At 39.1% G+C, this 144,179-nt stretch overlaps 2 protein-coding genes across 7 annotated transcripts; both read right to left on the bottom strand.

Annotated features, from left to right (window-relative positions):
- Nucleotides 1-42,869: 42,869 nt before the first annotated feature.
- Nucleotides 42,870-45,819, bottom strand: rassf10b (Ras association domain family member 10b). Its single transcript, XM_079840490.1, has one exon. The coding sequence runs from the start codon at nt 45,588-45,590 to the stop codon at nt 44,247-44,249; it is 1,344 nt and encodes a 447-aa protein (XP_079696616.1). The 5' UTR covers nt 45,591-45,819; the 3' UTR covers nt 42,870-44,246.
- A 7,421-nt stretch (nt 45,820-53,240) lies between these two features.
- Nucleotides 53,241-143,449, bottom strand: tead1b (TEA domain family member 1b). Of its 6 annotated transcripts, none has more exons than XM_079837828.1 (15): nt 143,265-143,449; nt 142,744-142,837; nt 110,128-110,380; nt 80,920-80,984; nt 75,935-75,997; nt 75,781-75,843; nt 69,227-69,238; nt 67,278-67,412; nt 66,933-66,979; nt 64,189-64,250; nt 63,951-64,075; nt 62,716-62,889; nt 61,360-61,500; nt 59,148-59,300; nt 53,241-57,384 (listed from the first exon to the last, which is right to left on the bottom strand). In XM_079837828.1, the coding sequence occupies exons 3-15, from the start codon at nt 110,273-110,275 to the stop codon at nt 57,271-57,273; spliced, it is 1,302 nt and encodes a 433-aa protein (XP_079693954.1). In that variant the 5' UTR covers nt 110,276-110,380; nt 142,744-142,837; nt 143,265-143,449; the 3' UTR covers nt 53,241-57,270. The 6 variants fall into 6 exon arrangements, with proteins under 6 accessions (XP_079693954.1, XP_079693955.1, XP_079693956.1 ...); XM_079837829.1 differs by lacking the exon at nt 143,265-143,449 and adding an exon at nt 142,978-143,102; XM_079837830.1 differs by lacking the exon at nt 69,227-69,238.
- Nucleotides 143,450-144,179: the final 730 nt, after the last annotated feature.

Here is a 144,179-nt window from a genome sequence, read left to right as displayed (position 1 = left end):
CTTTGTCAGAAATTAATTCACTTGTTGATTCTAGGTTGTGAATGTGAAGTATTGGTTGAAAGCACAAAGAATGAAGGCTTAGGCCATTAGGAACGCAAGCAAAACAACAAAAATCCTCATACAATGTTTTCATGTTAATAAAGTTTACGTCTATTAAGAAAATAGCTTAGCAAGCGGTAAATGGATTGCATTTATATAACGCTTTTAACAGACCTACGGCCATCCAAAGCGCTTTACATTGGCCTCAAATTCACCCATTCATACACTCATTCACTCATTCACACACTGACGGCGGTATCAGCCATGCAAGGCGCCATCCAGCTCGTCGGGAGCAGCTGGGGTTAGGTGTGTTGCTCATGGAGACCTCGACACTTGGTCAGGTGGAACCAGGGATCGAACCACCAACCTTCCAGTTTGTAGACAACCTACATGAACCACTGAGCCACTGCCGCCCATTAGTCATTAGTTCCTAAGACATTCCTAAGAGTTCCTAAGGAGCTTTTCCTAAGACATTAGTACTGTCTTAGGAAAAGCTCCAAGTCTGGTTTCCTGAAATTCAGTCAGGGCTGCGACCATCATAGAAGGTGAGGGACACACCTTTCCCTCGGGTTGTTAGAATACTGGTTGATCAAATTTAGTTTTCAATCACATATTTCCTTTTTTTTTCCACCAGTAGCTGACTCTAAACCTAGTGATGAAGAGAAGACTGAGTTAAGGAGAAATCACCTGACCTGGTTTCCACAAATCTGAGGTAAGAACTTCACCCAGGGCTGCAACCATAGCCATTGGGGGCCACCCTCAGATATTCAGAGTAATGTTCGATCAAATCAGGCTCCCTTTTGAGGGAACGAGACGTTGTGTCAGATGTTGAAAACATCTGTGAACATCTGACGCAGCATCTCGTTCCCTTCTCAGGGAACCGGGGCTACATACATAACCCTAAGATGTTTTTTAATCACAGATTTTACATTTACATAACATTTACATTTATGCATTTATCAGATGCTTTAATCCAAAGGGACTTACAACTTGGGGGTACAATAAGCGATTGGTCGTGAAGAGTCGAGTGAGCGCAACAAGTGCCTGAACTACTTAGTCCGTGTACATTTCTCAGTGTAGCACAGGCTAGAGTAGGGAGGGAAAGAGGAGGAGAAAGAGGAAAGCAAATCAATTTTTTTTCTTCTTTTTATTTTTAAGAGGTTAAGTGCTCATGGAAGAGATGAGTTTTTAGTTGACTAAAAAAAATATCTTTTTTTTTTACACCAGTGGCTATAAGCCAAACAAGGAAGAAGAGGCTGTATTCAAGGAAAAGCTCCATGTCAGGTTTCCTAACATTGAAGGTAAGAAATTCAACCTGAAATGCAACCCCCATAGAAAAGTGAGGGATGCTCCATTCCCTCAGATAATTTGAAAATTGGCCGATCAAATTGGGGTTTTCAATCAAAGATTTACCTTTTTCCACCTACTCCCGGTGATGAAGGAAAAATCTCCTGACATAGTTTCCAGACATCCAAGTTAAGAATTTTATCCAGGGCCACGACCTACACATATGTATTGGGAGACACACATTTCCCTCAGATATTCAGAAGTAAAGGTCAACAATTTTTTTTTCACCAGTGGCCAACTCTAAACTAAGTGAGAGAGAGTAGGCTGAATTGAAGAACAAGCTCCAGGTCTCGTTTCCTCACTTTGAAGGTAAGAACTTCAGCCAGAGCATAACACCACAGAAATTGAAGAAATTGGGAGTCCTTCTCGAAAACGAGTCAAGATAGAGACCTAAAGAGGGTCAGAACGATTCGAACAGTGTAAATATGCTTTCCTTTGGCGTGAAGGAACTCTGATTTTGTATCAGTGTGAGGCAAACCTTTTCACCCCACATAAATGTGCTGTATCCTGACTTAAGTTAATCCAGGTGTCTCCCATGATTGGCACCTCCAATGCAAAAGTATCCTTAGATGAGCTCCACTCTGACTACTTTGGTATCCCCTCACTCCTAAGAATAGCCACTCTGACTACATCAGGTAAACCCAGACCACATGAGAAGCCTAAGAATAATAGCTACTCTGACTATGTCAGTAACCCTAAGAGTAGGCACTCTCAGTCAGGCGACATCTCACCCCCTATGAACACTATCCTTTGGGATTAGTGACCTGACGTTCTGAGCATCAATTACCAAACAGACTCCAAACAATGCTTTAATCACAGCCAGAAGGACGTCATCTCAATCACAGAGGATCCCCACGACAAAAAAAGGTGTTTATCAGTTTATACTGAATAAGTGCATTGCAAAAATGACATGATTCATTACATAATTTCTCTTATATAATTGGTTCTTCGCATATGCAAACCCTTATCTGTTATAGGTAAAAAGCAAATTTTGCTTGATTAAGTTACATGTGAACGCCCAAGTATGGTAACTCATACTCAGAACTTGTCCTCTGAATTGAACCCATCCAAGTAAGTGTACACAGATTAGGAGTAGGGAGTAGTGAGTAGTGAACACACCCCAACACACACACTGCAAACTGTGGATACACACACCTGGAGCAGTGGGCAGCTGATGGGGGGTCAGGTGGCTTGCTCAAGGGCATCTCATTCATTTCCTGCCAGTACTGAGAATCGAACTTGCAACCTTCAGGATACCAGTCAGACTCTCTAACCATTAGGCACACTTCAGCTTGTTACTCAAGTCATGAGGTTATACATTTAGACAGCCGTCAAGTCTTGTCCATCTGCATCCATTATTTCAACACACACTAACTTTGGCCCAAGTGTTGGGGACATTAAGTTTCCAAAAACATATAAATGTTAATCCTGCAAGAAAAAAAGCAATGCTAGTTATGATTAATTAAAAATGTCCTTCACAATCTGCAGTGCTGATGTCTGACTGGACAGTCTGAGAAAACTTTCGATTTGTGTCTCGAAAACAGTCATTCAGATGTGGACTGTGTTGTGGATCATTGTCCTGCATTACCCAGTTACACTTGGGCTTCATCTCAGGCATAGATGGTTGGACACTCTTGAAGAATTGTCCGGTAAATTGCAGACTTCCTGCTCCTTTAAATGAAATCCCCAGGCGGAAATGAATTCCCATATCTTTACACTGTCACTTCTAGGAACCGAGTCTTCTCCATGTGGAGGCTCTGGCTTGCACTTTGGTTTAGTGGAGTCAAAGAACCTTAGAAATGGCTTTGCAACCTTTTCAAGACTGATATAGTTCTGGAATTTATTTTAATTGCACCATTGTGTAGAAGCTTTGAGGCGAGCAATCCTCTCTGATATGTATACACAATTTAAACTCAACAGGACTTTTCACAATTTTTGAACAGCACATAGATTTCCCAACTTCAGCTGTAATAGCCTCTTAATTTGTTTTCTCAATTTGCTTGCCAAAACTGGGCATCCAAAGCTCAAGGAAATCTGTTGAGTCCACAGCCTTTTCTGACGAGACACAAGAGGCCAGTATTGTCTCCTGCAGGGGATCAAATCCTTCAGTTGCAGAGTTTAAACCTCACTTTTCAGTATCGGACATTGGTCCATGACCCACCTGACACCAGCCTTTGTGAAAGCATCTCTATTCAGCCTCCTAATTTGAATGGGATTAGGCCTAATGAAGGTCCTCTCCCATTGGCAACAGGTCAAATCCGCAGCCTGTTGTCCTGGAGCCTGCAGGCAACTTAAGACTGTGACACACCAAGCCAACGTCAAAGAAATAGTGGCAACAATTAGTTGTCTGTGTTGTCGTCTCGCGTCGGCAGCGTCTGGGCCAAAAAAGCTGTGCAAAAGGACTTTAGGCGACTGTCAACTAACATGGTGTAACTGTCTATATCAGCAGGTATCAATAGTCTATATTTGCCATTAAAAAGGGAAACCAAAACAGATATACAAACCATAAACAAAGCAGCACTTGCATATTTGGATATCAATCATCATGCAGCTGATGTTGTTAATGTTAATGAATGCATTAATTACCATTAACTAATGGAACCGTATTTTACTTTACGTGTTCCCAGTCGTTTTCATATCACTTTCTCTGGTAACACTTTATTTTAGTGTCATTGTTACATATGTTACATGTAGTTACTAGTAATAACTATACATTAGGCATAATTACATACAACTAACCCTAACCAAACCAAACCCTATAGTAAATTAATATTACTCAGTATTTAAATGTATAATTACAGTGTAACAAAGAAATAAAAATAAAGTGTAACCCTTTCTGTCAGTGCTACACAGATTTACACACCACTTAACTGATGCACTTTATAGTTCAGACATTTAAGAATTGAAAGTCACAACAGCAGCACACAGCAACAAATCACAACAAAAAGGGACAGTGCATTTATTCACCCGCATGTCCTTCCAAACACTTCCAATTCATTTTATGACCTTGATAAATACACACAAATACAAATTTTGAATAATTTTGAAGACAGCTATTTTTCCCACATGCAATAACAACAAATAATTCAAACAATGTATTAAAGGGTTAGTTCACCCAAAAATGAAAATTCTGCTTCGAAGCGTTATGAATCAGTGAGTCGAATCATGATTCGGATCGCGTGTCAAACCGCCAAACTGCTGAAATTTGGCAATTCAAACCGCTGAATCGACTCACTGATTCATAACGCTTCGAAGCTTCATGATTCCGTGTTTTGAAATCGTCATCACTATATAAGTCGTTATTTAGGGTTTCTTTGCGCACAAAAACTATTCTCGCCGATTCATAGTTCAAGTTATTGTAGAACCACTGTAGTGAGATGGACTTTGTAACGACGTCTTTAGTACCTTTTAAAGGGTCTTGAGAGTGAACCGTGCATTGTGTCAATGGAGGCCTTTCAGAGCCATCAGATTTCAACTAAAATATCTTCATTTCTGTTCCGAAGATCAACGGAGGTCTTACGGGTGTCGAACGACATGAGGGTAAGTAATTAATGACAGAATTTAAATTTTTGGGTGAACTAACCCTTTAAGGCATAATATGATAAACCATTTAAAAAAAGGAAAGTCATAAAACCATAAATAAAGGCACATTCCACAACGAGTCGTTCTCTGGGCTTGGTTAAAATAAAAGCTGTTTTTGGAATAACAAGGACGTTTTTTGAGTTCTAAAACTTGCAGGATATTCTTATAATATCATGACCTTTTACATATCAAAAGCTCAAGGAAAACTTAATTTCTCAGTTCATGGCCCCTTTAAATAAAGAAAACTGGAGCTTTTAGAGAAGACTTAATTTAAGACGAAGGCTTACATGAATTGCTGCATCACTGTGGGGGGAAACAGTGAAAGGTTATTGTCATTCCCCTTGCCAGAATAAACCTCTTCACAAGCTATCAAATTTCATATTTATCTTAAGGGCAGCATATCTTGAATTAGGCTGGGTCTGAGTAGGAGGCATGTTCATTTTATTCATTACTACATCAAAACAGCTCTCCGTGCCCTTGAGATACAAGCACACAGACAATACTGTGGCTGACTCACTGTGAGTTTTGAGCTAATCTGATGGGAAGGCTCTCTTTGGGGTTTTTCTGCAATGTGGGTCCCACATATTCCTAACACATTGTGTCAAGCCATTGTGATTATTTTGATTTCAGAGATGTGATGCACAGACAGCGTTTGTGTGTGTATGCAAGGGTGGGTCCTTAACAATTAAGTGACTGTTTAAGTGGGGGAGTCATGAATTATCTACTGAGAAAACAGAAACAGTCTAGACAGATAAAGATGAATTCATACCACAAATCATAACACAAGCATTTGTTATACACAAATAATGATATAATTTATAATATCGTCTGTTATATAAATGTTATACAATTTAGCATCACTTTGGAATTGAATATGATGCCACACACAATGTTATATCATAAATCAAAATGTTTTATCACACTTAAGTACATTTTTAAAAAGTGCACATTTGTAATGTCAATATAAAAATTTGACTTTAAATTACATTTAAATCATTGTTTTAATATTATTTTGTCATGCTTTAAAAAGTACACTTAATTTGATTATTGACATACATACTTAAGAACATGTAAAGTACTTGATTATAAGTAAACTTTAGTACTTTAAAGTTTTATTTTATAATATATTATAAATATGTACTTAAGTGGGCCAAAAAGCATTAAACATTTTTATTTATGTGCAATTAACATGCAATAAGGTGTCCAAAAACATTACATTAGTGCACAATAAAGTATATTATTTTTTTTTATAAGTATTCTTCCTTTTCACAAGGGATATTGGTTATGATAAAGTACATCCCCTTTTGAATATGTACTATGAAAATATACATATACTGACATACTATAAACAAATTGACCCACTTGTCACACACTGTTTGCGTTTACATCCTGCTTAAAACAGCAACTTCAAATTCATTATTACGTTTAGATTCTAAGTTTTAGATTAATTTAAAAGGTGTTGCAACTTCAGCCTTACATTCATCCTCTTCTGTAGTGCAAGGGATTGTGGGCAATTTTAGCCCAAAATCACAAGTATGCATTTAAAAAAAAAACATGAGAAATAGTGTTACCTTTGAGATTTGCACGTATCGTACTGCACCGTGAGGTCTTAAAGGGATAGTTCACCCAAATATGAAAACTCTGTCATCATTTACTCACCTTTATGTTGTTCCAAACCTGGATTTCTTTGCTCTGCTGAACACAAAATAAGATATTTTGAAGAATATAGATAACCAACTATTGACTTACATAGTATGGAAGAAAAGTACCATGGCCCATCAACTGTTTGGTTACCGACATTCTTCAAAATATCTTCTTTTGTGTTCATTCATTCAGGTTTGGATCAACTTGAGGGTGAGTAAATGATGACAGAATTTTCATTTTTGGGTGAACTATTCCTTTAACACTTGCATTTTTTAAGTAATTTTCCTTGTTGTTTTCTCTCTTTCTCTCTTTTTTTTCTTGCCAGCATTTTAAAAGCATATCCTCTGGAAGCTGAACAATGTGTGAGCACTGATGCTATCAGAGAGGTAACAGAGATGCGGCTCTAGGCAGATGAAAGGCAGTATTGTGCGTGTTGTCCACAGGTCTGATGCAGTGAAAAGCAGCTCTAAGAGGCTGAGAAAGTGAGCAGGCACTCAAGGCTGCCAAAGCCACCTCCATTCCAGCACTCCAAGCACTGCCTTTCAACACTCTGAAGTTTCTCATGGAGGTAAAGTGGAAAAAAAGATGAAAAAAGCAAAACATCAAGGGCATTTTGTCAAGCTCAGAAGCCTACGAAAGCTATAGACTACCTGTATCATCGTATCGACATATAATATCTGTGTAGACTGTGTAATAGGTATGCACACATCGCTCTCCAAATACATCAAAACATCTAGTTTTATTGAGCATGTGCTTTGAGGTTTGAGGTTTATGCATACAAATGCAAACATAGAGGCAGCTTTGTGTGTCTCTCCCATGTGGGAATGTCCAAAAGGCCTTGACAACTCTCTAAGAGAATTCAAGCATATAAAGCGCTGAATAGAGTTTATTGAACGTCCTGCTTGACTCTGTGGACATCTGCTAAGGGATGAGGCGTGGATGGCAGACAACGTCTCCCCTTACACATGTCAGACATTAACACTTGACCCTCAATCTGCTACACATGGGTCTTGTTTCACTCACTGTGTGTGCAACACAACCTGCTGTGAGCTTACAGAGGAATACTGGCCTCAGATAACTACTACCTGAGCAGATTAACTTACCGACCATTCACCATGACACCGGATAGTGTTCACACATACAAAGTATTTGGCTCCACGCAGTTTGAACATTCTACATGTGGACGATGCAAGAATTGCAATATGTGCCAACATGAATTACAAAGTTGTCACTGCCCAACTAATAGTTAAAACATTTCTATTGTGGAGTTCCAGCTTAATCAAAGATTAATTAAAACATGTCACATATTAAAAATTGTATTTTCTGATCTTTTGAAGTACATTTTAATTTAAACCAGGACCCTGATTCTTTCAGTCTTACCTTTAAAGTTCAATAAGCAGTTATACTAGAGCCGCGTTTCCACCGCAGGAACTTTCCCCAGGAACTAGGAACTTTGGGGTGGTACACGGTGTGTTTCGACCGCAGGAACCAGGGTCTAAATGAAGTTCCGGGTAAATATTTCCCCCTCCAAACGGCCCTGCTTGCGAGGTGGTACTTTTTAAAGTTCGGGAACTTTCGGGGGTGGGACTTGGGCGCTGAACATGCTGATTGGTTGAGCTCTCGCAGCATTTTTTTTGCGAGGTGGGTTCTGCGTTCAGTAAATATTTTCTTTGCAACAATGGAGTTCAACAAAAAATACGACCGATGGACCGATGACGAGGTTCAGGCTTTATTGAGCATATATGCGGAGGAGGACATCCAGCGGGAACTGGAAACGGCGACCCGCAATGAAAAGGTATACCTGAAGATATCGACTCGGTTCCAGTCACACTGGAAAACAGTGCAGAGAGAAGTTAAAGAAATTAAGACAAGATTACAAGAAATTAAAGGATCATAACAACCGGAGCGGTTCCGACCGGCGTATCAACAAGTGGTATGACCGCCTGGATGCGTTGCTGGGACACAGACCGTCCTTTTCTGGTGCAGCGGTAACGAAAGACTCGGCTAGTGCGTTGTTGGAAACCATCCAGGAATCCGAGTGGGTTGAAGGTAAATATCTCATCTTGGTATCATCTATTAAACTCGTTGCAGTGTTTAAACACGTTGCAGTAACTTTTTTCAACGTGCTTTTCCAGAAAAAGGCCCAAATGAATTGCAGGCAACGGAGACCAGCGTGTTTTCCCCCGCGGTCACCAGTAGCCCGCGTCCCGTGTCTCCTGCCGAACCGCACACACGCCGAGGTATAAAGCTGACAAAAATGTGTATATATTTAAAAACTGATTTGTAATCCTTAATGGTTTTGAGTAGTTTTGTTGTTTTTAATTGTAAACTTAAATTGCCCATGATAAAAATTGCACACTGGGCATTGTTCAAGCTGGGCAAACAATTGTTCATTATTTGTGGTGAAAACACTTTAAATAATTAATTGATGGTTTCTATTGTTTCATGGTTGCCTTGTGTATTAATTTCCATGTGTTTCTGTGCAATTTTTCTACTTAGGGAAAGGGAAAAGGGACTGTGACTTTCTTGATGCACTGAGGGACATGGAGGATGCTAAACGGGCCGTCCTGCAGCATGGACAAGAACAGCGTGACCAATATATTCAGCTGTTACTGGAGAGCCAGGCCGAGGAGAGATGAGGAGGCAAGAGTTGGCATTCCACCAGTCAGAAGCGGAAGAAAGCAGACGGCAGAAGAGGGACTTTCAGACTGGGTTTCTGTCTGTTCTTGGACAGTTTGTCCAGTCGTTCAAGAAGTAGCCACAATGACCAGCCGCTTGAATGAAGCATTTGCACTACCACATTTGTACTTTATATATTGTACGTGTTGGCACAGCTCTTGGACAGGTTACTGAAAAATACACTTTTTTTTATATTGTTGTTTTCACATTTTATATTTTCATTTTATTGTTCTAGTAATTTATTTGTCTTTGCACACTTTTATTTTCATTTTGTAAGAACTAATCTGTCTAAAATAAAGTCAAATGTGTAAAATGTCACTGTGTCTTTAATTTCCACATTCTAACTATATAACCACATTCTAATTGTATTCATATAGTGTAGGAAGCAAATAAAAGGGCTGCTGCTCGCAAGTCTTTCTGAATATGCACATAAACATATCTAGAAAACCCAAATATTATATTTTTAAATGTATAACTATGTGATTGTAGTATAATAACTCATAACCACAACTTAAGTGAAGCCATAAGTGTGGTCCTGCTTCATTTCAAATTTGAGGAAGAAGTCTCTAAAATTATGCATTTAATGAAGCCTATTGTAATAATTGTAATAACTAGTCATGTGATTTTTTTTTTTTTTGTGAATGCTAAGAGATGTTATTGTGATAAAAAATAAAATACTTGCAGTCTAGTACCTCATCTTTCAACCGCTTAATTCAGTCTATTGTTTTCATTCAATTAACTTTTCACACATCTGTCATGAATGACTGAAACCTCATTATCCTTTTATAGAAAATTTTTTGTTTTGGAATTGAGCTATTACAACACATTCAGATTCTGGATTGCCCATCATCCCATTTTGTATTAAAATGGTCAATCCAGGTGAAAGTGCACGTTTAAATAAGCAGTGTTGGTAATGTGTATACATAACCAGCAAAAGCAGCGCTGCTTGCATCTCCTCCACTTGTTATTAATTTGACTAATCTTCCCGGTACTTTAGACCGCGGTGGAAACGCAGGCAGTAGCAGGTCTGGGGGAGAAAAAGTTCCTGGGGAAAAAGTTCCTGGTACAAATAGTTCCGGGTAATTTCCGTGGAAACGCGGCTTAGGATGTATATCAAAATATAGAAGAAAAGATCTGTCGCTACTTCAGTTTCTTTGCTACTCTAAATATCTTAAAGGGTTAGTTCACTCAAAAATGAAAATTCTGTCATTTACTGACCCTCATGTCGTTCTAAACCCATAATACTTGCGTTCTTGAGGAAGCGAAAATGTGCTGTGTAACACGAAAATGAACCTCATTGGTTCTTACAGAAGCTCAAAAGTGCTGCGTAACACAAAAATGAACCTCATTGGTTCTTACTGAAGCTCAAACGTGCTGCGTAACAAGAGAATGAACCTCATTGGTTCTTACTGAAGCTCAAACGTGCTGCGTAACAAGAGAATGAACCTCATTGGTTCTTATTGAAGCTCAAACGTGCTGCGTAACACAAAAATGAACCTCATTGGTTCTTGCTGAAGCTCAAACGTGCTGCGTAACACGAGAATGAACCTCATTGGTTCTTGCTGAAGCTCAAACGTGCTGCGTAACACAAGAATGAACCTCATTGGTTCTTGCTGAAGCTCAAACGTGCTGCGTAACACAAGAATGAACCTCATTGGTTCTTGCTGAAGCTCAAACGTGCTGCGTAACACAAGAATGAACCTCATTGGTTCTTGCTGAAGCTCAAACGTGCTGCGTAACACAAGAATGAACCTCATTGGTTCTTGCTGAAGCTCAAACGTGCTGCGTAACACGAGAATGAACCTCATTGGTTCTTACTGAAGCTAAAACGTGCTGCGTAACACGAGAATGAACCTCATTGGTTCTTACTGAAGCTAAAACGTGCTGCGTAACACGAGAATGAACCTCATTGGTTCTTACTGAAGCTCAAACGTGCTGCGTAACACGAGAATGAACCTCATTGGTTCTTATTGAAGCTCAAATGTGCTGCGTAACACGAGAATGAACCTCTTTGGTTCTTGCTGAAGCTCAAACATGCTGCGTAACACGAGAATGAACCTCATTGGTTCTTACTGAAGCTCAAACGTGCTGCATAACACGAGAATGAACCTCATTGGTTCTTGCTGAAGCTCAAAATGTCCTGTTTTATTCTAGGAATCAGAGAGAGAGAGTGGAAAGTGGTATATAAAGGCTCGTAATCATAGGGGAACCTTTTTTAGTGCTATATAGCACCAATTTTGGTGCTTCAGTGGTTCTTCAGCGGTTCTTCAGAGGTGCTATATAGCACCTTAGTCAAAGAACCGGTGAAGAACCACTGAAGAACCGCTGAAGAACCTCTGAAGAACCGCTGAAGAACCACTGAAGCACCAAAATTGGTGCTATATAGCACTAAAAAAGGTTCCCCTATGATTACGAGCCAAGAACAATTTTTGGTGCAATATAGAACCTTTTTTTTTTTAGAGTGTACTTATTTCTTAAAAGCAGTCACACACAAACACCGCTTTTAAGAAATTGTTTCTTATGCACATATTCTTATGCCCTTCCAAACAAAAAGGTGCACATATGTACTGTAAAGAATAAAGAACAGGGTCAAAGACCTGAAGGCAGATTTTTCTTCTACACTCTAAAAAAAAGGCTCGTAATCATAGGGGAACCTTTTTTAGTGCTATATAGCACCAATTTTGGTGCTTCAGTGGTTCTTCAGCGGTTCTTCAGAGGTGCTATATAGCACCTTAGTCAAAGAACCGGTGAAGAACCTCTGAAGAACCGGTGAAGAACCTCTGAAGAACCGCTGAAGAACCTCTGAAGAACCTCTGAAGAACCGCTGAAGAACCACTGAAGCACCAAAATTGGTGCTATATAGCACTAAAAAAGGTTCCCCTATGATTACGAGCCAAGAACCATTTTTGGTGCAATATAGAACCTTTTTTTTTTTTAGAGTGTACTCTGTAGGCTATACTTTTAACTGCAGTATTATTGTATTGTACTGTATTTTAATATATGCCATTGCCAGGACTCCTGATTCCTTCAGTGTTTTTATCACTCGAGACAATGGCAGATGTCCTGTTTTATTCTAGGAATCAGAGAGAGAGTGGAAAGTGGTTTACTGTACTTATTTCATATGGACAACATTTATTTTGTGCCTTATAGTGTGATTGAATTAGAGGTGATTACAGCAAAAATGGCAACTGGATTAAAATACATTTTCCCCTTCAAATCTCTAGGAACTCCCTGACCCGATTCCATACAAAAAGTTTCTGCTTAATCCCAGAAATCATCTCTGCTTATCCCGCCTGGCTGGCACATTTATTAGTTTTGAATGCCCTGGTTGCCTCTAGAAACATCAATCAAGAAAGGTGATTCAAAGAAGGAGTGTGTGTGGGGGTGTTGGAAGAGAGATGTGGCCACACTAGCTCCCAGGTTTGAAATTGAATCCCATGTTTTAAAAGAGGGAATCCATTTAGCCATCATATCTCTGACTGCTACATCTCTGAAGCACCGCCAGCTTTCCCATTCCTAGTCACTTCTATATATCACATTCACAGAAGAATGCTTCAAGGTGACATACGTGGATATTTCATCCATACAGCCTGAAGAAGGCTTTAAATGAGTTACAGTGTTATGAAAACACACACAAGTGCAGCTGCAAACTGAACTAATTCAGACACACATAGAGCTCATACAGCAATTTGTTCAAATGAAGTGATATGTCAAAAAGAACACACTTAATATTCTTTGTGTGAGGCTCGGGGTGGGGGGGATACAGCACATTTAACACAGACTGAACAATAGTGGGACATGTTTTCACACGATATGCTGCTGTTTTTTAGCCTGACAAGCTAGACCCACATCAAGATTTGGGTTTGGGAATTTACCATTGGCCGGGCTCAATCCGAGGGGCGGGATCAACGGTTGTCTTTCAAATTCCCTCTGCATGCAATAGGATAGCGCTACAACCAACCAGAGCAACGAAGAAGGTGAAGCGGAGCTACACATCTTCCTTTCTTAAGGATGACTTCAGCGCCGTTCTTTGTTCTTTTCTCAAGAAAAGCTTAACTCCAAGTCTTCCAGAGTCGCGGCCAAAGCCGATTTCGAAAGACCGCTGTTCGCCAGCTTCTTTGCTTACAAGTAGCACGCGGAACCGCCGCAACCCTGCCGTCATTATGTTAAGCCCACCCACCGACTCTATACACGATGTGATTGGCCTGACCAGAGTTTGGTTTTTCCAGCTCGCAAGCCAAAGGAGAGTTGCTAGACGCCCTGGCTGCAAATTAGGTTTGCTGCCGCTAAAGTGCGTCTAGATTTCTAGGCTAGCTGTTTTTGACACTGATTACTTGACACAAGTTACTACTACCAATAATAATAATAATTTACAATGATAAAAACACAAAAAAAATGGAATAGGAATCATCACAAAATTACTAAAATTACGTCACAATGTTCCTCATTTAAATAAGTCAAGGCATACGCATAATAACGGGCCCGGTTGAGTTGATTTAGAAGTCGAGGTTATGGTAATTATTCCGAGACACACTTGACGCAGTCGACCAATCACAACACAATGGTCCAGCCGACCAATCAGAGCACATTGTGTTTTTCAGAAGGAGGGGCTTCATAGAGACAGGAACTAAACGGAGCGTTACTGAAAGACTGGGAAGAGAGGAGCTGCAACAATGTCAAATATGTGAAAAATAATGTGCTTTTTTAAAACATTCAAGCATGAAAACCTATTCTAGACCCCCCAAAAAACTAAATCCAGACTGTGTAAAAGGCTGCATGGATGGAATGTCCATGTGCAAAAACTAAATCACGTCTTGCATCTTGTCACTGAGATTTAGTCCTTGTGACAACCTCCCCAAGTGAAAAGTAACATCAAGCTCTGCTGCTTAAAGCGAAAGCTGAAAATTGTATGTCTCTGGAGATCTAAGACATAATACATAAAACCCACGGCTTTACACATGACATGTAATCATGCAGAGACAGGTCCACATTAAATAAACATGATTCACGGTTTACTACCATTGTGCTCGGTGACAGAGATAAGTACTGCTACAGTTTCACTCAAGTTTTCCAACACAGGAAACTAACAAGGCATGAGCTAATGAATGTTGCATAGCATTGCATTTGGAACGGTAAACATTCCGCATATGCACCTATACAAGTGATCTGATCACAAAAGTGGAACCCAACATCTGCTGTAGACTAGAGAAAAAACAATGAGTGTCTGAAAATCTAAGAGCATTTCTGAGGGTAAAGACCTCTAACTTCATTAGAGACCCATCCCACAGGAAGTAAGCAGATGCCTAATGGGAACTAAGAAGTACTTATGTTAGCGTTTGGTTCGTTGAGGCGTGGCTGACATGCTTGGTTATACTTTAGGCTTTGTTCTAAATTAATTTAAGGCGGCTCAGTGGCTTTCAGCTAGGGGTGACCAAATTAGCTGCTAAGATACATTAGCAGAGCACTGTGTTCATGTAAATCTCTTTTCAGAACAGGCCAAGACCATGTTAGAGGTGCCAACAAATTATGTGAAAGTAAAAAGATGTTAGCAAACAAAACATCAATTATTAACTTTCTGAAATAAATTTTGAATGGTGCTTGCCTGTGTAAAATTCACCACAGTTCTATGTGCTGCTATGCAGATGCTCGGATGTTTTTGGTACTCACTAGCAGTGGAAAGTATCTTTTAAAGTAATGTGTTACAATATAGTATTACTCCCTAAAAAAGTAACAATTGTGTTACTTGGATACTTTTTATGGAAAGTAATGTGCTACGTTTGCGTTACTTTTCTCACCTGGGCTTGCTTGTTTAAAAAAAAAATAATAATATATATATATATATATATTTTATTTTTTTATTTTTATTTTTTTTTGGCAAATAATAAGCCTTTTCACACCAAAAGTGAAATGAGCTCAAACCTTTCAGCTGTGCTGCCATTTTGGATCGCCGGAGAAGAAAGTTCAACACTCTTACTTCAGTAATAAAAATGGCTTATTTTGCTTATTAGTCTGGTTGAATGGATCATCGAAGATCAGCAGCAAAGACAATGGTTCATAAAGTGAGATTAAATACATAAAGTATGTTTGTGTAGTTTAACATATTTAATTATTACACGTTTGTGTAATATTCTGAGTTTGCAATTCACTGTTTTTATTCATTTTGAGGAACACTGAATCAGTTTTTGCATGCTCACATTTAGTCTAGGACTACAATAACCATTGTGTTCACACAGTGCACACAACGAGCGAAAGGCTGCATCCTAGTGAGGCTGTGTCCTTCTTAGTCCAGTCCTTTGGAGGCTTGTAGGCTAGAATCCTCATCAGCGCTAAACGCTAGAATGAGACGGTAAGTAAGTAAGCTAGTAAGTGTGCATGGCTATGTCACACATGTTCTCGCCCCCACGGTATAAAAATACTGTAATTAATAACACTAAGAATACACTTGATGCATCCTTAAAAATGAGCTGAATGAAGGACGTGAAACAAAGGCCGCCTTCCAAGTGTAACAGATGTAGACCAGTAAGAGCTGTGCAGCTAAACATCACTCCACTGGCCTCAAGAGGCACATTAGCAACTGATGCTAGAGGCTGCAGTCTTTTGCGTCCTTATTAGAACAACCGCCTCCGATGCCGGAGATCCCAGTTCGAATCCTGCTTGGAGCGGGTCGAGTAGGACTGGCCACATTTGGTGCCATGACCCGGATGGGAGTGAGGTTTTGGGGGGTGAGTATAACGGACGTAGGCCAGTAAGAGCTGTGTGTAAACCTCATTCCCCTGCCCTCAAGAGGTGCGCTAGCGACTGATACAAGAGGTTGCGGCCTTTAGCGGCCTTGCTAGTGTGCCCGCCTCCTACACCGGAGACCCCAGTTTGGAGGTTTAGGGGGGTGAGTGTAACGGACATAGGCCAGTAAGAGCAGAGCGTGTAAACCTCACTCCCCTGACCTCAGGAGGAGTGCTAGCAGCTGCATTCTTTAGCTTCCTTGTTAGCATACCTGCATCCCAAGCTGGAGATCCCAATTCGAATCAAGTAGGACCGGTTACATTTGGTGCCATTGTGGAAAAACTTGTGTAAAGTAATTCAGATATTTTGTTGTAAATTTAAATGTAATGATTTACTTAATTAGTTACTTGAAAAAAATAATCTGATTAAATAACTCAAGTTACATTACTTGTAATGCGTTACCCCCTACACTGATAACTATAGGGTGTTGCTAGGGTGTTTGGGGGTTACGTGTAGGGTTGGGTATCGTTTGGGTTTTTTTCGATTCCGGTGCCAAACCGATACTTTTAAAACGGTTCCGGTGCCTGAACCGATACTTTTTTAAAAAAAAAAGGCCACAAAACGAGGTGGATGACATTAAATGGCTTTTTATTTATTTATTTTTTATTTAAATTGAACCATTTATTAAAAGTTTAATGTATACTTAAATGTATGAATATAAATAAATACAAAACACAATTTACTTATTTACAAATTATAATTGACTTATTTACAAATTCACAGTAAAACCTAAGCCACCTAACCCAACTACAACAAGCCTAATATAACTCTTAATTACAATAATAACAGCAGTAGTCTGTATTCTTGGTATGCTACTAACCAGCTTTGAGCTTCAGCTCTTTTTTGAAATATGATCATATTCTCTGGCTAAATATTTTAGAACGCATCGTCTTAATGTTTCCATGGCGACACGTCATGTTTCTCACATGACACACAGCAGCCGCAATAGCGCTGACAGCTCAGCTGTATCGGGTTTATTTCGTTTTTTCTTTTTATTCAAAATATTCAAAAACTTCTTAACTGTGTCACGAACTATCTGATGTTCAAATGTGTGAGTGAATCTGTGTTAGTTGATCTATAAAGCGCAATGGGCGGCGCCATGTTAGTTTGCGCCTCAGAATCGGATCTGTCGGATTTACAACACTTGAGAGCATTCTCGTCTCACGAAATACATGAAAGTAAGTGACCAGTGAACTGGAAGAAGAACAGAGTAAACGCTATAGTTACTATATAATGTGCATGTATCTGATGTGAATAAAACATGTAACGTTAGTCAAATTATAATCGTCTGAAAGGATTGTCATAGCCGCTTTCATAGACATCAGTGGGTGTTTTTTGCTAGTAGCCTACTTATGAGCATTTAAATGTCTGAAACCTGAAATGAACATGATGTCGTTGAAAACACTGAATAGTTGTCATGATTTGAGATGTGACCAGCGCTGAGCGTCTGTCTCTGGCTCAGCCAAAGCGCGAAAGCACGTTTGAATTTTGGCACCGAAATGAGGAACCGAAATCTGCGTTCTGATTCGGTCCGGTACATACCGGTTATATAAGTACCGGTGCCATATTGGAACCGGATTTCGGTACCCAACCCTAGTTACGTGCTGGTTAAGAAAACTATTTTCTTGGTTATGTGAACTTCAGTGATAACATGAATCGATGTTTCATTTTGCAAACATCATGGGAACGTTAATTTTGAATATTCTCTTAACATTCTAAAACAAGTAGTATTACAGTTTAAAAAGGTTGCACTGTAAAAAAAATCCACCTATTCTTCAACATAAAATAAGTTCAGTTGCTGCCTTAAATCTAAAGTATAATCAAATCCTTTCAAATATTTTTTTATTAAAGGGGTGATGAATTGATAAATCAACTCTCCCTTGAGCCTTTGATATATAAAAGTTCATTGTGATATAAGAATATCCTGTAAGTTTCAGAGCTGAAAACTTCCTTGTTAGTCAAAGAAAAGCTTTTATTGACACCAGGCCCAGAAAACAAGAGATCTCAGAATATGTCAACCATTGATGTCATAGAATGCAGAAGCACTGCCTCAAGCCCGCCCACCGACTCGTGGAGCTAAACGGGTCGCGCTACCGAGCAATAAACATGCCGGTTCCAGCTCACATACGTAAGACATTGCGCGTTTGTTCGCTTCATTTCACTGATCGATTGTAAACAAGATAGAGGTCGAGACTGGATTTGCAGACATATTGAGATTAAAACACAATGCTGTGCCTTCTATATTGAATCCGACAGGAACGGTGCAACACACACTTATATGAGTAAAACATGCTTTTTTATATGTGTTAGTGTTGCATTGTTCAAGATCGTTTGAAATCTATTGATTAAATACCTTAGCACGCGGTCACAGGCTGGAGAATCCTCTATTTTTGTTATTGCTTCATTCGGGATCATACTCAGACTTGTAACGTTATGGGCCAGGGCTCAGACTTGATTTTTTAAAAAGCCCAACGTCCCGGGGCTATGTGTTTTTCAGATGGGCTACCAAAACGTATCACCGGCCTGCCGACGGGTTATCTTAAATAGTGAAATAACATAAATTTCTTGCGTGCGTGCACATGTGTGTGTGTATGGTTCACAGTTATATTCACTGATTGGGCGAGCCAAGTAATAAAAAAATAACATTCCAATCAATCGCGGGTGGATGAAAGATGAATCTTTGTGTTTGTTTGATAAAAATATTTTGCGAGTCCTGTGAGTGGTTCCCCAGACGCTTTCAAAACAATTCCCACATGGATTGAGAGGAGCTAAAGCTCATTAAATATGCAAATCTTATCCAATCCTAGCCGTGGGCGTTTACTTCCAAGTCTTCAGTGCGGCACGCCCATCAAAACCGACCGTTTCTTCAGAGAGCCTCAAAACCAAGGCAGAAATAGCCTATTACTTATTCATAATGATGTTTCTGAATGTTAAAACCACGCAAATGTTATAAGTTGACCTCAGGCAACAGTATAAAAAAAGCCAGTTCATGACCCTTCATGATCTTGGTTACAGTTTAAATGAACCTTCAACGTTCCAAAAACAATGTTGAAATAACGTTTTTGTGGTAAGGTTTTGAGAACTTTATTAAAGACCAGATAACTTTAAACAAACGTTTGATTAATGTTATGCAGATGATATGATGTATCATCATGTCCAGGGTACCAATGGTATGACAAGTTACACAGAAAAGTTTACAAGTGTGTCCCTATGTACAGAATGAGCGAGAGCCTTAGCAAACACCTCTAATGAGTGTGCTGCGGGCTAGAGGAATATTTTATGAGATGATAAAGCTCAGCCACATTAATTAATCTCAAGGAGATGAGTATTGATAAATAAGACATTTCTAATTGCATTTCTGCTTCGTCATGAGGTTCTTATTTCTTGCTAGACAGAACTTGTCGTTTAGCTCAGCATCAGTGGAGATACATCATGGTGCACAATGGGAGTGGAAACTAATTGCAAACAGTCTTATCTCTGCCTCATTGACCAGGAAAATAAGAGTCTGTCGGTTTCATTTGAACAGCATACCATCTGTATCTCAACATTCATAATCATCCATTATGATTTGTTTACCTAATGTGCATGGAGATCTCACCGAGCGGAACCAGGTATGTAGTTTGTGTGTGTGTGTGTGTGTGTGTGTGTGTGTGTGTGTGTGTGTGTGTGTGTGTGTGTGTGTGTGTGTGTGTGTGTGTGTGTGTGTGTGTGTGTGTGTGTGTGTGTGTGTGTGTGTGTGTGTGTGTGTGTGTGTGTGTGTGTGTGTGTGTGTGTGTGTTTGTAACCCATCCTGTGTAGTGACCACAGCTGGCTCCCACTCTCCTCTTCCGCTCCACTTCCTCTACCTCATCCATACAATACAGCCCACCTCAAATACCCTCCCCACACACACACACACACACACACACACTCCAGCTACAACTGCCCTGCAGAGAGAAGGCCACAAGGCACAAAGAATGACAGCTTGACCTGCTGTCTCCTCTGCATGCTTCCCCTGAAGCACCTTTATAGCCTGACCCATGAAATTTCATTTGAATGCAACTCTCCCCATCACTGCTCGCCATTAATAACAATCCACACATGCAGGAATGCTGAGTAACTGAGCAACAGTGTTTGCATATGCCGATTTTACAAATAACTGTACGAAAGAGTCAACAATTTAATTCAGTACTGACCATACACCATTGTTCACCGCTGTTCCACACCTCCACTGCTACAGCTTACAGTTACTGCAGCAGAAAAAGTTTTATTAATATTATTTAGTTATAAGCTTGTAGTCTAAGGCCCTGTCCCAAATGGATCCCTACACCCCTTGCAATCTTCTTTCGAGTCCACACATTCATGACGTAATGCCGCTGTTGGGTTGACCGTCGGGTAGAAGTCTGCCGCAGAGATCGCTTCAGTGTGGGCTTGGCAAAAGTGCGCATAGAGGGTGCATATCAGCTCCAAAGGGGGCGCTAGCGAGCACCCTTCTGAAACCCAGGACCCTGCCCCAAATGGCACCCTAAACACTCACGGTCTTCCTACGATCTATCAACAAAGAAGGTGCCCACAAACACCCTTCTAAAACCTAAAATGCAAATGGTACACCCTGGTCTATGGTCTTGAGAACTTCACAATCACAGAAACGAGGCGGCCATTGTAAGTCCACAAGACAGTAAGTGCTTAATGAATGAATGTAACATTATCTTTGCTGGCATACAACATGACCATTGCGTCTGATTCACAAAGTGATGACTCTTTATGAGTCTTTATGTTCCTTTAATGAAACACATGAGTCATCAGTTTTTAATCAGTCCAACAAATCCGTTACTGAATAAATCATTGAATCTGTCAGGTTGGTTACGGAATTAACATCAGATTTAATTAACAAACTGATTTTTTTCAGTAATGTCTGCCTCAATAAGAAGTGTTTTGACTGGTTGTTCACATGACAATGTGTAGTCAAAGATACATATTTGTAACAAAGTTAACTTTTTAAAAAAATCAGTGTAATTTGAATTAAAAGGAACTAAAATAATCTATAAATAAAAGACTAAACCATTAAAATATGTTACTAAGTGTTGTTGTTTTTATTTTAATTTTAATTTCCAACTCTATAGATTTAAATATTAAATGGCTTATAATTTAATCTTGGAAGAAACATTTTTTGACTCCATATTGAAACTTTTGATTGCAGACTTTAGCTGCGTTTCCACCGCAGGAACTTTCCCCAGGAACTAGGGACTTTGGGGTGGTACTCGATGTGTTTCCACCACAGGAACCGGGGTCTAAATGAAGTTACGGGTAAATATTACCCCCTCAAAACGGCCCTGCTCGCGAGGTAGTTCTTTTTCAAAGTTCAGGAACTTTCGGGGTGGGACTTGGGCGCTGAACATGCTGATTGGTTGAGCTCACGCAGCATTTTATTTCAACTACTATTTTTAAAAGTCTGTTGTGGTGCGTGCATTAAGAGTTGTTTGCTTTTCGAATCAACACTGGAGTTTAAAAAAACAACCGATGGGCCGACAACGAGGTTCAGGCTTTATTAAATTTATTTGCAAAGGACGAAATCCACTGTAAACTGTAAAGTCCTACGTCCCTGGACTAATCTTCACGGTACTTTAGACCGCGATGGAAACGCAGACAGCAGCAGGTCTGGGGGAAAAAAGAGTTCCTGGGTAAAAAGTTTCTGGGACAAATTGTTCCGGGTAATTTCGGTGGAAACAGAGCTTTTGGTGTCTTTGCAAATCTGAACAGTTTGGAACATTATTGAGATCTCTTCTGAAAGTAGACACAAATCAGATTTCTGGGTTCTTTTTCTCAGGGAAATGTAAGAAACGGGAGATTTTGTTAAAAAAAAAAAAAAAAAATATATATATATATATATATATATATATATATATATATATATATATATATATATATATATATATATATATATATATATATATATTTATTTATATTTATTTAATCCCATCTATGAGAAACAACAAATATTTAATAGATACTATACACTACCCAAAATGCGAATTTTGTCAGAATTGTGTCAGAGGATGGCAGAATTTTCATTTTGGGGTGGACTATTCCTTTAAAGAGATTACATTTGTGATTTTCTTTCCTTTAGGCCTCAGAACTCAGCAGTTTGAGGGTGTTAATGTGATGAAGTTGATGTTCAGCCTCTCTCACTCAGCCCACCAAAAAGGTTACATTCCTTTCCACTTCATTTCACTCATACTCACAGAACCTGTGTGGGCATCTTTAAATCTTGCACCCCCTATTTAAGATGTGTAAATACTCTAGTGTCCTCTGAATTCAAGACCACTGAAAGGTGAAAAGAGCACAGCTTTTACTCATTTCAACAAAAACTGATTTAACGCCTGTGATTCCTCAAAAGATTTGCAAAGTGCAACAGAACAGCAATCATCTAACAACAGTGAACACACACACACACACACACACACACACACACACATACACACACACAAACAAACAAAAATAAACAAACCTCTCCCAAATGAGTATATAAGTCTTTAATAACAGCAACTTTCAGTTTTGAACTTTCATTATCAAGTTGTTATTAACTGTCCAATTGAAAGAGTTGGTAGCAGTGACATTGATTAATAATGTAATCATAACTAAAACAATTAAAATTTTCAGTTCTACTTTCAGCAGTGGAAGTAAAATAAATTACAAAGTTATATAATTATAATCATACAATTCTATAAATAATATATTTTAACCCTGTATTGTTTTTCCTTTACATCATAAACATGTCTGTTTGCATACAGACAGCTGGCCTACTCACACGCAACCCTGCAGATGCTGGTGAACCAGCTTCACCAGCTCCGGTTTGCTTGAGAACAGCATGAATGTGCTGGTCCACCAGCTAGACCAGCAATATACCAGCATAAACCAGACTGGACCAGCAATATACCAGCACTAACCAGTTAAAAACCAGCCTGAACCAACACTATACCAGACTGGACCAGCACTAGCCAGCATAAACCAGACTGGACTAGCAATATACCAGCACTAACCAGCATAAACCAGCCTGAACCAGCACTACACCAGACTGGACCAGAACTTTGCCAGCATAAACCAGACTGGACCAGCATAAACCAGTCTGAACCAGCACTATACCAGCACCATACCAGCCTGGACCAGCACTATACCAGACTGGACCAGCACTATGCCAGCATAAACCAGACTGGACCAGCACTATCCACCAATAACCAGCCTGGACCAGCACTATACCAGACTGGACCAGCAATATACCAGCTCTAACCAGCATAAACCAGCCTGAACCAGCACTATACCAGACTGAACCAGCACTATGCCAGCATAAACCAGACTGGACCAGCATAAACCAGCACTAACCAGCATAAACCAGCCTGAACCAGCACTACACCAGACTGGACCAGCACTTTGCCAGCATAAACCAGACTGGACCAGCATAAACCAGCCTGAACCAGCACTATACCAGCACTATACCAGCCTGGACCAGCACTATACCAGACTGGACCAGCACTAAGCCAGCATAAACCAGACTGGACCAGCACTATCCACCAATAACCAGCCTGGACCAGCACTATACCAGACTGGACCAGCACTATGCCAGCATAAACCAGACTGGACCAGCACAATCCACCAATAACCAGCCTGAACCAGCACTTTACAAGCATAACCCAGACTGGGCCAGCACTAACCAGCATAAACCAGCCTGTACCAGCACTATACCAGACTGGACCAGCACTATGCCAGCATAAACCAGACTGGACCAGCACTAACTAGCATAAACCAGCCTGAACCAGCACTATACCAGCACTAACAAGCATAAACCAGCCTGAACCAGCACTATACCAGACTGGACCAGCACTATGCCAGCATAAACCAGACTGGACCAGCACTAACCACCAATAACCAGCCTGAACCAGCACTATACCAGCATAAACCAGACTGGACCAGCACTATACCAACACTAACCATCATAAACCAGCCTGAACCAGCACTATACCAGACTGGACCAGCACTAACCACCAATAACCAGCCTGAACCAGCACTATACCAGCACTAACCAGTACTATACCAGACTGGACCAGCACTATGCCAGACTGGACCAGCACTGACCACCAATAACCAGCCTGAACCAGCACTAAACCAGACTGGACCAGCACTATGCCAGCATAAATCAGACTGGACCAGCACTAACCACCAATAAACAGCCTTAACCAGCACTATACCAGCACTGACCAGCAATAACTAGCCTGGACCAGCACTATACCAGCACTGTACCAGCATAAATCAGCACTGTACCAGCACTATACCAGCACTAACCAGCAATAACTAGCCTGGAACAGCACTATACCAGCACTGTACCAGCACTATACCAACACTAACCAGCAATAACCAGCCTGTACCAGCACTATACCAGCACTGTACCAGCACTATACCAGCAATAACCAGCCTGGACCAGCACTATACCAGCACTAACCAGCAAAGTACCAGCACTATACCAGCACTTCTGCCAGAAAGACTCGGGAGATTAAATACTGTGACAATAATCCATTTATTAACAACCCAGCAAGCAATAAAGTATATTGGCATAGGCCCCGTCCGTAGCTAGCAATCTGAGGGTCCGGACTCTGCATATCCTGCCTGAAGACGAAGGCAGAGGCGCAGCCGACCCCCCCGTGAGGTATGGAAGGGACCATCCTGGTGGTGGGGTGGATGTAGGGAAGGATTTAACTTGGAGGTGGTGGGGAGGATGGCGGTGAATTGGAGCGTCAGCATCTGCGAACTCAAACATGCGTAAGTACCGATCTTTTATACCCAGGTATTTAGCATGTGATTGGATAGATAAAATTAAAGTGACATGACAATTAAGTCTTCCCGGCAGAACTTATGCTAAAGCTTCCATTTCTGCCAGAAAGACTCGGGAGATTAAATACTGTGACAATAATCCATTTATTAACAACCCAGCAAGCAATAAAGTATATTGGCATAGGCCCCGTCCGTAGCTAGCAATCTGAGGGTCCGGACTCTGCATATCCTGCCTGAAGACGAAGGCAGAGGCGCAGCCGACCCCCAAAAATAAGTGGAAGAATGCTTCCACCTGGACGGAGCCCATCCTATCCCCCAAAAATGGTAAATAAAATAGACCCACCGGTCTTGTATCCTGAAGTTCCTACAAAGGAGAAAAACAAGAGTTAACATGTTAAGCGTGAACATGGGACACCGCCTGCTGATGGGTTTTTAAGAAACACGTATAAACCACAGAGACAAGGCCGCAGGGCCGCGCGGTCTGCTAGACCACAGAAACAAGGCCGCAGGGCCGCGCGGTCTGTTAGACCACAGAGACAAGGCCGCAGGGCCACAAAGACAAGGCCGCAGGGCCACAGAGACAAGGCCGCCGGGCCACACGGTCTGCTAGACCACGAGACAAGGCCGCAGGGCCACAGAGACAAGGCCGCCGGGCCACACGGTCTGCTAGACCACAGAGACAAGGCCGCAGGGCCACACGGTCTGCTAGACCACAGAGACAAGGCCGCAGGGCCACACGGTCTGCTAGACCACAGAGACAAGGCCGCAGGGCCACACGGTCTGCTAGACCACAGAGACAAGGCCGCAGGGCCGCAGGGCCACACGAAAAAAGGCAAATAAAATAGACCCACCGGTCTTGTGTCCTGGAGTTCCTACAAAGAAGAAGAATAAGAGTTAACATGTTAAGCGTGAACATGGAACGCCGCCTGCTGATGGCTAAAAAGGTCAATTCATGATAAAACAGAACTTGAAGTTATAATTTGTAGAGGAGTACTACACATGAGCAATTCATATCTGTTGCTGCATAAATGTAACAGGTTTTTACATATATTTTTTATTTTTATTTATTTAAACATGTATAAACCACAGAGACAAGGCCGCAGGGCCACACAGTCTGCTAGACCACAGAGACAAGGCCGCAGGGCCATACGCCATCTTTGTTATAGTAGAAAGACCATGCTATCATAACGTACCGAGCCGAATTGGCCGGAACACCACCACCAGTAGTTGCATAGGGATTTACCAGAACCATTACTGGAGAGCTTGCTGAGCTTCAAGGATGATTTTAGAATCTGTCTTATATAAGACTTGAATGCAGAAGAACATCATCTTCCCGGTAGCTTAAATGCTGGCCTAGAATTTCCGCTGTCGTAGCTGTAGAAAGTTTGATATGAAGAGAAGGAGGTAAACTGCAGCTTTTAAGTCAGTATAAAAGTGGGTCTGAACCAGGCCTTAGAGAGAGGTGCTCCATTAGATAAAAATAGGGGGGAGTGGTCAGAAGTCTTAGGATGAACGTGAAGATTTTTAACCTTAGAAGTGAAGGGACAGTAATTATTCTTCATCTTAGAAATTGTTCATGTGATACCAGAACCTTTAAAGTCATTCTAGAATGCTTAAGTAAAAGAGTAAAGAAATTGGGTGAGAAGTGACGATCAGAACAGGAAAGACCGAGAGTAGAATCAAACTGATTAGTTTCTAAAGTGAATTTCCCTGGACACATGAAGCCGAAAGGCTTATAAAACATGGCTTCTATCGGAATACCGGTGTAAATGGAAGATCAACCTTAAAAGCTTTGAACGTACCTGATGTTTGTTAAGACAAGTAGGTAATCTTAGTTTTACCTGTGGAATTATGGGAGAGTTTAATGAACATGCCTGATGGTTTAAGCATTGCTGAAGAAACCATCTTGACCATCATGGAATCCTGCATTCAAATGCTTCTTGATAGGAGAGACCTTAGTAGAGGATGCCGACTCCGCGCGTTGAGCTATGTTCGTAGCAACACCAATCTGAAAGAATGGCCCATGCACAGGCGAGTTAGAGATCACACATCTTTCCATCTGCAGTTAGGAGGATTCTAAACCCCTGGGCGTAGCTCCCGCTCACATCTTGATAGAACACCATCTAACCGTCAACCTGCTGAGAGAACCCCCAAAAGAAAATAAACCAGAACAGCATGACAAATACATAACATGTGCATGTGATTGAGAACACCGGACGATGCCCTTGCAAAAGGAAAAATTATGTTTTATATGTTTAAGCTTTACTAGCTAATAAAACCATAACTAGCTATATAGGAACCGACACCGCTACCGAACCTATGAAGAGATCGAAGCGAAATCTTCATTTGATACCTAAGCCAGGATAATACTGTGTGATTTTAGCCACGTTTGGCAGTATGAGACAATATCGCAATCCTAAAAATTCCTAGAATAAAATCTGATGTCTTTAATAATTAGTTTGACATGTTCCCCAACGCCATGATAATTTAGTGAATTAGTTGATGTAAAACTCCAGACACTTCTTCGTGCGTCTGATTAACATACTGCCTGCTGTAAATGCACTGAGATCCCCCAGGGTGGCATCAGGATCGCAGTCTGAAAAGCAACAATCACAATGTCTATAAGCACACCGTGTGTGCCAGCTTTAGTGAAGAGAAAACTTACTGCGAGAGAACTCGCTGTTTGCGGCGCAGCCAGAAATCAATACGCATATGCAGACTGTGCAACAGTCAATGCTATATTTACTCCCTTGTATATTGTTTTAGTCACGATAGAATTCAGTGCGAGTGTAACTGATCACAGGCATGTCTTTTCTGTAGCTCAAACAGTAGAGCATGGCACCAGCAACGCCGAGCCGCGGGCCCGATTCCCAGGAAAAGCAAGACCCGAAAACGCCAAATGTGCACCCTGAATGCAACTCAAGGTGCCCGGACAAAAGCGTCCGCCAAATGCATAAATGTAATGTCCGTTACACAAAACAGAAAACACACAATCAGGATTGAATGGTTCAGAGCTTGTTCACCGCTAATTCTGCCTTCCAGTGCATACGTTTCACCAACGAATAGTAGAACATCCAATAGATCATGATTCGGTGTAGTCAGATTGACCACAGCAGTTTCCACTGAGTTTATCTGAACTGAAGCATTTGGCAGTTTCATGCGTTTATAAAGGAGTGCACTCTGCTCACTATATTCATAAAAGATTTGAATAATTGTATTCCCGTGCTGCCATTTAGATGCAATCTTATGTTAACAGGTCGGATTGAGTAAGGAATTAAATTAGTACTGCTATCGAATATCAAGTCAACCTTGTTTTGTAAGCAAACCTTACCCAACATATGATGCTGAGAGTACAAGCGAGATACACATTTGTTTTATTCATGAATGTAGCCATGGCGTCCTAGCACGGAAGACCAAGGGAGACATAACACCAAATTCTAAGTTTCTAGAAATATAAAGGTGATTCTTCAATTGGGGGCCATTTTGCCATCTTACATTTTGATGAATGAAATTTGGTTGAATTTTATTAAAATTATGTCAAGACAATGTTTACATGCTTTGATGTAAAGATATAATAATGGCCACGACTGAGCTTAAATGTAATTTGAGTATTTGATATCTATTTGCCAACTGGCACTGCAAAACGTCATTACCATCACAACATCAAAAAGTATCATAATGCAAAGAATGTATCAAGGAGATAATTTAAACTCATTTATCTTGCAAACATTGTTAACCTTCAACAATACGTATAAAAAACGAAATGTTTCCATTCAGCGAATTACATATATTTTCTTGTTCTCACCATCAAAATGTGTTTTTCTGTGTTCATCAAAGCACACTTTTGTTTAATTTCTGGAAAATTAATTTTAGATGTTTTTTCTTTGAATAGGTGGATGAGTATTTCATTAGGCTTTCCATGTATCACCTGAAGATTGAACATAAAACAGCACCTTTATATGAGCACAGAACGCTACAGATCTTCCTCATAGGGAAGGAAGCCATATCGAATCACGAAAGGAAGCCAGTGAGGAAAATATGTACTCTGCTGGATGACAGCCAACACTTCAAGCTTGAAACTTTGTTGTGACAGTTAAATTGCATATGTGACGAACTCACAACACTTGGAAGATGAATCTAACGCCATTGAATCAGACCGGATCAAAGCACTGATGTCGGTGCTGTACCTAAATATGCTTATTTGCTCAGCATAGTTTTTAAATTCAATTTTAGTGATCTGATAACACTGAACCCAATCGCGATTTCAGCTTAACTTCAGTTCAACATGAAGCCCCGATTAAATGGGTGCATGTTGCTTTAAAACCCGTGTTAATTTTCCTTGCATTCGTAGGGAGAATGATAGAGTCAAAATATGCTGTGCATATCTGTTCTGTTTCAGTTTTATAGCAAAATATCTATAGCGGTAACCGGTGTCATGCGAATCATTTACGAGCACTATGGCCACAAACGAGTCACAACGAGAGATCACGTTGCACGAGCAGACCGGCAAACACCTGTGCGCGTCTCACACGATGCATGTGTGTGCGCTATAAAAGACATGCTTGCGACAAAGTTGAAAAACAGTAATATACTACACCCAATCGGCATCGGAATGCATAACCATATGCATATCACTGTGATAAATGCTGATGTAGTGATGTCGCCAGAATGGTGATGAAAACCACAGCCGTGTCTTTGATAACATGCCCAGATAGTCCTCCATGAAGCGATTGATCTGAGTCTGCCGTGAGACTTGCTCTTGTTAGTGAAGCACTCGCGTCTGTTACTGCGGTAACCCATTGAACAGAATGAAAGGCTGACATGGACTTAGAACGCCACTGTAAACACATTGTTAGTTATCGTAGGACCAGCGATCGACCACTACGTAACGCCCGGATCGTCAAGTGAATTGGAGCGTCAGCATCTGCGAACTCAAACATGCGTAAGTACCGATCTTTTATACCCAGGTATTTAGCATGTGATTGGATAGATAAAATTAAAGTGACATGACAATTAAGTCTTCCCGGCAGAACTTATGCTAAAGCTTCCATTAACCAGCACTATACCAGCACTAACCAGCACTGTACCAGCACTAACCAGCACTAACCAGCACTATACCAGCACTGTACCAGCACTATACCAGCACTAACCAGCACTGTACCAGCACTATACCAGCACTAACCAGCACTTTACCAGCACTAACTAGCACTGTACCGTCATTGTACCAGCACTATACCAGCACTAACCAGCACTGTACCAGCACTAACCAGCACTGTACCAGAACTGTACCAGCACTAACCAGCACTATACCAGCACTAACCAGCACTAACCCGCCTGGACCAGCACTATACCAGCCGTAACCTGCACTGTACCAGCACTATACCAGCACTAACCCGCCTGGACCAGCACTATACCAGCACTAACCAGCACTAACCAGCACTATACCAGCCCTAACCAGCACTGTACCAGCACTATACCAGCACTAACCTGCCTGGACCAGCATTAACCTGCACTGTACCAGCACTATACCAGCACTATACCAGCACTAACCAGCACTGTACCAGCACTATACCAGCACTAACCAAGCACTGTACTAGCACTATACCAGCACTGTACCAGCACTATACCAGCACTAACCTGCACTGTACCAGCACTATACCAGCACTAACCCGCCTGGACCAGAACTATACCAGCACTAGCCAGCACTGTACCAGCACTAACAGCACTAACCAGCACTATACCAGCACTGTACCAGCACTAACCAGCAATGTACCAGCACTGTACCAGCACTAACTAGCACTGTACCGTCACTGTACCAGCACTAACCAGCACTGTACCAGAACTGTACCAGCACTAACCAGCACTATACCAGCACTAACCAGCACTGTACCAGCACTATACCAGCACTAACCCGCCTGGACCAGCACTGTACCAGCACTAACCTGCACTGTACCAGCACTATACCAGCACTAACCCGCCTGGACCAGCACTATACCAGCACTATACCAGCACTAACCAGCACTATACCAGCACTAACCAGCACTATACCAGCACTATACCAGCCTGGACCAGCACTATACCAGACTGGACCAGCACTAAGCCAGCATAAACCAGACTGGACCAGCACTATCCACCAATAACCAGCCTGGACCAGCACTATACCAGACTGGACCAGCACTATGCCAGCATAAACCAGACTGGACCAGCACAATCCACCAATAACCAGCCTGAACCAGCACTTTACAAGCATAAACCAGACTGGGCCAGCACTAACCAGCATAAACCAGCCTGTACCAGCACTATACCAGACTGGACCAGCACTATGCCAGCATAAACCAGACTGGACCAGCACTAACTAGCATAAACCAGCCTGAACCAGCACTATACCAGCACTAACAAGCATAAACCAGCCTGAACCAGCACTATACCAGACTGGACCAGCACTATGCCAGCATAAACCAGACTGGACCAGCACTAACCACCAATAACCAGCCTGAACCAGCACTATACCAGCATAAACCAGACTGGACCAGCACTATACCAACACTAACCATCATAAACCAGCCTGAACCAGCACTATACCAGACTGGACCAGCACTAACCACCAATAACCAGCCTGAACCAGCACTATACCAGCACTAACCAGTACTATACCAGACTGGACCAGCACTATGCCAGACTGGACCAGCACTGACCACCAATAACCAGCCTGAACCAGCACTAAACCAGACTGGACCAGCACTATGCCAGCATAAATCAGACTGGACCAGCACTAACCACCAATAAACAGCCTTAACCAGCACTATACCAGCACTGACCAGCAATAACTAGCCTGGACCAGCACTATACCAGCACTGTACCAGCATAAATCAGCACTGTACCAGCACTATACCAGCACTAACCAGCAATAACTAGCCTGGAACAGCACTATACCAGCACTGTACCAGCACTATACCAACACTAACCAGCAATAACCAGCCTGTACCAGCACTATACCAGCACTGTACCAGCACTATACCAGCAATAACCAGCCTGGACCAGCACTATACCAGCACTAACCAGCAATGTACCAGCACTATACCAGCACTAACCAGCACTATACCAGCACTAACCAGCACTGTACCAGCACTAACCAGCACTAACCAGCACTATACCAGCACTGTACCAGCACTATACCAGCACTAACCAGCACTGTACCAGCACTATACCAGCACTAACCAGCACTGTACCAGCACTATACCAGCACTAACCAGCACTGTACCAGCACTAACTAGCACTGTACCGTCATTGTACCAGCACTATACCAGCACTAACCAGCACTGTACCAGCACTAACCAGCACTGTACCAGAACTGTACCAGCACTAACCAGCACTATACCAGCACTAACCAGCACTAACCCGCCTGGACCAGCACTATACCAGCCGTAACCTGCACTGTACCAGCACTATACCAGCACTAACCCGCCTGGACCAGCACTATACCAGCACTAACCAGCACTAACCAGCACTATACCAGCCCTAACCAGCACTGTACCAGCACTATACCAGCACTAACCTGCCTGGACCAGCATTAACCTGCACTGTACCAGCACTATACCAGCACTAACCAGCAATGTACCAGCACTGTACCAGCACTAACTAGCACTGTACCGTCACTGTACCAGCACTAACCAGCACTGTACCAGAACTGTACCAGCACTAACCAGCACTATACCAGCACTAACCAGCACTGTACCAGCACTATACCAGCACTAACCCGCCTGGACCAGCACTGTACCAGCACTAACCTGCACTGTACCAGCACTATACCAGCACTAACCCGCCTGGACCAGCACTATACCAGCACTATACCAGCACTAACCAGCACTATACCAGCACTAACCAGCACTATACCAGCACTATACCAGCCTGGACCAGCACTATACCAGACTGGACCAGCACTAAGCCAGCATAAACCAGACTGGACCAGCACTATCCACCAATAACCAGCCTGGACCAGCACTATACCAGACTGGACCAGCACTATGCCAGCATAAACCAGACTGGACCAGCACAATCCACCAATAACCAGCCTGAACCAGCACTTTACAAGCATAAACCAGACTGGGCCAGCACTAACCAGCATAAACCAGCCTGTACCAGCACTATACCAGACTGGACCAGCACTATGCCAGCATAAACCAGACTGGACCAGCACTAACTAGCATAAACCAGCCTGAACCAGCACTATACCAGCACTAACAAGCATAAACCAGCCTGAACCAGCACTATACCAGACTGGACCAGCACTATGCCAGCATAAACCAGACTGGACCAGCACTAACCACCAATAACCAGCCTGAACCAGCACTATACCAGCATAAACCAGACTGGACCAGCACTATACCAACACTAACCATCATAAACCAGCCTGAACCAGCACTATACCAGACTGGACCAGCACTAACCACCAATAACCAGCCTGAACCAGCACTATACCAGCACTAACCAGTACTATACCAGACTGGACCAGCACTATGCCAGACTGGACCAGCACTGACCACCAATAACCAGCCTGAACCAGCACTAAACCAGACTGGACCAGCACTATGCCAGCATAAATCAGACTGGACCAGCACTAACCACCAATAAACAGCCTTAACCAGCACTATACCAGCACTGACCAGCAATAACTAGCCTGGACCAGCACTATACCAGCACTGTACCAGCATAAATCAGCACTGTACCAGCACTATACCAGCACTAACCAGCAATAACTAGCCTGGAACAGCACTATACCAGCACTGTACCAGCACTATACCAACACTAACCAGCAATAACCAGCCTGTACCAGCACTATACCAGCACTGTACCAGCACTATACCAGCAATAACCAGCCTGGACCAGCACTATACCAGCACTAACCAGCAATGTACCAGCACTATACCAGCACTAACCAGCACTATACCAGCACTAACCAGCACTGTACCAGCACTAACCAGCACTAACCAGCACTATACCAGCACTGTACCAGCACTATACCAGCACTAACCAGCACTGTACCAGCACTATACCAGCACTAACCAGCACTGTACCAGCACTATACCAGCACTAACCAGCACTGTACCAGCACTAACTAGCACTGTACCGTCATTGTACCAGCACTATACCAGCACTAACCAGCACTGTACCAGCACTAACCAGCACTGTACCAGAACTGTACCAGCACTAACCAGCACTATACCAGCACTAACCAGCACTAACCCGCCTGGACCAGCACTATACCAGCCGTAACCTGCACTGTACCAGCACTATACCAGCACTAACCCGCCTGGACCAGCACTATACCAGCACTAACCAGCACTAACCAGCACTATACCAGCCCTAACCAGCACTGTACCAGCACTATACCAGCACTAACCTGCCTGGACCAGCATTAACCTGCACTGTACCAGCACTATACCAGCACTAACCTGCCTGGACCAGCACTATACCAGCACTAACCAGCACTGTACCAGCACTATACCAGCACTAACCAAGCACTGTACTAGCACTATACCAGCACTGTACCAGCACTATACCAGCACTAACCTGCACTGTACCAGCACTATACCAGCAATAACCCGCCTGGACCAGAACTATACCAGCACTAGCCAGCACTGTACCAGCACTAACAGCACTAACCAGCACTATACCAGCACTGTACCAGCACTAACCAGCAATGTACCAGCACTGTACCAGCACTAACTAGCACTGTACCGTCACTGTACCAGCACTAACCAGCACTGTACCAGAACTGTACCAGCACTAACCAGCACTATACCAGCACTAACCAGCACTGTACCAGCACTATACCAGCACTAACCCGCCTGGACCAGCACTGTACCAGCACTAACCTGCACTGTACCAGCACTATACCAGCACTAACCCGCCTGGACCAGCACTATACCAGCACTAACCAGCACTATACCAGCACTAACCAGCACTGTACCAGCACTATACCAGCACTAACCCGCCTGGATCAGCACTAACCTGCACTGTACCAGCACTATACCAGCACTAACCCGCCTGGACCAGCACTATACCAGCACTAACCAGCACTATACCAGCACTAACCAGCACTGTACCAGCACTATACCAGCACTAACCAGCACTGTACCAGCACTATACCAGCACTAACAGCACTAACCAGCACTTTACCAGCACTGTACCAGCACTATACCAGCACTAACCAGCACTGTACCAGCACTAACCAGCACTGTACCAGCACTATACCAGCACTAACCAGCACTGTACCAGCACTATACCAGCACTAACCAAGCACTGTACTAGCACTATACCAGCACTGTACCAGCACTATACCAGCACTAACCTGCACTGTACCAGCACTATACCAGCACTAACCCGCCTGGACCAGAACTATACCAGCACTAGCCAGCACTGTACCAGCACTAACAGCACTAACCAGCACTATACCAGCACTGTACCAGCACTAACCAGCAATGTACCAGCACTGTACCAGCACTAACTAGCACTGTACCGTCACTGTACCAGCACTAACCAGCACTGTACCAGAACTGTACCAGCACTAACCAGCACTATACCAGCACTAACCAGCACTGTACCAGCACTATACCAGCACTAACCCGCCTGGACCAGCACTGTACCAGCACTAACCTGCACTGTACCAGCACTATACCAGCACTAACCCGCCTGGACCAGCACTATACCAGCACTAACCAGCACTATACCAGCACTAACCAGCACTGTACCAGCACTATACCAGCACTAACCCGCCTGGATCAGCACTAACCTGCACTGTACCAGCACTATACCAGCACTAACCCGCCTGGACCAGCACTATACCAGCACTAACCAGCACTATACCAGCACTAACCAGCACTGTACCAGCACTATACCAGCATTAACCAGCACTGTACCAGCACTATACCAGCACTAACAGCACTAACCAGCACTATACCAGCACTGTACCAGCACTATACCAGCACTATACCAGCACTAACCAGCACTGTACCAGCACTAACCAGCACTAACCAGCACTGTACCAGCACTATACCAGCACTAACCAGCACTGTACCAGCACTATACCAGCACTATACCAGCACTAACCAGCACTGTACCAGCACTATACCAGCACTAACCAGCACTGTACCAGCACTATACCAGCACTAACAGCACTAACCAGCACTATACCAGCACTGTACCAGCACTATACCAGCACTATACCAGCACTAACCAGCACTGTACCAGCACTAACCAGCACTGTACCAGCACTATACCAGCACTAACCCGCCTGGACCAGCACTATACCAGCACTAACCTGCACTGTACCAGCACTATACCAGCACTAACCCGCCTGGACCAGTATGGAGTCTATGCTGGTTTATGTTGTATTTTTCAAAAAGTATGTCATTATTTCAACGGCAATGAAGTAAATCAAGTGTTTTGAAATTGAAACGCACACTCTGGGAAATTGGCACTTTTTGCTCCAGTGAATATTTCTTTTTGAAAGTCAAGATTTGTATAGGAACATCTTAAAAGTTCTGGCTTCAAAAAGCCATCGAACTTTTCCCTCTTGAAAGTAATGGTTCTTTATTAGCATCGATGGTTCCATGAAGAACCTTTAACATTCATGGAAATGCACAAAAGGTTCTTCATAGGGGGAAAAAAAAAGGTTCTTTAGAATTATAAACTGTTCTTACACTAAGAACAAATAAGACCATTTTCTTCTGTTATGTCACCAAGCAGATTTACTACAACCTAATCGTATTGCATAAAGGTGAAGCAGAAAGGCCTCCAGCGTAACGCAGTGAATGAATGTGCCCTCTTAAGTTTTATGGAGAAAACACTGGCACTTTTAAGCTATGTGAACACAGAACTGGTTGAACAGTGTGTGCTCAAGCGTATGTTGGCCCACAGGTGTTTGTACACAATGCATTGCACTTCTCTACCCTCACGCACCACGGGACGAATCAACAATTTGTCCACATTTCAGTGTTTCGCAATTTGTACTCGACAAATACAAAGGTATCTAGCCAGATGGGTCCTGTGTGCCAGTTCCTCTGTGATACGAGGGCTTGATGGTTTTATCTTCACTCCTCCCTGCTGCAGTTTAACAGCTCTTGACTTTATTGTGTGAAAGAGTGAAGAGGATACTTGTACTGTCCTGCCAATAATTTCCTGCAGACCCTGCATTAATTAGGTAAAAGTATCCGCCAGAGGTCCTCATTTCCTCCACCACGGTTGGGTGATGGGCGGGGCTCCTTTCCCAGCCCTTAATCTCCACGAGTACTCCCTGCTTGACGCATGATGTTGCCGGCTCACGCACCTGGTCAGACTCTCGCTGTGGTCCGGGACTGGTAATGCTGTCCTCCTCAGCATGGCCGATGGTTAAAGGCGAGTCGTTGTTTACCAGTACCCACTCCACAAAGGCGCTGAAATCCTCCTTGGGACCGTTTGCTGGAACGCGTGCCTTCGACCGCTGACACAGAGCGAGCGGTCTGGGAAGTGCATCTGCCACGCAAGGTCCAGGAAGTCCCTTGTATGCGCTTCCAGCAAACGGTCTTCCTGCTCCAGGCATGGCAGCTGCACAGCGGGTAGGTCCATGGGGAATGGGGAAACTAAACAAACTAAACAGAAAGGGAAAACAATGTCCATCGATCTGTTACAAACTAGTTTAGATCAAAACTCACGAAGGCGAAGGAGAACTTGGAACAGGAACTTTAATTAACAATCCACTCAGGATACACTCAAACACACCAGTATACAGGAACGTCGACGGACAAACACTGAGGGAGAACTGAAGACTAAATACACAGGGTTATTAACAAGACACCGCTGGGACAAATGAACTGATAAGGGTGACCATGGGAACACAGGAGTGGCGAGAAAACTAGAACAAAGGGACAGGAGCAAAAACACAACTGAAACAGACCAAACATGTAACAATCCTCTGTTTGAGCCATAAATGCTTCAGATATCTGTACTTAAGCACTATTTCCACGGGATTAGTATTATCTGGGGACCTCATGTCATTTAGAGACGACCCCCCCACATCTAAATTTTGCATGGCGCATTCGCACGGGATAAGCAAAGCCTGTGATTTTACTCAAATTTACTGACTTATCTCCCGGATATGATGTCAAGACTTGGAAATGTTTTGTCGTTATAGATATGGCTGTATGATAAAGGCTATCATAAACAGAAGAATGTTCCTTAGATGGATAAAAATGCACACAGTATATTCGAGCCGATTCGCACGGGACTGATATTATCACAGGAACTCGATGTTCGGAGAAATATGGTAGGTCATTTGCGGGGGGAATTTTTACTTTACAAATGACAGACATGGTCGATTCGCACAGGATTAAGAACACAGACAACCTCTGCAATTATTTCAAATGACTAGAGGTCACCAGGTAATACTAATCCCGTGCGAATAGGGCTTTAGTTTGATTGGTGGTGATGGATGGATCTGTATAATTTTCAACTAAAAACAGAGAACGTGTTATGTATTTTCACTGTTTATTTACACAACAACGTTTTGAAGGCCTGAAAAGGCTAATTTTGGAAAACAGGTTTCAAACAAGCGGCCACCTCACGCAGTTTCTCTTGAAGCAAATACGAAAGTGACTTAAACTGCAATTCATCGGCAGGCTCCAGAAGGGAGCAGAATCTCATTGAGACCCATGTTAAAATGCTCAACTTTACAGCAGAATAAAACATGTTTACAGCCTGGCACAAATTGTGGTATTGGTCTATACAGCTAATTTTGCCCTTCATGACAACTGTGAGGGGGCTGAATTTTTTTATAACTCCTTCGTTTACATTATATAAAGCCTTAAAGTTCTGCATAATTAAGGGCGTGGCCACTTCGAGTGACAAGTGGATAGCCGTTTATCTGCTGTCTGTCATCGCGTCACTTCAACTCCGCCCACGTAAGGCCTTTTTGCCCATTTTCTGTTATCCGGGAGTGGCGTGCGATGACGCGCTGCAAAGATAGCAACGGCCAGCTCGACCCTACTTTTCCCTTCAGAACTGCTCATCAGAATCCTATGGGTGACGTCACGGACACTACGTCCATATTTTTTTACAGTCTATGGTTTCAAAGTGCACGTTTTTGAAAACAATACCATTATCATCCCTGGTTAAACTACGTTAATTTGTGAAAACCAATTTGTGAATTTGTGAAAACGGTGACGTCATGTGCAAGTGTATTACGTGAATCAGTCTATAGGCGCGTAGTGTATCTTTACAAAGTGACATCGCCACCTACTGGCCTGGCATCAGAATACAGCGCATTAAGTCTTTTTTCTGTAAACCGGATCGTTTTGACAACGTTGTCTCTCTGTACGCACATTTTTAGTACATTGTTGATGTGTCAATGTACCCTTAATCAACTATTATGTGTATTTTTGGAAACCTTTTTGGACATTCATGAAATGTGTTCAGCCCCATCAAAAAAGCAGCAAAAGTTTTTTAAACGGAAACGGTGGTGCGTTGAACATCCTGTTCTGATGACGCAAGAGTTGCAACTTTGGCAGCTGAGAAGGCCATTCTTTGTGTTCTTTTTGAAGAATTTTCTTAGCCTGATGAAATTGGTATAAATACATGTTTAATACTGCAAAATATGCTCAATGTTACAGTCACTACCCTTGCCGTCCAGAATTTGTGAGGGATTTGTGGAAACTGTGGTTCATAATTATTGTGATTCAACATTTTCCTCGCATTTCAGGATGAAAAGACAAACATGTCTTCTAATATCTTCAATTGTTGCGTATACCGCGCTGCAGCGGACACATTTGTAAACGACTTTACTTCGACACATTGTGCGAGCTGTCTCTTTAATACAGCGTTGTTTATATACATGTTGCTGTTTATTGGGCTGACATTTTTGACACACCAACCAAACAAGAAAAAAATCTCCAAGAAACATGTTGTTCAACTCGGAAACCGTTACGCATCGGTTTGAGCTTGAAGGTGCCCCATATTAACTCTTTCCCCGCCATTGACGGACATTTCCGGCTTTCTGTGTTTTCACTGTTATACGGTAGAGGAATATATTTCACATCTTCTGGATGAGTACAGATTCTCCTGATCAAAACACATGTGAAGAAGAAGCAGAAACAAGCAATATCAAATGTAATCATATGCATAAGTAAAATAACGCAATCCTCAACATTAAACAGAATATCAATCAAAACTGCCCAATGTTACTGAATGAAATGTCGACCCAGGACAAGCTACAGGACTGTGCAAGCATTAGGGGTGTTGATGGACTCCATATATTCCATCTGTGTTTTGCTCATCGTTCTGAATCCGATCTGATGTAGTCTTTGATCAAAGAAAATAGTTTTTTTCCAAAATGTTTTTATTTTTATAAAACTTACAGCCACATTCAAGTGTTGATAATAAAATAATGCATAAAGCTAGAATAAAAGTTGTTTGTTTGTTTGTTTGTTTGGCAGAGACTCTTTTCTTTTGATATATTGCATGTTCAGATATTCATACAACAAAATATTATGGGGGCCATGAAAATTTTGTGAAAATGATAAAACCCTGGAAACGAGAAGTATTGATTTGTTTATTGCTGTCATTTAATACGCAGTGGTTCAACAGTTGTGCTGCTTAATATTTTTGTGAAAACCATGATTGATTTTTTTCAGGATTCTTTGATGAATAGAAAGTTCAAAAGAACAGCATTTATTAGAAATAGAAATATTTAGTACATTTATTTACTGTCTCATTCAATCAAATTCAAGAACTGATCCCAAACAGATGCTTTAAGACTGTATGCGGCTGAAACAGTCCACTTGAACATACAGTACACGGAGGATGGAAGAAATCATAATGCTCAACATGGCAGCAATAGTCCAGCCTTAATTGTACAGAATTGTACAACACCAGTGTCTCTATCTCAGCTCTGAGCTATTCATTGATATGAACGTGCCAAAATCTGAGCCTGGGCTCTTCTGCCTGTTTCTGGGGTCTCTTTCGTCAGGCGTGAGCATGTGAGAGGGTTATGTAAATGTCCTGCTTTTACAATGCCTGGCATTCTGTGAAAACCTGTGCCAAATTTGTACCTCACCACAACCCAACAGCCCCATTCCTCTGGGACAGGAGGATTGCGTAACGCTTTACGCCACCAGCAACTCGTCTGCCCAGTTCACACAACCCTTGCAATTACTTTTTCCGCGCAAGTTACCTTTCTTTACCCTTTAGCCTGAACAGTATTCACAGTTCTGCAATTATACAAGCAGAGAAACATCTGTGTGTGCTGCAACATTCCCTCTTCTGTCAAACATCAGGAACAGTGTTGTGTTAAATTTGCATGATGCGTCAGCTGCGGCTGTGATTGTTTGGTAACACCTAATAGAGCTTGAATCCACCGTGAAGCTCGTGAACACAGATCGGTCATCCCCCACTGAACACACACAATTCATGAGCGCTAGTTTCACTCTACAACACTGCCAGTGCCTGGGTGTGTCATACATTTCACACACTTTATATCGTAAATCCTCTGGTGAGAAAAGTCACTGCAAAGTCAAAATCAAAAAATATATTTCATAATGAACATAGCTTATTTGTAAGACCATTATAGCACATTTCTCTCTGTATCAGAGTAAAAACAATTACTTTATAAAAAAGTTTTTATTTATTTATTTAAATTAATATATAATGAAGGCAAAATATATATATAATTGCATTATAGTAGTTTTGTTGCTTACACTTTATTTTAAGGTGATGTAGTTACATTACTCACTCCAGTAAGTACTGAGTAGTATTAATGAACTACATGTGCTTACTATAGGGTTACGGTTACGGTTAGGGTTTGGTTTAGTGTTAGTTACTTGTAATTATGCATAATTTACTGCACTGTAAAAAAATACTGTTGGTTTGACTTTAAAAAGTAAGTTACCTGGTTTCCTTAAAATTTAGTTAATTGAAATTAAACATTTGAGTTAATACAATGAAGGAGATTGGTTTAATGAATAGAAACTCAAACTATTATGTTATCTGAACCACATTAATTATCTAAGTTGATTTGACAAAAGATAAAAAGTTGTGATAACAATTATTTTACAGTGTGTTATTACTACACTGTCAAAAATAAATCCATAATATAAGAATAAATAATGGCAGCTTAAAAACCCCCAAACACAACACGTGTCATTCCAAATACATCTAAAACACTTGTAAAAACCCAATACAGAAAATTTCTTCATATTTATAGTAAATTGTACCCTATTTTCATGAACTATTTTTTTAAACTGCGTCACCTTAAAAAAAAGTCTTACCATTTTGTTTTCTATTTTAATTAGTGCAGGGCAAATTATTAATCACATCCAAAATAAAAGTTTGTGTTTATGTGTGTGTATTGTATATATATATATATATATATATATATATATATATATATATATATATATATATATATACACACACACACACACACACACACATGCATGTATATATTTATATATAAGATAAATTACATAAATATATATATACAGTATATACATGCAAATATTTATTAAATACATGAAGGAGTGTGTATTTATATATACATAATAATAATACACAGTACACACACATATATTATGTAAACACAAACTTTTATTTTGGAAGTGATTAATTTATTGCCCAGCACTAATTTGAATGTATCTGTGATTCCAATTTTTTCCTTCAGAAATCATTTTAATATGTGTGTTTGTAATTTTAAAATTATTTGTAAAATGTAAAAATTGTGTTATATTAAAGGGATAGTTCACCCCAATTTTTTTTTCATAATTTGCTGACCCTCATGTTGTTTCTTTCTTCTGCTAAACACAAAAGAAGATATTTTAAAGAATGTTGGTAACCAGACAGTTAACGTCACCCATTGACTTGTAATCTTAAATGTTAATTTATTCCTGCGATGGCAAATTTTTCCTTCAGAAATCATTCTAATATGCTTATTCGGTCCTCAAGTGAAATTTCTCATCAGTGTTGAATAGAAAGTTCAAAAGAACAGCATTTATTTAAAATAAAAGTCTTTAGCAACATTATTAACATTATTTTTTAAAGTGAATCAATTTCTTATTCTATTGCTTTTAATCAAATATCAGTTGGACATGTTTTTTGTGATAATGTGTTTTAAAATATCAATAAATGAAGCGTTCCTCAGTATTTCAGTTCAAAAGACAACATTGTTTTATCATAGATTCTCAAGTTATACAAATGTTGTATCTGTACAATTCTAAATACATTGGTTCTCTGTTAATATATGGTATAATAAAAAAAATCCTGTATCATTAGACGTCCACCATTTGAATCCCACAAACATAACTCTCTTGTGCTCGTGCCAAAATGCCACTTAAAGCTGAAGTGTGTATTTTTTCTCTATATTGAAATACTTTCTCTCAAGGAGGTCTGTAATACTTGAAGAACTTATCTGTCAGCATTCCTACCCCAAAAGCTGTTGTTCAAACTGTAAGTTCAATTCTTTGCTCATGGTTCCGCATGCAGGTTTTTTGAGCCAATCCGCTGAGCCATAAATGCCATGTGACTGGAGCTGCATAAAAATGTCAGGACAATGCAGATTGGCAGCAGATTTCATTTCATGCTTATTTCATGCACTGGCAAAACATCTACTATAATATCATGAAATATTCAAATCAGTCTGAAAATTATTTTGGAGCTTCTATTTGAGGATGCGCAGATATCACACACTTCAGCTTTAAATAACTCATCGTAATTCATAAACCATACTGCAATGTAAAATTGATCTCCTGCAAGGCGCAGCCTTCACAGTGTCCATCACACTTGCTCCAAATGAGGTCCAGTGCAGAAAACACCAAGCACATTTCAATCAGATTTCAATCCGGCGTGTGTTTCACAAAGCAGCAGTGCTATAATCACCAATTCACGTCTAGATGAAATTAACACTGATTCCTGTAGGCATCAACATGAAAATAAACTGACAAAGGATGCTCAATAAGTGCATAGTTGTGTCCTTTGATCACTTTGATTTGCAGGAAAGTTCTTGCTTCCACTTTATACTTGTGTATTTTGTGAATATTGTGTTATATTAAAGGGATAGTTCTCCCAAAAATCTTCTGTTAAACACACAAAAAGATATTTTAAAGAATGTTTGGTATCTAGAAAGTCGACGGCACCCATTGACTTGTATTGTTTTTTATTCATGCTGTGGAAGTCAGTGGGTGCTGTCAACTTTCTAGTTACAAACATTCTTTAAAATATTGTCTTTTGTGTTCAACCGAGGAAAGAAACACAGGTTTGGAACAACTTGAGGGTTTTTTTAGGTGAACTATCCCTTCAAGCCAGTGTTATATTGTTCATTGAACTCCTAATATGAACGCATGCTGTGGTTTTCACACTAGGGATTCACAGATGGGTGTGATATCTGAGTCTTGACTGTGCATTGAACTGAGTCCCGTATCTGAGTCGTCGTCGTTCCCGTCACATGTTTTGGAAAGTCCTCTTGCCTGCTCCACCCACACACTGTCCCCCTCGAGCGGAATCAATCTGTCTGTTTCTATTGTGCTTTCCTCTTTCAGCTCCGCATTGTCTGCACTGTCCTCCTCAAAATCCAAAGAGTTGACTTTCTCCATTAAATCCGTTAGTTCTTTCTCCTTTGCCCCCCACATCTCCTCGGTCAAGTCCAAATCATTCCTTATAGCCTCCAAGTCGGTGTTCAGCCGCAGGCCGATGTACAAACTGGTGTCGAGTTGGGTTCTGACCCTCTCCTCTTCCAAAAGCAAGTCGTTGTCAGGCGACATATCCGCCGCTGCGTCGTTCTCTCGAGTCGACGCCTCGGCAGAAGTGGTTTCGTTGTCTTTATTCGCAAGTTCCTCGTGCCTTCTTTTCATCCATCTCTGGTTGAGCTCCTCTTGTATCTCCGTGGTGATGCTCTCCATGAGGGCCTCGCGCTCGGTCAGTTCTTCTTGCAGTTTGATGACCTCCTCGCATCTCCTCACATATTCCTCAAACTGGGCGAGAGCTTCTTCTGGGCTGGTTTTGTCCCCCTCGCTGACTTTATCAGGGTTGGCGTCCACTAAATACGTATCCTGGACGTAGTTGATCCCGTGCATCTTCATTCTATCGAAATGAACTTTGGCCTCGTACCTGTCGATTTCCCTGTCGAGCTCTTTTATCCTCTGAATCTGCTGTCGGATGGTGTGATCTTGAGATACGACCAGGTGCACAAGGGTCTCCATCTTCTCCATGCACGAGTTGTCCTTGGGTGCAGCCTGAGCTCTTTTCTTATTGATTTTATCCAATTTCCTGAAGGCTTTCCTGACTATCCGTCTTTGTTTCTCCTGTGACAGAGCCATGGTCACTCTCGCGGTGCCCTTGTAGACGCACGGGCTCTCCTTGCTGAGAACTACGCGCGCCTCTGCGCTCCGCGGGCCGTTGCTCGGTAAAGATGCCTCGTTTTTCACCAGCACAAACCGGACGTTTTCTTGTTCCTCTCCCCACGCGCTCCACAGTCGCAGGATCTTGGTTTTGTTGGGTAAAATCCTTTCGAACCCTCTCCATTTCTCCACGACGCAGTAGGACTGAGGAGAGCCCGAGAGAGACACGCGCGGCTCCAGGTTCTGCTCGTCCAGTAAAACCCGGATCACATCAGCGCAGGTCGTGCGCTTCGACAAGCCCGACACGAGCTTCTCCTCGCGACAAACCCACACTGATATTTTACTCTCCTCTGCCTCCATCACTCAGACTGATAGTTAGTGTCCCAGCAAGTCTGTAAAAGTTTCCTGGTGCGAGGAATTATATGCAGGTGATGTGAAAACTCCTACTACAAAACAGAAATATCGTAGCCTATTAAATGTTAAAGGTTAATCCACACAGTTGGAAAAAATAAAGTTGTAATGTTGTTGATTCGTTGCTCCAGTGTTGGCAGGTTTGTCAGTCCTCATGTGTGTCTCTCAGTCTCTGTGAGTGAATGCGCGCAGACGGGACAGCGCTGCTGCGAGTGCACTACACTGATCACATGACCGCGCATAGCCTATATATTACACTTTTTAAGATAGCCTACCTGTTGTGTGCACTTCTATTTAGATTCAATTCAATAAAAATTTCTATTCAAATAAAAAACAGTTTATGTAAAACAACAAATGAAGCAATGAAATGACAACTCTGGATAAAAGAACAAGGATCTGAATTTATACTTAATTTTTACATGATAATCATATTAATTTATCACATTCATACGTACTATTCTCTTTTATACACTCTAAAAAATGCTGGGTTAAAAACAACCCTAGTTGGGTTGAAAATGGACAAACCCAGCAATTGGGTGGTTTTAACCCAGTAAATGGGTTGTTTTAACCCAGCGGTTGGGTTAAATGTTTGCATAAACAACCCAATTGCCGGGTTAAAACAACCCAATATTTGAGTTAAAACAACCCAATTGCTGGGTTAGTCCATTTTCAACCCAACTTGGGTTGTTTTTAACCCAGAGTTTTTTAGAGTGTAAAACACTTGATTATCACATATATCATCATAATCATTTTATATCCTAATTGTTATTAGTTTGTTTTCATTTCATGTCTTCAAATTCAATTCAATTCAAATTTATTTGTATAGCGCTTTTCACGATACGTTTCAAAGCAGCTTCACATTACAATTTAAATTGTAATGATTCTACATTACATTCAATAATTCTACATTACAATTTAAATTGATTTGTACATGTTATGCATTTCAGAAATGCACATATACAAAGCACACAGATTAGCTAACTATCTATTATTTATCAATATAATAACTATGGCACAGAAATAAGAATACATGTTGTTAATGAATAGGGTATATAGAGATGTCTTGAGGTTTTCATTTTTTTTATTCTGCATGTAATATTGTCTTTTATAAAAACTCACTTGGGATTTATTTCCTTTTTTATAAAGGCATAAATACCCGGAGTTTCTAAAAAAAGAAAAGAAAAAAAAAAAACACTTGATTTTCACATATATTATTATCGTCATCATTTCATAGTCTAATTATTAGTTTGTTTTTGTTTCATGTCTTGAGCTTTTCATCATTTTTTTTTTATCCTGCACGTAATATTGTCTTTTATAAAAATTCATTTGGGATTAATTTCCTTTTTTATAAAGGCACAAATACCATGACAAGTTTCTAAAAAAGAAAAGAAAAAGCACTTGATTATCACATATATTATTATCGTATATATACACATATATTACATACATTTTATAGCCTAATTATCATGTCTTCATTATTCATGTCTTGAGGATTTCATTATTTTTAATTCTGCAATGACCAATATCGTTTTATGAACTAGGGTGAATTCAGGTTGATTGGGACACGTGTTCCAATCACCCTTGCTTCTCAAACAAGAACAAATGTAGGGCGGGGCTTAATTTTGTCCATGGGGAATTGATTGGATTGTTGTGGTTTGCTATTTGTGGATCTCTCCTGAACATTTTCGTTCACTGTTGCTTGCTGGTGGAACGATGTCCCCACCTCCATCCACAATGCTGAATCACTGACAACATTCAAAGGACAGCTGAAAACTCATCTCGTCCGTGTGCACTTCCTCATTTAAAAAAAAAATATATATATATATATATTTTATTTTCTCTATCCCCTCCCTATTCTAGCTTATGATACTCTAAGCAGTGTCCAAAACGTAGTATTTCAGGCACTTTTTGCGATTATTGGCCTCTTCATCACGGGTCGCTTCCTGTATTCCTCAGTTGTAAGTCCTTTGGAAATGAATACATGTAAATCTCATGTGAGAGACAGTTTGCCCCGCCCTCGCGCCAGTGAACACAGCATCAGAAAAGAGATGTCGCTGCAGGAGGGGAAGTTATTTCGATTAAAGATTACGACTTTTAAAAAAAATTACAAAAACAATAATGCACTCATTGTATATAGCCTACTGCAATATACAATACGAATATTGTATTTGTGTATATTGAAGGTTAATTTTGATTTCATGGTGACAAACAATTAGCAATACATTTGTTTACTGTGCCAGGTCCATTATTAACAGATACAACTTTTGATTTTAATAATGTATAAGTAAATGTTGAAATTAGGATGAAATATTGGCCTATGCTTCAGAGCATTTCCATTGTTAGTTCATCTTTACTCAAGTTAACTAATGTTAACAGCTTTTATCAGGCTGACTGGAGTCATCTCATGTGAGTGGTCATGATTTAAAGTATTATTCACCTTTAACCTGAGTACATCTTTAACCTGCCGTTTCCAAAACAATAGAAACAAGCAGCCTCTCCCACCACAGTAAACTGATCTGTTATATAAAGGCCAGAGTTTACTGCTCAACACGCCTGAAACAGACCTTGAGATGGACAGATTGTACGCTAGTTATTTTAATAGTTGCATGTTTGTGTTGTTTTAATCTTGAAGGCCAAATCTAAGTGGGTGTATTTGCTTCTTCAAGCTTGGAGTACTTGAAATGGGCTGCTTTCAGAGTATTGTATTAAGAAATTGAGAGAAGAAAACAGTATAAGTCTGCAAAGGAATATATACACGATTCAAACGATTAATCGCATCCAAAATAAAAGTGTGTGTTTAGATAATATATGCGTGTGTACTGTGTATAATTGTTATTTATTTGAATACACACACATACATGTACATATTTAAGAAGGATCATTATTAAAAAACGTTTAAGTAATAGGAAAAAAGAAGGAAATTACAACACTGCTTAAACACTGGATACTTCATTTCACATTATAATCATATTAATTTATTACAGTCACACATAATATTGCCTTTTATAAAACTCACTTGGGATTCATTTCCTTTTTCATAAAGGCACAAATACCCTGACAAGTTTCTGAAAAAGAAAAAAAATGCAATGACACTACACGCTACCTCGTTCTCTCTGTTGAAGAAATATGGTATATGCATTTTTAAATGTCTTTAACCACTAGCAAGTTACTAAAAGTAAGGTTAAACAGCTTCCTGAGAGCGATCCTGCAGCGACACCTGCTGTTCACTCTCATTAATGCAACATTCACAATTCACATCAGTAAAACGCCGCCCCTATAGTGTTCACACTGCTATTACTGTAACTACATGTAGTGTACAAGAGGGCCATACATACACTCTAAAAAAAAAAAGGTTCTATATTGCACCAAAAATGGTTCTTGGCTCGTAATCACAGGGGAACCTTTTTTAGTGCTATATAGCACCAATTTTGGTGCTTCAGTGGTTCTTCAGTGGTTCTTCAGTGGTTCTTCAGAGGTTCTTCAGCGGTTCTTTGACTAAGGTGCTATATAGCACCTCTGAAGAACCGCTGAAGAACCACTGAAGCACCAAAATTGGTGCTATATAGCAGTAAAAAAGGTTCCCCTATGATTACGAGCCTTTTTTTTTAGAGTGTATTAATGCCTACAGCTTTAATATATGCATTAAAATTATTTAAATTATGCACAAAACTATGCTACCACTATAGTCTTAAGTTATATCGGTAACACTTTACAATAAGGTTTCATTAGTTAACTACATTAGTTAACATAAACTAATAATGAAGTGCACTTCTGCAACATTTATTAATCTTTGTGAATGTTAATTTCAACATTTACTAATACATTATTAAAATCTAAAGTTGTATTTGGTAACAATAGTAAATGCACTGTAAACTAACATGAACAAACTATGAAAAGCTGTATTTTTATTAACTAATGTTAACAAAGATTAACAAATACAGTAACAAATGTATTACTTATGGTTAGTTCATGTTAGTTAATACATTAACTAATGTTAACAGATGAAACCTTATTGTAAAGTGTTACCGTTACTTCACTATTTCAAGGCTGTACTGGAGTAAATAGCCTAATTGTACACTGTAAAAAAGTCTGTAAAAATATGGTACAATGTAATGTATAAATATGAAGGAATTTTCCGTATTGGTTTTTACAGGTATTTTACCTGTATTTTGATTTACACTTTGCATTAGTTTGCGATTTAAGGGTTAACGGAAATTTCTGTAAAATTACAGGATAACGTACTGGCAGAAAATTACCAGTACATTTTCCGTTTAAATTTTTTACAGTGAATGGATACAAGACATGCACTAAATGTGTAGATTTTCATAAATGATAATAACCCAAATGGACCAAATGCACTGGGCACACACACACACACACACACACACACACACACACACACACACACACACACACACACACACACACACACACACACACACACACACACACACACACACACACACACACACGCGCGTTTTCAAGTTTTATGAGGATTTTCCATATGATTTTTATACTGTACAAACTGTATATTCTATCCTCTAACCCTAAACCTACCCATCACACAAAACTTTCTTTCCTTTAAATTCTACTTTAAAAAACAAACATGATTTATGATTTATAAGCTTGTTTCCTCATAGGGATCTATAGGTCCCCACGGTGACATGAGTCCCCATGAGTCTGTGTGCATTCAGGTTGAAGCCCCCACTTGGATAGAAAAACATGAACACACACACACACACACACACACACACACACACACACACACACACACACACACACACACACACACACACACACACACACACACACACACACACACACACACACACACACACACACACACACACACACACACACACAAACACACACACACACACACACACACATGTAGTGTTTTCATCTTTTATGGGGACTTTCCATAGGCGTAATGGTTTTTATACCGTACATACCGTATATTCTATCACCCTACACTGCCCCTGCCCCTAAACCTAACCCTCACAGGAGACATTCTGCAATTTTACATTTTCAAAAAACATCACTTAGTCTGATTTATAAGATGTTTTCCTCATGGGGACCTAAAAATGTCCCCACAAGGATGAGGATTTCGGATATTGCTATCTTTGTGGGGACATTTTGTCCCCATAACGTGATGATTACCAGTCCACACACATACACACACACACACACACACACACACACACACACACACACACACACACACACACACACACACACACACACACACACACACACACACACACACACACACACACACACACACACACACACACACACACACACACACACACACACACACACACACACACACACACACACAGGGGTGTTTTTGTGAAATGTGGGGACATTCCATAGGCGTAATGGTTTTTATACTGTACAAACCTTATTTTCTATCCCCTTACACTGCCCCTGTCCCTAAACCTAACCCTCACAGGAGACTGTGCAGTTCACTTTCTGTGAAAAAAAACTTGTTCTGTGTGATTTATAAGCATTTTGAAAAGTGAGGACATGGGGAACGTCCTCATATTTCACCCTCTTTTTGTAATACCTATGTCATACCCATGTCATTATACACATTTGTGTCCTGATATTTCACGCAAACATGCCACACACACACACACACACACACACACACACACACACACACACACACACACACACACACACACACACACACACACACACACACACACACACACACACACACACACACACACACACACACACACACACACACACACACACACACACGCGTTTTCAAGTTTTATGAGGATTTTCCATATGATTTTTATACTGTACAAACTGTATATTCTATCCTCTAACCCTAAACCTACCCATCACACAAAACTTTCTTTCCTTTAAATTCTACTTTAAAAAACAAACATGATTTATGATTTATAAGCTTGTTTCCTCATAGGGATCTATAGGTCCCCACGGTGACATGAGTCCCCATGAGTCTGTGTGCATTCAGGTTGAAGCCCCCACTTGGATAGAAAAACATGAACACACACACACACACACACACACACACACACACACACACACACACACACACACACACACACACACACACACACACACACACACACACACACACACACACACACACACACACACACACACACACACACACACACACACACACACACACACGTTTTCTTGTTTTATGGGAACTTTCCATAGACATGATGTTTATACTGTACAAACTGTAAATGCTATCCCCTTACACTAACCCTACCCCTAAACCTACCCATCACACAAAATTTTCTGCAGTTTTACATTTTAAAAAAAACATAATTTAGTCTAACATATAAGCAGTTTTCCTCATGGGGACCAAAAAATTTCCTCACGCATGCAAGGATTTCATCTATTACCATCTTTTTGGGGACATTTTATCCTCATAGGGTTTACCTGGACCACACACACACACAGGTTTGTTTTGCTATCTAAGTGAGGACATTCCATAGGCGTAATGTTTTTTATACTGTACAAACTTGTACATTCTATCCCCCTACACTTAAACCTACCCATCACAGGAAACATTCTGCATTTTTACATTTTTAAAGCTATTTTAAATATGAGGACATATGAAATGTCCTCATATTTCATGTTTATGTCGTAATACCAGTGTAATACCCATGTCATTATACAAATTTGTGTCCTCATAAATCACAAAAACAAACACACACAACAACAACAACAACAACAACAAGAACAACACACACACACACACACACACACACACACACACACACACACACACACACACACACACACACACACACACACACACACACACACACACACACACACACACACACACACACACACACACACACACACACTTCATTTAAGGCAGGGGTCTCCAAACTCTGTCCTGGAGGGCCGCTGTCCTGCTGAGTTTAGCTCCAACCCCAATTAAACACACCTGAACACGCTAATAAATGTCTAACTAGGCCCTAGTAAGACACCGATTAGCTGGTTCAGGTGTGTTTATTTGGGCTTGGAGCTAAACTCAGCAGGACAGCGGCCCTCCAGGAACGAGTTTGGAGTCCCCTGATTTAAGGGAACAGTTTACAGTGAAATGAAAATTCTGTCATCATTTACCCTTTTTTTCTCTCTTCATACTCTGGAACTGTCTAGTTACCAACATTCTTCAAAATATCTTCTTTTGTGTTCAACAGAAGAAACTCATTCAGGTTTGGAACAAATTGAAGGTAAGTAAAGGATAACAGAATTTTCATTTTGGGGTGAACTATCCCTTTAACTTTGTTTTCAAAGCTGGTTCCTAAAAGTGACAACAGAGGGCGCTGCAGACTGGCAGATCATTTCAGTACTACAATCCATCCCTGCCAGAACATCAATTAAAGCAACATTCGAACAAAAAAAGAAAGCCTTTAAGGGATGGTTCACTCAAAAATGACAACTGTTTTTTAACTAACCACACATGTCCTTCCCAAACTGTATGGCTTTCTTCTGTGGAACATAAAAATATATTCCTGGAAACGTTCTTTCATTTTTGGATGAACTATCCCTTTTATTTAAAAGAGATAACATGACCAGACAAGATGTGTTTTAATTATTTATTTTATTCAATATCGTATACATACAAAGTATCTAGAAAGCTACAAAATATCTACCACTTTATCAAGGCGGCATCAAAATGTTACGGAGCAAAGACAAGACCATATGCGATAAAGAACACACACATAATAAGTTTTTTCTTTTCTCTCTCAGCCTTGCTCCAATGTTTTTTTCCCCCCATCATCAGGGATATTAAAAGATATCACACCTTTGTACCAAGAAAAGCCAGAATATATAATTTTATACAAAGCACCTTTTTACAAAAAAAATCTCTGCACACAAACCCAATATCTTTTTATGATACTATCTGAACTAGAGAAAAGTTCACTTTAAAGCCAACATCTTAAATGGTAATGAACATAGGAGGTACCAGTACCTACACACAGACAAAATACAAACATAGATCAAAAAACATAAGCTAAACTGCCGTCATACTGTAGTCCGGATTCCGCTTAAATCCTTACTTAGTGTCCATTACAAGCAAAAAATGTCCGTTTAACATTCATCATATTAAAGGCGTTAGATCTCAAATCCCTAGAGAAGTAAAGGGGACTGTCAAGGAGGAACTGACGTAGCAGATGCACCAGCAGTAACAGTATCACCACCCAAACGGGCTCTGAATATACTGACGCCATCACAAAACATGTAGAACAATACAGGAAGATCTCTATATGAAACGTGAACAAGAGGGCGAAGGTCAGGCAAACACGAAACAATCAACATCGTTTACCGTTTTTGATATTGAGCGTACTTAACTCCACGGTTTACTTTAAGCGGTACAACATACACAGCTGTAAATCTAACTTAGTCTTTCACTCTTTGAGGGTTCCATCCACTTAAATGAACAGAATGAATAAATTATGCAGTGGAGATGATACGGTTTGGTGAAGCCAGCTTTGTCCGTAAAGAACTTACATGTGACCTTGCGGTTAATATCCTCGACTATCTTTAAGGTCTGAGGAGAAAAAAAACACCTTTACGTCACTAAATATAGTGTTTGCTATATTCACAAAGAAAAGAAAAACAAGACATTGAAATGGCTTAAAACAAGAAGGAAAGGAAAAAAAAACACCACTCGGCATTCATAATCTCCATGGTGCTATGAGGTTTTTCACTTTTACAAAAGTCGCTAAAGTCTCGCACAGAATGGAACCAAAGTTCTAGAGAGAAAATAAAAAAACATGACAGTTTGCCACATCCACCAAATCAAATGCTGATAGAAATTTGTTAATAATAATTATTACATAAGTGTATTTCAGAACATCTCCACTCACTAGCCCATGTTGATTTTTCTATAAAATTTTTCATGAAGGCAATGTGGTGAATATTTTACATCCACTTTTTTTGGTTTTTGATCATCTTAAGGATATAGAATAACAGCAGTCTTTTCTAAGCTGGAAAAATCGGAACCGAAGGCACTTTCATGCTACAGTGCAGGAAATAAAGAGGAGCTCAATGTGTCTCCAACTTTTTGGTCTTTTCGGATAAAAAAGGCAAGATCAGATACTTTACGTACTGCATGTCTAAATATGTCTTCTATGTGTCTCTGAGAGTGAAAGGTCAACCAAATGGCCAGTGCTTTTTTTTTTTTAAGTAAAGATGACACGTAGGATCTTATGGTGCGGTCACATTTGCAAAATCGCAGCGAAATTTCAAGGACGAAAAAAATGTGGTGGAGAACGCGGGCAGCTTTCAATATAATCAACTCTGATCAACCAACAATAGTCCTTTGTCTATTGTCAATAGCGTAGTGATGAATACAGCACATTATCAAACAAAGCAGCTGGTCAGTGCGACCAATTCACATGAACAACTCAAAAATCTGCATGGGGAAAACTGGATCATCCAGATTCCAATTGGAATGACTGGATTTCGTCTGCAAAATCTCGCTTAGCAACAGTAAATTGTGACCGCGCATTTAGTGTTACTATCCCCCCCAAAAACAACTGCGCTCATCCACGTTGACTTCATACACTAGAAAGAAACTTCAGTGTTTTTTTTATAAAGATGACACTTAGGATCTTATGGTGCGGTCACATTTGCAAAATCGCAGCAAAATTTCGAGGACAAAAAAATGTGGTGGAGAACGCGGGCAGCTTTCAGTATAACAATATAGTCCCTTGTCTATTGTCAATAGCGTAGTAATTTATAAAGCGCATTTTCAAACAAAGCAGCTTCTGTTGGTCAGCGTGACGAATTCACGTGAACAACTTGAAAATGAGCAAAATCTGAAAACTGTGGATTGTCCGGATTCCTATTGGAATGACTAGATTTCGTCTGCAAAATTTCGCCAAGCAACAGTAAACGCGACCGCACCTTTGGTGCTACTTCTTCCCGAAAAACAACTGCGCTCATCCATGTTGACTTCATACACTAGAAAGAAACTTCATGTAGAGTGACAGGTCAACCAAATGGCCAGTGCTTTTTTTTTATATAAAGATGACGTTGAATATTATGGTGCGGCCACATTTGCGAAATTTCAAGGACAAAATGGTGGTTGAGAGAATGCGGGCAGTTTTCAATGTAACCTCTGATCAACCAACAATAGTCCAATGACTATTGTCAATAGTGTAGTGATTTATAAACGCGTATTTTCAAACAAAGCAGCTTTGTTTAGGTCAGTGTGACGAATTCGTGTTGACAACTAGAAATTTAGCAAAATCTGCAAGGGGAAAAAAGTCTGGATTTCTATTGGAATGACTGGATTTCGTCTGCAAAATCTCGCCGAGCAACAGTAAATGTGACCACACCTTTTTCCCGGAAAACAACTGCGCTCATCCACGTTGACTTCATACACTAAGGCACTGTGCTGTATATTGTTACACTTTGGCAGGTTTGTACTGTACAATTCCTACAACATGTGACAATAACAAGAAAGTCTTCCAGCTTAGGAAAGAGGTCACAGTTTTAGTGGCATCTTTTGGAGTTCACACAACCATTATTAAGGCTTGCAGTCGTAGAAATCGATTAGGCCACAGAGACATGGGCTGTGTGGGAATGTCAAAGGCAGCGAAGAATTCTGGGACAGGACTGATTCTTACAGAAGATGAAGGAGTGCTCCGTGACGGACAGGTGTACAGCATGTTCAGGGATGGGCATTGTGAAGTGTGGCTTCCCCAGCGGCAGAAAGGCATGTCCGACGAGCGGGTCCAAGTGCTCTGGTCAAGCTGATGGATAATCCATCAACCCCTGGTAGTTAATGCAGTGCTTCTTGTTTCTAGAGTTATCTTTTATACAAGGCGTTTAGCTGTACAGTCAACAGTGAGGGGTTGATTCTCTGCGTTTTCTTATTGCAGGTGGTGACACGTGAAAACAGACACGGGTTGGTATAAACTTCTCGTATCACAGTGCAGTAATTCCTCAACGAACATTAAAAAGTAGCAAGTACAGAGTAACTCTTTTCAAGGGCTGGGCTTATGAATTCCCTGAATTCTCGGAATGCTCAGAATGCGGGAACCTTTGTTTTCCGATGGCCACAAGAATCTTCTTTTTTAACACCTACAGTAGCTTTCATTTCAATAAATCAATGTTACAGAATTACATTTCTCCAATACTTTTTCTTTGGGAAAAATACCTGTGAGAATGTATATACATCTGTACACCTACATCCCACTCACACACACATTTATGGCTGACACCCATATGCTTTCAGATCTTTTGTGTACATTACAGGATAAAAAAAAGAAAAAAAAAAGAAAATCCGAAATGAGGTTGTTTTCAGATTCAGCCTAACTCAAACCAACCCTTAAGTCTAACGATACTGTCACTTTATATGTATAGTCTACGAATGAATGTTGATTCGGCATTCTTTGACATTCTTTCCTGTATTAAAACATAAAACTGTACCGCCATTCACAGCTGCAGTTAAACGTCAAACACATATTAATAAAGAAATATATATATATATATGTATATATATAATTAGAAGCATCACTCAAATGTGACGGAAACTCATCTTGAGTGAGTGTTGAGCTAGAGGCACTGCCACTGTACTGAGGTTGAGAGTCTGTGTGAAAGAGCTGCTTCATTCCTTCACTAGTCTGTAGATGTGATGCTGGGCTCCATGCTCGCTGTTTGACACTTCGAACACACAGGCCATGCACAGCAGGGTCTCCTGTGTGTCTCTGTTTGTTACCACCTGAAACAGAGAGCAAGAGACGTAGCATTACTCTACAGTAAACCACACAAAACCTGTCAAAATCAAATTGCGGTTACACTTTACTTTAATTCCCTGTTACTTTTTGTCCCTGTTACAGTGTAATTATACATTTAAGTATCGAGTAATATTAATTAACTACATGTACTTACTATAATACATGGTTACTATAGTGGTTAGGGTTAGTTGCATGCAATTATGCCTAATTTATATATTTCTACAAAATGTTTAGAAAATTAAGTACAACACCCTTCAATTCTCATTACTAGAATGGAAAAAACATAATTCAGAAGTGGCAAAAAAGTATGTATAGAAAAATGTATACACCCCGCACAGAAGTTTATGGTCAGTAAGATTTTTTAAAAACTTTTATGCAGCAAGGATACATTAAATTGATTGATCAAAATTATTTTGAACAATTTCTGTTCATCAAAACAAAAATTGTAAGCATATTATTAAAATATTAATATTGAAAATTAAAATGAATTTGGCATTATGTAATAATAATAATAATAATAATAATACATTTTATTTGTAACGCACTTTACATTAAACAAAATCTCAAAGTGCTACAGATTTTAAAAAAACAACAACAAAAAAACATGTACACTGATTTAAAATAAAACTTACAATTACAATAAAATGTACTTATAAATTATACAAAAATAAAACAGTATATACATTTAAAAATAAAATTATATATATAAAAAACTGACAAGCAGACCACTAGATATTTTTTCTTTGTGATTATTAATATTTATGGATCTTTACAAGTTGGTAGAGCACAGTGATTTTGTTGCTTTCATTTAAAATATTATAGTAAAAAACAAATTGTATTATAGCAGCAATGATAATCTAATGAAAATTACCAGAATTACAAAAAAAAAGCTGAAAAACTATAGCTCTTTAGCGCTCTAGAAAATAAAGATCTTTAGCTCTCAAAAGATCTACAACACATACCAGTAATGAGAATTTGATGTGGGGAAATTGTCTTAAAAAATTATGGGACGATGCAAAAATTCTTTATGGTTCTAAAATATTTTATTCCTTTATTTTGGTGTGAAATGTGATCTAGATGAGTTTTTATGCGATTCACCAGTTCACTGATTAGATTTGTGAATGGATTTGATCAAGCGGTAGGTCTGTGAATTTAGACGGCATGCATCCCTTTACATCAGTGTGCGACTGCATGTCAATTAAAGGCAAACCAGTTTTTTTGTATCAAGTATTGTGCATTTATATAGGGCTTTAAAAACTTGACTTTAAAAGCCAAACTTAACTGACCAGGTTTGGTGCAATGGTGGCTTGTTAGGTAATTCTGGGACACATTTAAAAAGTGTTTTAAATGATTGGATAAATTTTCCCACAACGGATCCTGTGCTTTTAGCGCAGTACTGGATCACCTGAGATGGGTACCAGCACCCTTCAACAACATACACTATAAACTTTCTTTCATAACTAAAACCTCCATCGCACCAGGATGTGAGGGATTTGAGGGAAGAGAGCAGGCAAAGTGCATTCGTAAGACCCTCACTATAGGGGAGAATAGGGCTCTAATCCTTGTGTGTGTGTGAAGGTTAGAGAAAGGGGTTCCTCCCCCTTTGCAGGAGATTATCAGGCTTTGCACAGCGCCACAGGAATGCTAGGAATGCAGAGTCATATCTGCTCAGAAGCCACAGGCTCCGCCCTGCACTGAGAGCGATCACTGATTGGTTTAAACACAACTGATGGACATGCAGACTCACCAATAAGATGGTGAAGTTCTCCAGGACACTGTTCATCATGTATTTCTCAGGCAGGTGTTTGAGTTTGTGGATGAAGTTGATCATGTATTCACACATGGGAGACCGACTTATCCGGTACACAAAGCGGCCGTTCTCAAAGCGAGCATACTCCGTCTGAGAGGAGAGATGAGAGGGAGATGTGAGAATGCACAGCAAAAAGTACCATGGCATATGACACACAAGCAGTCAAAAGTTCGGAAGGATTTTTAAATGTTTTTGAAAGAAGTCTCTTATGCTCACTAAGGCTGTATTCGTTTAAAAATAGAATATTGTGATATATTATTACAAAAATAAAAAATAAAACTTTTGTACTATTATTTTAATATATATAATAAAATGGAATTTATTCCTGTGATGCGAAGCTGATTTTTCAGTATCATCTAATATGCTGATCTGCTTCTTATTATTATGTTAATAAAACTGTTAACATTTTTGTGGAGACATTTAAACATAATAAATCTTAATTCTTAATTGTCAATTTTTGTCAATTTAATGTGTCCTTGCTGAAGAAATGTATACTTATCCCAAACTTTAATGGTAGTTTCACTAGTTTGTGTGCCCAGATAATCTTAGTTAAAGTGGTAAACAGATTTGGCTTGCTGTCTGCTATAGAGGGGCTCGGAGAGGATATTATACCCGAGCTCCGATTGCCCCCTATAACAGGCAAAATTGGACAAAAAAGGATTTTTTTCAATCAAAGGAATTTATATATATATATAACAGCTCTTTAGAATTTCTATAATATTTCGCAGTATTACTGTTTATTAGGGATGCCACAATTCTCAATATAATATTGAACCGGTTTTGCATTTAGTTAATTGTTTTTTTATTTCTCTCCGTTAATTTCGGCTCTGTTTGAGTGTGCCTGTGAGTCTACGGCGTGTGTCTGCATATTAGATGCGTGCAGGTCTTAAATTGACAGCAGCGCATCCTAGTGAACATACTGCTGCTTGTCCTTAAAGGGACAGTTCACCTCTAAAATTATGTCATTATTTACTCACCCTAATGTTGTTCCAAACCTGTATTCATTTCTTCTGTTGAACACAGACAGTTGAATACCAGACAGCTGATGGTAGCCATTGACTTCCATATTATTATTTCCTACAATGGGGACCAGCAGCTGTTTGGTTTCCAACATTCTTCAAAATATATTTTGTGTCCAACAGAAGAAAGAACTTTATTCAGGTTTAAAACAACTTGAGCGTGAATAATAGGTGACGGAATTTTCATTTATGAGTGAACTATCCCTTTAATGTTAATAAAACAACAAAAGACAAAGAGAAAATCACTCACTGCTCTTGACTGAAACACTTTAATACAGTAACTTTAATAAGAATCAATGTATATTTTATAGTGAAGTCTATGTAGTGTTTTAATTTTACATGTATTCATTCAATCTCATACTTAAATGCTAATGTACAGCTCTGTGCTGCCAGTGTAAATTTTTATATACATTTATTTTATATTATACAATACACTAGGAATGTGTACAATTTTTTTAAAGTAAAATAAAGAAAGGGTATTGCAATAAAAAAAAATTCTCCTTAACCTCTTTCTGTTCCTGTCGCCTAAGAATAGAATAGCAAAAAAACTGATGCGACAAGCCATCAGAACCGAACCGAAAACCATGGTTAAAAACCCAGGTATGTATTGAACCGTGGACTAACTGTTTTGTTGCATCCTTACTGTTGTACTAAAATAAATGCAGCCTTGGTGAGCAGAAGTGACCTCTTTTAAAAACTTTTTTTTTTTTTAATTGACCAAAGTACAGACAATATTTTATTTTTGTACAGGAGATACCATGTGTTTTTCAATACATTTTTTTAAAAAGTTCTAAAATCACATTATTGATCTCACAATCTCAACAGTGTCTCAAATTGCTCAGATTAAGATATCAAAGTCTGCAATTAAAAAAGACATTTTCTCTAAACATTTCTCATCAAACTCTCCCAAGACCATTTTTTTTTGTCAGTGAGGCTGAGAAATGAGGACTCCATTAAGTGTCCCGAGTTATGAAAGAGCAATAAACTTTTTTCTCTGGGAAAATGTCTCGGTTACATATGTAACCCTCGTTCCCATTGGGAACTGAATGGGAACTCACATTAGAGAGAGAACATTCAATGCTCCATTCAGATGTTAACTACTGTACTCAAAGCGTATGCTCGATATTCACCTCCACTTTCTCCACAACCTGTTTGCCAAACGAGCAAACTTTAGTGGAGCAGGTGATGGTCATGTTCTCCGGGCTCTCGTACTGACTGGTCACTCCATAGAAGGCCCCGGTTTCATCCTGAATGTTGCAGTTTAAGTCAGCCTATGAACCAATGAGATTGAAGCTTTAATTTTCAACGTAATTAAAAAGAAATCTATATCAGAACAAATGGATAGACTTACCAATATATAACATTCATGCACATCTAAAAAACCTCAGTTGTTGCAAATAAGGAGCATCGCATACTACACTTGTATGGACTACATTTATAATTATTTTATGGTGTTTTTTTGTGTGAAGCTTCTGCAATATTTTGGTGCTCCATATAAGAAAAAAGTCAAACAGGTTTGGAAGAACATGAGGATGAGTATATGTTCATTTTTGGATTAACTATCTCTTTAAGACTGCGTTATCCTTATACTAAACTACCAATCAAGGCTATTTCTCCATATTAGTCTATACAAGTATAAAAGAAAAGACTGTGTCTAAGGTTAGAAAGAATAGATTAAATAACTTTGAGTAAAAAAGCACTCAAAAAAAAATCTGAAAAAGAGCAGGAAAAAGAACAGCTCGCTCTCTGCTCTTTCAGTAAGCTAACACGATTTTCATTACAGAGAAAGCTCAAATATTCATTTCTGGCATACTCTCTTTTCATTAAGACAAGCCTGTTACATTTTCACATCAGATTCAAGAGAGGCATTATTGTGCAGATCCAGAGTTTCATTTGAAATTCAGATCCCTCTGTCACTTCAAACGGAATTTGAGCAGCCTCGCTCCGTCCACGACGAGGCCCACTTTGTTGGTTGCCGCTAGTTAGCATTTCACAAAATGCATGCAATGTTTGAATAGCTATTAGAGGAGCAACCAGGTCATCCAATTGTTTCCCGATATTAAACGGAATAAGTGCGAGCTTTGATCATGGACTCTTCAGCTATGCTGTGCCAAATATAGCCACAGCGGTCTGGACATGCAAACAGAGACGGCTGTCTTTAAACCTAAAGTGGCCCAGTGTCTTTAGGGAAATGCATAATTATTCATGCATGTAATCACTCGGTGGATAAATATTTGCGTTAAATAGGCAGTTGTACGGGTGGTAAACATGAACTGCGGTAATTTTGCTCTCATTAGAGTAGAAACTTTGGCACAGGCTGGGCATGCATTACACAGCACGCTGCGAACATGTTTGTTTTTAAGCCTAAATAAAAATACTAAGTTATTCCTGCACTAATTGTGAGTTATGATATCCTCTTTTGCAGATAATTGCAGGGTCTGTGAATCACTAAACAGATGCTTGTTTTTTTGCAGGGATTCACTCACCCAGAACTTTATGAGAAAGAATGAATTCTGAGGACCCTTGCCAAACAATTCCTTCAGCCCTCCTTTCTTCTCAGGGAATTTGTCGTAAATCTGACGAATGTCCACCGACTCGAGCAAGGCATCGTTGTAAGAGTGATTTGTCTGTCCGATGTGCACGAAAAGATGCTTGTTATACTGCACAGAAAAAAACAAAGACAACATGTTAGAAACAGGAAAACTTCTCAAAATGACTGATATTGCTTAGTTTTAACTAGGGCTATCAATCTATTCAATATTGTAAATAAATGCATTGGTATGTTGATTAACTGAGCTAATTAATCATGAAAAAATAAGGCCTTGATGGAGATAATTCACATTCATCATTGTTGCAGACAAGTGAATCATTGAATAAACATGACAAAAAGGTGTTCATTTATAAAAATACAAAATACAATACTTTTTTGTAAGGGTGATAAACAGGACATTTTATTTTGACAATTTCAGTCAACATGAAACTGTATTCACAACTCACTTTCAGTGTATTTTGGAGACTTAGAATTGGTAAAAACCAATTTATCTGATATTCAAAGAGCAAAAAATGTAGGAGGAATAGATTATGGGCCAGATTTACTAAACATGGCAAATTAATGTGAGAGCACAATCCCATAAAAGCGCAGATGGGAGTAGAAAGTTCTACACTTGATCTCCTGACAACGCTCAAATTAAAAAAACACAGACGCAGCCGGATCATTTCCATAATGACCAACACAATCTACCAAGAGCAGTGCAAATTAGCATCTGGTTTAAGACGTGCTTTTTTGGGGCGTTAAATAATAACGCAAATACCAGTAAATTGGCGAGCACAAACCTAAATCACCTTGCATGATTCATTTAAATACTCTCCTCCCATAAATTTTGCATCTGAGAGAGAAACTCCTACAAATGCATATGCAATAAGATCAGCCGCAAACATAACCCTGTCCACACCTTTTCAGCGCTAATTTATCACTGCGTGTCTTTAGTAAATCCTAACAGTAGTTTTTTAACGCCAAAAAGGGTTTGCTACTGGTGCAAGCTGTTAGTAAATCTGGCCCTAGATTGTGAAAAGTAGGTGTTGCACACAAGAATTCATACTAGAATGTGTGTTATCAGTCAATTGTAGAGGAAAACAAGACAAGACCAGGAATGTGTATTAAGAAGTAAACCGGCTCCAATTTTAACTTTGACTTTAAGAGTGGTATACAGAAGCTACTCACAGAATCTGGATCTCTCTGGTGCTCCAGAAAAGCAGAGAATTCCACAAGCCTGAGTTTCGATGTGCCGATAGATCGGCCCTGCCAGGCGGGAACTGTGGGTGCTGGTGCTGCCGCGGGCTCATAACCTACACATACACACACACACACACACACACACACACAGAATTTTAGCTCTTCTAAACAAAAGGAGTATTGATTCTGAATGTGAATTGATTAAAAAAAGCAAATGGTGACATACTTGAGATTGTTGTTGTGACTGCTGGCTGGATAGGGTACGCTTGCTGGGCAAATGGCTTGATGCTAAAACAAAGACAAAGGAGAACTAAGAACGGGAAAATGAGCAGTCTAGCGGCTCTACATGCTGAAGAGATTAAGAGGGTTATACAGCAAAGAAGAAACAAAGCTGCACAAAGTATTCAAACTTGGATTCAACCCATCATTGCCTCTGGAAAGGCTTCCTCTATCGCTGATCCCTCTGAGGGAAAGAGCGAAAGCTGGAAGGGTCAGGGAAAATACAGATATCAAGAAGAAGAGAACGACAATAAAGCAGACAAAACAGAGACAGAATGAATAAATAAGATTTGCTTTTCCTGAAGGAAATGCCAGTGCCTGGAGAGCAAAAGAACCATATACAAGTTTTTGGATATAAATTTGGTTCTGTGGAAATGAAAAGCTGAATCATTTTATAACCAGCTTACCATCCCTCCTGCAGTCATATTATTATAATTTCATTGAATACTGATACTCTCTTGTTAGTCAGAACTGTGTGAAATGGCACATTACATTTCAAACAATTTTTTACTAATTTATAAGTGCACATACTAGAAAGCATTGGCAGTGTGCATACACTGTGAGTTGGCAACAATCTGGGCTTTTTGCTTTAAACTTTAAAGGACTAGTCTTGCAGTGTGCGCTTGGTTTCAAACAGCTATAGATGTTTAAATAGATGCAAGAAAAAAAGTCACAATTTAGTATGTAAATATTATTATAAAAAGAAGCAGAAGAACAAGAATCAGAAGACAAAATGTGCAGACGATGTTGCAGGAAAAGAAAAATGTGAAGAAGAATAAGAAGGTGGGGATGAAGATGGTGAAGAAGATGCAGAAGAAGACTGAACAGTTAGACTGAACAGTGGGACAGTTAGACTGGACAGTGGGACAGAACAGTGGGACAGTTAGATGTACCAGTGGGGCATTTAGACTAAATAGTGGGGCATTTAGACTGAACAGTGGGAGAGTTAGACTGAACAGTGGGACAGTTAGACTGAACAGTGGGACAGTTAGACTGAACAGTGGGGCATTTAGACTGAACAGTGGGGCATTTAGACTGAAAAATGGGACAGTTAGACTGAACAGTGGGGCATTTAGACTGAAAAATGTGACAGTTAGACTGAACAGTGGGATAGTTAGACTGAACAGTGGGACATTTAGACTGAAAAATGGGACAGTTAGACTGAACAGTGGGACATTTAGACTGAACAGTGGGGCAGTTAGACTGAACAGTGGGGCATTTAGACTGAACAGTGGGGCATTTAGACTGAAAAATGGGACAGTTAGACTGAACAGTGGGACAGTTAGATTGAACAGTGGGACATTTAGACTGAACAGTGGGACATTTAGACTGAAAAATGGGACAGTTAGACTGAACAGTGGGACAGTTAGATTGAACAGTGGGACATTTAGACTGAACAGTGGGACAGACTGAACAGTGGGGCAGTTATACTGAACAGTGGGACAGTTAGACTGAACAGTGGGGCAGTTAGACTAAACAGTGGGACAGTCAGACTAAACAGTGAGACAGTCAGACTAAACAGTGAGACAGTTAGACTGAACAGTGGGGCAGTTAGACTAAACAGTGGGACAGACAGACTAAACAGTGAGACAGTTAGACTAAACAGTGGGGCATTTAGACTGAACAGTGGGGCAGTTAGACTGAACAGTGGGGCATTTAGACTGAACCGTGGGACAGTTAGACTAACAGTGGGGCAGTTAGACTGAACAGTGGGACAGTTAGACTGAAAAGTGGGACATTTAGACTGAACCGTAGGACAGTTAGACTAACAGTGGGGCAGTTAGACTGAACCGTGGGACAGTTAGACTGAACAGTGGGGCATTTAGACTGAACCGTGGGACAGTAAGACTGAACAGTGGGGCATTTAGACTGAACCGTAGGACAGTTAGACTAACAGTGGGGCAGTTAGACTGAACGGTGGGACAGTTAGACTGAACAGTGGGGCATTTAGACTGAACCGTGGGACAGTTAGACTAAACAGTGGGACAGTCAGACTAAACAGTGAGACAGTTAGACTAAACAGTGGGGCATTTAGACTGAACAGTGGGGCAGTTAGACTGAACAGTGGGGCATTTAGACTGAACCGTGGGACAGTTAGACTAACAGTGGGGCAGTTAGACTGAACAGTGGGACAGTTAGACTGAACAGTGGGACATTTAGACTGAACCGTAGGACAGTTAGACTAACAGTGGGGCATTTAGACTGAACCGTGGGACAGTTAGACTAACAGTGGGGCAGTTAGACTGAACAGTGGGACAGTAAGACTGAACAGTGGGGCATTTAGACTGAACCGTGGGACAGTTAGACTAACAGTGGGGCAGTGAGACTGAACAGTGGGACAGTCGCATTGTGGAAGAAGAAGAAGGTGCAGGTGAAGACAGTGAAGAAGAAGCCAAGAAGGTGAAGAAGAATAAGAAAATGCAGAAAAAGAAGGTGCAAATGAAGATGGTGAAGAAGTAGATACAGAAGCAGAAGAAGGTGGTGCCGAAAACAAAGGTTAAGAAGAAGAATGTGCAGAAGAAGAAAGTGCAAAAAAAAGAGGTAGGTGAAGAAGAAGACGACTGTGCAGAAGAAGAAGAAGAAGCAACAGCAGCAGCAGAAGAATACTTGATGTGCCTTGCATGTACTGTAAAAAGAGTTTTAGTGGGACTTTAGTAGGACAATGGGAGCAAAACTTCTAGAGATACTCACTCTTGTGAGGATCCAGGCTGGCCCGTGGATATCATGCCCTGCCAAAACTAGAGAATTAGATAAATCAATAGACAAAAAAACACAGCCCATCCACACGCATACAAACCGTCTGTGCACTCTAGATACACGAGTTATCACATTGCCATTGAAAATTGAGGTGTACTATGTGCCATGCAGTCTAGTTATCTTGAGTGTGGCATTAGTGGGTTTATCTGATGAAGGCAGGTGATGGGGGCACAGCTCTGAGGGTGTGTAATGGGATTGGACCTGACGCAGGCGGCCCGGTGGCCAGCCGTGTGGCTGAAGTAAGTGTACTGATAGGTGGGTGCCAGAGGGCGGTCTTACCCCTGCTGCTCCGGGGAAGGCAGGACGCGGGATGCCCGGAAGACCCAGTTTGTTGTGGATGGCTGTTGCAGAGACGATCTGAGCCGAGGACATGGAGGCCATACTCTGAAGAGCTTTGTCCTTCACGCTCTGATCCTTTAATAGCATTTAAAAAAGAAATTAGAACTCAGAAAGGGATGGACACAGTGAGCTAGGGGTTAAACTGTTTCTGCAACAAAACACGGTTCGTTGCACACGTTTGTATCATGGTTCATCTCATGTCTTGCAAGTCTGAGACCAGTCGAAATGCTTTGTATTTATTACAAAAATGTACACTACCGGTCAAAAGTTTGAAATAATTACGATCTTTTATGCTTTTGTTTTAAAGTTTCTTATGCTCACCAATGCTGCATTTGTATGATCCAAAATACAGTAAAAACAGTAATAAAATTGTATTACAGTTTAAAATAACTGTTTTCTATTTGAATATAGTTTAAAATGTAATTTATTCCTGTGATGGCAAAGCTGAATTTCCAGCAGCTATTAATCCAGTCTTCACATGCTTTCCACAAAAATATTAAGTGTTTTCAATATCAATATCAATAAATAAATGTTTCTTAAGCACCAAATCAGCATATTAGAATGATTTCTGAAGGATCATGTGACACTGAAGACTGGATAAATGAGAAATAGAAAACAGTTCTTTTAAAGTTTAATGATATTTCTGAGTATTACTGTTTTTTTCTGTATTTTTGAACAAACAAAAAAACTAATAAATAAGAGACTTCTTTGAAAAACATGTAAAAAATCTTAATTATTCCAAATGTTTGAGTGGTAAGGCAAGCACAAATTAACGGCATAACAATTGCGGTGAAAGTTGAATAAAATTTTTTTTTACTATTCACTTTGTAATTTTGTAATAAAATAGAAAACAAATGCAATAAAAAAATTTTAGACCCCTTATGAATCCAATTCAGTGATGTTCACTGCGATAACAGTAATAACAGGTTATCCTGCAATAATGAAACTGAATATTTGTGATGCAGCGGTCTTAATTAATGATCATCACAAACAATGAATGTGTAAAAATATTTCTATATTTACTGAATCGAAACTGACCACAGAACCGTGATACGAACCAAACCGTGAGACATTTGAAACAATCACCCCCCTGCATTGAACATAGGACAATAAAGCAGCCCACGCACTCACACACAAAGACCACAGACAAGAAAGCATGTTAAAAGATTCTTCAGAACTATAAAGCCATTGATCTTAAGAGGAATGTGCTAGCATTAAAGACGGAAAGTCTGAAAAGAGCGAAAGCCTCCAGTGCAGGGAACGGGAGATTATAATGTTTCATATATTTGATGTTATATATTCTCTTGCAGCTCCTACATTTCTAATAAGCTGCATTGTGTCCGTCGGGAATAAGGGTTAAGTAATATGAACTTTCTTTTCTAAAACTTTTCTAAAATCTCCTATCAAGGTCACACATCAGAGAAAAGGGCCTGAAGTACATCGCTTTCTCCTTTACGCATCCTCCTTTTTATTTCCACAAAGACGATATCTGTATATAGAGTTTAAATAACTCAAGGAATGTCTGTTCATAAACTGATTTCCAAAAATGCTGCTAATTTAACTAACTGAGCTAAAGTGTGTATGCCTAATTTAAAAGGTAAACACTCCACGTGGTTGTTGTTTAGTGTGCATGGCCATATCAGGATGGAAGTCCTGCCACTGATCATGTTAAACAGCCAGTGAATGGAGCAGAACTGCATTGAAAAGAGTGAAAAGTGGGCATAAGCTGAGGATGAACATGCTGGGAGTCGTGGTTCATGTATGAGAGCGTGAGAGCTGGCTTAGAGAGAGGCAGAGAGACTCGGAGCTCAAGCAGGTGTTTAGCAGCTGCTATACAGTGACGGCGACACGTCGATGCACAGTCAAGAGCACTGAGAACTCGTACTTACCATGCTTGTCACCTAAATGCAAACAAACAAGGTTACATTGTCAATTTTCAATTCGCACTTTTTGGCAAGTTAATTCAAACAATTTATAAGTGTGCGGAGAGACTTGTTAACAGATTTATAGATCAGATTTACAGATTAATTCCTGCTGAAAGACCAAGATAAATTGTGTTTTGGATGCAGGTTTCATAAAGGGTTAGTTCACTCAAAAATTTAAATTCTGTCATTAATTACTCACCCTCACGTCGTTCCAAACCCGGAAGATCTTCGGAACAACGTTTTTGATCCCCTGATAGACAGCAATTTAATGAACACTTTCAAGGTCCAGAAAGGTACTAAAGACACTGTTAAAATAGTCCATGTGACTACAGTGGTTCAACCTTAATTTTATAAAGAATTTACAAAATTTACAAAAATAATGACTTTATTCAACAATTTCAACTCGTCTGTGTCATTCTCCTACGCAGTTGACGTAGTAAATACAGTGCATTGCTTCCGATTTTTACGTCAGAATGGTGACTCACCATTGGCCAGCTCCTGCTCACACGCATGCGTTGTGGTGCTCATGTGAACAGCATCGGCCAGGGGTAAGCCTGCGTTCTGACCAGCTATCCGGACAGGATTAGTTTTACAGGGGTAGATGGAGTAATGTAATTTTACCACATTTTTTATTTAATTTTCGTGCCTCTGACTATTAAGTGGTTTCAAAAAGTTTTGTTCTTTTTTTCCTTTTTTTTTATCTGAATGGTAAGCAGAAAACACTTGAGGTTTGCCACAGGCTTGTCCCGCCGCTTATAACGCAACTGAATGCTTTTTCAAGCTCCTCCATACTTGAAAAACAGGAAATGTCGGAATATTTACGTACATATTTACAGCGGGTCTATTTGTACGGGATTAGTATTACCCAAGGTAATTTTTCTAGATAGTTTTACAGAAGGTAAAAGTCGGCATAATATTTACTGACATTGTCAGTAATGATTACGGAGATGGCACATTCAGACAGGACTAAAATAACTGAGAATCTCGGGTAATAATTGCTTTACCCCACCTCTCCAAGTTAAACTAATCCCATCCGAATAGGGCAATTGTTTAATACTATTGTCGCTATTTTTGGGGGGTGAGCACAAAAAGTATTCTCTTCGCTTCATAACATTAAGGTTGAACCACTGTAGTCACATGGACTATTTTAACAATGTTTTTACTACCATTCTGGGCCTTGAAAGTGGTAATACCGTTGCTGTCTATAGAGTTTTCATTTTTGGGTGAACTATCCCTTTAAGTAGTTTAATTTAGTTAGACAGTTTCCACCAAATTTCACCAGCTAACACCGTGCTCACACAGCCTCGTATGGCATGTTGCGACTTGTATTTAGACAAAGCTAAAGTTTTTAATTTTGACATGGTACACTATGGTCATTTTATTCCTTCTTTCCGTCTAACATGGAATTATTTTATTTACAAATATCATGAATTGATGACTATTAAATATATTTCTGTCATGACAACTCCCGGAGAGATTGGCATGGTAATGTATTTGGTCTTGGCGGAATAGATCTGTTACGCTGCTGCAGAGCAATTACCTAGACTTGCTACTGCCAATACATTCACAGACATTGCTGTGAAACATGCTGTTGCAGCTGCATAAGATACATGAATTAAACCCTTGTAGCAGATCTATACAGGTGGAGCTGGGGAAGGTGTAGGGTTTCTAAAAGCGCGCTGCAGACTGCTAACAGCAACACTACCGGTATTTGTTTTTAGAGTGTTACAACAGCAACCAATCAGCTGCGCTATGAGATAATGATCCCCAGGAACTAGGGACTTTGGGGTGATACTCTGTGTGTTTCGACCGGAGGAACCGGGGTCTCAATAAAGTTACAGGTAAAGATTTCCCCCTCAAAACATCGCAAACTTGTGTGGTTGAGTATAGCTCTCAACAAACATCAAATAAAGAAAAATCAACAGGGATCAAAAATATCAAAGTAGTCCACAGAAATGTATGCCAATTAAATACTGCATGTTAACATTATTAAAAATAACAGCTTTTTGTTGTAGCTATGTGCAAAATAACTATAATATGACATTACTCCATTAACGACAGTCCTATATTTTTGAACCAACGACAGAGGTGCAACCATACTACAGTTTTGTCATGACTAGCTAGCTAATTTCTTCAATGATGCATCATGCTATGGCAGTTAAGCAGCGAGTCGTGTCGTTGTACGGTAAGCGTACCCCTGATTGGTCCATGGTTAGGTTGCGTGCAGCTTTGACGCTTTTAAACGACAGAATTAAAGTCACCACCTGCTGGTGAAGAGGGTGCTTGCCAGCACAGAACTAGTTCTAACCATCATAAACTAGAATTGAAATTGATGCTGGTCTTTTCATCAGGGATATATCACAATGACCGAAATGTTGGTTAGATAACACCCCTTTGCTGTATATTACTAATTAAGAATATGAAAATTGTGAATTCTGAATCCTTTTTATTTTATAAATGTGATTTTGATATGCTATGCCCTCTGAAGTCAAACTGAACATGCTAATAGTAAAACCAAGATTAAGGACTCAGTGTGAGCGCTGGTCAAGCAGATGAACTGCAGAAAGCATCTTTAGGGAAGATTTATAGCTGATAATATGGCAGTTTGAGATTACTGTGGCTAGGGTTTCATTACAGACCAGCTCAAAGAGGGGCACCATAATGACAGTCATTTCAGTCAACATGTCTCAGATAAGAGCACACTGGGCAGGTTTACTATAATGCTACGCTGCAAATGGCAGGAGGGAGCTCAAATTCTTCCCCGCTCCTGATTTCTAATTTGCTTTAGATGAGAGTAGACAGAGACCCATACAAAAGCTGGCTGTTTTTACTCAGGCAGCCGCCAGTGTCCCTGAAAGACCAGCCATTCATGGCGGAAATGCACACAGACGCTCCACTAGGCACACACACACGCACACACACACATACACTCGCACACAAATGGGGGAGTCATTAATCTATCTGAGTAAACTGGGAACTGTGGAAAAGTGTGCTGGTCAAAAGGAGTTAGTCATCACCTCACAAAAAGAAAGAGAACAAAACAGAAGGAGACGGAGAAGTCAGACCAACCTCAAGGTCTTTTCAGTAAACACAGACATTAGGAAATGACCCTTGCAGATGTATCTTAAATGACGGGTCAATTTATTATCAGATTATCCCTTCCACAAAAGACACCTTTTTTTGTAAGCCGCAGCCTTTGTGGATGAGATGCATTTGATGTAAGGTGATTATATGCAGCACACTTTGCTGTTTATATGGCTGAATCACACAGAGGGAGGGGGGGGGGGGGGTGTTTGGAAATGGTAGGAGAGAATGTGGTGGTGGTGGGGGGGTGATTTCAGTAGTTTCATTAATGCAGCATGAGGAAAGCGTTTGACGGCCAGTGGGTTATTGAAAAAAAAAGCCAGGAGAAAGAGCGAGAAGAGAGGGGAACGCCACAAAAAGCATCTGAGCGACGGCCCTAATGGGGCTCTTTGGGCCAGACTTCTTGTGCAGAGCGTTTGGGAAGAACAGATGACCTCATTAAACTCCAGGAGAGATAAAGGCAAAGCAGTGCTCGGTTTACTCTAGACTGGCCTCTTCCTGTAGTCATGTGGCCGCTCGTGTTGTTTAAGCAGTGACCAGAATCCTGCTGAACTCTGACCTCCAGCTCTCAGCCACTCTCACCAGCTGAAGCATACTGCCAGCATGAGACACTCCACACACGACACACACACACACACACACACACACACACACATGCAAACACGAGAAATGCATTCATGTGACCAGCAAAGTGCATTGTGCTTTTGAGGCTTTTTGTCATATAATTCATTCTAGTAGGCAACTGTAAGGTTGATGTCCTGAAAGTGTGACACACTGTGACTGTGTCACTATCAAAACATCCTGACACATACACAAGTAACACTCAACCAATGGCGTTAGTTTGGGGGCAGGGCTAGATGTCTGCCTGGCCAATTGCAGACACTGTTTAGGAAATCTTAGGAACCTTAAGGTACGTTTACACGGCAATGAAAAGTTTTTCATTAGTGTTTTTCACATACAGACGACAATGTTGTCAAAACGATCGCCGTTCACAAAGATCTGGAAAAAGCGCTGTATTATGCAGTCCCACCAGGATTTCGCAATATTTTTTGTGGTTTTTGCGATCAAAATGACTGATTTTGTGCTGGTAATTTACAGACATTTGCAGGGATTTTTTTTTATTTTATTAGGATACCACATTTACCATAGATGCACAATAGTCATACATGACAATAGAACAAACAAAACGCATACATCTTGTTTATTTTGGTATCTTACAAAAAAAGGCAGAGCATGATCACTCATGCTGCGTTCACACCAAACGTGAATAGAGCGTCAAAATCGCGTCTACCACGTCTAGTTGGATCTTTTCATTTTCATTTTCATAAAAAATATATGAATCATTAATAGCCACACAAATGTGGTCTAGGCAACTCCTACATTATCTTCACTGCATGTACCGTATATAAAAAAAATTATTAAAGTTATGAAACTTCTCTTTGCCCTCAGTCAAAACGATTTGGCAGACAATAAATTATAGATTCATGACAAAGATCGCTCGTTAGATCCACACAAGACGAACCACTTCAGGACATCAGAGCCAGCGGCAGACGTCAGAAGGACTGGACGAGCAAAGGCTGCTCTCGCTGGGGTTAATGAGCGCTGAGCTCCCGGTGATCGCCTGGATCTCACAACGTAAAAATGCAAGATAATTTTTTTTAAATAGGCGCTCTCTTTATAAATAAGCCACAGATTTAAGCTTTAAACAACTACATTCTCACCTGAAAAAGTCTTAAAACTACATTTTGTGACACAATAGTAGTATTTTTTCTTATGCAGGGTTTCCCATCACGTTACTTTACCACGTGACCGCAGCAAGCAGGCTCCTGATTGGTTAACGCAGCACGGCTTGACGCCAAAGTTAAAAATTTTCAACTCGGGCGTCAGACGCGAATCCGCTTCAAACGCGTGAATGCACAAAAAGCACCAGTCACGTACATCAAGTCGCGTCAAATTTGCGTCATTCGCCGCAAACTGTACACACAAATGAGGTGGAATTGCGCCGCGAGAAACACGTCCATCGCACCGCAGGACCTCCAGACGCGCAACAACGCGCCTTTCCATTGACTTAACATTGAAATCACTCGTTCCTGGTGCTCTATTCACGTTTGGTGTGAACGCAGCATTAGGGAGGGAAAAGTGACCAAAATATTATAAGTAAACCATCGCTTTCACTTTCACACAATCCAAATACTGTGTCCACAATGTCTGTATCCTTGAGAAAATAATGCATTACAGCTTTAAATAAATTAGGGATTATATAATATTATTTATTTTTTTAGATTATTTTGCAGTGAAATGACAAATTATGCAGGGTCGCAAAAAAATGGGAAATTTTGCTGATTTTGCGTTGTATTCAGCGATCGCGGAAACACAAAAAAACTGGAGGGACTGATTATTCTGCCAGGCCAGTAGGTGGCGATGTAACTTTGTAAATAAACACTACACCCCTATAGACTGAACACATAATACACATGCGCATGATATCTCTTTTTTCACAAATTTATGTTTTTGTAGTTTACATGGAGACGGTATCATTTTGAAAAAAAAAAAACGTGCTCTTTGAAACCCGTTTTCAAAAGTTTGCATTTTCAGGCCCACAAAATGCCATTGGCGTGAAAATAAATGGCCAAAACGCATCAAAAGTTTTCAGTTTTTAGTCAAAAATGGTGTTGTGTAAACGCCCACTTCTATTATTTTCACAATTCTGCAATTCTTTTAATTTGGTGACATTAGCAGCACAGATATTACAAACTTCACTTTTCATATTAATCTTTAACATTGTAATCAGAAACAAATTAGATTTGTATATTGTTTTTATATGTGTTATATAAATATATTTATATGCACGATATCATTTTATATCTACCATAAATTAATTGATCATTATATATGTTTTATAGAATATTTCCTTACACCATAAAGATTTAGTTTGTGAACTTCTAAAAATGCTATCCCCAAAATTACAGGGATGGAAAACTGGGATTTATAAAACCTCAGTTCCAAGTCGGCGAGCGGCAAAATTAGCTGCATTACGGAACAAACTTAATAGTTGCCTTTTCTCTCCAGAGCTATAGAATTTCACATCCATATTAATTTCCAAAGCATATGACTCTTCTCAGGTTTGCGGCATGTGCCAACTGTTACTGCACCCCTGCTATATTTAACCAGAGTCGGCATGGGACCTATAGCGTTAGGCTCAGAGCACACACGCACTTAGTGGTCAGTGAAACACAGAGGAGAAAACGGCCACCGATGAGCATGAAAGGAAGATGCACATCGGGGACGGAGTACAGGCGTTGAATTATGTATGCTAAACAGGCCGTCGCATGCGAGGGGATCTAGGTTACAGGAATTAGAGCAACAAGGCATTCACAGGAAACAGGAAGTGAGACGCATGGCAACCACAAGCCCAAAAGCAGAAAAGCGCATACCTTTAGCTTGGAATGAAATTCACGAGATTTCCTTCTGGCAAGAACCTGAATGTGACTAGACACCTGCGGGGTAGGGGAGGGGAGGAAAACAAAGGAACAGCCTGTAACCATGGCGATGAAAAGCCCCCCTGCAACTGGGCAGAGCCAGACGTACCTTGATGGCAGCTTGGATTTCTCGAACTTTCTTTCTTGCTAAGACCTGTATGTGACTAGACACCTCCGTTTTTCAAAACAAAACAAGAAAAGCAAACAGAAAAGAAAGCAATCAAGAATTACAGACATTTTTAACAAGTCAAACATTTGGCTTTAGCTCGCCTTTCGCTCTGCTTCGTTAAAAGGAAAGCGTGGTTGACGGCCGCCCAGCGCACCGGCCCGCTCACCTCCTCACTTAAGTGAGCTGATTAAGGAGGATGCAGGCTTCTTAAGCACATTAAGACAGCGCAGATGTGATCTTCTGTGTACTGAATGAGAATGGCCACGTCTAGTATTCTTCGGGGAGGAGAGGGAGAGCGGCCGTGCGGGCCCCGGGGCCCTTTAACCGCTGCTCTGCATATTCCACCAAGTCAGAGATCTGTTTGTGAATTATGTACTAATGGTGTATTAATAGTGATGTGAGGTGGGAGGTTGTGTGATGTTGTAATGAGGCTCTACTCCGAGGGGTAACGTCGAGAGCGTTCCTCGTCTTAATCAGGCCAATCACACACAAGTGGCTTTTGAGCGGGCCTCGCGTTCAACGCGGCGTTAATGAGGTCGACGGTCTCCGGAGGCCCGCCGCTCTCAACTCTCCAGCCTGGCAAAGTCACATTTACACATATCTCAGCAGCACAAGTGGTCCTTTGACCTTTCCAAATTAATTACAACAATCACTTCAACGGTTCAGGCTTAGCCAAATGAAATTACAATGGGATTGTTGTGATGTTTCAGCGTTTGGGTTCGATTTCTGGACTTTTCACTTTGCTGCGAATTTGAGAAGTGTCCTTACATAATATTGTCCCCGTAGGTTTATGCCATTTCTTCCATCAATCGTTAGGAAATCACTTTATGTAAAGGTATGTTCTGGGTTAAACATAATGTTAGCTTTGTCGACACGATTTGGGGCATGCTGCCGATTACAAAAGAGCCCTCAGTTTGTAAATCAAATTTTGAAAAGTGTTCACTGCACTTTACTAGTTGTAGGAAATGCAACATTTATACTATTAAAGTCGACTAGTCGCTTATGGCGTCTTTAATAAGCCTGAACCTCGAGCTGAGAGTCGAACGCAGGTTCCTAGCAAGCAATAGCTGCCATTTCACCGTCTCGGTTAACTATAGACCCGATATAGTCCGGCTATCAGTGACCCACTTCTAGCAAAAATAGCCTTGAATTTGGTTACATGTCGTTTTTGCCAAAATAACTTGATGTGTGATATTCCATCATGTAAGCAAAGTCAACAGTGATTACAAGGTGTTTGGTTTCTTTGACATGTTCATGTTCTCGGTGACTAGTCTATTCTTGGGCTATGATTAGACGCCTATTAAATTTTCACTGACAGCCCAAATTTTGTTTTGTTTCAGCCTAGAAGTTAATGCTATTAAACACAAAATTGCTTGCTGGGTTGCCTTTTGCACATCTATGGCATATGAAGCAGCGCTGTTGCTTCTTCATAACAGCTTATTTTAATCAGTTCTTTTGTCTTTTGGTCGTTATATTTCTCACAGATTTACCACCAGATGCAGATAAAGTTGCACAGTAAATGTTACATTTATATGAAAGCATTAGTGAGAGAGCGATTGCGTGTGAATGAATTCTACTGCCAGTATCTCTCTACTAATAGTGAAGCTGTGGGGTTTAGTTACTAAGAAATATATGATAGAATTTTTCAGTTTCTAAGCAATTTTATTGATAAATCACAGAACAGTGCTGACAATACATTTCTGCGCTACTGAATGTTTCTGTGTGTGTTCGTTACAATGCAGTAGCGTATTAGTTTAGAACGACGATTAAATTACGTGTACTGTTTAAAACATTCATTCACCCGATTAATATTGAGCATCCAGATGGTATAATCAAACATATCTTGGAGCGCTCTCAGAGTACGCATTTATTTGTCACTTTAACTAATGGAAACACAGCGTAAATGTGGACTTCAAACATTTCTTATCCTGTTGCGCCCTCTATAGGCCATGATCAGCAACTAGTCGACGTCAAGATTAAAGGGCCATGGTAGAGCAATTAATTCGACTAGTCTGTGCAACTCCTAATAGACAATAGTCAATATTCAAAAATACTAGACTAAAATAAGGTTAGCTTTAACTAACAATGAGCAATACATTTGTTACATGATTTATTAATTAACCGTTGCTAACTTTAGTTAATAAAAATAATGTTTTTTGATTCAATTAAATGTATTTTTCATTGTTAGTTCATGTTGACTAATGTAGTTAACTAATGTTGTAACATCATTGTAAAGTGTTACCAATATGTTATTGCTCAATACAGTAATTGACCAATCAGAATCAATTATTCTCGCGAAAAATGTATCTCATTCAATGGTTTGGGTTTGGGTGGATAGGGAACAAGGCAACTGTTAAATTATATTATTTAACGGTCCTAAAATAGTGTGATAATTGTAAGAGATATTCTGCTGCTGTACTGTAGTAATTCACTGTAAACACTTTTCTTGTTTGTTTTAACAAACTGAGGGATCAGAGAGCGACCTACATACTATATAACCTGGAATATTCACATATCTGGTTTAAAACAAGAGGATGTCTTGTATCATGTTCCCTGTCTGCTGTAGTAAATCTATCTGATAAGAGCTTTGAGACATGGCCCCTCAAAGTGTTAAAGCTGCACCAACACATTTACAGTAGATCACCAGATGACAAATTACATTACAATCAAATGGAGAAACAGATTCATGGATGTAAACAGACATTTCAGATCTGAACAGGTCATCATTAAAATTGTGTTAGCTAATGTGTGAGTGAGTGTGTCAGAGTGTGAATGAATCATCTGCCGGCTGAGCCCAGCGTTCAGGGTCCGTCTCTTCTACAATCGCATTAGCGTTCTTGCGCCCAGCCTGAGCATGCTGCAAAGCGTCATGCTCCTTCATGAGCGGCTATGTGTGTGTGTGGGTACAACCTAATGTATGTGTGTGAGAGTAGGGGTGGGCACTGGGCAATAAAGACATTTTTTCAAGACAATTGGTGTTTCAATCTCCTCAACTACCTAAAAGCACAGAAAAACCAACAGGTGACCCTCAAATTCCTGTTTCACTCCGTTAGCCGAAGCGGCACATATTTCTTCAGTGTTCTGAAAAGAGTGTTTTCATATATTTTGAATGCAATCACACAATGTGATCACACAAAATACTTGTGCAAACTATTCATTCATTGTTACAAGGTAAATCTTACTGAATACAGATATTTTCAATAGTTTACAGTAGTTTCAAGTGGTCAATTTTATTATATTTTTAATATTCTTTTATCTATGAATTAACATATATATATATTAGTGCTGTCAATCTATTAAACAATAACTAATTAATCACGTATTTGTCTGTAATTAATCGAGATTAATAGCACCTAGCATTAAAGTTTTTAATAGATTTTTATATTTCTAATAATTTCACATTTAAACTCCAAATTGATGAAGAAACCACATAAAGACAGTAGCCTATATTTTAAATATTTGTTTAATTGCATTTTATTATGAAAGTAGGCATCACTCATACCAATACAGCTACTGATGTCTCTATGAAATAGATTTTTTTCTCAATTGTAGACATTAATTATAGCCATTCAGAATTACAGTATAATTGAAAACTATCAATTGTAACATGTATTAGACTTTAATAAATACAACAACTTTTAATTTAAGTGAACTTAAAACAATCTTCACATAAACCCATTATAATAAATGTCACATTTACCTGCCCTTCAATATATCAGGACTCATTTTTTGTTCTATTGGCCCAGTCAGACCAGTTCAGATTTTTACTTACACTGTCAAATTGCACAAAAAAGTTATTGTTTTTGTTGTTTTTGACCCATGTAACCTTGTAAACAGTGCTTTAAGATTTCCAGGTAGGTCTAACAGGTAGGATATATAGCCTTTAGAAATTGAATAAAGAATAACTATGTTAATTCATATATAAAAGTATATGAAAAATATTATAAAATGTACCACTTGAACCAAAACTGTAGCTGTAAACTATTGAAAATATTTTACATAAAATATGAAAGTATTTTGTCTGATCACATAGTGTGATTGTTTTATAAATACAGTGAGTGAGGGATTTTCTTTTGTTCTTTGATTAACATTAATGACAGACAGCAATATGTTTTAATAGGCTGCTGTCACTTTAAGACTTGCCGCACAAGATGCGGATCTGACACGCATCCCATTTTCTCACAACTCTTTACGTTCATTTAAGACTTAATTTAACTAATTTAAAGGACAACTCCGGTGAAAAATGAACCTAGGGGTAATTAACACATGGTTACCGAGTAGATCGTTCTCTGGGATGCGTTTTCATGAAAATCGAATGTAAAGAGTTTTATCTCTAAAAACAGATTAGCTTATAACGCTAGTCTATGGGGCATATAATAAGTAAAATGAAATCGCTAGTTAATACCACTAACAAGGCTCAAAATAGCCTCACACTAACACGGTAGCATAATGAGGGTCCCTACATGCAAACTCGACGAATCGAGCCACGAACGCTCAGCTTAGCACAGCGTTCGTGGCTCGATTCGTTGCGACAAACGGGCATTTTGGCATAATTGTTCATAATTGTGCATTCTCTTTTCTGTCTTATCATGCTTGAATGGTTTAAAAGCATTTGCATGAATAAGAGCGTGATCATATAATGTAACGCTGGCAAAATATGATGGGGAAAAAACGGATGCTGCATTAATTGCATTAAATATTTTGAACACGTTTAACTGAAAAAATTAATTGCATGCATTCACTTTTGACAACACTAAATATTATATATAATATCAATTTTTTGCCTTATATCGCCCACCCCTAAGTGGATGTCTTTATTTCTGCTGTTCATTGTGTGCGCTGTAAGTTCTCTCTCTGCAGAAGCTCAGATAGCAGGCACCTTCCTCTGTTTAATGGCATGCATGCAAGACCACGGTTTCTCTTACCTGTTTCCGTGTCCTTGTCTTCCCAGTTCTGAGTTTAATGTATCGGGCAATCAGCTCATTGCGACCTAGGGAAAGACAAAAGATGTGTTAATGCAAAATGTGTGGAGATGTAATGCTATAAATTCAATTACCCTAATCAACGCAAAAATGCATGGCCTTGAGTTCATATGTATGAGCCAAAATATCTACCACCTCAATTGTTCCCACCATGCCAGCAACATGTAGCAATCTTTATCCCAGTGAATAAACAAACACGCCTAATTTAAATGAAAACTTGGCTGTGTGCGCTATTACCATAATAATAGCCCAACAAATCTACAGCTTTTCAATTTAATCTAATTTAATCCCAATTTCTTCAAAGCCTCATGCTATGAAAAGAAACAGATCCAGACATTCATATGGTTACAGCATGTAATGACAGAGAACATATTCATTTAACACACTACTGTTCTCACTAAATAATAATTAAAGCATGGTTTTGTAGTGATCTCCAATTAATGGCAGCTCTACACATTCTTGTGCCCTCGGCATTGCTCTAATTACTGATGCAAGGCACAATGACCCCTGCTTAGCCTTTTCATATGTTAATAACATACCGCCACCCCAAAACTATTACGCAAATTATAGGTAAGGAGCCACTCTAATTATGTGTCCAGCTGTAGCCAACGGTTGCCATAGAACCCTTGTTTTTTTTTTTTTTTTTATTCAGGGCCGTGTAATAAAACTAGCTTTTTAAACAGGCAACCGCAGAATTGATGTAGCTACAATTTACCACGTGTCCACCCAATTTACTTTGGAAGAACAATAAATGGTATTATCAGCTAAATATAATTAGCATAAAGAATGGCGAACATGTATATGTGAATATACACACACAAAGATACTGTATGAGGGATGCAGAAAATCGCACATAGCATGTATGAAATTTGCATAGCTGGAGGCTATTATGTGGATAAAAGATGGAAATCCTCTCCATTTTGAACTGGAACTCTGTCCCCCCCCGCTCAACATGAAACTAACCACCAGGCCAAGGCTCCGTCAAAGCACATGCTAAAATTAAAGGTAGACTTGTCGAGAAAAGAAAAAAAAAGAAGATGAGTTGAGAATGTGAGGCAGCAGATGTGTTCTGGGTGTGGAGTGGGGTGACTGGCCATGGCGGAGGCTGGGCTGAGGTCTGTTGTTTGTGAAATGGGCACACACTGAGATGGCAAAGCCGCATCATCCACCTGCTGTGCGCTGGGCTCGCTGTGTTCAGGTGGGCTGGGTAATCTCCTGAGCTTCTGCTATTAGGCACACCTGTCGTGTGAAAGGGAATCTCTTTCTCACTCGCCTCCTCTCTCTTACGTACCAGTAATTTGCTTTTCTCTCGTGAGTTTTAAAACCAAGGGGAATCATAAAGAATGATTTGGACCTGTTGATATCAGGGTTTTTTTGTACAACCATGTTTTTTACAGAGCCCCGCAGGAAAAATATGTATATCGTGGCCACTGTAGCTATGTTATATGTTAATTTGTTAGCTATGTGCTAAAACATGTGGACATGCGGGAAAAATAAATATATATATATAATTTTTCTATAATATATAATAAACTTTCTGGGTCGTTATATATATTATATGTTATATAGGCCTGTCACGATAACTACTTGATGTTTTGCAATATATCGTCCCAGATATAATTGCGATAAACAATATTATTGTCATTTTAAGACTATTTTATGCCACTGAATATATAATCCTAATATAACAGCATAATAATGCAAGTAGACCTACACACTTTCAAATGACAACCTTTTAATTCTTTAGATCATGGAAATTAAGGGTAAAAAATATACTATCCTAAATAAATAAAAAAATAATGAAATAAACATTTTCCCTTGTGAAACGGCTTTAACACTCATCATTCTGCGTTGAGATTGATATGTGCGGCTTTGGACTGCGGCTTTGAAATCGAGTCCATTTGGGCTTATTCTTCCAAACTGTCAGTAGTTGTCAGGAAAACACTATAACGCCTCAAATGGCGCCTTTTTTTTACCTGTCGATAACCACTCTGTGTATGGAGGAACTGCCCGAGAACCACTTTAGCCTCCGTCATGGAAAACATACAAGATGACAGCACAATCGAGTAAAATGTTGGTGACATTCATTATCATGTAAACATAATGGCCGATATATTGCATCACAAAAAATTATTGAGGTCATATATTGTGCGATATATCGATAAATTGATTATTGCGACAGGCCTATATATATATATATATATATATATATATATATATATATATATATATATATATATATATATATATATATATATATATATATATATATATATATATATATATATATATATATATATATATATATATATATATATTGTATTTTTCCCGCATGTCATGTGCAAGGCTTCACATGTTTTAGCACTCAATTGACTAAACAAATTATGCAAATGAGGTAGTGACACAAACACGCCAACAAAACCAGTGCTGAACACTGTTTTGTATGAAAAAAACACTATTTGTATGCCGCCCAATCTTTCTGGGTCGTTATGGGAAGGTGTGACAGACTAACACAATCTGTTATATTTTGCTGGGACTTTACTGCATCACCACGCCTGAATAGTCTATTTTAAATAAATAAAAAATGCTTGTCTACACTGCACAACTGGATATGACTGATGATAATTATAAAACTCTGCTTCTTTAATCAATAGAAAATTTACATACATGTACATACAATTCCATTTTTTCTGCCTGTTTTTAGCATGAAGTTCATTGCATCAGACAAATAAGCTAGATATGTGAATATTATAAGGTGTAATTTACAATTATAACAAGCCTAATTGCTGAAAAACAACACCGACTTCATTTAAATACTCATACCATGGGCCAAACTGGATTGCAGGTGATTAGTGAATAAGAAGGTTTTTACTCTTGAATAACAGCACATAAAAAGGTTTATAAATTTGCCCTAAATTGTCTACAAAAACACTTTGCCTAAAGTCGCATTGTGACAAACATCCAAGGGTAATGGATTATTGGAGGGGGAAAAAATGTAGGGAGGGACTTGGTTCTATGTATTGGTTTTTTGATAAGATCTATTATATGCATTTAGAAAGTAGAAGATAGAGCGCCAACTTTAACTATGAATTCATCATCAATGTCAAAATAAATCTAAAAAAGCCCCAATCAGCCACTGAATCCTTTAAAGACCAAACTCTGGAATTACCCACAAAGCATGTACATATGTCGCTATCAATATGTGAGATGTCTAATAACTCCCTCTACAAAGACCTCGTCCTAACAGGTGTGTAGCGCTCCCCAGCACAGCCTGAAGCCAATGAGTGTGCGATTCCAACATGCGTGCTTGATGCATGTGCGGGCTGAATGGATGGGCCGCTCTCTTTCTTCACGCAAGGCATTCTGTTAAGGCTATAACAACGGCGGGAGATCATGTGACCTCCAGGACAAATAAATAGCATCTGGGGATTTTCAGTTCCAGCCCACCTCCTCAGCATGCCAACACTGTAATCTCTCCCAGATGAAGCCAGGGCCTCGCCACTTTCAATAATTCACACACTGTGTACACATAACATGACAATAAGGGCATTCATGCAGACGCCTGATTCCTAGATCAAAGCTCACAAACGGCCAGCTGTAAGCATGCTTACTGCTGAATAATTCATTCTTTTCACCGCCTTGAAAAAAACCCTGCTCAGCGGGACTTGGCCAGCATGCTTTCTTTCCTGTGTTTGCCGTGCAAAACAACATTGGCAGAAAGAAACTGAGTCAAAATAAGAGGGTAAGGACGCACGGGAGGTCCTGCAACCCCAGGAGACAAGCTGCCCCCCCATTGCATTAATAAGAGAAAATACTTTGTATTTTTAATGTACAGTTTTATTCTAAAAAAGTGTGAACAGGTGCCCTGCATGTGGTTGGACTGTGAAACTCTGATTCTGGAACAATGCACAAAAAAATCCAATGCAGAACTTTTATTTAAATTATCAATAATTCTGGTTGCTGAAATGCAGCGCTGCACAAATTTGCCAAAGAAAATCATATTGTGATTATTTTGTGATTTGACAAATCAATGAGAATATCTTTGAATAATAATAAGAATAATAATACCATAGTTTGTAACAGTATATATTATATTGCCTACATATTATACATAATATTGCAATATAAATTTTACAGTTTTGGGCTGTTTAAGTTAGTTCAGTTAAAAGTTTTAATGCACTTATTAAAAATCTGGTGAGATGCTGCAAAAAATGTTTGAAATGACATACAAAACTGAATCCGGCATTCTTTGCTTTATGTGAACGGGTCCATATGAGCGCACCAATTCGGTTTAAAGTTTTGTCCATGATAGATGGATATATTCATTCGGCAGTGTGGTGTACACGAGGAGGACGGCCGAGCAGGGGGTGGGAACGGGGAGGATGTGAACTCTTGAAAGAGTTCTCCAGTTGTCAGTCAAAACAGTAGGGAAAGGATTAGGTATTTATGGCCTGACTAAAAAGCAGAGCATGAGCAAGAAGAAAACCGTCCTCTCGAGGAAAAGCCTTCCCTTAATTTCAAAGACAGCAGAGTCCATATCAATAGCTCCTAAAACAGCAGTAGCCACTCAGTGGGGCCTGCCGGCACCCCTCTTTCTAGGATTGTCCCCCAGCTGACTCTTCATTCAATTAGGAATGCATCTCCGCCCTTTGCGCCAACTCCCTCAGAGGAAAGAGGAGCGGACTCCCTCCCCGCTCCCTACTGAGAGCTGTCAGCACTCCCACCTCAATTTAGACACTAACTCATCCTCCCCTGCTCAGACTCCTCAGATATGCACTGACAGACTCTGGCCATTGAAGGCTTTCTCTGAATAGGGTGTGTCTTTGATAGCTGCACAGTCTGGAGCCGAGGTGTGACTGTAGCTGGACGTTAACTAAGCCAGAGGACAATTAACAGTCTTGGTACAAGGGTTCACCCTCTCAATACATTCGTCCAACCCTTGCTTCCTACATCCCCTTCTTGAACTGATGAGGTTTACACAGCTGCTACATTGCCCGCTACTCCCCCGCTACTCCCCACTTTACCACACATTCACTCTCACCTTACAATCCTGCATCACCCTTTTATAATTTGTATGAGGTTTTATTACCTCAACTGAGCTGTTCTCAAACAGCTCGGCACAACAAACGTTTCCTCAGTGTTTTATAGCTGTTTCATAGTGTTGCCAAAACACCCTAGAAGCAGTGAACTTTCTAATTGCTAATCACCATTAATGTGTCAAGACTCAATATCTTATCTCAGCCCACTATGACCGAGAATGATCGAGATGGTCCTCACCGCAGAACACGAGATACAGGGGCGGGTTTGGATTGGTTTTGATCCTGGTAAGCGCTCATTGTCACAGTTGTAAACACGACGGTGTTCTTCTTCCACAAGGGAGTTTGGTGTCATGGCATTTGTTTCCAGGCAGACCGCTAAAGAACGCGACACACGCGTCTCCCGGACATTCTGCAGAATTCAAACAACCATTTGAAGACTTCAAAAATCCTGAAGTGTTTCCAGTAAGTGTGCAATATGCATCAGACGTTCAACCAACGGCCAGTGGACGTGACGTCTGAGACTGAGACTACACCTACCCTAAACCTACCCCAACTTCACCCCCTGGATCTGGATTCAACCCCACCCCCTAGAATCTCGTGTTCTGCAGTAAGGAGCTACTGATGACATCCCTCATCTTAAAAACTGATATCAAACGTGCCTTGTACATTGTTAACTAATTACCTAAATCAGTGCTGGACTTTGGACCATAAAGCTCTGCTGAACAAACTAGTTGGTCCAAGCTGGTCGTTTATCCTCATTAGATGGTCCAAGCTGGTTGGTCCAGCTGGCTACGGCCAAATTAGAACACCAGTTGTTTTGTCCAAAAGAATTCCCCTTGATCACCTAAAGAAGGTAACAACAGGTCCAATCCAGCACTTGATAGTCATTAGCTTTTTGATCAACTGGACCGAATGGTAGACCATCTTGGTCAAGCTAGTTAGAGCTGGTAGACCACATTGGACCAGCTGCTATGCTCCAGCTTGACTGCCTTAAACTGATATTTCTTCAACAGTGTGAAGCAACACATGGCAACTCCCTCCTCCTCCTCACAGTTTAACTGGGATAAAACCATCATCACCAGCCCTTACATTAGCATCCCCTGTGCCCTTCAAAGCACTCAGCAGAAGTTTCAAGCTTGTCTAAATGATTGATTAACTGGACTATCAACTGTCGGAACTGGTTTCGACCTGGAAGATCAAATTGACCACCTTAGAACAGCAACAAGTCCCAGAAATGAGCTTTAATTGTGAATTCTCCATAAAGGTCTAACTCAGATAAAAGCATCATCACCCGCCCTCGCATACAGCTTTCTCTCAGCCCTAAAGCAAGATCAATCCGGTCAAGATGATTGATTAACTAACTGGACTATCATTTGGTGGACCTGTTGACCTGGTAGACCATCTTGATCAAGCTGGTTAGAGCTGGTAGACCACCTTGGAACAGCATAAAAACAGCTGTCCCAAAAATGAGTTTGAACACCTTAAGCTGGTATGAGCTGTTCTTTTTTTCTAGCAACACGTGGCAGTGTCCTCCTCCTTAAAGGTCTAACTGGGATGAAACCATCAACACCAGCCCTTCCATTAGCATCCTCTCAGCCCCTCACAGATAGCACTCCACAGGAGCCAAAGAGCCTCTGCAGCAGGAGTGTGTTATATCATTTAAAAAGACAGCATAAAATTGCCATTGATTCCACACCGAGGGGGTGAAGCAAATAAAGCCCCATCATCCTTCCTGCCAGCATGTCATAGCAAAGATGATTTAATCAAAGCAAAATCCTGCAGCTCGGCTCAGACCCCATGCCATAAACATTGTCCTCATTTATAGTTATAGCATATTAAAGCCTTTTAATGGCTTTGGTTATGTTCTTTGATTGCTAAAAACACATCACATTTTTTTCTCAGAGCATTTTAAAGCACTCATTTCCTGTTGTACCACATTTGTTTAACGCAGGCCTGACCGCACTCACATCTGGTCAGATGGACAACGATGAAGTCAGTGGATGCTGGACCGTGGCCATACAGTCACTCAGCAGTGAGAGATTTCTCACATAAATGCTCACTTCAATGGCTTCACCGCATCCAAATCTAGCATTAATCCTCAATAGGCCACAAGTTTAAACTGACAGCAGAAAGGGACAAAAATACTAAGTTTGATTGTTCTTAACATTCATTCCTGTGAGATTTCAAACGTGTGCAATAAAAGCATTCTACTTGACCACTGCTGTTCTTTCGAACAAATGTTTGTACAATGAATTGTTCTTTCTAAATTAACCCTGAATATATTTAATAATAATATATTTATGCATATATTTGATGGTGATTTGAACATTTACACTTGTACACTCAAACCAAATTAATCATACAAATGGTCAATATAACCAAATCGATTGCTAGTTAAAATACCCATTACCCAAAGACAATTTGGTATATTTTTGGGGAGTAGATTTGAAGAAAGCTATACATGTTTGGTTGCTAGTAATTTGGGATAGTAAACGTATTGTAAACGCACTCTAAGTCTGTCTTATAGTTATTGAGTAGTACTTCTGTCACTATGGACAATATACCACAAAAGCATGAATTCTTTGGGTTTGATATTCCCCCGGTGAGACCTGTGGAGACAGCAACCCTTCTCCTGTGTGCAGTACAAGACACAATGCCCCTGCTTCCCTGTCACGCGTGATAGATGACTCGAGGGTCTCCGGCTTCCATTAGCATCACAATAGACTAAACCAACAATATGGAGGCATTCACTCCAAGGGTCCCTGGCTTGCTTGGGCTGGGGGAAGGGCCAGAGTGGGGCAAAGGGAGGCAGGCAGGCAGGAAGCCTTTTACTCCCAAGAACAACAGCATTCAAGGAGCACTGCTTGCTAGGAGGGAAACCCACATAGACAGGAGACAAAGAGCAAGATTTGTGCATTGGAAGTTGAGCAGGTGACACAGAACCAGATTCAAGTGCACAACATGAGGCACAAAAAGGGAAAGGTTCATGCTAAAGTTTATCCAGATTTTCAGGATTGTGACTAATTTCAACATTCACAACTGAATATCTTACTTCAAAATAATAGTGCAAACAAACCACACAAATGATTGACTATTCTACTTAGTAAATGTGACAATATATTTGAACTTGAACTTCCAAGGAACTAAACTTACAATAGAAAGTGCCTAGCCTTAATCTAGCCACTGAAATCCATTTAGAAAGACTGTTTATAAACATCTGAATCATGCAAACCAGAGTCCTAATTCAGGGGGTTTACATTTCCTTATTACAGGGTCATATGTTACACTTCTGGTACTGCCAACCCTGGTCCTGGAGTACCCTCAACACTGCACATTTTTTAAGGGACCGTTTACACGACACTGTTTTAACTAAAAACGGAAAATGTATGTGTTTTGGCCGTTCATTTACGCGACAATGGCATTTTGGGGGCCTGAAAATGCAGACGGATTTAAAAGTTTTTGAAAACTATACCGTTTATATTCTATAAACATGGTAATGCTTGAAGAAATCAGAAAAATCACATAGGCTATCACAATCATGTATTTATTTGATCTGTCAGTGCGTCTTGTCTCTTTATACCGGACTTTCTGATATCCATATTTAGTTTTGCATATGTCATAAAATAAAGTTGTTTTTGTTTTTTCTCAGTTTATTGGGACTGTCACTGGAGAGAGTGCTGAAGCTGCTCAGGTCGTATTTTTGTTGGTGATTGTTCTTTCTAAAGGCCCTTTCACACCGGACGCGTAACGAAAAAGCGAAGCGGAAAAGCGAATATTTTGTGTGTGAATAGTTCACGTCAAAACCATTCACATCAGCCACGACGTGAGTTTGCGACGTCTGTGACGTTTCAGAGCTCCAACATTCAAAAACATTTGCGGCGACAGCTGAGAAAACACAGATACTTCCCCATCCAGTGAAGACGAGCTTTTCATTTTATTTAAAAGACCGAAAATTAGGTTTTGGGTGCACCCAGTCTAAGAACAGAAAGTCTGAAGGGGAGTATGCTAATCTTGTACAGGAGCTAAAACTTTATCATGGCCAGTTCCGCATTTACTTTCCGTGGGACAATTTTAAGGAGCTCCTCCAGAGACAGTAGCACCGCATCGGACAAGACAAACACCCACTTCAGGAACCAATCGATCCGGAGCAGCTATTTCCAGTTGAGTCACAATGTAAACATTTAAGTGCCAGAGTTGTAATGACTGAAACACATTCACTTTCCATAGTGTTAAAAAAATCGACATCGAAACAAAAAAAATAAACATAGTTTTTTCGCCACAGCATATTCGCGTTCGATGTGGAAGCACTTATTACACAAACAGCTGGTCAAAAAATAAAACCATTGCGCGAATTATTCGCCCGTCAGTGTGAAAGGACCTTAAATGTGATAAACTGTCCTGTGACTACAAATAAACAGAAACAGATGTGAATGAATAAGTATGCGTCTCCTCTTTCTTTTGATTCATTATGATCAATGTGTCACTTATTATTGTAAAACTGTGGTAAAACATTGATGCTTGGGTGCTTTAAGTAAACACAAAAAATGCCAACAAACGGCCGCTTTGATCATGTTCGTTTTGCGATCTCGCTAGTTTTCAGTGATTTCTTTCTGACTAGCTTTCTGATAAAACTTCCAGTTGTTGGTGAGATTATGGGTTTGTGTGACGTTGTCCCAGAGATGGTGCTACAGGTCCGAGGCTATAAGCTTTCCATTGAGGCTATTAGCCCAGCCTGGCCCGATGAAAGCCATGGCTCGCACTGATCTGACAGTTTATCCTGTCTGATCTGACAGGAAACATTTAAAATGTGCAGTGCTGGAAGTACTCCAGTACCAGGTTTGGGAAACACTGCCATGAAGAACCTTTTACATGAATTGTACAAAATATCCTTTGTAAGTTTTTTAAGATTTTAAAAACGTTCTTTACACTTTCCTTTAAGTACTTTTTAATGAGTGTCTTTTTGTGGAACCAAAAAAATCCTGGTTTATTCAAGCACCTTTAATTTAACCAAATTCGACATGTGCTTAGCAATTCCCTGGCCTTTTAGGGTCAAAACACTGGCCTCTCACCCACCCTTTGACCCGAACAAGCTTAGAGTTCAAGATCATGCATTTTGCACGGTGACCTAATGAGTGTGTGTGCGTGTGTCTGGGGTTGGGTCATTCTGCCGGGTCTCCTGTGCCATCTGCCACCTGCTGAGAAAGCAAGACCTCGCTCACACACACAATCACATGCATCACCCACTTACCACACTCAGAAAGCCCCTTCATGGGAGAATGGAACAAGAAACAAGCTTTTCTAACCACGTCATGTCCATGTATTAGTGATGTTTGGTCTGGCAGGATTCACTTTTATTACTGCTCAGATTTGAACGAACGACCAACCCAAATTAATAAAAAATTTAAGCATATTATTTTAGCCTGCCGTACAATAAAACTTGGATTAAAGGAGGGACTCAGGATAAAATATTGTGGAGACTTGCGGGAGGATTCTTTGACCTGGTCTTTGACACCACCAAGCAATCACAAAGAACACCCTAGCAAATGAATACTTAAGACCCACTATGCTTCATTTTCTGTGTTTAGCTTTGTTTCAAACACAATCGAGTGTGCAAGACTTTCAAAGCATACTCTATTGACCATGAGCATGGATGGACGTGTTGGGTGCATGTGCATCTAAAGAACCTCTTTTCAAGCGCTCAGAATACTTGCACATGCACTGGTGTTGACACAAAAATCGAGCTGTACGATAATGGCATGTGTGAAAATCAGTGGACTGCGCAGACAACGAAAAGTTGGTCATGTGGACTGTCCGGAGCGTAAAGTGGACACGGGAAGTATAAGCCCTGGCTTTGCATGGGCAATATTAACATTCTCTCCAGAAAATGTAAAAATCTAATTGAAGGTGTCACTAGCTATGTTTCCATCCACCTATTTTTATGCGCATTTTGGGATATCGCATCAAAAAATTATGAATTGGAAACGCCAAGATGTGCATAAATTCAAAAAGTGCGCATAAAAAACAAATGTTCTATCCGATACAAAAACATTCGCATAAACAACGATGGAAATGCACTAACCGAATAAATTCCTCCATGCGTATACGAAAAATCAAGTGACTTTCGCGATGTAAAAGCATAACTGCACTAACCAGCGGAAAAATGCTGTTTTGGTCATTCAGAAGTCTGTTGTCAAAGATGCTCTATATATTTCCCTCCTAGAACTGTCTTACATGACTGCGTTCCCAAACAGCAGCATATGTCTCTGAAAGCGAGACAACAAGTTTATTGAGACGTACGAGTTTCTCTGAGACGCAAATCATTTATTATATAAGAAAATGGGCCCCACTTTATATTAGGTGGCCTTAACTACTATGTACTTACATCAAAAAATAAGTACAATGTACTTATTGTGTTCATATTGTATTGCAAAACACTTGCTGATATTGAGGTGGGATACGGGTAGAGTTAGGGACAGGTGTGGGGATATGGGTAAGTTTAAGGGTAGGGTTCGGTGTAAGGGAAGTGTCAACTGTGTAATTACAAATGTAATATACAGAAATTAATTACAGATGTAATTACATGCAGGTATTTTTAAAAATGTAAGTACAATGTAAAAACATGTATGTACTCAATAAGTGCATCGTATCAAATGATTAATTAAAATGTTAGTACATAGTAGTTAAGGCCACCTAATACAAAGTGGGTCGAGAAAATGATTATATATGGTGGCTTCTCCTATGTTTCTCAGTGATTTTTTTGCGGTAGTTTATCAGGAAGTGATGATTATGTTCTCTTCGACTCACTGGATGGAAACGGTGCTTTATTCGCAAATGTTCTATGCGACATTGCAATTTTGCGCATAAGTTACATTCGCAACTTTGGATGGAAACAGCTATTGTCAAGCAAGGATCCGGCTGATTTTAGGAGTATCAGGTAGATGGAAGTACTTCTCCTGATATCCAAGCTGTGCACAGTTTTAGAGCTCAAAAGCAAGAATGGATGACACACATATAATTAATCACATAAAAATACAGAAAAATCCTCTTAATGCACCAGACAATACATTTATGGTGAAGCATTTAAAACCATCTTATAAAGAGGCCTTCACTCAGTCAATAATGCACAGCATCACAAAAACATCACCAGGACACAGGTACACTGGATGGTACATCTTTAATCTTTCAGATACTCTATTAAATCTAATCTTCACAGGCTTTCATTTATTCCAATCCACACTTGAGCCAAGGATTTCTGGCTTTGTCTCAGCCTTCATACCTATATGCCTATACTTCATGAGCTGATTCTCAATGCACATCAAAATCGTTAAAAGCATTTAACTTTAATGTAAAAAAAAAAAAACAGCTTCTGTTTGAGCCAGTCACTTATCAGAAGCTCATGGGTGACAGCGAATGAGGATGGATTAGTGCACACCCTCATGAGATTGTAACACACGACTGCCTTCAATAGCCACACTTGGTTTTTTTTGGTCTGCAAATGACGAACAAACAGGCCTGAAAGCTGCTTCATGTTTCTTATTCAGCTATTACGTCTTCTTGAAAATTTCCCCCACTCCATCACTGTCATGCAATGCACTGCCGATCTGAAGTGAGCGGGATTTTGGTATGTAGCCAGGATCTACAAGCAAACATTGGTAATATGCCATCACTTCCATCCAAAAGACTGCCTGAGCACAGCTGAAGAATTCTATAACTAGCACAATTTATCAAGGATCAAAGTAACCTTGGCCTTCTTAAAAATATATATAAATAAATAAAAGGTTGAGAGTATCTGATACATTAATTTTTAGCTAAATACTAAGATGGATATGTTGGCCAGTATGGCCAATACTTTACTATTTTTAGATGTCTATAACTTGGCCAATTAACAAATACATTTTTTTTTCTTCAGTCAGTCTAAACATTGTCAATAGAATGTGCATATTTTTGTTTTTTAAATATTTTTTTAGTAGTAAATCGTTATATAATAGTGCATAGTTTATCCGCATTTATTCAATATTGGATATTTAATGGTTTCTGGCTATTGTGTAAGGTTTAGATTTCTTTTGTGATCATCTAGCAAAATGGGTAGTGAATGATTAAATGGGAAGTGATTGATTTTTCCAAAGATTTAACTCTAACTCTTGAAGAGCATGTACCAGAGTGTGTTCCTGAGCTGTGCATGACAGCAGAGCTGTTTGCGTTTGTGTATAAAAATGGGTTAAGTGTATAATTAATGTTGCTTTGAAATGTGCAGTGAATTCTTTTATAGACCACACAAACAAACTCCCATGTAATGACCAACTAATAATTAAGATCCTTTGGTTATAACTCACTACACAAGTTTTTATAATTAGCATCCCAGAGGTCTGAATACTTTTTTTTAAAACCTAATTAGTATATTTTATTTTAACAAATTTAACAAAAACCAGTCATAAGGGTAGATTTTTTGAAATCGAGATGTATACATCATCTGAAAGCTGATAAATAAGCTTTGTATTGATGTATGGTTTGTTATGATAGGACAATATTTGGCCGAGATACAACTATGAATGAAACTATGAAAATCTGGCATCAGGGGGTGCAACAAAAATCTACATGAGAAAATCGCCTTTAAAGTTGTCCAAATGAAATCCTTAGCAACGCATATTACTACTAATAATACATTTTTTGATAAACAAAATGACAAAATATCTTCATGGAACATGATCTTTACTTAATATCCTAATGATTTTTGGCATAAAAGAAAAATATATCATATATTTATGACCCATACAATGTATTGTTGGCTATTGCCACAAATATACCCATGCGACTTATGACTGGTTTTGTGGTCCAGGGTCACATTTCAAAAGGAATATTTATCCATCCTTCATCATAATGCACAATACAATACTAAATTATCGGTTTTCTTCCATAACTCACAAATAATTGCCAGCCTATCAGTATCAGTCAGACTATTTAATGCATTAGTTGTTATAAAGAAGATGAAAAAACATATTGGTACTAGTTGTTTATATTTCCAACATCTTATTTTTACTCCCACAAAGGTCTCATTGTATAATTGAGTGATTTATGGATGTTATACCAATCCTATGACCAAGTAATTACAAAGAACCAATTGGAAATAACACTTCATTCACAAAACTGAACATCACCAGTTCAAAGGGCACCGGAAATCAGTCAGTATGACTTAACAATACAATTTAGTAATGCAGTATTTAACGCTGACTAATAGATGATCAGTCTTACAACAAGTACATCGACATGACAGCCAATCAATTAATTCCTCATAATACTGTCTTTAAATATAATAAATACCACTTTAAAAATCAATTGAAAGTGTACGGACACTAAATAAGATCGATAAGTAACTCCTGGTGACCTGCGAGAAGTCTGAAAGCGCTGGTCGCGGGCTCTGGGTCATGAGTCAGAAAACCACAGCAGGATTAACGGTGGGCATCCATTGTGGGAACAGACAAGCCACCAGTAGAAATCTGTGGGTCGCAACCTTGAGGCTTCACCGAGACAGAGAGGATTACGCTAGACGACCCCTCGTAAATCCTCGCGGTGAGGCGGCAGGTAAGGAGGAAGAGAAGGCCTGGGCGTCTTTTCTCTATTTAGTCCTCTGTGTTTACCAGCAGCCAGACTCCCACCCTCCCTCCCAGGGTCTGCCTGTGCTCCCAAAGGACCAATTATTACAGCAAGTCCTCCACTGAATCACTCTATCAATTAGGAGGTGGTGAGTACATCATCACATATATTACTGCTGAGGCAGGCCTGGCTGTGGGGGCTAGGAGAGAGATAGAGAGAGAGAGGAAGAGATGGATGGATGGACAGCGCACTGATATGCTCGAGTCGGTCGCTGTCATTGGGGCTCCTCAGAGGTGCGGGACAACTCCAGCCCTGCGGATGTGTGAACACACTGATGGCTGGCACCTCCTCCCAGCAAGTGCACGTTCAGAGCAAGAAAGAGGGTTAAATCAATATTTTCAATCTCTCAGGATCAATCCCACATCTGAACATGAAGAGAAACCTGTTAGCAGTCACCAATATGTGTAAATGAAAAGCCAAACTTCGTGACCTTGATGGTCCTCGTTTTTAAGTTCCCTGCTCCATCTCCTGCAATGCGACTCTCCAACAAGCCCAAACTCAACTGAAATGTTTCAAGTTTCAAGTGAATTGCAACACCACCTCCTAATATCGTCCATCAGAATATAAAAATGCTGGATAAAGTGTTTGACCAAAATAAAAATTATTTAATAACCATTTAGCAAAGCTTCTGAGATTATTAAATGAGTGAATTTACTATAATATTTTTTATTAAATTATTTCATCTCAATCAAAACCAACTAAATAATTTTTTTGCGTTCATATATAATATAGTATAGAAATAAATTACAAATGTATATATAACATTATATTATATATAATTAATTATTAAAACAGTATGTTAAAAAATATATATTTTTCTCACACACACTTATCATTTTGCTTCAGAAGTCATGCTTTTGAAGCATCAACTTTGAGGCACTTATCCACTTGTGTTACATGGACTAACAGAGATTGATTATTTTTTCCACTTTAAAAAGAAAGTAATTTACATCTTGGGTGAGTAAAAAATGAGAGTATTTGGAGTATCCCTTTAATTTGTATCCTATAACCAGGGCTAGACATTCACTTTTTTGCTCACCAGCCACTGTGGCTAGTGGTTTTCCAAAGTCACTAGCTACTCAGCATCTTCACTGGTCACAATTTTGGCTTTGATACCATGGGGGGAAACTGCCATATATACAGTATTTTTAAAATTTTGTAGCAGGTTTATTAGGCTGCTGTCACTTTAAGAACTGACGCACAGATCCATTATACTGTTACACATGTGTGTTCTTTCTCAACTGTTTACATTCACTTAAAACAGAACTGACTGTGTTTACATGATTACTCACCAAGTCCGGCATTTTGACATTATTTTGTGTGTATTTGACTGTTTAAGCGCAATAAGCAGCGGAAAATAACTACATTAAGTACTGAGAGGCGGCTTTAAGTGAGTGAGGGGTTGTGTGTAACTCGCTGTCGGAGAGATGAGAGAGAGAGAGAAAGAGCAGCTGGTATCGCGCATCTATGCTGTGGAAAATGAGAATTGGAAGCGTTTCAGATATTGCACTTTATTATTTCAAATGCCATTTTAAAATACTACAATTGAAAATGTATATATTATATTTAAAATTCAGGCAGGTGTTAATGTTAGACTAAATTGGTTTTGATTGCGATGAAACAATATATTGATTGACATTAAACATAATAAACATTTTGGTTGATATAATTGTTGCACAACCCTTCAATCGTGGTTATGTCATCAGAACAGTCATTTCAAGGAAGAGTTATAACATTTTAAAGAAAAATGGTGTTCACAATAAGACCGAAACATTTATTAAGATGTTGAATATGGTTCATTTTGATTTCACGGATCATACTGATGTGCTACTTATAGTATACTACCATACTACTCTTACTATGTCTGCACTAAACAGTGTGCAAACTGTACGCTGCCTTTTCCAAAAAGTGCAGTACGTGACAGAACACACTTCATGGAATATTGTATTCCACAATGCAAAGCACTTTTGACTATACATTTCTAATATGGCAAATGAATCCAAAGTTATTACAATTTTAATATATTTTAATATTTTTGGCTCATTATTAGATCATACTGGTACACTAGTATGCCGTTACGAGAATAGCCATTGTGGCCAATGTGCTTCTTTAAATTGAGCAGAATGTCCTGCTTCACTCAGACAAATGCAGCCAATTTAGGAGGTGAAATATGAGACCTAAGCCTGCCGGATCCGCTCTTTAACAGTGAAGACGGCTCACATGATCACCACAAATCTCTGCAGTCATGTCTAAAAAATGCAATTCAAATATGTTGAGCTGGTACATTCATTCATACCATAATTACTGGTGTGATGTTAAACCTAATAAGGACAGAGTGAAAAAGAACTACATGGTGACTGACCTGTAATTGAAAAGAAAAATTAGACCATTGGACATTCCAGGCTTATTCTTCTTATTCAGGAATCGTTCAGAATCAGTAATTTTCTTCCACACAAGAAGAAATTGCTCAAAATTGACCACTACATTTTACATGCCCTCATGGTCTTCAACTTCAAAACAAGCTCTTTGTGCAATCGGAGAAGCTGTCAATAGTATCATGTCACACCGTGGTCAACAAATAGCAAATATGAAATGCCTTGAGCGTTTTGCTTTCAGACATGGCCAGCCAAGCATGGGATAGACTAGACAACCCAAAGCACTTCTTTTAACCCTGCGGCACTGGAGAATGTCTTGACCAGTGGGGACATGCAGCATGAGACCCCAGGGTCATTTAAACAACTCAGAAGGTCAACAAAGGGGCACGTCCTAACCACGAACACTAGAGATAAGTGAAGAAATCTGAAACCTGCATTGAAAATCAGCCCGGGTCAATACAAACAAAATGATGTTGGTTCTCTGACAGGTCCATATGTTTACAATGTCTCGCTCCAAAAGAACGAGAAATTCCTCTTTATTCATTGTTAGCACAAAACATCAGGTGCTGACAAGCCCTAACAAGGCCGTCAAGACCGAGCTTTGTTAAGTGTGACACGACCAGGAGGCGTAAGATAAAGTCCGCATCCATCACTCAGAAAACACGGCTAAATCGCCTCTGATCTGACTGCTTTTGTGTTTTCGGGATCAAACGCATGCATATTTTTGTCACTACACTGCAAAGCCCATCTTTCTTGTTTTGCAGTCAGACGGATGGCAGTAATATGAATTTTAGGGCACACAATCAATGATAATTCAATATGCTTTGTTAGAAACCACTCCAAATATTTCAGCAAAAATAAAAATATCCCACAAGGCACAGAGAAAAAGGCACAGTTCGTTTTTCTGGTTTGTATTATCTATACAGAAAATCAATGCAGCTGTTCTCCTCAGGAACACCTTATTCAGGGCACGGCGTTCAGGCGATTTTTACGCTAATAAGATCGCAGCAAAAAAAAAGACTATCATCATATTGTTTCAAGCAAAGGCCACAACCCGTAAGAGCAAACCTGGTGGTATTTCCGACTTGTTTTGCAGTAAAACGTAATCGTTTTGTAATCAAAAAATGTGCTTCTTGCAGGTGTAAAACCACCGCGGCGTGTCAAAGCTACAATTACGCACAAACAAAAGCGAGGGATTATATTGGAGGTTTGTGTTAGACTAAAGTTCTCCAGACTCCTTTCTGAGCGAATGCAGAAAGCAGGGACCTGAGCGGATCCCAGAATTCCTCATTATCCTCACAGCGGGTAGCCAGGGTGCGCCAGCGGTGCGAGCGCGAAGCGGGCCGCCACTGAGGCAGGTCTGGGAACAGCGCTCTGGCAGCCCCACGGGGGAGGCCAGGCTCGCTCATTAGGCCTAAATGATCCACGGCAGCCCTGCAAACCAAGTGCCACTTAGTGCCCGCCGGAGACGCCAGTCCGGCCTTGATGAGATTGCTGAGCACACTGCATATCTATAATAACACAGTGAACAAAAAAGGCCTTACAATGGTAGCGGTAACTCGGGCAAATGGGTCCAGTAAACGTTTGGCCGATAACGTGACAGCGCGCTCCCTGAAAATGTCTTTCATCCTTTGGTCAGCATTGAAATGACACAATATGATAAATGTTTGCCACCTTCAAAGCAAACAGATGCACTGTGGGAACCGCTCCGGTGGCGAAAAACTGATATCAGCAAGTGCGACTGTGACTAAAAGCAGCTTGTTGCTCCTGAGACAGATGGTCATTTCACATGTAATAATTACAGCAGCCTCATGCATTCTCACGTTCCTATCGCATTGTGAGATTTATACTGCTTTATGGTAATAATCGGACTGATTATACTAATAAATGTCATGAAAACTTTCCCAACACGCATGTCTGAAATCCAGTGCATGGTGACAGGAATTAATATTGAACCATAATCAGCTATTTTGTCTTCTTGACAAATAAAAATATCTAAAATATCTTTAAAACAATTAGATCAATTTAACTGTATACGATCTTAAAGATAATTTTGTTGTTGTTGTTTACGTCCATGTGGTGTTTTAATATGCTTTAAGAAGAACCATGTGCAAAATCATAAGTCAACACCATTGCTGAGTATTTTCTCTTTAAAACAGCAGTGAACCAAAGACAGTCTCAAATACACGGAATCGCTGGTGTTTCTGACGTCACAAACTACCAATCACGTCAATGTGTGGGCGGGCTTTAGCATATCATTAACTATTCTCTGAAGCAGGGAAGTCACAGGTTATCCCGGTATATTTTTCTGTTCATATGAAAAATCGTTTATATTTAGCAATAAAGCGGGTGAATTATGTATATGATGTATATTACGATTTCATGATGAACTATATGTCTTTCTCCACTGACGTTCTAAGTTGTTCAAAGCGTTTCTAAGGATGATGCTTTTCAGAAGGCAGACTGAGATGGCGAACGGGAACATGGTTTGTGTAACATTAGCAACACATTATTAGCTGTTTGATAACATATCAATTACCTTCGTGTCTGACGTTGTAAAGAAACAATAGCATTGTGCAGCGTTTACAACTGTAACTTGAGTTAAAGTTGAGCGTGTGGATCTCTGAGCTCATGTGAGTGAGTGGAGGCGGGGCTAATTTGCATATTCATGGTTCCTCATATATACTAAATGAAGCAAGGGTGTAGAGTTACATTCAAGCTATTTTAAGGCATGAAGATCCCACAGGACAAAACATTTAAATATGTAATTTTTGTGATCAAATATGAGTTTTAAGGGATACAATTATTGACTTTAAGACTTGAGCATAAATCTTAAACTAATTTTCTTATTTATTTAAATGACCTTGTTTTGAAGATTTTTTATATTTACTAGAAAACAAAATTTTATTGCAGAGAACTGTTGGATTGACTGGAATCTTTAAAAAAAAGTTTCATCCAAAAATGAAGAAAATTCTGTCATAATTTGCTCACCCTCATGTTTTTCCATAATTTTGCTGCTAACACAAAAGAGGTTTTGGTGACTACTGACTTCCATTGTACGGACCAAAACACACACTGATGTTTCTCAAAGTATCTTATTTTATGTCAAGCAGAAGAAAGAAAGTCTGATGAGTGATAAAATTTTGCGACTAAACACTGTGTGATTTTGGCCACGATTTGGCCGTCTGTGACAAATTTTGCAAATCCTAAAAGATTCCTCTGATCCTAGGCTAAAAGTCTTTGATCGTTGGTTTGACATGTTCACCGGCAGCAGATTAATGGCCGCTGCGATCAAATTTTACCTCAGACGAAATTCAGCGTCAGAAGATTTAGCGCACAATCCTGCAGTGTGACTTCTCCTACGGCGACCATCAAATTATCTTCGTTTTTCAAGACAAACCATGACCAAAATGAGCGCTAGAGATTTCTTTGTAGCCACAATTTCAATCCCGGGTGTAATGCAGCTCACTGTCACCAAACGTGTCATTGATTGATGATATAAAACTCTGGACGAGTTTTCTTGCGTGTCTGTTTTTACCTCGCCTTGGCTATCGTACAATCTGACATTAATGACAACTTAGATCTTACAGTATGACATGGCTTACAGCGGGGATCATGTTCGTACAGTCTGACAAGGAACAATCGTGAAGGACTATTATAAATCGCACAGAGTGTACCCGGCTTAAGATGGTGTGAGACTTCACTGTGGGCGGGGCCACCAAACACAACGACCAACCAAATGTTGAGGCCATGGCTGGTTGGGACAATTCATGGTATTCATTAGAATAGATTTTTTTCAACAAAATTGTTTCTGTTTTCTGTACTGCACAAATGAAGTTCTGGAAAAAGAAACTATAAAAAGTTTCTACATTTCACACATTACAGTCAGCATCCTGCTATAGCGCATTATTCCTAACTATTTGACTTAAGGCTCTGCTGCGTGCACAATAACATCCATTAAATGCAATTTCTGGGAACTCAATGTCCCATTGTGCGTTTTTTGCCATATTTCACATCTGGTCATGTGTTCATTTATATAATCCAGAGGGTATGTAATCACGTAGGGCATGCTGAATGGAGGCTCGTAAAGCAGGTGAATTATGTAAGTGCAGCGTCTTCGCTTCTTTCTGCTGAAGGGGACCGCCACTTTCTTCCACTCCTTTTCATGCTCCTCTCATCACAAAGCAGCTGTTGTGATGTTTTTCACTGCGGTCACAATTAACCTCTGAGGCTGGGCAGGGAGCCAGCCCCGGCACAACTCAGGGCGCTAGAGAGCCCATCAGGTAAACAGTATGATAAGCTTTGCTGCAAAAATTAGACATTGTTTTGAAGTGAGAGGCAGTTGCTATAGTGACTGTTGCTAATTAACTGCATTCAGCCAGGGGAACAAAGGGCTTAAGGGTACTCAGGACGGCGTCTCTCGCAGAGAGCTATGCGCAGTGAATATGTGCAATCCCGCGGGTCTCTCTGCACCAAAATACCTGCGCCTCTCCTTCTCGTAAGAGCCAGGAGATGCACGGTGTCCGTTTTATCGAGGCTGGAGGCTGAAGGCTGCTGGACACCAATTAGAGAGCTGTGTGAATCTCCATGCCGTCGGGGTCTAAGCTGCCCTAAAACTAAAATAATCATCGTATCCCCAGCCAATCAGGGTGCTTCATCAGCATGGAGGACCTCTCAAAGGAGATCTCATCAGCTCCTGTGGCATTCTGGAGAGTGGCCTGTCAGCTAGTGCATTTCATTAAAGCAGTGGTACACAAGAGAGAAGAGTCACAGAAACAACGAGAATGTTGTAAGGTCACAGTTTGAAAACAATTTGTGCAAACACGGAAACCTTACAGGGTTAAGAAATACGCACTATAAATACTTGCAAAATAAGATTAAAAGAATGGCTGGTCAATAACTGAACAACTTATTTTTAAAATAGTCTGCGTTTTGACTGAACCCTGATATAATTAAGCTGGCTTTTAAAACAGGGATAGAAATGACAACTAGTCATTAATCACTAGTCATTTGGATCAATAGATTATTGTGACCCTACTGGTCTTCTTGTGTTTTACATGGGACAATGGTATTTTTCACCACGCCTCTTAAATAACTTATCCAGAAAAAAACTTCCGTGGATCAATCACCAAGCACCAGGCAAACCAAGCTTCACCAACTAAGTTTTGCTAGTTAACAGCATGAATTGGCTGGTCAACCAGTTAGTTAGACCATCACTCAACCAGAAAAAAATAAAATAAACCAATCTGGATTGTTTTTTTCTTTTTAACCCTTATATTAGGTTCAAATACTAGGTACAATTTTATATGGACAGGGTTAAACTGACCTTGACAGGATTCAATACCATTCACAAAAAACTAAACAAAAAGGATAAAAGTAAACATTTAACACCTAATTATCACACATTACAAATGGATATTGTAAATAGTACTGAAACCATTTTTAGAACATTTCAACATTTTAAACAAAAGAACAGTGAAAGGCAGCTTTTCTGTGTGCTTTCCTGAAGCTCAAATAGTTGAGCAAAGCGCTCGCAACGCCAAGATCATGGGTTCGATTCCCTGCTAAATGAACATGCATGAGCAATTAAAAAGGCACATCTTCAACATAGTGTAAATTTCTTTTGATAAAAGTGCAAGCCAAATGATTAATGATTTAATTTAGGTTCAGCATCACATCCTCTCCTGTGGTCATTTTGACCCAAAATCATTTTCTTTAAATTTTTTTAATTTGAGTGCGCATCTGAGTGGTCCAAGACCTTAGGACTTTTGTCGCACTTGAACTTGGAATACACAAAAAAAAAATGTATGTGGTTGTAATAAAAATAGTAACAAATCCTTCCCTCAAGGGTCAATTTGACCCCCCATAGGAATTAATGTGAAATGGGGGAAAATGGGGATTTTTTTTTTTATATATAAAAAATCTGGCACAATCCAGAAAAAAACACTCACACAAATGAAGGCATAGAACATCCCCAATGCAGAACACTCACATGCATACACACACCTAGGAATTCTAATAAAAATCAATCCGTCACAATGCAGACTGCACACAGATATGAAATGGTTAGATTTGAACACATTTACAATGCAGAGAAGGATTTGTTACAGGTACGAAAGGAGAGGATGAGGGTTAACCATGAAATATGAGGGTCAAATTGACCCGCAAATATCATAATCGCACTATAAATTGAATCCACACATTTCACAACACATCAGTATTGACACTTTGCAGGCATGTTTATCACCCTAAATGAGTAAAAGTCACAAAAACATCATAGATTAACCAGTATTGATCAGACTGATCTGCAGATCATATTGATCCGCAACATAATTTGTTAAATGCTAGCCTTTTTTCAAAATGGAGAGTTGGCGAAAAAGTTAGTTTGTTTAATGCAGTTAGGCATAAACACAAAAAAATGTATTTGCAGAACAAAAAAAACGAAAGAATTTCAGCTGAATTTGTTTTGTATATGGGCCACAATAGTCACGCACAACAACCCAAGAGTCAAAATAACCTTGTATAGAAAAACGGCCCATTAACCACATTCAATTCACCAAAAATGCCAATCAAATCTGTTTCTCTAATTTGTCCCGGAACCCCACTGACAGACGCACCCTCTTGTTTTGACAGTTGTAACGGCCCTTGTTAATGGTTGAGTGAGTGAGCGGGTCACAGTTCACGGTGTGATGGCTTTGGCACTAGGACCCAGTGACAGCTGCAGAGCTGAAAGACGAGACTATACAACGAGTCTACGCTCAGAGAGAGGGCAGCCGCAATCTGCTGCCTTCAATGTCCCGCCAAACTTTGTGAAAGCCCCAACACTGCCTTTCAGACATCCGTTCTAGATACAATGCTCAAATCCTTAGACAAAAAAAGGTCTACATTGCCAAAACATACACATATGTACCGTATTGTCCGAAATAAAAGTAACTTTTTATCATCTAAGATTTGCTGCAATTTATATTCTAAAGCAACTTATGAAATGCAATTAATGTCAAGCACGCAAAAACTGAACAAAGTGCTCACATTTAGATTAGTTTATTCCTATAGTTTCAGTTTCACTTCAAATAAATTAGTTTAGGCTTGATATTTATAATAAACTTTATGTTGTAAATGTTGTAAAAAAATATTATGCATGGATGTGACACGAGGTTAAAAATTCAGATCTGTTCATTGTAAACCAGAGTAAGTTGGTAAAACTCAAAAAAAAATGAGGCAATCGGTTGCATCAAATCTTTTAAGTTAAGAAATTTTAAGTTTAAGTAAACAGAACTTGCAGATTTATATTTTGTACATTTTAATTGCGCTTAACTTCAAATATTTGAGTAAGCTAATTCATACATTTAAATTATTAACTAAGTAGTGGAAACTTGACTAGCTTAAACTAGCTAATTCAATAAATGCTACCTTGCTAATTGGTAACACAATGTTTTGATAGCATTAAACATTAAACACTACTAAACATTAATAGTGTCTCACACTTAACATTAATCTTGCACAAAAAACATTATATAGCACCTAATTTTAGCATTTACTCTCGTTTTTGAGTGTCATGGCAAAGCATGCTGGGAAATAGAAATCCTAGCCCAGTTTCAGTTAAATTTAAGTTTGTCTAAATGAAAAGAATCAAGCTCATAAAACTCAAAACAATGAAACTATTCAGATTATTTAAAATGTGTCAGTTTTGTGAACTTGAAAGAAAAAGAAAGTTCTAAATACTCATAAAAGTTCATTTGATTGAACTATTTGTTTTATTTGAGTCTCAAACCAATTAAGTATTTTGAGTGTTAGGGTTTACAGTGTGTGCACACACATAATCTTTTGGCAGGGTCTTCTACGTTAAAATCTTAAGTTATTATTATTGATCTGTGACCATGACGAGTAATGGGACATTTGGGCGATCACCTTGTTTCCGACCAAAGTTTTGGTTCAAAATGCTGCATTAAATATGTTCTGATTGTGTAATATCACAGAGAAGCTTTACATGCAGTGTGGACAGACACATTTCTAGTTGCTGAAAATGTTATTACTCATGGTATAAGATGAACTGGCTGAGTGGACAGCCTGTCATCCAGACTGTTGCTTTGGCTTATGTGGATTTGAACGTCCCTTTTCAAGAGCTATTAAAGTCCGTTTATTTATACTTATAGGATTTCTGCCTACAGTTTTTCTCTCTATCCTCAACATATACTGTTATTTGTCTTTTCTTCCAACAGTTCTGAAACAGATTAAGCGTACACCCAAAAATCTCCCAAAGACAACAATCCTGAGGTCTTGATTTGAGGAGTAACTGAATCAATATGCTTTTAAAGCATCAAGTCTAAACTGACTGTGATTTGTGTGCAAATCTGATTTATCTACAGTATGCGATCATCTGCTTGTAATACGTATTTACATGTGTAACAATGTGTGCTCCTTTCCTGTTGTCTCTGCCTGTGGTCTGGAGGACTGTGAAACATTACTCCTGAGGCTATGATGGACATAGCTGTTGAGTAAACATGAAACCGGACACCCTGAACAGCTGCTAAAGCTGACCTCTAGTCAATCCCTGCACTCTCAGACAGGTCAGCAACCCCAGCACTGCCCGCCACTGCTTACGAAGTCAGGTGATTTTGCCGATATCATTTCCTGTTGGAGTTATAATGGCTAACATGCTACTTCCTCTGTACAAATGATGTACAAGAAACTGTAATAGAACATTTCATTATTCAGCAATGTTTCATTCCTGACTGCAAAACTCTTGCTCTTTTTCTAGTGAAAATACCTATATTTAAAACAATATAAATTTATGTGAGAAGCAAAATCGCTTAAGATTTCTTTTGAAATAACTATTTTGAATATGGTACAGCGCACAGTGGTATTTTGCAGTTTCATTAACTGCTTTGAGCAATAACCTTGAAAAAAATAATACATTTTATTAATATGGTTTATGCTGAAATGCAATTTAAACTTTATATAAGATATATTTAATTATTTAAATTATATATTTGGTAACACTTTAGTTTACTGTCTGACCAATTCTCACTATTAACTATTTGCTTATTAGCATGCATATTACTAGACACTGGTTGCTTATTAGTACTTATAAAGCACATATTAATACCTTATTCTGTATGATCATAGAATCTTCATCCCTTAATCCGACCCAAAACCTAACTACCGCACTAACTATTAATAAGCAGTAATTAGGAGTTAATTGATGCAAAAGTCATAGTTAATAGTGAGAATTGGGCCATATTCTAAAGTGTGACCAAATATGTAAATACATAAATATATATATATATATACATATTTTTTACTCTATACATAAGTCAAAATGTGCACACTACCCTTCAAAAGTTTGGATTTTTTAAAAAGAAGTCTCTTATGATCACCAAGGATGCATTTATTTGATCAAAAATACAGTAAAAACATTAAAATTGTGATATATTACAATTTAAAAGAACTGTTTTCAATTTCAATATATTTTAAAATGTAAATTATTCCTCAGATGGCAAAGCTGAATATTCAGGAGACATTATTCCAGTCTTCAGTGTCACACGATGGTATTCATGGAATTCCAAATATTAAGCAGAAAAAAACGGTTTTAAAGATAAAATCATAATATTAGAATGATTTACGAAGGATCGTGTGACACTAAATACTGCAGTAATGATGCTAAAAAAAATCACAGGAATAAATACATTTTAAAACATGTTACATAAGAAACTGGTTCTTTCAAATTGTAATAATATTTCACAATATTAAAAAAAAAATTCTGTATTGTTCATCAGGTAAATAAATATTGAAACATCTTGAAGATTCCAAACTTTTGAATGGTAGTGTAAATAATTTGTTGTAAACTTTACTGTACTTTAATTACATAACCTGGCTTTAAGTTGTTGTTTTTGCATTGACTTACGGTAAATAACACAATAAACAAACCCCACAAAAATAAACCCTGAGTCTGAGCAGTAGTGATTGGACACTTGATCATTTAAAACTGGTCAGCCAAACCTATTTTCTTGCTTTGATTCTTAACGGAGGGAGTGAATGAAAGTGAGTTTGAGAGCAGAGGGTGCGCAGGGTGGCCCAGAGGCTTTGCTGCCACTCCTAAACTTTACATTTCATTTGGCCGGAGGGGTCATATGACAGCTGCAAACGAATGCCCCGAGGGCCTTCTGCTTTCACTTGACACTGACAAGCTGTGAGGGACTCCAACACCGCAGAAAGAAAATATTCCCTCTTTCCATGACATCACCCAGCCAGGAATGGAGGAAAGGGGGAGGACGGCAGGAGAAGGAGAGGAGGACGAGGAGGAGGGGGTGGCACAGCTGGTGACAGCCGCAGTACCATCTGCTCCTGACTAATAGTTCATGCTGCTTTACTTACACTCCCACTACTCAACAACAACCCAACGAATGGGAAGCCTGCTGCAGAGGCCCGCGAAGACTTCAGAGATTCCTGATTGACAATTATTCTCATCTTCTCCACCCCTTCATGCAATTCCTCAGAGCCCTCAGTTTCACTTCTCACCTCCGGCGATCACCTCTGGGACCGATCCCAGCAGCCTGAGTGTTGAGGCTGTATCGAAGGGGATTTGTGTTGTTACCTTGTCATGTGACATTTACAACGTGTCTTAACCAGATGCAAAGTGACGAGTTTCCAGCAACAAGTCACTTCTCTGTCTACAGTAAAAGTCAAATATATTTCAGTGGAAAAACAGTGTTCGCAATCCATATTATTTACATAATGTGAAGGGAAACGGAATATTTAATAAGATAATCTAAGAGCTGATTTTACAAGATCTTGAAAAGTGCTGAAGGGGTGAACGATACGAGGGCTTGGTGACGTCAATTGAAAAGGAAAGTTATAACAAGTTATTACATTTTGAAAAAAAAGATTACGAAAGAAAGACAACTATGCGTGCACCAATAGTAACATTTTGTCCACTACCGATAAGCCAATGATTAATACATTGTGACTTTGTTCAAATGTGACACTACTTTGTCTAAAAAAAAATGTAATACAAAATGTAAACACTTATTTACAAAAAGTTTCTTATATTGTAACAATATATCACGCAATGGGGCTGCATGTTGTGGTGGGAAAAATCTTTCTGATAAAAATGTAGATTTGCGATAAAAAAAAATACTAAATATTTTTTGCGATAAAAAAGATTTTGTTGTGCTCGTTTGTTGGGCAACATCTGGCCAAAAATGTGTGATTATACATGAATATTGTATATATTAATAAATAATAATAATATAAAAATTACTATTGTAATATTTCACTGTACAAAAAGAGAAATAACAGGCAGTGTTGTTATGACAAAATTAGTGTATTTTATTTTTCATAAAAGCGTGAAATATGATATGAAATTTTAATTTTAGCATTGATGCTCACCTCATATGTGGTGGATAAACAAGGCAATTTTCTTCAAATGTCTGTTACAGCACATTAATACAGTATACTACAGACCTAACTGGACAACTTAAGAAGAGTTTTGTTCTTTTGGTAAAAAATTTATTTGTTCATGGTAAGGATTACCTTTGATTTGAATTGCCCATCATTATTTTTAAATTACAATACTATTGCTTATGGGTGTCTTAATTTCAAACGCCAAACTATTAAACTTTTATTTTAAAGCAGGGAGCTTATCTTTTGTTTATAAGTTCTTCTCGTTACAAGTATGTATCATGCATCCCAAAATACTTTTTTCTTTGGGATGACCTGAATTGCGGCAAACAGGACCAGGAACATGCATCACAAAAATGTGACCATTTTGATTTCCTGGTGATTTTATATACAACCACTCAGCAAGATTTTTTACCAAGTAGATTTCACTGTGGCTAGGGAAATTGGAACCAAGTGATCCCAATGGCTGTGACTGGTTAGGACAAAACCTCAGATCACTATTGAGATTTATCATTGCAACTGGTAAGGACAAGGTGTTATTATTTTGCCACATTATAATTTATCAACAGCAAAATCAACACCTTGCATTCTTCCGCCAAATTTTGATTGGTTTTCTGATGAAACAAGAAGATTGTTTGTGGCCGTATCCCGTACGGTATAGTTTGGAAGAAGCACCGTGTTCTTACCATACATCTTGCCTTCATCCGAGAGGATAATTTTGCGGCGTCCACAGGGCGGGTAGATGGCCAGCGCCTCCTGGAAGCTCTGCTCTATGTCAGGGCTCCACACCCCCTCAGCGTCATTGTCAATGGGCTTGTCTGCTGAGTCGCTCATCCTCTCAATATCCTCGGCAGAGCTTTCGCTGCCACTCCAGCTGCTGGGATCAATGGTGGCGGTTGGGACCTCCAAGCCGAAGCCTGGAGCAGACTAGGGTGAATCCTGGAAGTGACAATAAACAAGCACAGAGTTGAGGTTACTCTCTCCAGCACAGGTATCTGCTGATGGGATTTCAGGTGATGCCATCATTTGCTGGTTGTATCACTTTAAACTCATGCCACTGGTTGAGCCAGAACATGTAAGACCATTCAAAAAAACAGAGCAAGCGTTTTAAAGAGGTTGCACTCTTTGGTGAATTCAATGAACCGCTTACTCGTAGTTGTTTCAATAGATTAAACTGGACTTTAAAGTATTTTAACACTGAGAAAATGACATTTAACTACATTTCACTGTAAAAGTTTCTCTTTTTGTCAAATTGTCAGTCAAAGTGCCAATACCGAAATGAAGGTAGTGCTCCCTAAATTACCTTTTTGTAGCATTATGACAACTTGAATTTTGAAGACATGTGTCTAAGATTACTGCAACTTAAATCCAATTGCCTGAGGAAATTAAGTTTCCGTCTAGAAGGTTTATACTTAAACATTTCTTAAAACCACCTGGCATTTCCATAAAAACCATAAAATTCATCTGTCAAAAAGAGAACAATCTCAAACTCAGTTGCCCGGTTTCAAGTTGCCCCTCCTTGTCAACATAGAGTTGGCTGGAAACTTTCAAAGGGAATTAACATCTTGGTTAAAACAACCAGTTTTCTATCTTAATATACTTTAAAGCTACACTGTGTGATATTTTCCCCCATCTAGTGGTGGACTTGTATATGACCATCCAGTGAATTTTAGTTTCTGTTCTGTTCAATTCCGATTTCGTTTTAACTCCTACGGTGGCCGATTTAGTCCAAGATTAATATGGCTTCCAGTTCGACCTCGTCCACATTCGACACGGTGCCTGTGGGATATTCTGTGCGCAGTGGGATGGTTGGAACTCAACTGGCCTAATTATTCGGCTAGAAAGAACTGCAGCTAATCCAGAGTGAACTTTGATGATAGTAATGTTTATTCAGTCATCCAATTGCAAGGCATAAACAGGTTTGCATGGATATGTACATAAATGTGGTTTCTGTGAGAGAACAAATTAGGATGGTAAATATACATGATAATGACATGACAGAATATACAAAGGTTAAGAACTGTATAACTATACTTATAAGTTACATTTGTATAATGTAACCGTAAACCAGAGCTTATTGTACCATATATAGGCGCTAAATGCAGCTGCATTAAAAGGAGCGGAGCTGCCGCTGCTGCTGCTAACAAGCGGTGTCGGATTACAAAAGTGTGTGCGCAGGTTTAGCTCTGTATAACAAATATGCCGATCAGACCTGATACATATTTCCATCAACATACATTACAAGCAAATATTTTCTATAAACGAATAAACATTGTTAATAACTGAATGACTATTCAAATAGGTGAGCATTACGCTAATGTATGTTGACACAAAAATACTTCTGAGGTGACATCAACTGAATTACGCGATGACACACTCTGAAACACATCCACAATGACAATAACTATTATTACTTACGGAGTTATTAACGCACAGAAATACCACACAAGGAAAAACAGACTTTTGAGGAATAAACAAGCCAGGAAAACTCTGTATAACTCTGTTACTGGAGCTGCTGAGATGAAAACTCTCTGCGCATGCACCAGACAAGTCTGAACAAGTTGACGCGCACAGTGTTAAAACCGGTTAAAACGCGAAAGGCGAAGCTTGAATTTACGGGTATGTCCCTCTTTGGCTAATGTACTTTCAAGATGGAGGGGCAACATGGCGACCACCGTTAGATCCCATTACCTTATGTATTTTCAATGGCATATTATAAACTTACGAGAATACTTTATTACTTGAAAGAAGTAAATATACATTAATGAGCACATATATTTTTGAAAGAACTAAGTGTTTTTAGCTAAGAATAGACTAAAAAAGTTACACAGTGTAGCTTTAAGATATCATTTATTTCTGTGATGTAAAGCTGAAGTCTTCAGTGTTACATGATCCTTCAGAAATCATTCTAATATACTGATTTTTTGTGCTGCTTAATATTATTTTTCTTTTGTAACAATATACACTACCGCTCAAAAGTTTGCGGTGAGTCATTTTTTTCTTTCTTTTTTTGAAAGAAATTAATACTTTTATTCAGCAAGGTTGTTAAATTGATCAAAAAGTACTAGTAAAGACATGTTGTTAGAAAAAAAATTATATTTTAAATAAATGCTGTTCTTTGTAACTTTTTATTCATCAATGAATGCTGAATAAAAGGTTCCAAAGCAATATTAAGCAACACATCTGTTTCCAACAATGATAATAACTGAGTATCAAATTAGCACATTAGAATGATTTCTAAAAGATCACGTGACACTGAAATAAGTATGCATAACGATTGCTGAAATTAAAATATATTTATTTTACATATTTACTAAATTAGAAGTAATTAATTGGAAAATATATCAATATGCCAAAAAAATGTTGTTTGTGAAAAAAACATGTTCGTGTATGACCAAACAAAATAATATGTATATTTGTATACAAATAGAGTTTATATAAATTTCCCTAAATTTCCAGTTCATTCCTATAAATTCCTGTTAAATTTCGAATTATTTCTCTATTTCAAAAATTCCCCAGATTAGGTTCCCAGTATTAAGTTATTGTGAACTTAACGGAAACACGCATACAGCGGCCATTGTAAGTCCACAAGACCACAAGTGCAAATGAAGTGTGCCATTTAGGACAGGGCCATTATACACTGAGACAATCTCTTTGGAGTAACCTGGGGTTAGATGTTGTCCCTTTCTCAAGGGTACATTTGTAAAGATGCACTTTTTAAAAAAAAGTCAGCAATAAAACACAGTACACAACCATTTTACTTCTGTATCAGAAGTATGAGTGAAAACTGGATATTCAAGAAGAAAAATGATTTGATTTTAAACTTATTTAGCCCTAAAGGGTACATATTCTGTGGCCTCATGGTACATATTAGTACCTAAATGGTAAATATTAGTACCTTTGTTTTTCTTGGGAATAACGTGCACTAAAGAGTCATGCATGATCGGGATAAAGTAAATAAAGTCAATTTTAATATCAAGTTTGAACCAACAACTTCCCAGTTACCAGCCCTGAGCTTTGGCCACTATTCCAAATCACCCCATAAACTGGGGACATAAACTGTAAGAATGTAATTTCCTCTTGAAAATGTTTTATTCTCCACCCAACTTCACATGGACTTCAATATGCAACACCTCCAAGAACTTGTGAGTATTCTTGAAGACTCTCCCCTCTTCTCCATGTACCACTCCACTCCTTCCCACTCCTTCCGACAGCTTCCTCTCTCTCCGTGCCTTCTTCCATTCAGGCAGCACAAGCTGTTGTGATGTGGACTAGCAGCATATGTTTCTTCTAGAATGTCAGTTCACGAGGGGGGAAGGGAGCAGGCTGTTGGAAAAAAAAGGGGGGAAACGCTCTGGGAGAGAGGAGAGCTTTTACTGAATTCCGTGTTTGTGCGCTGAATGCTGACACTGCAGAACAGACTCACAGACTGATGAGAGAGGAAAAAAAGCCTCCTCTTTCTGACCACTAAATGCTTTGGGCCTTCATGCTCCCCCCCTCCAACCAAACTGAATAATGAACTACACTGGTAATCACTTCCAGCACTGCTGCAAACATAATGTGGTTGTTCAGTGCAGTACCTCATCTTGGAACAGCATTCTCCCCCACCGTCAGATATACAAACTGTTTAAAGATGGCCAGTTTGAGGGGAACGCTCAGGAGCTCAGCATAGATAAACATGTTTACTTCGGCTATCCTTGCAGTGCTGGCTTCCATATGCTAACTGAAAGCCTTCTTGAAAAATGGCTGCCATTGGTCCCTTGGCCACGTGTGGCCTACTTGAGAGCGGGAGCTAAGGCCAATGTCTCAACATGTCTGTTTCGCCTGATGGAGTTTGACTTCCCTGTTGAAAACAGTGACAAGAGTGCATCAACAATCCCACTTCAACAGGTCGATCTAGTTTAGCATTAGCTAGACCAGCCTAATAATTTTTTTGTTTTTGTTTTTTTGGCTGATCTCTGATATCTGCTGTCGGATTTACCTAAAAAAACGTTGATTTTCAATAGTTGTTTTCCATTGTCCATGCTGTCCATCCTTTAGAATGCAAGATAAAATGTTTGATAGCAGTGTACAGAGTTGTGAGGATTATGTCTTTTTCAATAGCTTTTCAGCTAATATTGCCCACAAACCCTTGTGCAATACAAGAGCATCTGTGATAATTCACTTTTGGCATTTTCTGTAAACAGTGGTGAGGAAGGCCGAAGCTACCATAGATGGTTCTACAAGTTTAAGCCTAAAAGTTAAGAAAGAGTTGTAAAGAATTCAGAAGTATGCTAACAAGTAAACATTACCAGTACAAGACTTTGGTATCAAGATGCAATTGGTAACACTTTATTTTAAGGTGATGTAGTTACACGTTACTACATGTACTTACTATAGTAGTAATAACAGTAAACTATGCATAATTACAAGTAACTAACCCTAAATCAATCCCTAATCGTAACTCTATAGTTAGTAGGGCTTAGGGATGTGATTGGTCGATACAATCGACTGCGTCTAGGGTTTTTTAACCCTAAAACAATGATAAAACAATGAATAGTAAGTTCTGTCATATTATTCAATTACTTTTACTGTTTTTTTGCCATGGTATCGATTCAGTAACTTATCAGTATTGAGGTATTTTAGTCTGGTATCGTATCAAAGTCATAATTTTGGTATCTTGACAACACTATTCTTTATAAAAAGTATTTGCTGATATTCTCTTTTTTGTTATTTTGGTTTACAAATCTGTACCTTTTCACAGTTTTACTCTTTCAGTTTTACATTTTGTCAAGGGCTTGTTTACATTAATACTTTTTTATAGTACACTACTGAAGGCCAACGTTGCAAGTTAAATTAAATGTTTTTAAGTAAAATTTTTGAAAATGATTGTGATAAATTAGTCGATAGATTAAGTGATTAATCGATAAATTAGTCGATAGATTAATCAATATAAAAATAGTCGTTAGTGGCAGCCCTAAAATGTTCCCACCGATTAATCGATCGTGTGGCTTTTAAATCGCTAATTCTAAACCGAAAGAAAAATGCTCAGCTTTTTGGTCTCTTGATGAATGAAATGCTAGTTTGTGCCGCGACTCTCGTTCGGCTCACATTGTATTGACCAGACACATTCAGTTTTTAATTGTAGTGTCTGTTCTCTAACTGAACTAAATTATTACTATAAAAATTGAAACGACGGTGGGGGCGGTGCCGCGGTGGACAAGTGATGTGTTTCGCCTGAACACCAGCAACACAGACTATCGCAGCAAGCCTAGTAAGGCTGTGCGATTTCAGCTTCCAACGATTATGAAAACAAGATAATCGATGTGAAACGATTATTGTGCAGCTGCCGCCACATTCCGTCCAGCGCACCATCCTTTCCGTCACAGCGGTGCACATTCATTCCTCCATAAAAGCCCAAACTTTACATCCAAATCAGCCAAATAAGTGAGTGTTCTAAAATGCAGTCTACTGTTACTAAACTGCGGGACGTGTTTAACATTAAACAGTGTTATTAAAAGCGCATTGAGCTGCGAAAGAGATACTGTTCCCCTGGCAGCCTCCTGTGCACGCGTTCCGAGACGGAGCAGAACGTGCATAAGCGAAGTATACTGTGAAGTGTACTTCAGATATGCGCCTAAAATGGTCAAATAGCCTACACACATATATGTCGAAATGCCATTATGGTAAGTATCCTTGTGAACACAGTCAGCTTAAGTGAGTGTAAACACTGAGAAAGAGCGTGAGTGTAACAGTATTTGGATTCGTGCATTAGCTCTTAAAGTGACAGCAACATAAATCTGCTGCAGTCATTTTTGTTAATCAAACAACAAAAGACAAAGATAAAATCACTCTCTGCTCTTGAATGAATAAACTGTAGTTTTAAATAAGGATTAGTCTATATTTATATATACAAAAGTGTTATTTTACATTTGATTACTTGTTTGTAATTTAGTTTCTTAGTTCTTATTGTATTGCTAAATGTTTACTTGTCTTCTGTAACTGTTGTGGGGACATTTTTTACTTACATTAATTAACCTAGTATTAGTGTTTGCTGAAGTATTGATCATTGTGAAATTTCACTGACATTTAAAAAGACTTATATCATGAAATAAGACTTTGATCATATCGCCCACCAATAATCGTGTGAAATAATCGTGACTTCAATATTGAGCAAAATAATTGTGATGATTTTTGCCATAATCGAGCCTAATAGTAAGTTAAATGTAGTTAATTAACATTACTCACTACTTATTTGAGTAAGTATAACTATGTCACCTTAAATTAAAGTGTAACCATGCAATTGTATGATGTGGCAGTATGTCCCAATGCCAGTGTTGGTTGGGTGTAACGCGTTACAAAATTAATGCATTACAGTAACGTATTACTTTTTGCTGCAACACAGTAGTGTAAGGCATTACTAATACATTTTCAGTAATATTTTACTCTGAACATGTTCAGTAATGCTTGCGTTACAAAACACTTTTAGCCCAAAATTGAATTGTTAAAGAAAATTATTACTATAAAAATCAAAACGACGGTGGGGGCATGGTGTGGTGTCCAAGTTTGTAAATAAAGACTAAATGACAGCTTTTCTGATATTTTTGTATAGCAATTTATTCATTCATCTCCCTCTTGCTGGTGTACCTTTGTATTGTGTGACAGGGGTGAAGATGGAGAAGAGAAGAAGACTGTACATTCGCGAGATGGACGTATGCGCCGCATTACTTCGAGTTTATCAGAGATAAGGGCATGATGAAAGTAATAGTCAAATGCAACCTTTGTCTAAAACGGAAAGAACTATCGACGTTGTGAGTTTGATTCTGTCTGTCATCCTTTCTTGCATTGTCTTTAGCCTTCACTTTGCCAATTATATGCTATATTGTTAGTAGCCTGGATAGCCCACTGTCATTATGCTACATCATGTCGCCTTCTACTGGATGTTAAATGCTCTGTAGTAGCCTACATTTTGTCATTTTAGAATGTTAAGTTCTACTTCTGTAGTTATTTTGGTGAAAGTAACGGACCAATGCTGCCAAACACTGTATTACTGAATACATACAGGTATGAACTTTCACCAGAGAAGCACATGCTTTCACTGAATGCTACCCTGCTGAAAAAGCAGCATACGGTGTTACGGCATATACGGCTGGATCAGGACCAGGAGAGCTGGTGGTCCACCAGCTAAACCAAAAACTTTTCAGTGTAAGATCAGAATTTTTTGATAATATTACAAACCCTACTTAAAGCAGAGCCATTTCTCTATTTTAAATGACATATCATATTTAGTAAATGAGCATATTGTCAATAGATTATTTAAGCCTTGGAAGTAAAATGCAATAGCAATTAAAGCTTCATTTGCACAAGATGAATGCAAAGTTTAAACTGCACAAGATGAATGCTCAGAATAACACTAGGCCATGGCAATTTCTAACCACTCACGGCTCTGAGTTTTATCACCAGACCAAATGGATCTACTCTGAATTTACATTTCCACTTACATTAATTGGAGGTTATTCTGCCTTTGATGGTAATGGAAAGTGTAGTAGCTGGTTCTAGATAGGCAGCCGCTTTTAGTGGAGAGAAACAGTCTGCCTGGTGCAGCCGATCACAGCCGCTGGACCAGGCTTATATGGTTGGGTTAAATGTTAGTGACTAAACCATGGGTTGCATCGAAGGCCAATTACTTCTAAATGTAACAAGTAAAGACAAGCAATGTTTGCTGTTGCAGATCAAACGTGAAATGGACATGCATTTACAGAAACAAGTGTTAAAGAAGAAAAATCAATAGCCTAAAAACAGCCTAATCATGCTACATGGCTGAAGTCCCTCGATGATCATTTAGCCTTCGATACGTCAACGTAACTGATTCACCTCTGCCACTATTTCATGCAACATCTCTCATGGGGAGCCCAGATCAATGCCGCCTAAAAGATAATGATAATTTCCGCCTTGTTCGAGAGCGCTGCATTATTGGATTACTTCAACATGCACAATAAATGGGACAATGATTAAAGCTGGATTTTATCTTTTAGCCTTTTCCCCTGCAATTGATAAAGATGTCATTCATCAGATGTGACCAAGAAAATCCTTCGCAGCGATGTAAAGGCTACACAAAATGTGCAAACTCTTTTGCAAAAGTGAACAACGTTTAGGAAGACAACTCTATTAGAGTGTTTTACATCAGGCCATTGTCTTATTGTGAGTGCTCTCGGAAATATTTAACAGCAAACTGTCAGTTCTTACACGTCTTGTCTAATAGAGACAAACAATATAGAAAAAAAAGTTTGCTAGAGCTTATTAAATTTACGTCTGAGAGAAACAGACATAACTTCATGAGAAAAACTGAAAATACAAGGACGTTTACCTTGTGAGGAAAATCCAAATTTCAGCAAAGAAAGTAGTTTTTAGCTAGTGTTGTCACAATAATAAATTTTGAGCAGTTGATACCAATACCAGTGCAATTTCACGATACTAGACAGCAAAGAAAAAATTTATATGCTCTTGAAGCTCATTTATTTTAAAAAAAGTTGGAAAGGTAATTTAAAAAGTAAATATTGATATAAAAAAACTAATTAAATTAAATTAAAACAACATCATGTAGCCTCCAAGTAGATTCCGTTAAATGTTTGCAGCATATTCCAGTTACATATTTGGCATAGTTTTCATTTCACACATGATTATTAGATATACTACATTAAAAAAAGCTTAAGTTTGGAATTTGTAATTAAAATTTGTTGTACAGTGTCTTTTTTCTGTGCTTCTAACTTTGTGGCTGTGTTATCCAGCCAGGAGCTGTGAGCGGATTTATCAATATTCTTCTTTGTATTGATATTAAGGATGTACTGATATTGATAGGCTAAATTATTAAACTGTACTACTTTTCTAAATTAAACTATTAAAAACTCAAATTAATATTCTATATGCTACAAGGGAAGTATAGAGAGACAGAGAGAGAGTGAGAGGGAGATTATCAAACATCTATTTTGAAGTGTATATGATTTATAGGGTGTATACACAGTATTAATACCTCAGTAAGATGGCATTTTGATCACAAAGTGCTTTTGATTTAAACATGTAGCTATCGCCGTAATAGCTGCATGCTTAAATCAAAAGCACTTTGTGATCAAAATGCCATCTTACTGAGGTATTAATACAATATGCTTACTTTTGACATCCAGATTTTAATGCAAAAGTTAACCTCACCTGATGAGCCAACTCACAGAAAGCAGTAAACTACTGCAAAGATTACAGAATGACAGACTAAGTGAGATTTCCTTATGGTGCAGCAGCTCACAGGCACACACAGCCAAAAAAGCCTTGACAAATGCATATTGGCAAGAGTAAAAAAGGATGTAGCTGGAAGCCTCTCCATTTAAACTCATTAAAAATTACACTATAATGGAGAAACAAGTGCTGCTCTGTGCTCAAACAATGTGAGCACCTGCAAGTTGTGCGGAGTGCACACTCACACACAATACCTGAAGGAAAAAACCTTTTTGATAATTTTTCCCTTGAATATCCTAAGCCAAAGTCTGCTTCTCCCAACCCAGAATTAATTCACTGAAGAAAGTGGATAAGACATTGAAATTAATTAAATTTTAACATTATACAATGTGACGAGATGTAGTCCTTCATCTGAATGTCTACTTTTTGTATTTATCGTACTGCAGTATGTAAAACCATTCTGTGAATAAACAGATGCATAAAAAGAAGATCTTATTGCCTTGAACTGTATTATACCTGACATCATTGGATTTATGGGAATAAATAGCACTGCTTCTGATATTATCATATTCACTGAAAAAAAACAGTTTAGAAAATTTCAAAAACAAACAAGCAGCGATGAAAGGGCCCTCGCACCCGAGGCCACCGGGTGGCGGTGAATAGTAGGCGACATGCATTTAAGCGGGTAAATATACGAAAAACATAGCAATGTTATTCTGATGTGCCACACTTCCTGTGTCCAGCAGGTGGTGCTTTGACTATAATTGAATATTGCTGAGTAGATGTCTTCAAGTTAGGACTATTATCAAACATGTGAAGTTTGAGGCAGATCGGACATTTTATGCCTGAGTTATAACAACTTCCTGTTTCATGGCGAAACGTCAGACTTTGTCAGGCGGCCACAGACACGCCCTTCCGAGAAAACTCTAGATCTTCACAATTTAACATCAACAAGGCCTAAAGATTACACTGACCAAATATGATGTTGTTCTGGTTAAATTTCTATGAAGAGTTAATCACAGTGTAAAACAATGTATGCCCGAGTTACAAAAACGTCCTGTTTAACGGCGAAACATCGAACTTTGTGAGGCCGCCACAAACACGCCCTTCAGGGAAAACTCAAGATCTTCACAATTTAACATCGCAAAGGCCTTTAGATTATACTGACCAAATATGATGTTGATCTGATTAAATCTCTAGGAGAAGTTTGTTAGAGAACAACATCTGGAAATGGCAAAATTTGCAACAATTTTGCAAAGAAAATTCAAGATATCTGACCTCCTGTTGGTTTTCAGATTTAGTACCAGGAGACTTTTTTGTAGGTATTGGGCTGTTACATGTGTGTTACGAATGTCATACTTGTACGTGAAACGTAGAGGGAGGGGCCCTTTTGTGAAATTTTGTAGGTGGCGCTATCAAGCCATTTTCCCACACCACACCACTTCTGTTGTGTGTGCAACATTTCATGAGCATGTTTAGGCCCTCAAAAATGCGATTCATTTCGGAGAAGAAGAATGATAGGCCGAGCAATTACAGTAGGGTCCTCATACCATCCGTGCTCGGGCCCTTATTACAAAGAAACGGCAAGTAGCACGAAAATGTGCAATTTTACATTTTCTTGTAAAACATACTCCAATAATCTTTTAAAAAATCCTTTTTTACAGTGATGCATGCATCTAGGAAGCGATTCAATAAATAAGCATTTAATATGTTGTTCAAAGCTTGCGTGACATGAATGATCATGATTATGATCACACTGTGTGCACTATAAAAATGTATTATGAGCAATAAGTTATGACAACATATTTTTAAATTGCTTTAATTGACATTTTCAAGTTTTTTTATGTTATACAAGATTCAACAAATTTTTTTAAGTCACTTTAATGTAAATAAACACTTTAGTTGATTGTACTTAAAATATTTAAGGCGGCAACTTTTTTTTTACAGTGTATGCTATGGATTTATTGTTCTTCATACAGCATATAGCAGCTGTCAATCACAGTCCCTGTAGTGTCCTGAGGCACTTTTAACCTTCTGCACACATTACAGATGTACACACTCATTCACTGCTCTATGCATACATGTGAATGTATACATGATAGCTTTTGTGTTCGTGTGCTCGAGTGTGTCAGCACATTTGTGTTGCATTGTAAGTGTGTGGCGCTGATAATACACCAGCACATCTGAGCCAGGATGTGCCCAAACATGCCTCCTTCACAACTCAATGCCATTATATACTCTCTGCCACAACAACTCCAGAGCTCGGGACACGGAAGAGAGAAAACGTATGAGAGGTGACACAGGGAGCACTGAACATGTCTGTGGGGGCGTTTCATCATTGTCATTAAAAGTGAACACATGCCTGCATGGTCCAATTATTCTGATTATTTAAAACCAGGAAGAGCGAGTCACATATGGGCGGACGAGTTATTAGTGAAGTATAAACCTGCTTAGTACTACTGTTGAGTAAATATAACTGATGTAATATGCTTTTCTGCTGTAACATAATGAACATATTGCATTATTAGCATATGCTAATTCATATATGGGTTAAATAAGGTCTATCTCAAACAAGGTTTACAAATGTGCTCTTTAAGAGGTTACTCTTTTGTGGTAGGAATTAGCATTTCAATAGCATATTTGTGTTTGTGCATCTCTTGTTGTAGTGATGTGCGCTCTGCTCCGGGTCTCGTAAGGTATTACGTTTCATGCGCACAGCCATTTGAATCATATCACAATGTCTTATTCCGAAAACACCAATTTGTATGTTCATTAACTTGTCATTATTATATCAAACTCTTCTGGATAATTATGATATTCAAGGGATTTGTGTAAAACCATGTCTTGAACATTGGGTGGACCAACATTTTTTTTGTATGTCTTTTTTTTGGGGGGTGGGGGGGCAATTAAAGGATTAAAAGGGATTTAAGGGTATAAAGACGAAATAAGAATGACAGAAGAAGTCCTAGGTCTAATTATAGCCTATGTAAGTTGTGAGTTGTGAAGTAATCCATTTAAACTCTTGTCAATATTGTTTTTAAAAATATGCACACATTCACTCATATGTCACTCGTCCCTAATATGTCAAAAATGTAACAAAATTAAAATTAAAACTTTTTCACATCTAGTCATAAAAACATAATTTGAATGATTTAACATTTTCAATTCAAAATGGCACAATTATATTTAAAAAAAAGTTTAGTTTGCATCACTGTATGTTACTGAGGGTCGTTAAACATCCTTTGTAAAACAGTTGTCAAATATGAAATGTTTAGCTACTTATATCTTACCACGCATGCACTCTTTCACTGTAAAAACTAAAAGCATTGGAATACACACATCTTCAATGAACATTAAAGGTGCACTGTGTAATATTTATGAGGATCTATTGAGAGAAATGCAATATAATATACATAACTATGTTTTCAGTGGTGTATAAAGACCTTACATAATGTACCGTTATGTTTTTATTACCTTAGAATGAGCCGTTTCTATCTATACACCACGGGTCCCCTTACAGAGAAATCACCAGTTTGCGGCGTCATGTTTCTACAGTAGCCCTAAACGGACTAACTTCTCTACACAATGCTAGCTACTCTCTGCTCTCTCCAACGACGACATTTTTGTCCTTTGTCGGTCCCCGTAATTCTCTATGTGTTTCGAAAGGGAGGGGGGAGCGTTGGGTGATTGCAATAAAATTCACACACTGCACCTTTAATCTCCGCCGCCTTTGATCTGATTGGCCATCATTTTGACATTGGCGAGCGCTGTTTGACCGCTGAGGCAAACCAGAATAAAAATGTAAAAATGTCTGCCATTCTAACAACAAACAGGGTAAGTAATGGAGAGCAGCATTAAGAAATATAAAATGTTGGAGGCAACAATTTGGCCATTTCCAATTATTGAGAGGACTTGTCCCCCTCAATGCCTATGGTGGTTACAGCCCTGGGTTATAAGTAGATCCGCATGGAAATGAATCATTTTTTGTGGAAGAAAGGTAAATATGGTGTAAAATGCGTTGAATGAAGTTGAGAGTACTACAAATTTATTAGTAGAAGAATGCAAGAAGCAATAAAAAATGTAGGATACGCATAACTTTGTAGATGGTGGATGCTTAGTTTTTTGTGGCATGTTTGCTGGTAATTGCAAGCTCCTATTCACTGTAAAGCTGCTTTGGAATAATACATATTCTGAAAAGTGTTCTACAAATCGATTTAATGGAATTTAGTCATTTAAACAGAAAGTATAGCTCAAATGATTAGGTCTTGAAAGAATCTGAGGAAAAAGTATTAAGTCTGGCTAGAGCGTGTCCCATAATGTTCACGCATTAGGTCAGTAGGCGGAGAGAAGACAGTCTTTTGTGGCTGTCTGAACATATTCGATCACATGAGCGTTTACACCAGGGGTTTTCAAACTGGGGTCCAGGGGTCCTCCAGAAGGTTCTAAGGGGTCCCCAGAAAATTTCAGAGAGTAAAAAGTAAAAATTGTTAAAGTCTACCGAACATTTGAACTGTTTCAGTTCTAAATGTTTATCTTCCTCTCTTGCCATTTACATACTTTCTAGAATTGTATATGTTTGCTTTCTATCTTTAGTGAGTTTTTCTCACTATAGTCCCCTTTATCTGCTCACTGGGGTTGTAAGGCAGTTTTCTTAACACAGTATGTACGCTGCTTACATGCATTTATTGTGAAAGTTGCTTATTTTTTTAATTGGAAATGTTCTTCTTCAGGTTTATACATCCAACATTAAGTATAGCCAATTTAAAGTTGGGAAAGAATATGTTGTATGTATAATGTCACGCTTACTATTTATCTAACAGTTTAACAATTACAAATGGATTTTAGAAAAGGGGTCCCTCATAAAAGGTTCATCATATTTGGGGGTCCTTGGCATCATAAAGTTTGAAAACCCCTGGTTTACAGTGGTTGAAAATGGACAAGCTCAAACCGTTTTTGACCCCGTTTACACCTGTATTTAGCGTCGTCCACTTGTGATCAGTTTGACCAAAACACATCTTAATGCCAGGTGTAAACAGAGCCTTTGAAAATATGCACATTTCTCAGTATCTGAACTTTAAACTCTGGGTTCGAAGCAGCAGCGAAGAGCATTCAGAGGTGCGAGATAAGTGGCTCTCCACTAACTTTAGCGAGACCAGCTTCCTACATCTCTGCCTTTGGTCACAAGCCTGTCAAAGCCAAAGTCTAGTGTGCCACAGCCTGTTAGAACACTAATTATCACAGCTTCTAAGAGGCAGGAATGTCACCTGTGGAAACAGTTGCAGCCTTAACAAATAATTGCATGTTCCTATCTGCCCGTCTCCAGCACCATGGAAATGGTCTTATTAGCGAGATAAAGGAGGAAGCAGGCAACAAGTCAATGCCATGGTGAGAGTGGCCCATGGCTGCGACACGCCATGATGGGAGATGACACTTATCGACAGATTACATAAACCACTCAGGTTCTAGCTAAGCAGGAATTTGGCTCCCTAAATGAAGAGAACCAATTTCAGCCATCGCACAGGGCCGGGGTAATGAAATAGAAGATGAGAGGTCTGAAATGTAATTTTCTGTGTGCACTCCTTTTGTGCCGTTATCTCTAAAGGTGCAATAATGGCTCAGTCAACGACTTTCACTGACCCCATAATGACCCACAGTAGTTCAGGTCTCTGAGTGAAGAACTATAATTACCATATAATTACTAAATACCGCATATTGTGCATTATTGTTGTGGGTTTTTTTCTTTTTTTTTTCTTTCAGAAATGTCTGAAGTATTTCAAAGTATGCTTGTTTGGAACAAGCGGCGTCAAATTATGCATATTCATAGCTGCCAGACATAACAGAGATTCCACACGGCGCATCCGTCCTCCAAACAAATTCATTATCGCTGGAATGTGTGAAACAACTTTAGTACAACACATGAACCTTGAGAGGCAATTTTCCTAATTTTAAAGTCTAAATTGAAAAGGACCATTCGAATTTTATTAACATTGTTTGCATAATAACATATTTTCATAGAAACCAAAGTCTACAATGATCAAAATCAAATCAAAATGCTTCAGCAAAATGCCAATTATCAGTTTCCTCATTGCATATAACTTACTAGATCTCTTTCGTTAAATATTCCAACTTTTCTTGTCTGTTTCTAAAACGTTTTTTTTTTAATTAAACAGGTAAATAAACATCATTAAAAATGCCCCCCCAAGTCTATCAACTCTACAAGAATCTCTGGTTGCGCAGAGAGAAAATCAATTGATCTGTTTTGTACTGGATCTTTCTGCTGGTTTCATGAATAAATCTAAAGTCCCAGAGCGTTGATGAATCAATGATAGAGTCTCTCACGACCAATCTCCTGAAGCAGACAGCAAAGGTCCAGTGGAGTGGACGGCCACTGGCGCTCTCCTGCTGGCAAGAACCAAGCGTTTATTTCATGCCTCTTTAAACCGGCGGGGTGAGATGCGGTGAAACCGTCTGATAGGATCCAACTCAAACCTGAGGCCTGAAGCCTACCGCCTGGTGCTCCAACTACGGGCCGCTTTGGGATCAATTCCTGTTGGCCAGAGTGCTGGATTGATTTACAGGGCCTGTCAAAACAACTTTCTCCACCTGCCTCCAATGCGCCACAATTATGTGCAATGTTTGGCCCATCACACCGATGGCACATGGAAGGGCAGAGGCAGTAGTCCCATTTCCTGCCTGAAGCTTTAAAGTAATATTTTACACCAAAAAAAATGAACGTTTTGTCATCATTTACATCATTCCAAACCCCTATGATTTTCTTTTTCATACAAGGAAAGTGAATAGCCTACACTACATCCCAAGCCTTACAATAGCTTTGTGTAAGGAATACAAATATATTTATTTTAAATCCTACTTGTATATGCACATATTACAAGACACAATAAACAAGTGACGTTTTGATGCACCATATTTGAATAGACGACAATGTAATTATAAAGGATAAACCATGTCAATTTGATTGCATGGAAATGACAAGCACGAAAATTCTGCTAAATATCTATTTGTGTTCCACAAAAGCAACAAATCTGATTTGGAATTAAATTAATGTATTGCTTTAAATAGTACAGCTTCAAAATAACACAATGTGACAAAAAAAAAAACGATAAAGAATTCAATTATACTTCGATATTGTTGACCTTATCCGAGCTCCTTTAGGATGCATTGGTTGACCTTATTAAAAAAACATGTCTGTCACAATACGCTTCGAATTCCACCGTCCCCACTTGTGACGGTGCTAAACAAGTGTGGAAATAGTGCATATAAAACCCAGGTAATAAAAGCTGTGAATAAAGCCAGCTTATCATAAGAGATTTCCCAGCCAAAACCAAGGACATGGGCCGAGCGACATGCGGCGAGGCATGAGGAATGAAATGGCAGTGATGAGCAGAGAGGCCATCTGCATTTCACAAGTCCCAGCATGTCAAAGACAGCGTCTGTTTGGAGTGCACCTCCATCTGCCATAAATCACTTCTTCTCACCACAGCACTAATGGCGGAAAGGTCACATGGAATTTTCTGACACGCTGTTTGTTTGTCATCCATCGGCAAAGGGATGCGGCTGTGTTTATTGGTGCCTTGTGAGCAGCGGCGACCAGATGAGACCCATCCATGGGCTCTGCGCTAACATGCTAGTAAACCCCCCTGTCTGGTGAGGTTAAGCAATGTTACTGAAAAATATTGTTTCAAAAGAGCATAACTTCAAAAAGTTCACGGACAACCAACCCTGACCGTATTACAAAAAGTGTTTTAAAACCTCTAATACAAGATCAAAGGCTCTGTTTACTCCTAGTATTAAGATTCGTTTTGGTCGATTGGATCACAAGTAGACGAGGGAGACGCATTTCCGTTTACACCTGGTGTTTTAATCCGTCTCTTTTGTCCACTTTCAACCACTTCTGTCCAGATTTCTTTGAGGGGAGGGTCTATGGGTGGGTAAATGTATGGACTCTTTCAGATCTTTCGATCTAATGGATGAAATAAGCTCACGCAATTTATATGAACGCACCAAAGACAATGGAAAAACACACGGAGAGCAGCAGCTTTAGTTTCCACTCTGATAGACTCAAGACCACACTGTAAAATTGAATTAGTTAGACTTGCATAAAAAAATCATGCAAACAATTGCCTTAAAAAACGAAGTGAAATAGGAATAGTATGACAAATGCTTAGTTAGTCACAAGAGTAGCTAAAAAAGAACTGCTAAGAGTAGGGGTGTAACGATACACAAAACTGACGGTTCGGTACGTACCTCGGTTTTGAAGTCGGTACAGCAGTTTTACAAAATTGCTTTTTATTAATTTTTATTAAAGTGGTTTACTGAAAAAAAATGTGTCTGTCCTTAAATTAAATTATAGCTAAAAGTTTCTTAAAGATAATGCTGTAAACTATATAGGGAGCCCTGACTTGCACATTACTGTAATATTAAAGGTTAACAACAGAGCCCAAAAAATTCAGGTGCTATTTATTTTTAGATATAATAATCAACACTCAAATAACACATTGTATGCAAACATGTAAACTTCGCAATAGGCAGTTTTTGCATTAACTTCTAAATCTAATTATAAAATTATGTTTTTTCTCCAATTCGTTACATTCAAAATGTAACCATTTATACACAGTGGCAGATTTATTCAAGCATACATTAAACAAGACATCACTAACAGGTTCAGTAGAATATAATGAATATATAGGCTAATATAGTGCATATATTTAGTGAAAGAGTTAATTTCTCTAGTGAACTAACAGCTGTGGACTCTGAATGACTTCTGAGGTAAATGTGATGCTGTGTGTCATTGTTCTCAAGCTGTTTTATTGATGTCTTTCCGCCATTGAAACACTGATTGAGCGATTACACAACATATGATACGTTTCAGTAATTTGTAATGTATCCTCAACATACCTTAAGATATTAATTCATGTTTATTCTTTAGGAAGAGATGATCGCGTTCACTCGCGCGCCTATACAGTGATCAGTCACATTAAAGAGCGTCAAAACAGCATTTCTCGTTTGAATTTCGTGATAAAATTACAATGCTGTAATTTATAATAATATCTTCAGTATTACTCAGAAGTCTAGTTTCAAATATAATTCCTTCGAAGTTTTGGTGCTTTATGTAACGCTATGTAGTGTACATGATAAAACCCGTTCAACATTTGTGTTAGCTACTGTATACAGGCCACCTGGGCATAATACAGACTTTATCAAAGAATTTGCTGATTTTCTATCAGAGTTAGTACTGGCCGTAGATAAAGTACTAATTGTTGGTGATTTTAATATCCATGTTGACAACGGAAAAGACGTATTGGGATTAGCATTTAAAGACACACTAAACTCTATTGGAGTTAGGCAACACGTGTCAGGAGCCACTCATCGCCATAATCATACTTTAGACCTAATATTGTCACATGGAATAAATGTTGATACCGTTGAAATTCTGCAGCAGAGCGATGACATCTCAGATCATTACTTAGTATCATGTATACTTAATTTAGCTAAGGTTGCAAAGCCGCCCCCTCGCTTTAAAAATGGCAGGACAATCACTGCCGCTACTAAAGATTGCTTTTTAAATAATCTCCCTCATCAGTATCATCTGCTCAGCATCCCAGATAGTATAGAAGAACTCGATGTTGCAACAGAAACTATTGACTCTCTCTTTTGCAGTACTTTAGACACAGTTGCTCCTCTGCGCTTAAAGAAGATTAAAGAAAATAGTCCAAAGCCGTGGTACAACGAGCACACCCGGGCCCTTAAAACAGCAGCCAGAAAAATGGAGCGCAGCTGGAAGAAAACAAAATTAGAGGTATTTCGTAATTCGTGGAAAGAGCACATGATCACATACAGAAAGGCTGTAAAAACTGCTAGATCTGCTTATTTCTCAACTCTCTTGGAAGAAAACAAACACAACCCAAGGTATTTATTCGATACAGTGGCTAAATTAACCAAAAATAAAGCTTCAACTTCTGATGATTGTAAACAGCACAGCAGTAATGACTTTATGAACTTCTTCACATGTAAGATTGATAATATTAGGAAAAAAATTTTAACCATGCAGCCGTCTAATACAGCATCACATCAGACAGAGCATTGTAGTGTCACTGAGGAAAAATTACACTCATTCACTGCTATAGGAGAAGAAGAATTGGCTAAACTCGTTAAATCATCAAAATCGACAACATGTATGCTCGACCCTATACCAACTAGGCTATTAAAAGAGATGCTACCAGAGGTCATAGATCCTCTTCTTAATATCATTAATTCATCTTTGTCATTAGGATATGTACCGAAAACTTTTAAGTTGGCAATTATTAAACCACTTATTAAAAAACCGCAACTTGATCCTACAGATTTAGTCAATTATAGACCAATCTCAAATCTACCCTTTCTGTCAAAAATACTTGAAAAGGCAGTGTCTTCACAATTATGTTCCTTTTTAGAAAGAAATGGTATCTGTGAGGATTTCCAGTCAGGATTTAGACCGTATCATAGCACTGAGACTGCTCTCGTCAGAGTTACAAATGATTTGCTCTTATCATCCGATCGTGGCTGTATCTCTCTATTAGTGTTACTCGATCTTAGCGCTGCATTTGATACTATCGACCACAACATTCTTTTGAATAGACTCGAAAATTATGTAGGTATTAGTGGAATTGCTTTATCATGGTTTAAATCATACCTATGCGACCGTTATCAGTTTGTAGTAGTAAATGAAGATATGTCACACCGATCGCAAGTTCAGTATGGAGTACCGCAAGGCTCAGTGCTAGGACCGCTACTCTTCACCCTGTACATGCTACCACTGGGAGATATCATTAGGAAGCATGGCGTTAGTTTTCATTGTTATGCTGACGATACTCAGCTCTATATTTCTTCACGCCCTAAAGAAACTTACCAATCCACAAGATTAACGGAATGCATAGCTGATATAAAACATTGGATGACTGGTAATTTCCTGCAACTCAATTCAGAAAAAACTGAATTTTTAATTATTGGACAAAAAAGCTCCACAAGTAGTAACCTAGAATACTGTCTAACACTTGATGGCTGTTCTGTCAAGTCCTCGTCGTCAGTGAGGAACCTGGGTGTGCTCTTTGATACCAATCTTTCGTTTGAAAGCCACGTTTCTAGCATCTGTAAAACTGCTTTCTACCATCTTAAAAATATATCTAAATTACGGCACATGCTCTCAATGCAAAATGCTGAACAGTTAGTTCATGCGTTCATGACCTCAAGGTTAGATTATTGTAATGCTCTACTGGGTGGTTGCCCTGCTCGCTTAATAAATAAACTCCAGCTGGTCCAAAACGCAGCAGCTCGAGTTCTTACTAGAACCAGGAAGTATGACCATATTAGCCCAGTTCTGTCAACACTGCACTGGCTGCCTATTAAACATCGCATACATTTTAAAATCTTACTTATTACTTACAAAGCACTAAATGGTTTAGCTCCCCAATACTTGAGCGAGCTCTTAACATATTATACTCCATCACGTCTACTGCGGTCTCAAAATTCTGGCCAGTTGATCATACCGAGAATATCCAAATCAACTGCAGGCGGTCGATCGTTTTCCTATTTAGCACCTAAACTCTGGAACAGTCTTCCTAACATTGTTCGGGAAGCAGACACACTCTGTCAGTTTAAATCTAGACTAAAAACACATCTCTTTACTGTGGCATACACATAAAACACTTTTTCAATGAAATGATTGTTAGGCTGCATTAACTAGGTCAGCCGGAACCGGGAACACTTCCCATAACACCTGATGTACTCGTTACATCATCAGAAGAATGGCATCTACGCTAATGTTAGTCTCTCTGTTTTATCCCGAGGTTTACTGCAGTCAGCCGGATCCGGGCCGTATCCAGATCAGATGGTGGACCTGCGCCCAGAGAAGACCAACACAGGACCCCGAAGTGTCTGGGAGACCGTGATTAGACTCCCCCTGAAACTGCCTCATCGACACGGCATCTCAATAAACCCGTCTCCTGCGTGTTGCCTCCGATCATTCGAATATTGCACTTTAATAATTATTTAATCAACATCATCCTCAATAAACCCGTCTCCAGCATGTTGCCCCCGGTCCCTCGAATATTCTGATCTATTATGACCTCCGAGCTGTAAAACTGCCAGAATAATAATAATAATACGCTGTTTGTTAATTGGCCAGAGGAGAACTGGCACCCCGACTGAGCCTGGTTTCTCCCAAGGTTTATTTTTCTCCATTAGGTCACCTAATGGGGTTTTGGTTTCCTTGCCACTGTTGCCTCTGGCTTGGCGTGCTCAGTTGGGGACACTAAATTTTTCAACTAAACATCAAAATACATCTAAATAATAAACTAAATTAACCATTTAAACTAAATTACTGATCAAATTATTAATCTAAAGCCCACACTGTCACTGTATGATACTTGAAATTTTTCCAGAATGGCTATACAGCTGAATAAAATTATGCTGCATTATTTTCCTGTTTAACACTGTAAAGCTGCTTTGAAACAATCTACATTGTTAAAAGCGCTATATAAATAAAGTTGACATGACTTGACTTGATAAAATTGATTCATGGATTTGTCCATGTGGGAACTCGGATTGAAGTGTGCTCCGCGCGTAAAACAAGCCGACTGTTAAAGATTGTATTCGGAACCGTTCGGACACGTGCACTGTACCAAAAGTCCTGTACCGAAACGGTTCGGTACGAATACACCCCTAGTACTTGATCATTTACTTGACTCTTGACTTAGTATAGCTACCATTGCTGTTACCATTGTTGTGTTTTGTATGATGAATGTTGAAGGAAAAACATTTAAGGAAAATCAACATCAATTTATGAAGTCAGTTTACGTGCTGTTCTCTCACAATTTTCAGTTGACAATTCAATGTTCAAGATGACTTTGGGAAATATAGGTGATTGCAACTAGTGAAAGATAACTGCAGAAGCGGAGGAAATTAGTGAAAAGTCTATTAAGAATTGACCCGCCTCAAAACCTTTTTTGCTTGACAAAATGGCACTCAAACCAATCAATTAATCTTAACTTGGAAGAGTATGTGAATAGTACAGATTAAGTTAAAGCTATGGTCTACGATTTCAAAGATTGTTCATTATTAATAACCTCGTTTAGATGCTGGTTATGGTTCTACAGTACAATATGAAGAGAAAAAAGAATGAAAAAAATCCATTCACTCTATTGGGTGTACACCCGCAGAGAAATTGACCAATGTAAGCTGTCCGGCCGGACAGCTTACATTGGTTAACTGCTCTCATCCAATCCCCTACTCCACTCGCGTCTCCACCCACCGCACCCCACTCCGCCCCCTCCTGCGACATGAAATTTTGCGGGCAAGTAGGCAGCATCAACTCAGCAATGGAGAAAAACCAACAAACAGACATCAGAAAGCGGCCCCTGCTCGCCCCAACAATCAAGGTTGGAAGAAAGAGAAAGTCAATTGAGGAAAGAGCAGAGATTTAAGGGTCTTGAGAGTGAGCCGTGCCATTGTGCCAATGGAGGCCTTTCAGAGCCATCAGATTTCAACTAAAATATCTTAATTTCTGTTCCGAAGATGAACGGAGGTCTGACGGGTGTCGAACGACATGAGGGTAAGTAATTAATGACAGAATTTTCCTTTTTGGGTGAACTAACCCTTTAAAATCAATGGCTGAATAACATACTAAATGTTTCCAGCAACTGTAACCTTTTATATAAAAAAGCCAACCCCTGGAACTCTTAGTATTTGCATAAGGCACTGGAGAGGTTAAGCAGTGTTTACAAAGCTTAAGGCCGCACTGTAGCAAGATTTCAAACTCATTTAGCAGGTCCACTTTGCATACTAATGTTCAGAGGTAGCTTAAAGTCTGTATCTTCCCCTTGTAAATCCAGGACAGCTCCAAGGCAAAGGGAATCTGCCCGGGCTCCGCCGCTCATGATAACAATACAGCAGCAATTAATGAAAGGCCTGCTAGGGATTTATTGCGACGGAGAAGAACAGAATACGGTGCCAGAGATCCTGGACGCTCAACATTTGAATACAGGCCACAAATTATAAACAGTTTCAGTAAATGAAGTGACTGGGTGTCTTTGTTCCACAGGCGTACATCTTCCTATTGCAAGCAAGGAACAGGGCGCCCTAACCACTAGCGTGGCCAGCTCTGGGAAAGGAAGTTATTGAAGCCTGGATTTCCTGCTTTCAGCTGTGGCCAAGAACTTGGAGGTTTATGGCGGTTTCAGGAACTGACTCATCTAATGATTCATGGATCAGAGATTGCTTTTCACATGTGTCTGGTCATGGAAAAACTAGCTTGAATAAGAACATACAACATTTTAGTATGCCAAAGACGGCTGAAGAGCACGATATTATTAGAAGTCTTTCAGAATTACTGCTTTTTTTTTTTCTTCCAAGTTGTTCGGACGCCATTTGTATCAACATTAATTTCTTCCACTGAACTGACTAAGCCCTCCATCTGGTTTGAGTTACAAGGCTATAACTTTGAAATGTTGGAACTTGCCTCGCTAGTCTTTTCAGTACAACAAGCAAAAATGCTCTTGAAAATTTCTTCTATTACCAATGTTTACTTAGAGAACTACAAACTAAAGTGGTCTCTGTGTTTTCAAATTGCTCTGGAGCATATTAGTCCATTACAATCACTACCGCAGCTGAGAGTCAGAATTTTTAATGTTGATTTACATTTTTACCAACAGTGGGGGGGCTAAACATGAATAGCACTTGCAGAAATGGTCGTCAGGACCAAAGTGTGCTCCGTAGCTGGCAGTCATTTTATGGCAGTTGTCCTGAAGCACATTTACTTACATGACGTCAGTGGCTAAGAGCCAGCTTTTCATTTTGGTGGCAATTTACCTCAGCTTCTTTACTGGCTTGTTGTTACAACTAAACAGCAGACCACACTCAGTTATTCCCTTGGAGAATCAATTTATAGTGGGTCGTGCTCAGACTTCAGACTAACGGTTTCTGTTTGTAACACGAGATTAAACAAATTTTTAGAAGTAGCGATTGAATGCTTGATTTAACCTATGTATATATATATTCCTCAATTTAAAAACAGAGGCAACATGAATTTCACAAAAAAAGGAGCCTGGCCAACTGCAAAATGTAAGATATGAAAAATGCATGTGTAGAACTATATTCTTCCTCCAACAGATGGTGATTCAAATCCAATCTGAATTTTTTAGAGTAGTGTGAAAACCAAAAAAAAGACGTTTAGGCCATTTTTACATGTGGACATAGATATGACACACATTTGAACCGCTGTGCCACGTGACCCAAGCCTGAATCATCAAATCAGAATTTGCCATTATTCAGTTTCAGTGGCATTTCCGATTATAGTAAGAGAAATGCACAATATATTGTTTTAGCATTGATATTGCGATATGCATATAGTTTAGGGATCATAGTTGATCCGTACGGACCAGGCACCACGGTTCGAAACGCAAATGATTCTCTGATTAATTGCAAAGAGTGCCCATCATCGAGTGATCAAGTTTATTATTTGAACGTGTTTTAAGCCCTGTCAGTTTAAACATTCAAGTGATTTTAAACCATTCGAACGCAATTAAGACACCATAGAGAACTCAAATAGGAACTTGCGACTGTTTTCTGTGCGAACAGAAAAGTGTCTTTTCCAAAGCGTCTCGATCGCCCCCAGGTGGTTGGTCCCAGTATAGCTCATAAACCCCGCCCCTCCATGTATTAAAATGGACGTGAGACAAACTAAACAATCAAATTACACTTCAAATATTTTTTTCCCCAAATTAGGTTTCTGTCATTTTAGGCAGTTTTTATCACGCTGATGTCAAGTGTTCGTTTTGTAAATAAGTTTGGTTTTAGTTCGTTATTTGATGCTAGAAAAACAGGGCTTTGACGTCATGATTGAGAGCTGAGATTGACAGCTTCTCTGACAGACTTTTGGTAGGATTTTTAGGAGGAGATAGGAGCTTTAGCTTTAATTTCTACATTTCCATAACTGTTTATTTCACACCGACATAATGAATTGTTCTGGATCTGCGAGAGTGTGGGTGGGCTTTTGATATCGCGGCTCTACTTCCTGCTCTCTCCAGTGTCAGCACAAGATGTCAGCGCCATATTCAGACGTTGGTGACTTTACGTTTCTTCAGTGGAAGGTAGTGAAGACGCGTCATCCATATTTTTTTACGTTCTATGATTAGGTCTTAAAGTGATAGCAGCCTAATATTCCTGCTGCCGTCTGTCATTAATGTTAATCAAACAACAAAAGACAAAGAGAAATTCTCTTTTGTAGCTTTAACAAAAAATGTATTATATTTAATTTATACAGTGAAGACTGCAGTGTTATTTTACATTTGATTATTCCTTTTCTGTACCTGAATACTGTTTGACCTACCGGAAAAAACATTAAGCACTTTTTATTTCATTTGTATCTTTGTTCTAAAGTATTTATCTATGCATGAAATTTGTTTATTATTTCCTATGCAGATTCACTCCCTTCAAAATCACCTCAATCATTCTAGAAAGATTCATTCTTTCAAAATAGATAGTCAAGTCCTCGGATGTAATTGTTTTCATATTGCAATACATATCGCAGAAAAACAAATTATCACAATGTCAGCTTTTTCAAATATCTTCTATTCATAGAAAGCATTTAAAAAAAGGCTATGAAAAAGAATGGCCTTGGTAAAAGTTTTAAAATTGTATGCATTTAAATTTATTATTTTTTTTTAAACAACCGTTTAACTGAATAGTTTCTTGATAAACTTGTTTAATTTGGTAACTTAAGAAAAAATATGCATTTAATATTATAATATATAAAAACGTTTATTATTGTGGTAAATTTATTTAGGGCTATTACTGAAAAAATGTGTGTGGTATCAAATTGATATTGAGAATAATGTTAGCGTTATCAGTTTCAATTTATTTTTGATATTGTGGAATTTGGTATGTTCGGTTCTTTTAGTGTCGTGATGTTTAACTTCACACTTCTCACCAATAATAGATACGGCTTATAAACATGAAGTGTTTGCGATAAATCTGACGGGAAGGAAAACCAGATTTAAAATGCATTTATGTATAATGAGGTAACAGGGTAAAGGCAGTTGATTTTACACATTTAACAATGAATAACAGCCACAATGTGAACTAATATAAACAATTCCAGCATTGAAACATTAAAAACAGATTGACAGTAGTTTCACAACGCCTACATTCATTTAGTTCGAAAAACATGCATTTAGTGAACAAAGAACAATACTTGATGGATGCTGGTTTGTAAAACGTGTCATTGTGGCAGCTGCGGTTTTGATGCATGCGGTAGCGAACTGTAAAAGAGTCAAACTTTGATAAGTTTGATGTTAATAACCAATATGACACACTCGCTTTTTTCTCCATCCAACGTATGTGACTCATTTTCTTCAAAACACTGCAACAAAACCAGAGGATCCATCCAAAGATCTGTTGAGTTCATCAATCAGCAAAGAGTGACCAATACATGGGTTTGTATAAACGCATCTGATTTGTTCAGCTCTTTATTTACAACAGCTGTTTGCATTACTTGAAGAATGCGCTCGAGAGAAGAGACAAGAATATTACTGCAAAGCATAGCCAGCCTTGTATTCACTAAATATAATACGAAATACAGAATTTCATTTATGCCAATCATTAAACGCAGAACCTTCCCTTCCAAGGACCTCACAAATGTATAATATTTTCCATGGCTTTGATTTTTTTTACCCCTCCTGCGATAATCGTGATTCCTGTTTGACCACAGATAGATTCTAATAGGAAATGATGCCTATGAAGAGTAAAACACACAGGACGTGGCTGTTTGTGTTGGTCTGTCTCCCAGCAGAGTTTAGTAGTTCACATTACCCCTGACCACAGAGCACAGCAAAGTGAGTTAGCTGCTTCTAGAAGTGGCAAAGGCACTTTTGTGCGGTTCATTCATATCTGTTGTAGCCTTGTTGAGGTAAACCCTATTTCATAGTGTGTCGCCATTATAAACCTATTTGTTCCACGCTACCCACCGAGTGAACATAAATCACAAGCAGTCAATAAAAACATCAACATGTGAGAGAACATACGCATAGAGAGGCTAGAATAGCTTGTTTTCAATGCGCCAGGTGTTAATTCAAGAATAACTGCTAATTTGGACATGATTCAAAACAACTCTTGAAATGATTCACTGGAATGATGCAATGTTTCCAAAGTAGATCGGCAGCAGTAGACCATATGCTCATGGAAATCATACGCTGCAGATTTTGATTTACACAAATCTAAAGTGCCCCTGTAGTCAATCATTTTCCATTAAAACTCATCCAAAATTACATATTTAAACTTTTTCCTTTGAAAAAAAATGATTCATGCCTTAAAATAGCTTGAATGTAACTCGACACCCTTGCTTCATTTAGTATAAGCGGATTTATGAATATGCAAATATGCCCCGCCTCCACTCACTCGCACCAGCTCAGAGAACCACCCAGTCGGGTCAAATTTACTGTAGTAAACGCTGACACATAACGGTAATTTATATGATTAGCCTTTTGCTTGACTACATTATAAAACAGCTAATAATGTGTTGCTAATGTTACACAAACCCTGTTCCCGTTCGCCATCTCAATCTGCCATCTAAAAAATCAGCATCCTTAGAAATGCTTTGAACATCATAGAACGTCAGTGGAGAAAGACATATAGTTGATGATAACATCATAATAAACATAATATACTGGGATAACCTGGCTTCTCTTCAGACTCCACTGCTTTGTGGTAGGCTTGCTGCGATAGTCGGTGTGACCGGTGTTCAGGTATAACACCGGTTACATCATCGTCCTTTCGATTTTCATAGTAGTAAAATGATTTAGTTCAGTTTTAGTACAGTTAAAAACTGAACGTGTCTGCCCAATACAGCACGAGCCGAACGAGAGTCGCAGCACAAAACGCAGCAGGAGTCAGATTTCATTCATCACAAGAGCGAAGAGCTGACAGACATCATTGTACTGTTTTGTTGTTGTGTTTTTCATTAAGAATAATAGGCTTGTGAACCCACAATTCAAGCAACCCGCCCCCGAATTGGCACTAATTCTAAACCGAAAGTAAAATGCGCACGGCCTTACAGTCATTCACGGTGCGTCTCCAGTCTGGTGTGTTTTCAGTTCATGCCCATGGAAGCTTAACTTTCATAGAAATTCATTGAAAACAATCGCTTTGCTCCGCTCTATTATGAATGCCCGAACGGCCGTACGCATTTTACTTTCGGTTTAAAATTAGTGATTTGAAAAGCCCCCACCAAATCGGTTGTTGTCACACGTCGATTAACCGGTGGGAAAATGTCCTCACCGTCACATCCCTACATTGCGGCATAGTTAATGATATGCTAGACGGATGATATGAGACTGTCTTTGGTTCGCTGCAGTTTTAAGGAGAAAATACTCAGCAATGGTGTTGACTTATGATTATGCACATGGTTTGTCTTAAAGCCAACATGTCCTCCAACCAATACGCCTATATAGGTCGTTTGTCACTTCCCTGAAATACGACCCATAGGAGCGTTTACTAAAGTTGTGCCCCTATCGACAACAGGACACTTTCATTTTAATGCTTTGTTTCCTTTTATTTGCATCATATTTCGGGAAATAGCAAAAACATCCCACACGGGAACATAAAAAAAATACAAACCGAGGAAATCCTATTGTTTAGTGTGCAGGATGTCAGTCAGACTAGAATATACTCCAACTTTTTGATCTTTCATCCTTTTAAAAGAAACAACTTGGAACAAGCACGTCGATGCTGGCCAACAGAAAGTTAGCGACCCAAATATGAAGCGATTTAAAATGCCATTGATAAGCTGAGTGACGAGATATCTTATCTGAAGCATACATGGGCCATATGGTGCCACGGCCGCTGCCGCCTGTTGCTGGCATAACAATAGCCTGGACAGGACAGCGAATGACGGGCACAGTATTAGCCTGGATCCCCTGAGCAGTAAACGCGAGAGTAAACGTTCATATTTGCATTTTTTTTTTCTCTTACAGGTGCAGAAAGGGTCTAAACCAGATGTCTGCTTGAGCACAAAACTGTTTGCCTTCTACAATTCAACAGCCTCACACACAAACACTCCTCCCCGGCTCAGCAACAGGAAAAACAATAGGTTCTCTCTATGCGCTCCCATTCCCCCACAATCCTCCATTCCCAGAGGTAACCCAATCCACTATGTCTGAGCAATGCACCTATTCTCTTCTCATTTCACAACTGAAAGACTGCTTTCTTCCTGAGCCACGCCGGAGAGCACCACTGAAACAGAAAGTATTGAAATTAATGTTTTTCCCTCCTGATTCAAATTCATTATTTATTGACAGTGATATGCGATTTTCCTTAACAGCGATTGTATAGCTTGAAAGGGCAATGCTGTACTTTTGCAAAGCTAAACACAGTTTTAAACAATTCAGTTCTGATCAATAAATAACTGAATACTCAATGTGCATTTTATATATTGGAGAGGCTGTACACAATATAAAGATCAGGAGTCCATCTATCAAAGGTGCTCAAAATGTTTTGAACCGCAAGACAATCTATTCCTCATTCATAAATGATAATAATACAGAAACATAATGAAACCTGCACATTCTAGCAACCCGGTTAACACAAATTAGCAATATACTAACAAACAGCCAACTAAAGTAAAGGGTGAGTTTGAAACTTGCATCATAAAATTATTTCCACTCTGATTTTATGGTTTATGCTTTCTTTTTCATATGCCAATGGATGTGGCTAAAGACTATTTTGATAAGGTTCTTCTGTTTTCTAACCGCATCTGATCAAGAGTCAGATGTTCGACATCAACTGATGACTTCAGTGTGAGACAATGTCTCATTCTCCGACTTGAAAATGTCAAGCAAGTGTGTGTTCAACAGGTCTATGCGCACACTGCATAACACTGAGGACAAAGCGCTTATTGCTATGCCTATTTCACACAACAAGCAGATTTGCTTCTCGTCACTTGTGATACTGTATGTCAGGGGTTATATCTGATGGAAGTCAATCTGTTTACTGTAGTACATGATAATAGCCCAGTTAGAGCACACAAACAACACATTGTGTCACTCGGACCCTTCTTCATAAAAGGGCCAATGTGAAATATAAGACAATAATTAACTGCAAGAAAAGAGGTCTTTTCCCAAAACACACAATAGAGGAATTTGTTTCCTTGTTAAGAATTAAAGTCCAGAACAGGGCAAAGGGGCAGCAGTTTTAAACCTTTTGCATTAGAAAGACAAAGTGAAACAGCTACTGTATGTAGTAATATTCAATTTGTTTCCATCAATTCATAATCTTTTCTGTCATTTCTCCTCAATTTTGTAAGTATGTGAACTCAAATTTCATCAAATATCACATTTCAAGTGGTCAAAAAAGTTCAATGCCATGCGGGCAATGACTTTGGCATCACTGATCCTACTTAATTTAAGGCAACAATGTTAGTGTGATCTGACCCTTAATGACTTTGCCTACTAAGGTTAGCTTGATTCAGTCATATTACATTTACATTAATATTACTGACTTGAATAAAGACAATTTCAATACATTTTAGTGTACAAAGCTTCAGTCACACTTTATTTTAAGGGGATGCTGTTACATTATAATACCTTAAATAAGTACTGAGTAATAATAATTAACTACATGTATGTTACGGTTAGGGGTTACACTTTATGTAACACTGTAATTCTACATTTAAGTACTAAGTAATATAAGGTAACTACTAAGGGTTTGGTTTTGGGTAAGTTGCGTGTAATTGTGCATAATTTATTAGTTTAATAGTAACTACATGTAAGATATGTAACAATGACACTCATTTTAAAAAAGCGTTACCCGGTTAGGGTTTAGTTTAGTGTTAGTTGTAATTATAATTTACAGTTATTACTATGGTGAGTACATGTGTAACTATGTCACCTCAAAATAAAGTGTTCCAGCTGTTTTCCCTGGTTTCCACCTAAATACACTTAGGTAACATTTTATTTTACAGTGTCCTTGTTACACACGTAGTTACTGTAGTAATAACTAGGCTATAAATTATGCATAATTAAATGCAACTAACCCTAAACCAAACCCCAATCCTAACACTAACCCCATAGTAAGTACATGTAGTTAATACAATTATTACACAGTACTTAAATGCATAATTACACTGTAACACAGACACCTTAAGATAAAGTACAACCTAAATGTCTACAGTAAAAACTGTGTGATAAATCATTATGGGCTTTAATTTGAATGTTTCATAAGCTCTGTCATGAAAGAAATTAATAATAGCAAGTAACAGTTTTATTATAAAAGTAATGACAGTAAGAGGATAAATCATAATTAGTTTGATTATACAGAATTAACACTGAAAAGTGAAACTCACAGCTCGTTTTTGAGTTTAAGCAGCTGGAGGTGCGATGAATATGTGATTTCATAACTAATGAATTCATAAAAGGACCGTTAAAAACGTCAAACATTATAGAATAATAATATATGGAGTTGTTAGTGTGGAGTTGGTAAAGCTAGTCATTGATGAATTGCTAGGCTAAGCTATGCCGTCCCGCTGTTACTATCGTTACGTTCATAGTTTCGTTCCTAGTGATGAAACAGCGTTTGTGAATAACAGACTTTAAAACACACACTGTGTAACTGACACACTGTGTTTTAACAGGCATTGTAGCTAATAAAGTCTAAATACAACACGCGACGACGTTACTCCATAAGAAACAGGGCGGGCAATCCCAACAAAGGAAATGACAGAGGAATAGCAGCCAGATTCTCCCATGAAATCTTTCGGAAACATTAAAAAACAATGTCAACAACTGCCAGAATTGAATATGGCCGATTTGGACAAACTTCTAAACTGCACAACAGTGAACTAAAGTTTCTCAAGAGCGAGTTAGGTGCGAGTAGACACAGTGTTGTTGTTGTTGTTAAAATAAAATACACAGATATTAAAGCTTAAGGATATGATGTATTTTCCTGTGCGTGCTTAAAAGGGACACACTGGTGATACGAGTAAATAAAGATGCCAAGAGTTCACGTATAGCAACGTCAAATAAATAAAGAGAAAAGTAAAAAAATGTACTTACGGGTGAGATCCGAGCAGAAGTTGGAGAATAAACGCCAAAGATACGCGAGCAACAAGTCTCTCCTCGATATTGTGCACCGCTCCGAAATAGCCAACTATGGAGGAGAAAACAGCAACATTTGGATCCGTCATCTTGTCCAAAAATTCTTTTCATGCAATAATCAATGTCCAAAAAAACAACGTTCCACCCAAAACGACGCGTATTGTTTCTGGTGTATAAATGTGCAGGACTTACTGCAGCGCACGAGCGCGCAAGGTCAGCTTCTTTAGCAAAAATGTGAAAAATGTCAAAGATTTTCGTGCTATGTCAGACTGAGTCAGTGGACAAAGTGAAAGCAGCACCCTGTTGCTGCAGCGTCGAACTAACATCCCATTGAAAAGATACTTTGTGCCCGACCCCTCTTGTTACATGCTATCAATAGTCATAATCACGCAACAGTTTGTATTTGCTCGTCTGCTTTAACTTAATCCGTACAATCGTTTGAGCTTAAGCCATCAAGGGCTAATTACCTTAAAACTTACCTTAACGTCCGCTTTCTTTATTTATATCAAAATGTAAGTTCGGCCCCTTTTTGGTGTGTTCTAGTGTGGGTTTGTATAGTTTTTTGCAAACTGTGTAAAGTTATTCTTGTGTTGTTTTGGGGCCGGCCGGGAATGTGAACGGGAATCTCCGCCGCACCGATAGAGATGCGAAGAATGCTCGGAATGAGAGCAGGAATGAAATGAACGCGAGCGTCGAGTTTGCAGCGGGGCGGAGCGAGAGGGTGGCGTCATCCCGCAGCTTCTCCCACATCCATGGGGATGACCTCACAGGACACGTCCGAGCCGTCCTCCAATGGGAGACGGCACTGGCTTGTTTATACTCTCTAGCCCACTTGTTTGCGACGTATCGATTCAGATCAGTGTAATAATAATACTTTCGAGGTTGTAATGGTTCACTGGGATTAGTAGTACATGTCTGTAGAAGTCCTTGTATTGATAATAATAATAATCATCAATACCACATATATATTTCCACATACATGTTTTGAAAGAAGTCACCAAGGTTGCATTTATTTGATCAAGAATACAGTAAAAACAGTAATGCTGCATGTGAAATATTATTACAATTTCAATGGAATGGTTTATGTTGTAATATATTATAAAATGTTATTTATTTCTGTGATGTCAAAGCTGAATTTTCAGCATCATTACTTCATTGTCACATAGTCCTTCAGAAATCCTTCTCATTTCTTATTATTATCAATGTTTAAAACAGTTTTTGTTTTTAAATCATGGTACACTGCCATTCAAAAGTTTGAGGAGTTTATACTTTTATTTAGCAAAGGCACATTACATTGATAAAACGACAGTAAAGACATTTATTATTATTTAATAAATATTACAATAAAGTTATATTTATAATACATGTTGTTCTTTTGAACGTTCTATCCATCA

The sequence above is a fragment of the Gobio gobio genome (genome assembly GCF_949357685.1).
Source record: "Gobio gobio genome assembly, chromosome: 2".
In the NCBI taxonomy this organism is placed as follows: Eukaryota; Metazoa; Chordata; class Actinopteri; order Cypriniformes; family Gobionidae; genus Gobio; species Gobio gobio.
The sequence above is the reverse complement of the archived record's forward strand: the minus strand, read 5'-3'. Positions and strand labels throughout refer to the sequence as shown.

Coding starts and splice junctions, on each gene's coding strand:
- rassf10b (XM_079840490.1), bottom strand. CDS start 45,590: ATGGAGGCAGAGGAGAGTAAAATATCAGTGTGGGTTTGTCGCGAGGAG.
- tead1b (XM_079837828.1), bottom strand. CDS start 110,275: ATGAGCGACTCAGCAGACAAGCCCATTGACAATGACGCTGAGGGGGTG. Junction 64,251..66,932: donor CAGCCTGGATCCTCACAAGA/GTGAGTATCTCT, acceptor TCTTTGTTTTAG/CATCAAGCCATTTGCCCAGC. Junction 62,890..63,950: donor ACCAGAGAGATCCAGATTCT/GTGAGTAGCTTC, acceptor TTTTCTGTGCAG/TATAACAAGCATCTTTTCGT.